Source organism: Lissotriton vulgaris, chromosome 5, assembly GCF_964263255.1.
Source record: "Lissotriton vulgaris chromosome 5, aLisVul1.2, whole genome shotgun sequence".
Classification (NCBI taxonomy): domain Eukaryota; kingdom Metazoa; phylum Chordata; class Amphibia; order Caudata; family Salamandridae; genus Lissotriton; species Lissotriton vulgaris.
Window position 1 is genome coordinate 2,017,747,997 of NC_141693.1, and position 144,179 is coordinate 2,017,892,175.

The following is a 144,179-nucleotide window of genomic DNA, read 5'->3' on the forward strand; positions in this document are numbered from 1 at the left end:
TGTGTTGGAGTGGCCCTTCTGGCAGGTTCACCCCTGAACTTTTTGCCTGGTATTATTAAATAATTATAGTGATTTCTGGTCTTCGCGCACTTTGACACTGTGGCGCAGTGTAAAGTGCGTGCGCTCCCTGAGTGCGTGTGTGAGATTGGCCTGCCCTCTCCTAGGAATGCATGGGGAATATGTGTGTCTCTGGTAGTTCTTGATGCGTGGGGTGTGCAGGCTCGAGTCTGGTATGAGCGTACTCGTGTGATCGAATGTTGCGCAATAGTGTGTGCAGCGTGTTTGTGTCTAATATGGAACAGCGGCTCCTCGTGGTGTCGGCTCCTCTCTGCTGGGCTTTTCCGGGTGGCGGTGGCGGGGCTCTCTCCTCGGGAGAGCCTCGCCGAAGGACTGCTCTTCCTTTCTCCCCGGCAGGAGCACGGGGTGACCTCCCGTCCGCTTCCTTGTTTCTTCACTTTTCCCCAGCCAATCGGAGCGCGGTGCTGGCGCTGGGTCCAATCCCAGCGCGGCGCGGCTCTTGACGCTGCGAGAAGGCTTCTCGGGGGCTGGGGAGACTCGAGCTTGCGGCGGTGATCTCGGGGACCACAACAAGGGGTAGGCTCCCTCTGCACTTTAAATATAAAGCGGGCTGGCAACCCGCTAGCTAAATTATGCCACAAGCGGCACAAATGCGAGGTGGGCACTTGCTTGGGGGCACAAAAGGGGATCCCTACGCCGGGGAATCCCTTGAGGACGGGATCACAGCGCCGGGCTGCAAATGAGACCAGCAGCGCTTTTGGGCAGGGAAATCCAGCGCTGCCCAGGCGCTTTAGGAACAAGGACCCCAGTCCGGGGCAAAGCACAGCAGAGATAAGTCCTCCAGGATATCCAGGGGCTGGGCAGGGCCCAGGGAGGCAAGCCTTCCCCTGGGCCCCAGCTGCAGCACACCCTTGTTAGATTCCAGTCAGAAACAAGAACATTTTGTAAGGAGACACAGCCCCTTTTTATACAGTTAATTCCTTTGTCTCAGGGTGCAGGGTAGGGGAAAAACCAGTTGCAGCTGGTTTTGGAGCACTGTGATGTGCTCAAATACCCTTTCCTTTCACTGGCCAGGCTAGGGACATTAGACGCACCACAGGGGGCGGAGCCAGCATTGTGTGGGGGAAAGCCTAGCCCTACCCTATTCAGGTCCCAGGTGCACTCCTCCCTCACATCACTCATGCTAATCTCAACACTCACCACCGGGGCAGACCCATCATGACTCATGGAGCCAGACTCACCGGCCAGCTCCAGTCAATCACATCTAGGGAATTGGGATTGAATAGGGACCTCTGGGACTGCAGCACAAATTGTGCCACCCTAGGGCCCCCTCGCCATGACCATGAAAACTGCCTTTGCAGGCTGTGTGTCTTGGTGCAGAGAAAACTGAAGAGTTGACATGGCATAGAGCTCTGTGTGCCATGCCCTCGTACACTGCATGAGATATAGGTAAGTGACCCCTACTGCAGGCCTAACTTCCATAAGGCAGGGTGCACTATACCACATGTGTGGTCATATCTGCTTGAGCAGATATAACCCTACAGTATCTAATTCAATTCTTGGATATTGTAAGTGAATAGGGAAACCATAGAACGTACATGGGCTGGATACCCGTCTTTATGAGTTCCCCAGCACCATAATGGCTCCCCTGTACCCAGGCATGTTTGGTACAAACATTGCATCTTAATAAATCCCCACTGATGCCAGGGTAGGATTTATTAATAAATGCACGCAGAGGGCACCTTAGATGTGCCCCCTGAAAACCTGTCAAACACTCGTGTGGTCTCTGTCTAGTCTTAGCCATCCTGCCACCACCAGACATGTTTCTGACATCATGAGGTGAACGCCTGTGCTCTCAGAGGCCAGTAACAAAGCCTGCCCTGGGCAGAGGTGTTTCACACCTCCTCTAGGCAGGAATGGCCTTCCAAAGCGGTGCCGCCTTTGAAATGCAACCCAGGAATACCCAGATAATGGAGGATGCCAACCCCCTGTTCACCTCCACATTTGATGGCAGGACAAACAGGAAAATTAGTTAGATTAAGAGGTGGGCCACACGGCTAATTCCCTCCCAGACAAGATGGAGGAAATTGAAAAGTGGTGTCTATATTCAGCCATCACCACCCCTAAGGTGGGGTAGGTGATGTGAGCCCCACTCCCCAAAGGAAGTGTTAACAGAGGATGTAGACACCCTAACGGTAGGTATCCAGTCCCAAGCCAGCACCCATTGTGTTTCTGGCTGGAGTAGGCCCTTTCACTTTGCTCCCACCAGGCGGGAGAACCATTTTTCTCTGCTCCCACCTGGATGGGAGCGAGGATGTGTGCCATGCCTGGGAGAATGCGACCAGGGAATGCATTTTCTATTTCCTGCTGTACTCTCCTGGGCATGGAGCACTAGTGTCTCTGCAGAGGGCTTCCCTGGGACACTACACCAGTATCAGGCCCCAGGGGATAGATAGAGGCCGGAGAGTGAGATCCAACACCCCCTTCCCAAAAAACCACACTGGCCCCGGAGGATGGGGTTCTCAGGGCTTCAAAGTGGCTATGAGGGGGAGGGGTGCATGTCGCCCTCCCATAAAAAAATAATCATCCCCAGGAGATGGGATTCCCTGGGCCTAAAAAGGCTAATAGAGGGGGGCAAACAACCCCCTCCCAATTTTATAAAATCGGTCCTTTGGAGTGGGGTCCCTGGGGTTTAAAAAGGCTCTGTTGTGAGGCCACATGCCCTTCCACCAATGTTATCAAAATCGGCCCGGGGTATGGGGTCCCCAGGCCTAAAAAGGCTCAGGGAGGGGAGATGCACATCACTTCCCAATATGATTAAAAGCATTCCAGAAGATGGGTTCTCCTTACCCTAAAGAAGGCTCTGTGAGGAGGTCACATGCCCCCTTTCAAAAAACATTAAAATCGGTACCCCCTCTTCCCCAGGTCAGCCCCCCAGGCCTATAAGGGCAGGGATTCCTAACCTGTCCCACATTCATTTTTGTAAAAACTTTTTTCATAGAACAGGGGATGGAGGGGCAAGATGTCGGCCGGCACTTGGGCCGAGTGAGCTGGTGTTGGCGTTCTCCTCTCCCCACCTAACCGCTGCCTGTTTCTATGCGGTATATACGAGGCTCTGACTAAGTCTTTTTTTCAGCCGGCTTACCGAGGATGCTCTGGTGGCTTAGCGTTCATCGTCTTGGCTTTCTGTGTGGAGTCCCGCCGTTGCGCTGCTACCCGGGTGTACGCTGCTTTGCATTTCACCACGTTCAGCGGGTACAGCCGGGTCGAATCACCCGATCGTTCACCACTGCTAAGATGCCTCCATTACTGCTACTCCTGAGGCGAAAAGCCGGGAGGTGTTGTAACGTTTTTAAAACCTGCTTTGTTGTATTGTATTGATTTTAATAATACTTGCCTGACTTGCACAATTCCTGACTCCCATTACAGCTGAATATTAGCTGCTGGGACTCAGAAGCCACTCGTTTCTTGGCGCCATTGACCGCCGAAGGGAGACGATAGCCACGCCCATCTCTTGTTGGCCACGCCCCCTCCTACGCTACCCGCCACCACTATAAACTATGTGTCAAAATCGGAAGCGCAGCGGACGAGCGCAGCGGGCACGCCGATTGCGCGCCGAAGGCGCGCTTAAGGCAAGCTCGTCTGCGCTCGTCCGCGACGAGAACGCGCTTAGCGCCATAAACCCAGTCCAGTACAGCCCATCATCCCCCGGCTACACTCGGGATGCATTGACTGATCTTCGAGGGTATGCGCATGAAGGTAAGCTCACCTTCGAAGAGACTGCCTCCCCACTAACTGACTTCACACACAAGGACCTAATTGTAGGAGGCCTCTTGAACGTCAGATCCTTACCAAAGCACGCCACTGAAATTAATCTTCTTATAGAGTCACACCATCTAGATGTACTTTTTCTAACCGAGACCTGGACACATGCAAACTGTGAGACCGACCTAGCAGCCGCTTGTCCGCTAAACTTCAATATTCTTCATCTCCCCAGACCCAAAGGCCGCGGTGGCGGAGTTGGCGTCATCTTCAAAGCCTCGTGGCAAACGAACACCTTAGACATAGATCCGACACCCGGAATCGAGCTCTTTGGTTTGTCTATAAACTGCCATCAAGGAGATACCTTTACGGTAATTATTTGCTACCGCCCACCTGGGGCCTTTTCTCTCTCACAACAGCAAGCACTCCTCACGACTATTACCAACATGGCAACCTCTCATAGCAAACTAGTACTTCTAGGAGACTTTAACCTTTGGCCAAACGGCAGCCTAGACACAGGTCTAGACAACCTTCGGCTGTCCTGTGATAGTGTGGGCCTTCACCAACTGATAAAGGACCCAACTCACTCCGCAGGCAACCGACTCGATTTTATCTTCTCGAGCCCGGGTCTAACCCAAGTAGGCGACATCCTGCCTATGAGCTGGACAGACCACTCGCTCATTAAACTCTACATCAATAATGCCACAACAAGCAAACCCAAATCTCACCTGCCCCCACAATTCTCTTACCGAAACTGGAAAGCGTCAGAAAAACTCAGCACCTCCACCAGAATCTTCGAGGTGGAGGATAGTTTCGCCATTACCAATTCGGTGGAAGATAACTACAGATCCCTTAGCTCGAGAATCACCTCCCTTGCGGACTCTGCTGCCCCTCTTAAACTCTGTAAACCGAAAGGTAGAGCTCCGGCTCCCTGGTACAACGACTCTTTGAAAACCCTCAAGTCAGCCTGCAAACAAGCTGAGAGAAAGTGGAGACACGGGTACTGCAACAACAATAAAACACTTTGGAAGAAGTCACTCCGTGACTACAAGTCCGCTATTGCAGAGAGTAAAGCGAACTACTACTGCTCCACTATTACCAATGCGGCCAACAGTCCAAAAAGTATATTTCAGATTCTGGACAATATCCTACACCCTGACTGCGTCAAAAACCCCATCCCCCCTTCTCAGTCCCTTTGTGATAGCCTTGCTCAGTTTTTTACTGACAAAATTGAGACTATCATCAATAATTTGGCAACGTCCCCGTCATCCACTCTTCCCACCCTCCCTGAAATCAACCCCACTAATCCTGACTCTCTGAGGTCAGCCTGTCCTCCCACGAATAAACTACTGGCTTTCCCTCTTATCTCTCAAACAGAATTTGAAATAGTCGCACAGGGCATCACTTCCGGATCCCCCCTTGATCCTCTGCCTCCGAAAATATGGAAAACTTGTGGGCACGAACTGTTTCACACTCTCCGGATGATTTGTAATCAATCCCTGAGCTGCGGCGTCGTTCCCCGCTTCTGGAAGCAAGCGCTTATAACCCCGCTGCTAAAGAAACCCACGCTAAACCCAGATTGTTTGTCCAATTTCCGCCCCATATCACTCCTGCCTTTCCCGGTGAAGGTGCTCGAACGCTGGGTCAGTAAATGCCTCTCAGCCCATCTCGAGCAGCACCACTTTCTGGACGAATTCCAATTTGGGTTTCGCCCAGCCCATGGCACTGAAACCGCGGTGCTCACGGCCATGGAGGAGCTTCGAATGCGCGCAGACAGGGGCCAAGCCGTGGCCCTGATTTTACTTGACCTGTCTGCCGCATTCGATACTGTCAATCATAGGATCCTGCTCGAGCGGTTGAGAGAGGCAGGGATCGACGGCACGGCCCTGATCTGGTTCCACTCTTACCTCAGTGACAGAAAACAGGCTGTATCCCTTCCCCCGTTCCAATCGGTCTTCTCCCCTGTCCCTCACGGTGTTCCCCAGGGTTCCTCTATCAGTCCGATTCTTTTTAATGTTTACTTAAAACCTCTGGTCACGTTAATCAAATCGCACACCATGACCACAGTAAACTATGCGGACGACACCCAGCTCCTTTTCTCTTGGGAAGGCGAAGACTCCATCCCCTTGCAAGCCTTCCATGACTGTCTAAGAGACACGGCAAGCTGGTTGCACCGGAACTCACTTCAGTTCAACTCCTCGAAAACCGAGGTGCTGTTCTGCAATGCGAGTCGCATACCCCGCACTCTGTCCGCTGAGTTCTGGCCCCCGGAAAACTCCAACAACCCGCCACCTGTCACCACTGTTCGCAACCTGGGCGTCATGTTAAACCATCAATTGAACATGGAAACGCAGGTCTCAAGAACAGTCGCTACTTGCTCTGGCCTTATGCGCTCACTGCGCAAAGTCTTGCCTCTACTTCCACCCTCCGCCAGAGCACTAGTAGTCAGGTGTACTATTCTTAGTCGCCTTGACTACTGCAACGCCCTGCTGCTTGAATCTCCTGCGACACTATTGGACAGACTCCAACGAGTCCAGTCGGCAGCAGCCAAACTGGCTCTTGGATGGACCAGGAGATCCTCGGCCACTGCCGCACTGGCCGAGCTGCATTGGCTGCCTTTGAGGCAACGCATTGCCTTCAAGGCCCTCTGCCTGGTCTTCAAGGCACTACATGGGGTAGGACCCAGACCTCTTCAACGTCTGTTCTCCTGGTATACCCCCACCAGAACACTCAGGTCCACAACTGCCTGCCTTGTGAGAGTGCCCAGATGTAAGAAGGCCAGGATGGGAGGAAGATCGTTCAGAGTAGCTGCAGCCAAGCTGTGGAACAGTCTGCCTGTCGATATCCGCCAAATGCCCCATCTCCTCCCCTTCAGGAAACGAATCAAAACATGGCTCTTTCCTCCACCCCTATAATAATCGGCCAGCCTCAGTTCACCCCCGTCAATAAACCACAGGAGTAGCTACAAGCGCCAGGATACCTGCCAGGTGACAGTCGCGCTTTATAAATATTTTAAATAAATAATAAATAATAAAATAAATAATAATAAATCAATTGAAGACTATGCCGCGAGCAGCGGCCAAAACCGGATCGGGTCTAGCGGCTGCTCCTGTCCCAGCGTTGGTAACAGCACGCTCTATGCCGCCACCAGCAGTATTACCGCTGAACGATATTTCGAAAAAGGCTGCCACTGCTAAATCGATGAAGCCTCTCACACCCCTGGTCCCAGCAATGTTCAAAACTCGGGCTGGCTCATCTGTTAAAGTCACCCAAAGCCCTGCTGCTTCCACTTTGGCTATCACGGAGTATGCTTCACTCAGCACAACATCAACAACAGCTACCGATACAGCCGGTAAGGCAATAACTCTTGCTAATTCCTCTTCTCCTATGGCTGGGGGCAAAAACATTGTGGTGGATAAACAACCAATTCGAACTATTCAAATTGAGCAACCACAGTCCTTAGACACACTCCCCAGGGCTGCTACAGGTATCTTTCCTATATTGAATTTGGCATTACATGCAAGCGGGATTCTGGGAGATGTAGTCCCCTCAATCCTCTGTTGTTAGCCCCTCACAGTGAGCCAGTACAGCTCCCAGTAGCTTCCGCTAGCTCTGAAGCGGATACGGCTGGTGACAATTTCTATTCAGTATCGGAGCACACGGGATCTTCAGTGGAAGACAACAGGCTAGACAAAGAATGGACTGATAATGAGGGCAGCGAGCTAGGTGATTGGCGCACTAATGAAGTACTGAATTCCATCGCTACTTCTAATGGCCTATCTACAATTCGGAAGGTACCCCATGATCCTGGGGCTAAGTTAGGTTCGCTAGCCTGGGACTACTCTTTTTCTGCTCAGCCCGCCTCTCAAGTGCTAGCACCATTTGTTTTGGAATGTAATCCAGGCTCACCCTCGGTGAAGCTATCAATCAAACATATTATCTATCAAACTATAATGGCTCATCGAGAGGAGACGCTGCAAGAAAGTGCTCGAGCTCAGGGGGGCTTGTCGCAGGGTTCAAAATTCCCTGCGCAGAGTTATCAAGACTTGCACAGATATTGCCACCAGGGTCACGGAGGCAGAGACTCGGATTCCTTCATTGGAAGATGATTTGGTGACTCAAAAATCTACGTTGGATGAAATTCAGTCACAAAGGGTAGACATTCAAGATAAGCTGGTTGATATTGAAAACCGGGCACGTTGTAACAGCTTAAGAATTTTGGGGGTCCCTGAGGGTTCAGAAGGGTCAGACACTCGCCAGTTTGTTGTGGACTTGTTTTCAGAAGCCTTTCCAGAGGTTAAGGAATGGGACTGGCGGGTAGAGATCCAACGTGCCCACCGTTTTCCCTTTAAACTAAAGCAGCGCTCAGGGCAGACTCATAATAGACCTCGTGCTATCTTAATTTGTTTACATAACTTCTTAGCCAGAGATAAAATTTATGATTTAGCCAGGCCCGATAGGCAAAGGTCTGGAAAAGGTTGTCAATTTTTTGTGAGGCCGGACTTTTGTCCAGCCACGGTAGAACATAGGTGGCAGCTCCGTCAATTGATTGCCCCCTTCCAATTGAAGGGAGCACTGGCTTTCCTGCTTTTTCCATCCAAACTCAAAATCATACATCAGGGCCAGACTACATTTTTTGAGTCGGAGATTCAAGCAAAATCATTTCTAGATTCACTGTGAAAACTTGTAATTGCTGTCAAATATGTCTTTGTGCTCTCAAACTTTCCTTTGCTTCCCTTTCAGCAATTATTTGATATCCCGCGCTGACATATCGCTTTCTCTGGCTTAGATTTTTGTTTATTTGGCAGCGTTTCTAGGGGGGAGGGGGCTTTATATTCCAGCCTCTCCATCACCGGAACTACGGTTCCAGCCTTGTGTGGGGGGTGGAAGCCTGGAGGGGGGTACTCAGGAGGGAGGTGAGGGCTGGGGGAGGGTGGGTTTGGAGTTGGGGTGCATTAAGAAATTAAGCTTGAGGAATTCTTTCTCATCTCAAGGCAATCATGGATTAAATCAGACATTATCTAAAATTGTGTTTTTATTTCTGTTAGTTGTCGATGGCATTGGTTAAATTATCCATATCCTCTTGGAATGTGTACGGGTTAAATAATGGAAAGAAGCGAGCGCTATTGGCACGGATCACACAGACTCTGCATTTGGAGGTACTATGCCTACAGGAAACTCATGTTCCTTGGAACAATAGGGAATGTCTAAAAATCCTGGGGTTTGAGTTGGTAGCCTGCTCACATCAGTCCTCTATGATTAGAGGTGTAGCTATACTTTTGAAGCGTGGTGTAGGCTCCTGTTTGAGAACCACTCAAGCCCCAGGGGGTAGGTGGGCTATTGCTGAGCTTCTGATTAACGGATCAGTTTTGGCGGTTTGTACCGTCTACAATTCAAATTTGGATGACCCTGCAGTCTAAGACTATTTAAATGTAGAACTGTCCCTTTGGCCCCAGCCTATTTGTCTTTGCGGCGACTTCAATATTAATCTACCAGCTAATTTTAATATTGTTGAAGGGCAGAGTTATGTGGGTTATAAACCCAGAGTTTATAGAGCTTTGCAAGCTCTGGTGCAAGAACATCTTATGAGCGACCTATGGTTTCACTACTGCAGTAATATAGATGGTTCCACGTATTTTTCAGCCCCTCATAGAAAGATGGTCCGGCTGGACTACTTTTTTGTTTCAGATCAAATGGTTGGCAGTGCATCAATTACTATGTCCCCTAGAATTATCTCAGATCACAACCCTTTGATTATTAACTGTATTTTGATGGGCGGTGCTAGACCACCTAGACTATGGACGTTTGAAAGAAAGCTACTGTCAGAACCAACCTATATAGGTCATATGAAACCCTGGTTGATAGAATTCTTGAACATTAATAGGGGCTCTGCTCCTACTAACAACGTTTGGGACTCACTTAAGATTGCAGTACGTGGCGAGACTAAAAGCTTTTCCTTTTTTCGCCAGAAGCAAATTCAAGATCAAATAAGGGGGCGGATGGAGGAATTGCGCTTCGCAGCGGTTCAGTTGACCAATATGATTAGAGAGGGTAGTGACATACTCCCTAGTCAGTCGCGTGTCGCCCGAATAAAGGCTTCGTTGCTGGAGTTCTTTGGCCAGGATCTTGCTTCCAAGTATCTGCAATATCGCTCAATGATGTTCGAGTACGGTGAAAGGTCGGACAGGGTCCTTGCCAGGAGCCTCCAGCAGCGTGGCCTTGCTAACCGTATCGGCAGCATTTAGGATTCTCAGGGGTCTGACCGGGATACTCCGGAAGAAGTGGTTTCAGTCTTTTCAGATTTTTATCAGTCTTTGTATACTGAGGAGGTTAGTGACCAAGTAGTTGACCTCAGGTTTAGTGCCTACATAAAGGGGCTTACTACTTCGAAAATTTCGGACTACGATAACAAGGCTCTCTCTGCGCCTATCACATGCGAAGAGCTAGATATAGCGCTAAACTCTTTGGCCAGCGGGAATGTAGAGGGTCCCGATTCTATTCCTTTAGAATTCTACACTACATTCCGGGCTGAGATTAAGCAGGACCTTTTATTAATTCTTAGAGAAGCCCAGCTTGGTAGGATCCCAGACTCCTGGCGTTTAACAACTATTGTCTTGTTCAAAAAAAGGGTAAGCCCGATCTTGATCCAGCTTCATTCCACCCGATTTAGTGAATTAATATCGATTCTAAAATATTTTCTAAAATTTTGGCTCAAAGTCAAAGCATCGGTAGTCTCCCCGTTGCTCTCTCGCCAACATGGGTTCATCCCTGGAAGGGACACTGCGGACCACGTTCGACGGGTCATAGCTCTCTTTGATTGGGCTCAAGTCACACGGTCCCCGCTTGGAGCAATCTTCTTAGACGCTGAAAAAGCATTTGACAGGGTTGCTTGGGCTTTCTTGTGGAAGGTTTTACATTGGAAGGGCTTCTCCCCAAATGTCATTCACGCTTTACAGTCATTGTATATCGCCCCCCAAGCAACCCTGTCAATCTCAGGGGCTGTCTCAAAAACTATTGACATTGGCAGGGGTACGAGGCAGGGGTGTCCCTGCTCACCCCTTCTATTTGCCTTATATATCGACCCCTTTATTAGTAAGATAGAGCTTTCCCGGAACATCGAGTTGGTTAAGAACAATGCGGTTGATTTCAAAGCGTTGGCATACGCTGACGATATTGTGGTTCTCACTAGTAATGTGTCACCCTCCTTTGTGGCAATTAAGACTCTGGCGGTAGCCTTTGGACCTCTCTCAGGCTATAAACTTATTGTCCAAAAAACCCTGGTTATTCAGTCATTGGCCATGGGAATATCTGATGCCCCAATTGTGCAAAGTGCTATGTATCTGAGTATTAAGGTCACTGCAGCAGTTGAACAACTACCGGAAATGAACATTTTGCCCATAATAGATACTGTGAATTCTACTCTGCAAAGGCTTGACAACCTTCATGTGTCCTTATTTGGCAGGAGGAATGTATTGAAGATGTTGGTCCTGCCAACATTTTTATATATATCCAGGACAATACCGCTGGAATTTGCCCAGGCTAGTCTTTCTAGTGCGCAAAGATGCTGTAATCGCTTCCTGTGGAGCTATCATTCTCCGAGCAGGGCTGTCAAATGGATGTGTCTTCCACTAGGCAGGGGTGGGTGGTCAGTCCTAATTTATTGTTTTATAATTAAGCCGCTCTCGTACAGCATTTGGCTGTCCCACTATTTGCCGCACAAGCGTCACTTCCACCTGCATGTACTCCTTCTATTTTTGAGATCGGTCTAGGGGCAGCTGCTAATGGGACTCTTCTTTCAGTTTTAGAGCCTAGTTACTATAAAAAAACAAAGTTTAAGGTTATTTTAACAATGTTTTCAGTTTGGAGGAAGGTTTGTCGCTATTGTTCTATCCCCAACATCAATTTTTACACACCCCTGACTGCTGCTAGGGTTTTGCCACCTATTTTTCAAGATTCTGTTACATTTAGGTGGAGCTCTCTGGGTATTAATGTACTGGGTGATGTAGCTCACGATGGTAATATAGCTCTGTTTTCATTTATAAAAGACAAGTATGGATTGGATGCTCATGAATTTTTCAAGTATCTTCAGGTACGCAGTTACCTAACTCAGCTTCTTCGTACTGTTCCAGCTGCGCTATCTAGAAGCTCACTGATGGACCTGATCTTATGGAGGGCTCGCATTGGTGATCTGTACCAAAATCTAATACCGGCCCTTCCAGACGACCTTGTATTACAGAACGCAAAATTAGAAGCTAAGTTAGGGAAGGGTGGTTTGGATGTTGTTTACGCATTCGAGCTCTGTAATTCTGTGTTAATTTCTGGGAGCTTACGCTCTCAAAGCTGTATGGCCCTATTTGATTTGTATTTTACTCCCGCTAAAATATCAAAAGGGGGAGGTATCAATGTCCATGGTTGTCCGCGATGTGGTCTTTTGTCAGCTAATAATACACATATGGTTTTTTCGTGTGCTAAACTAGATTCGTTCTTACAAAATGTTCAATCATTTATTAATATATCTTTTAAATTACCGGTGGTATTATCTGCAGAATTGGTTATCATGGGCTGTGAGTCAGATATGTCTGTGTCTAGGTCCTCCTATGAGGTAGCGCTTCTGTGTATTTTTATGTTGTTAATCTGACTATGCATAGCCTCGGAATGGTTTAACCCTGTCCCGCCTACTTTTCTAAATTGGAAGGCAAGGATATTAGCCCTTTCCAATTTAGAATCAGCAGTGTTTTTGAGAGGGGGTAAGAGGCGGCGCGAAAAAGGCTTGAAAATTTGGGGGCCATTAACTGTCTGTAGTCCCATTATTGTAATTCGGTTTCTGTTACCTGTATATACACCTTTGCTAGTTTAACGCACTCTTATTTTTAGGTCTCGCCTGTCGATGCGCATGCGCATCGAGCTTGCGAGACTATGGGGGCTTATCCACTCTTTATCCAACTTGCAAGGAATCGTGGCGATTCCTTGCAGTGCACGAGACATTTAAGCTCAATGCGCATGCGCAAACAGCTTCAAAGCGCGTGCACAAGCCCCCATCCGCCTGCATTGCCTTCTCTCTCTCTGACAGCCTCCCCCAGCTCCGCCTCCTCACTTTTTGATTGCACGGCTGTTAGGCCGTGCCTCCCCTACTCTACTCCCCCCTCCTTCTCCACTCCCCCTCACGACGCACCTCCGGATCCGCCCCCTCCCCATTTTGTCTACCACCGTGAAACTGTTTGGCACACGAAAGTCTTACCATTACCACGACCTATTTCCTTTCAGAAAACATTTTCCTCTTCAACTCTAACTTCGCCAAATTTATTTTACGGGACAATGAAACATACTTATTTGTTACCAAACATTTGTACAGCCTTCCACATGTCTTCCACAACCCACTAACGCCCGAACCACCCCCCTCTGTTCCCGTACACAGCCATGCTCGCATTTCAACTCCCCCTCTCCAGACGCCAGGACCTCCCCTCTGTGTTCCTGCACCCATCCAGGCTCTCCGAACACAAAAAGACTTTAAACTGAAATGGGCGACAAAAAGAAATCATGACAGACGCATTAAAAGCTACATCGTAGCATTGCACTTAAAAAAGTTAAGCTTACAACCCACAAACGCCCGAACCTCCCCCCTCTGTTCCCGTACACAGCCAGGCTCGCAAATCAACTCCCCCTCTCCAGACGCCAGGACCTCCCCTCTCTGTCCCTGCACCCATCCATGCTCTCCGAATACAAAAAGACTTTAAACTGAAATCGTCTACACCACGAAATAATGACATACGCATTAAAAGTGACATCGGCTTGTACATTCCCTAATCTGCAGGCCTACAACTGAAATCGTCTACACCACGAAATAGTGACATACGCATTAAAAGTTACATCGGCTTGTACATTCCCTAATCTGCAGGCCTACTATTCCTCTTCCTTCCCTCTAGAGCGTGCTACGTTAAAATTACCGATTGTATCTCTAGCATTGCACCTAAAAAAAACCATTCTTTAGTCCCATTTACATGAACACAAAGTCAGGCCACAGACTCCAAGGCTTTCGTCACGAAAACTACAGGATGCTAGACTACTTTAAGCGCCGTCGCCAAGATTGTAATCACTTGTGAAGTTCCTTTGGGGATGTGCTAATTTAGAACAGCAGGATGCGAGCCGGGTGTTAGCTCGATAACAACAACAAACGCCCCCCCCCCCCAAAAAAACCGACTGAAAGGAAATACTTACACTAGAAACGTGATACTTTTTTGCAAAACTTAAGCAATGTCACTGTACGCAAATATTAACACTAGAAACGTGTAGTTATTTTAACAATACTTATTTACTTTACATAACCATGATTATTATTTGACAACTTTCCTCTACAGCGTGGTATGTAAAATCGTCTTATTCTACGTGTACGCTTTTACAGACTAAAGATTTTCTATGTTGCCTCAGCGAAACATTTCCGATTTTGCCTTCTTTTGTATAATCACCATATTTCTTATACACACACAGTAAGGGAGCCATCCGCAGCAGCCTCACTCTCACTCACCCTCAACCTCTTTTTTTCTATTTAGTTAAGGGTAACTTGCAGCCAACCACTCTTGCTATTTTGTTAAGGGTCACTTGCAGCACACATTTCAAGACGAATTACAGTAAGGCAGAAAATGGCGTCTGGAAACGTTATGTTTTTTTACATCTAAACTCCTATACTTTAAATACAATCTACCACTGTATTTTAACATTTCGCCACACCTACTCACCATCAACCTCTCTTTCTATTTTCTTAAGGGTAACTTGCAGCCAACCTCTATTCCTAGTTTGTTGACTATGGCGCTTTTACAGACTAAAGATTTTCTATGTTGCCTCACTGAAACATTTCCGATTTTGCCTTCTTTTGGATAATCACCACTGTATTTTAACGTTCCCACACACACATTAATGTAGGCATGCTATAACAAAAAACAACACAACTTTGATGGCAAATACATCAGCTCAAAACATTTCGCCACACCTGTCTCTAGATTTATTTATTGCCATAAAAAATTATGTACCATCTTCTAAATCCCCCACTCTATTTTAACGTTCCCACACACACATCAACCACTCACCTTCACCCACTCACCCTCACCCACTCACCCTCACCCACTCACCCTCACCCACTCACCCTCAACAACTCACCCTCAACCACTCACCCTCAACGCCTCACCCTCAACCACTCACCCTCAACCACTCACCCTCAACCACTCACCCTCAACCACTCACCCTCAACCACTCACCCTCAACCACTCACCCTCAACCACTCACCCTCAACCACTCACCCTCAACCACTCACCCTCAACCACTCACCCAACACATCACTCTCACTCACCATCAACATCTCACTCTCAACATCTCACCCTCAACGCCTCACCCTCAACGCCTCACCCTCAACACTTCACCCTCAACACCTCACCCTCAACACCTCACTCTCAACACCTCACCCTCAACCACTCACCCTCAACCACTCACCCTCAACCACTCACCCTCAACCACTCACCCTCAACCACTCACCCTCAACCACTCACCCTCAACCACTCACCCTCAACCAATCACCCTCACCCTCAACCCTCACCTACCCTCACCCTCACCCTCAACACTCACCTACCCTCACCCACCCTCAACCCCTCACCCTCACTCAACACCTCAGCCTCGCCCTCACTCGCCCTCACCCTCAACCCCTCATGCTATTTTTAAGGGTAACTTGGCGCTGACAGTTCAAGTCGAATGACAGTAAGGTAGAAAAATTCTATAGTCACTCACCCTCAACGCCTCACCCAACATCTCACCTTCACTCACCATCAACATCTCACCCTCACTCACCCTCAAAACATCAGCCTCAATTCCTCACCTCAACCCCTCACCCTCAACCATTCACCCTCACTCACCCTCCCTCACCCTCAACCCCTCACCCACACCCTCAACACTTCACCCTACACACCTCACCCTCAGTAACTCTCAATCCCTCAATCACCCTTCCCCTCACTCACCCTCAATACCTCACCCTCACTAACACTCAACCCCTCACTCACCCTCACTCTTACTTTCACTTACACTCAAGACCTCAGCCTCACCCTCACTCATCCTCACCCTCAACCCCTCATGCCATTTTTAAGTGTAACTTTGAGTAGACAGTTCAAGTCGATTTACATTAAAGGAGAAAATGGTGTCTGGAAACGTTAACAAAACTCCTATAGTTTACATACCATGCCGTACACACACACCAACATAATTCCTAGCATTTAAAATTACCCACAGACACATTCAAGGGCCGCATCCTCAGCAATGCTCACGATTTTTATACTACAAATAACAACACAACTTTGATGGCAAATAAATCAGCTCAGAACATTTCGCCACACCTATCGCTACATTTATCTATTGGCAAACAAAATCATCGACCATCTTTCTCAGTCTCCCACTGTATTTCTATGGTGACACTCACACATTAATGGAGGCATCTGCAGCAATGTCCTGTCTTTTCATACTAAACATAAACGCCACAACTTTGAGCCTGTATATTACAAGACTTACATTAAGGGACGCACCCGCAGCGAAATTCTGTATTTACAACACGTACACACACAGCCAAAATTATCCTAGCATTTAAAAATACCCACAGACACATCTTTCTCATTCGCCCACTGGACGGCTCCACAGCAATGTTCAGTATTTGCATACTAAACATAAACGCCACAACTTCGGCACATCTTTCAGCCTGTATATTACAAGAGTTCTATGTTTAAAAATGAAACTTTGTATACTTTACAAGCTTTAGATATTCCATTTTTAAGGGTAACTTCGAGCAAACAGTTGAACTTCAATGACACTAACGTTAAATAAAACAAACCAAAAATAAAAAAAGTTTACTTTGTCAGTTCCGAGCTAACTCTTATGTGCGCTTAAGCGAGTTGGCCAGGGAAGTCTACTGGCGCGCCAATGTCGAAACTCCATTTGCATACACATTCAAACATTCACACTTCCAATTCGCGCACATCAGCTAGTGTGACTTTTCCTTGGGGCAAGGGAAGGACTGCGAGCCGGGTGTTAGCTCGAGAACAACAACAAACCCCCCCCCCCCCCAAAAAAAACAGTAGAAACGTGAAGTTTTTTCGCAAAACTTAAACAATCCCACTGAACGTAAATACGAACATTAGAAACGTTATTTGTTTTAACAAAACTTATTTAGTTTACATAACCAGGCCTAGTATTTCACAATTTTGTGGTACAACGTAGTATGTAACATCGGCCTATTCTACTTCGACGCTTGTACAGACTACAGATTTTCGATGTTGCCTTCAGTGAAAAATTTCCGATGTTGCCTTCTTTTGGATAACCACCATATTTCTTATACACACACACATAGGGACGCATCCGCAGCAGCCTCAACCTCACTCACCCTCACCCTCACTCACCCTCAACCCCTCATGCTATATTTAAGGGTAATTTGGTGCAGACAGTTCAAGACGAATTACAGTAAGGGAGAAAATGTCGTCTGGAAACGTTATGTTTTTAGAAGAAAACTCCTATACTTTACATAACATGCCGTACACACAACGACAACAATCCCAGCATTTAAAATTACCCACAGACACATTCAAGGTCCGCATCCTCAGCAATGCTCACGATTTTTATACTACAAATAACAACACAACTTTGATGGCAAATAAATCAGCTCCGAACATTTCGCCACACCTATCGCTACATTTATCTATTGGCAAACAAAATTATCTACCATCTTTCTAATTCCCCCAATGTATTTTAACGTTGCCACACACACATTAATGGATGCATGCTCACCCTCAATCACCCTCACCTTCAACCTCTCACCTACCCTCACCCTCAATCACCCTCAACCCCTCACCCTCACTAACTCTCAAACCCTCAATCACCCTTACCCTCAATCACCCTCAATACTTCACCTTCACTAACACTCAACCCCTCACTCACCCTCACTCTCACCCTCACTCACACTCAACACATCAGCCTCAGCCTCACCCTCACTCACCTTCAATTCCTCATGCCATTTTTAAGGGGAACTTGGAGCTGACAGTTCAAATCCAATTACAGTAATGGAGAAAATGGCGTCTGGAAACGTGATCTTTTTTTAACAAAAGTCCTATAGTCACTCACCCTCAACGCCTCACCAAACACCTCACCTTCACTCAACATCACGTCTCACCATCCCTCACCCTCAACACCTCACCCTGAACCCCTCACCCTCAACCACTCACCCTCAACCATTCACCCTCAACTACTCATCCTCACTCACCCTTCCTCACCCTCAACCCCTCACCCACACCCTCAACACTTCACCCTAAACATCTCACTCACCCTCAACCCCTCCCCCTCCCTCTCCCTCACCCTTACTTACCCTCAACACCTACCTCACTCACCCTCAACCCCTCACTCTCACTAACTCTCAAACCCTCAATCACCCTTACCCTCACTCACCCTTAATACTTCACCTTCACTAACACTCAACCCCTCACTCACCCTCACTCTCACTCTCACTCACACTCAACACATCAGCCTCAGCCTCACCCTCACTCACCTTCAATCCCTCATGCCATTTTTAAGGGTAACTTGGAGCTGACAGTTCAAGTACAATTACAGTAATGGAGAAAATGGCGTATGGAAACGTGATGGATTTTTAACAAAAGTTCTATAGTCACTCACCCTCAGCGCCTCACCCAACACCTCACCTTCAATCAACATCTACATCTCACCATCCCTCACCCTCAACACCTCACCCTCAACCGCTCACCCTCAACCACTCACCCTCAACTACTCATCCTCACTCACCCTCCCTCACCCTCAACCCCTCACCCACACCCTCAACACTTCACCCTAAACACCTCACTCACCCTCAACCCCTCCTTCTCCCCCTCACTCCCCCTCACCCTTACTCACCCTCAACACCCCACCATCACTAACCCTCAACCCCTCACCCTCACTAACTCTTAATCCCTCAATCACTCTTACCCTCACTCACCCTCAATATCTCACCCTCACTAACACTCAACCCCTCACTCACCCTCACTCTCACTCACACTCAACACATCAGCCTCACCCTCACCCTCACTCACCTTCAATCCCTCATGCCATTTTTAACGGTAAGTTGGAGCTGACAGTTCAAGTACAATTACAGTAATGGAGAAAATGGCGTATGGAAACGTGATGGACTTTTAACAAAAGTCCTATAGTCACTCACCCTCAACGCCTCACCCAACACCTCACCTTCAATCAACATCTACATCTCACCATCCCTCACCCTCAACACCTCACCCTCAACCCCTCACCCTTAACCACTCACCCTCAACCATTCACCCTCAACTACTCATCCTCACTCACCCTCCCTCACCCTCAACCCCTCACCCACACCCTCAACACTTCACCCTAAACACCTCACTCACCCTCAACCCCTCCTTCTCCCCCTCACTCCCCCTCACCCTTACTCACCCTCAACACCCCACCATCACTAACCCTCAACCCCTCACCCTCACTAACTCTTAATCCCTCAATCACTCTTACCCTCACTCACCCTCAATATCTCACCCTCACTAACACTGAACACCTCACTCACCCTCACTCTTACACTCACTCACACTCAACACCTCAGCCTCACTTTCACTCACCCTCACCCTCAACGCCTCATGCCATTTTTAAGGGTATCTTGGAGCAGACAGTTCGATTTTAATTACAGTAATGTCGAAAATGGCGTCTGTAAACTTTGTTTTTAAAAAAAAAATCCTATAGTCTACATACCATGCCGTACACAGACACCGACAACAATTCCACCATTTAAAATTAGCCACAGCCACATTCAAGGGCCGCATCCTGAGCAATGCTCATTATTTTTATAGTAAAAAATAATACAACTTTGATGTCAAAGACATCAGCTCATAACATTTCGCCACACCTGTCACTCACCCTCACTCTCACCCTCACTCACACTCAACACCTCAGCCTCACCCTTACCCTCACTCACCTTCAATCCCTCATGCCATTTTTAAGGGTAACTTGGAGCTGACAGTGCAAGTCGAATTACAGTACGGGAGAAAATGGCGTCTGGGCACGTGATGTTTTTTTAACAAAACTCCTATAGTCACTCACCCTCAACGCCTCACACAACACCTCACCTTCACTCACCATCAACATCTCACCCTCACTCACCCTCAACACCTCACCCTCAACCCCTCACCCCCAACCCTCACCCCCAACCCCTCACCTTCAACCCCTCACCCTCACTCACCCTCCATCACCCTCAACCCCTCACCTACATCGTCAACACTTCACCCTAAACACCTCACTCACCCTCAACCCCTCCCACTCACCCTCACTCACCCTCACCCTCACTCACCCTCAACACCTCACCATCACTAACACTCAACCCCTCACCCTCACTAACTCTCAATTACTCAATCACCCTTACCCTCACTCGCACTCAATATCTCACCCACACTAACACTGAACGCCTCACTCACCCTCACTTTTACCCTCACTCACACTCAACACTTCAACCTCACCCTCACTCACATTCACCCTCTCCCTCAACTCCTCATGCCATTTGTTAAGCGTAACTTGGATCAGACAGTTACAGTCAAATTACAGTAAGGTTGAAAATGGCGTCTGTAAACGTTATGGTTTTTTATCAAAACTCCTATAGTCTACATACCATGCCGTACACACACACCGACAACAATCCCACCATTTATAATTACACACAGCCACATTCAAGGGCGGCATCCTCACCAATGGTCACAATTTTTATAGTAAAAAAAAATACACAACTTCGATGGCAAATACATCAGCTCATAACATTTCTCCACACCTGTCTCAACATTTAGGTATTGCCAAACAAAATTATCTCACATCTTTCTAAATTGCCCACTCTATTTTAACGTTGCCACACACACATTAATGGAGTCATGCTCACCCTCAATCACCCTCACCCTCAACCCTCACCTACCCTCACCCACCCTCAACCCCTCACCCTCACTCAACACCTCATCCTCGCCCTCACTCGCCCTCACCCTTAACCCCTCATGCTATTTTTAAGGGTAACTTGGCGCTGTCAGTTCAATTCAAATTACAGTAAGGGAGAAAATGGCATCTGTAAACGTGATGTTTTTTTAACAAAAATCCTATAGTCAGTCACCCTCAACGCCTCACCCAACATCTCACCTTGACTCACCATCAACATCTCACCCTCACTCACCCTCAAAACATCAGCCTCAACCCCTCACCCTCAACCCCTCACCCTCAACCATTCACCCTCACTCACCCTCCCTCACCCTCAACTCCTCACCCACACCCTCAACATTTCACCCTAAACACCTCACTTATTCTCAACCCCTCCCCCTCCCCCTCACCCTCACTCACCCTCAACACCTCACCATCACTAACCCTCAACCCCTCACCCTCACTAACTCTCAATCCCTCAATCACCCTTCCCCTCACTCACCCTCAATACCTCACCCTCACTAACACTCAACCCCTCACTCACCCTCACTCTTACTTTCACTCACACTCAACACCTCAGCCTCACCCTCACTCATCCCACCCTCAACCACTCATGCCATTTTTAAGGGAAACTTTGAGTAGACAGTTCAAGTCGATTTACAGTAAAGCAGAAAATGGTGTCTGGAAACGTTATATTTTCTTAACAAAACTCCTATAGTTTACATACCATGCCGTACACACACACCAACATCATTCCTAGCATTTAAAATTAACCACAGACACATTCAAGGGCCGCATCCTCAGCAATGCTCACGATTTTCATATTAAAATTAACAACACAACTTTGATGGCAAATATTGTATCCAGCCTCTGACCCATTCAGCATCATACATCAGTTCATAACATTTCGCCACACCTGTCTCTACATTTATGTATTGACAAACAAAATCATCGACCATCTTTCTCAGTCTCCCACTGTATTTCTACGGTGACACTCACACATTAATGGAGGCATCTGCAGCAATGTTCTGTCTTTTCATATTAAACATAAACGCCACAACTTGGAGCCTGTATATTACAAGACTTACATTAAGGGATGCACCCGCAGCGAAATTCTGTATTTACAACACGTACACACACAGCTAAAATTATCCTAGCATTTAAAACTACACACAGACACATTTAAGGGCCACTTACGCAGCAATGTTCACTATTTTCATAATAAAACGAAGAACACAACTTTTATGGCAAATATTGCATCCGGCCTCTGACCCGTTCAGCACCACACCTGTCTTTACATTTCTTTTTTGCCAAACAAAATCATCGACCATCTTTCTCATTCACCCACTTTTTTTTCACGTTGCCACACACACATTAATGGACGCATCCGCAGCAATTTTCAGTATTTTCATACTAAACCTAAACGGCACAACTTTGAGCCAGTATATTACAAGAGTAGTATGTTTTAAAGTGAAACTTTGTATACTTTTGATGCTTTATATATGCCATTTTTAAGTGTAACTTCGAGCAGACAGTTGAAGTCCAATTACACTAACGTAAAAAAAAAAAGGCCCTTTGCTTTGTTAGTTCCGAGCAAAATCTTATATGGCCTTAAGGGAGTTGCCCAGTGAAGTCTACTGGCGCGCCTATGTCGAAACTCCATCTGCATACATATTCAAACATTCACACTTCCAAGTCGCGCACATCAGCTAGTGTGACTTTTCCTTGGGGCAAGGGAAGGACTAAAAGCTTTGATCCTTTCTTAAACCCCCAAAAAAAAAGATTCTTGCATCGTTACCCCCTATTTAAGCAGAGGGACGGGTCACTTTAAGTCATACTCTCTTTTTACCAGCGAGGACAGAACTTCGACTTACAGAACGGCGCTGTACTTGCTGCTATCGACCAACAGCCACTGAAAAATTACGGCATTCAATCTTAGAACGTAAGTGCATGCAAGTGTTATTTTTATATATCTAAGGGACAGTATTGATATATTTACTTGCGTTTATTAGAACTGTTACTATATCAACATTGCACCTGTGTTAAATTATTCTGCGACATGTGTGTTTGCAAATCTACATTTTCTATGGTAATACTTAGCAAAGGACTACGTAATTTCTTAAACAGGTCATACCTTGGTTTAAACCAACAGATACATATTGTTTTTTTTATCGTTATCTCTTGTAGGTTATTGGTACGCTTTCAACATTTCCTTGATAGGGGGAAAGAAACTGCGCACCAACATATATCATGTAAGTACAGCCAACTGTTCACTCTTCTACACAATTTTTACTTCCGTTCCTAACACTCCGACTCGCCACACAGAACATTCCTTCCAATAAATCAAGGCAGAACATAAGTTTGACACACACCCATTCATTCTTAGATTTAATGCAACACAGTAACTACTCCTAATTACAACATGACACACACACCTTCTTTTTACGTCTGTTACTATTACCTTTTCACGCACACACGGTTAAGAACACATACTATATAACACGCACGGCGAATTGAGTGCAACCACAACAGAACACTCCTTACGATTTTTGTCACAGCTTCACAGCAATACAGTAAACAGGATGATCGGACTGAACAGTGAACAGAGCTCCAGCTTACACTACTCACACACACCTTGTCAGATTATCTTTCAATATTACACGCATACCGCTTGCATTCTCAGATTCAATGTAACACAGTAACCAGTGCACGTTACAAGATGACACATACGCACCCTTTTTTTTACATCTATTAGTATTAACTTTTCACGCACACACTGTTAGGAACACATACTATATCACACGCACGCCTAAATGAGTGCGACCACATAAGTCATAAGTCATAAGTCATAAAATTTGTATAGCGCACTACATACCCAGAGGGTTTCAAGGCGCTTAGGAGGGGAGGGGGATTATTTGTCAAATATCCACGTTTTAAGCTGCTTTCTGAACGCTAGGTGATTCTGGGTGAGGCGAAGGTAGGCGGGGAGTGAGTTCCATGTTTTGGCAGCCAGGTATGAAAAGGATCTGCCTCCCATGGTGGTCTTGTTGATGCGAGGTACAGTGGCGAAGGCTTGACTGGAGGAGCGAAGTTGGCGGGAAGGGGTGTAGAAGGACAGTCGAGAGTTGAGGCAATCTGGTCCGATGTCGTAGAGTGATTTGTGTGCGTGGGTAAGCAGTCGGAAAGTGATCCTCTTATTGACGGGTAGCCAGTGGAGGTCTTTAAGGTGACTCGAAATGTGTTCGTTGCGTGGGATGTCCAGTATGAGCCTGGCTGAGGCGTTTTGGATTCGTTGTAGTTTCTTCTGGAGTTTAGCGGTGGTGCCTGCGTATAGGGTGTTTCCGTAGTCCAGTCGGCTCGTGACTAGAGCGTGTGTGACTGTTTTTCTAGTTTCAGAGGGGATCCAGCGAAATGTTTTTCTGAGCATGCGAAGAATGTTAAAGCAGGAGGAGGATACGGCGTTGACTTGTCTGTTCATGGAGAGTGAGGAGTCTAGGATGACGCCAAGGTTCCGTGCGTGGTCTGTCGGGATGGGTGCTTTTCCGAGGGCTTCCGGCCACCAGGAGTCGTCCCATGCAGAGGGGGATGTACCTAAGATGAGGACTTCTGTTTTGTCTGAATTTAGTTTCAGACGGCTTTGTTTCATCCATTCGGCGACTTCTTTCATTCCTTCGTGTAGGTTAGTTTTGGCGGTGCTGGGGTCATTGGTGAGAGAGAGGATCAGTTGAGTGTCGTCCGCGTAGGAGATGATGTTCAGGTTGTGTTGGCGGGCGATGGTCGCGAGGGGGCTCATGTATACGTTGAAGAGGGTGGGACTGAGTGAGGATCCTTGAGGTACGCCACAAATGATTTCAGAGGCCTCGGACTTGAATGGTGGGAGGCGGACTCTCTGGGTTCTTCCGGTGAGGAACGAGGTGATCCATTCCAGTGCTTTTCCTTGGATTCCGATGTTTCTGAGGCGTTGTAAAAGGGTGCTGTGGCAGACAGTGTCGAAGGCTGCAGAGAGGTCGAGGAGGATGAGGGCGACTGTGTCTCCATTGTCCAGTAGAGTTCGAATGTCGTCTGTTGCTGCGATGAGGGCGGTCTCAGTGCTGTGTTTGGCTCGGAAGCCGGACTGTGAGGGGTCGAGGGATTTGTTGGCTTCGAGGAAGGCGGCGAGCTGGTTGTTGACGGCTTTTTCGATGACTTTGGCCGGGAATGGAAGAAGCGAGATGGGGCGGTAGTTTTTGAGTTCGGTGGGGTCTGCTGTTGGTTTTTTCAGAAGGGCGGTGAGTTCAGCGTGTTTCCAGTCTTCTGGGAAGGTAGCGGAGTTGAAGGAGCAGTTGATGACGTCTCGGAGGTGCGGGGCTATGACGGAGTCTGCTTTGTTGAAGATGTGGTGAGGGCATGGGTCTGTGGGGGATCCGGAGTGGATGGAATTCATCAGGCGGATGGTGTCCTCAGTGGAGATTAGGTTCCAGGCGTTAAGGGTGTTTACGGGGGGAAGATGGTCAGCAGATGGTAGGGTGGGTTGGCTTCCGGGTTGGTTGTCAAAGCTGTTGTGGATGTCAGCAATCTTGTTGTGGAAAAAAGAGGCTAGGGAGTCGCAGAGGGTTTGAGATGGGGTGATGTCGTTGGAGTTGGCCGCGGGGTTGGAAAATTCCTTGACGATGTTGAATAGTTCCTTGCTGTTGTGGGCGTTGTTGTCAAGTCGATCCTTGAATGCTGTTTTCTTGGCTTTTCGGATCAGTTGGTGGTGAGTGCGGGTGGCGCTTTTGAAGGCGTCCTTGGTGCTGGTGGATGGGTCTTTTTTCCAGGCCTTTTCAAGGGAGCGGCACAGTTTCTTGGACTTCTTGAGATCATCGTTGAACCATGAGGCCTTCTTGTTGCCAAGTTTGTGTTGACGTTTTTTCAGTGGTGCTAAGGTGTCGGCGGTGTTGGATAGCCAAAGGGTGAGGTTGGAGGCGGCTTCGTTGGCGTTAGAAGAGAGGGCTGGGGAGGTTTGAAGGAGTGAAGTGGAGATCTGCTCTGTGGTGATTTTGTTCCAGTTTCTTTGTAGAGTTGGTTGGGGGTGGTTGATGGGTTTCGGCTTGTTATAGGTGAAGTGAACGCAGCTGTGGTCAGTCCAGAGGAGATCCGTAGTGTGGCTGAAGGAGACATGGTTGCTGGAGGTGAAGATGGGGTCGAGAGTGTGACCTGCGATGTGGGTGGGGGAAGTGACCAGTTGTTTAAGTCCGAGGTTGGTGAGGTTGTCCAAGAGGGTGGCGGTGTTGCGGTCGTTGATCTTTTCAAGGTGGAAGTTGAGGTCTCCCAGAAGGATGTAGTCTTTGGAGGGTAGCGCGTGTGGGGTGATGAAGTCCGTGATGTCTTCACTGAATTTTGCGCGGGGTCCTGGTGGTCTGTAGAGGAGGGTGCCTCTGAGTGTGGTCTTGGGGTCGATGTGGATCTGGAAGTGAAGGTGTTCGGAGTTGGCGAGGTTGGCATCAGAGCTGGTTGAGATGCGGATTGTTTTCTTATGGACGATAGCGATTCCACCTCCTGTATGGTCGGTGCGGTCCTTGCGTGTGATCTTATAGTCATCAGGGATAGCGATGGCGATGTCAGGGGCGGAGGAAGCGTTCATCCAAGTTTCCGTTAGGAAGGCGACGTCAGGAGAGATGGTGTCTAGTAGGTTCCAAAGGTCAATGGCGTGCCTGTGGACCGAGCGGGTGTTGAGAAGGATGCATTCTAGGTGGTTGGGGTCGGGAATCTGTGGTGTTGTCGTAGCGGAGATGTTGTCGGTGCCGCTGAACTTGCAGGAGAAGCAGGAGAACGGTCCATGGGTGCGTCCAGGAGCGGCTTGGACGCAGTTGGGGGCGCGACCGGGGTTGAGGGCTAGGAGAGTGGCGGCATCGTAGGTAATGCGGGGGGGCTGGGCAGCGCGAGGGGCAGGGGGTCTGGCACTGGGCGCGGTCCATTACGCTTTCATTGACAGCTTCATAGCGAGACAGTAAACTGGATGATCGGACTCAAGAGTGAACAGAGATGCATCTTACACTAATCACACACAGTCTGTCACATTAGGCAAAACACTGACTGCCACCCTTATACAGCACGTGCGACTCCAACGCAATCTAAGATCATAGCACTTCGCCACTACAGCACCAAACTTTCAGGCACAACTTCAAATTGCACATTTATTTGCACGCAAACAGGCTACACTTCACAACATTCACCCGCAGCTTTACTGGCACACAGTAAGTAATCCAAGTTACTAGCTGACACACGAAAACAGCCGCTCGTACAAGTACTAGTATTACCTTTCCACAAACACACATCCAATAACACATTAGCCAGGATTTGCGGCCTACAAAAATAAACACTTCACTTTACACTTACTACACTATTCCCAGTCACATTGTAACATTAGGGGAAATAGTACAGCCATAAACGGTTCCCAACACTTCGCCACACCACAACAAAATTTTCATACACACATTCCACGAACAAGGACACTTTCACACACACCCTCTATTACATGCCTACTCACAATCTTTCTCTCAGGGGCAAAATTTAATGTTTACTTAGTGTCCAAGGACCGCATCGGTGGGGGCAGGGTCAGTGGTTAAGGGTCGGGGCGACAGCAACAACATAAAACTGACCATGAGGTTATTCACAGTACCCTGCAGCCGAAGGCTTCGTGCACTGAGCCCTCCCGGCATACACATAATTTTCTCGCTCTCTTTCTCTCTTCGTCTCCCTCCCTCTCTATAGCACACTAATCACACACACCCTGTCACATTAGGCAAAACACTGCATCTTACACTAATCACACACAGCCTGTCACATTAGGCAAAACACTGACTGCCACCCTTATACAACACGTGCAACTCCTACGCAATGTAACATCATAGCACTTCGCCACTACAGCACCAAACTTTCAGTCAGAACTTCTAATTGCACATTAATTTGCACGTAAACAGGCAACACTTTACAACATTTACGCACAATGCATTCATTCGTAGCTTTACTTGCACAGTTAGTAATCCAAGTTACAAGCTGACACACAGAAACAGCCACTCGTACAACTACTAGTATTACATTTTCACAAGCACACATCCAATAACACATTAGCCAGGATTAGCTGCCTACCCAAAAAAAAAATGGACCTTACACTTACTACACTATTCACAGGCACATTGGAACATTAGGGGGAATAGTACAGTCATAATCCGTTCGCAACACTTCGCCACACCACAACAAACTTTTCATACACACAATCCACTATCAAGGGGACTTTCGCCCACACCCTCTATTACATGGCTACTCACAATCTTTCAAGCAGGTGAAAAATGTACTGTTTACTTTGTGTCCAAGGACCGCATCGGTGGGGGCAGGGTTAGTTGTTAAGGGTCGGGGCGACAGCAACAACATTAAACTGACCATGAGGTTAATCACAGGACCCTGCAGCCGAAGGCTTCGTGCACTGAGCCCTCCCGGCATACACATAATTTTCTCGCTCTCTTTCTCTTTCGGTCTCCCTACATCTCTATAGCTCTCTCTCCCTCTCTATAGCTCCCCCTCCCTCTCTCCTGTCTTCCTCTGTTTCACTCTAACTGTGTTCCTCCCTCTGTCTCACTCCCCCTCTTTTCTTCCTCCTCTCTCCCTCCCTCTCCGTCTCCCTCCCTATCACCCTGCATCTCACTCCCTTTCTCTTCCTCTCCCTCCATTTCCCTTCCTTTCCCTAACTTTCCCTTCCTCTCTGTCTTTGTACATAACTCTCCATTTGTCTCCCATTTACTCCCTCTCTATCTTTCTACATTACTTGCACACTAACTGGGTACACCAACACTTCGCCACACCACAACAAAATTTTCATACACACATTCCACGAACAAGGACACTTTCACACACACCCTCTATTACATGCCTACTCACAATCTTTCTCTCAGGGGCAAAATTTAATGTTTACTTAGTGTCCAAGGACCGCATCGGTGGGGGCAGGGTCAGTGGTTAAGGGTCGGGGCGACAGCAACAAGATAAAACTGACCATGAGGTTATTCACAGTACCCTGCAGCCGAAGGCTTCGTGCACTGAGCCCTCCCGGCATACACATAATTTTCTCGCTCTCTTTCTCTCTTCGTCTCCCTCCCTCTCTATAGCACACTAATCACACACACCCTGTCACATTAGGCAAAACACTGCATCTTACACTAATCACACACAGCCTGTCACATTAGGCAAAACACTGACTGCCACCCTTATACAACACGTGCAACTCCTACGCAATGTAACATCATAGCACTTCGCCACTACAGCACCAAACTTTCAGTCAGAACTTCTAATTGCACATTAATTTGCACGTAAACAGGCAACACTTTACAACATTTACGCACAATGCATTCATTCGTAGCTTTACTTGCACAGTTAGTAATCCAAGTTACAAGCTGACACACAGAAACAGCCACTCGTACAACTACTCGTATTACATTTTCACAAGCACACATCCAATAACACATTAGCCAGGATTAGCTGCCTACCCCAAAAAAAAATGGACCTTACACTTACTACACTATTCACAGGCACATTGGAACATTAGGGGGAATAGTACAGTCAGAATCCGTTCGCAACACTTCGCCACACCACAACAAACTTTTCATACACACAATCCACTATCAAGGGGACTTTCGCCCACACCCTCTATTACATGGCTACTCACAATCTTTCAAGCAGGTGAAAAATGTACTGTTTACTTTGTGTCCAAGGACCGCATCGGTGGGGGCAGGGTTAGTTGTTAAGGGTCGGGGCGACAGCAACAACATTAAACTGACCATGAGGTTAATCACAGGACCCTGCAGCCGAAGGCTTCGTGCACTCAGCCCTCCCGGCATACACATAATTTTCTCGCTCTCTTTCTCTTTCGGTCTCCCTACATCTCTATAGCTCTCTCTCCCTCTCTATAGCTCCCCCTCCCTCTCTCCTGTCTTCCTCTGTTTCACTCTAACTGTGTTCCTCCCTCTGTCTCACTCCCCCTCTTTTCTTCCTCCTCTCTCCCTCCCTCTCCGTCTCCCTCCCTATCACCCTGCATCTCACTCCCTTTCTCTTCCTCTCCCTCCATTTCCCTTCCTTTCCCTAACTTTCCCTTCCTCTCTGTCTTTGTACATAACTCTCCATTTGTCTCCCATTTACTCCCTCTCTATCTTTCTACATTACTTGCACACTAACTGGGTACACTTTCAATATTACACGCACACCGCATTCATTTTCATATTCAATGCAATATAGGAAGTAATCTAAGTTACACGATGACACACACACACATTTTTCGGTACGTCTCGCACTATTAACTCTTCACGCACACACTCACTCCCTCTCCATCCCCAACAACAATTCCAGCTTTTAAAACTAACAACAGACACATTCAAGTCCCACATCCTCAGCAATTCTAAACTATTTTCCGAATACAAATAACGACACTACTTTAAGGGTGTCTTTAGTTTTTGAAGCCTCACACACACACTCACCCTCACTTACCCGCAACGCCTCACCCTCACCCTCACTCACACTCACCACCTCACCCTCACTTACCCTCAACGCATCACCCTCAGTCACCTTTAACAGCTCACCCTCACTCACCCTCAACGCCTCTCCCTTTCTCACCCTCACCCTCACTCACCCTCAACGCCTCACCCTCACCCGCACTCACCCTCATTCTCACTCACCTTCACTCACCCTTAATACCTCACCAACACTCACCCTCAATGCCTCGCCCTCCCTCACCCTCCCTCACCCTCAGCCTCACTCACTCTTACTCACCCTCACCCACCATCAGGCTCATCCTCACTCACCCTCACTTACCCTCACTCACCCTCAGTCACCCTCAGTCACCCTCAGTCACCCTCACTCAACCCCTCACCCTCACTCACACTCACTCAACCTCTCACTCAACACCTCACTCTCACTCACCCTCAATTTCACTCACCCTCAATTTCACTCACCCTTAATTTCACTCACCCTCACTCATCCTCAACACTTCCCCCACCCTCACTAGCCCTCAACACCTCACACACACACCCTCAACACTTCTCCTTCAACTCCTCACTCACCCTCACTCTCACTCAACACTTCAACACCTCAGCCCCAGCCTCACCCTCACTCACCCTCAACACCTCACTCACCCACAACACCTCATTCTCACTCACCCACACTCACCCTCATCCTTACTCACCCTCAGCTTCTCACCCTCACTCACCCTCAATCTCTAAGCCTAACCTACCTTCACTCACCCTCAACCCCTCACCCTCACTCACACTCACTCACACTCACCCTCACTCACCCTCATTCTCAATCACCCTCATGCTCACTCACCCTCATGCTCACTCACCCTCATGCTCACTCACCCTCAACATGTCATCCTCACTCACCCTCACCATCACTCACCCTCAAACCGTCACCCTCACTCACCCTCACCCTCACCCTCACTCACCCTCAATACCACTCACCCTCACTCACCCTCATCCCCTCCCCCTCACTCACCCTCACCCTCACCACCTCACCTCACCAACACTCAACACCTCACCCTCACACTCACACCCTCAACATTTCATCCTCATTCACCCTCAACCCCTCACCCACACTCACCCTCTCTCTCCCTCTCTAGCTCCCCCTCCCTCTCTCTTGCCTTCCTCTTTCTCACTCTAACTTTGTTAATCCCTCTGTCTCCCTCTCCCTCTCTCTCCCTCCCTCCATCCCCGTCTCCCTTCCTATCACTCTCCCTCTCACTCCCTTTCCCTTCCTCACACCTCATCCATTCTCTGATTCAATGCAACACATTAAACAGTCCAAGTTACAACATAACACACACACACATTTTTTAACGTCTCTCAGTATTAACTTTTCACGCACTCACTCACTCTCTCTCTGTCCCCCTTTTCCTCCCACTCCCTCTCTCTCCCTCTATCATCTCACCCTGCCTGTGTGCCAGCCGTGGCACATACACTCACAGCAGCACTAGAGCTCTTAACAGGTCTTTAAAAGACTATTTACATGCTAATGTGGCCTTTATGGCAAAAATTCGGAAAAATATATTCTAAACAATATGTTTTTTTTCTCCTTTCAGATTATTAAAACAACAACAAAAGAAACAGAAGTTAAGGTAAATACTACTTTGCCACTTAGTTTAAAATTTGTTAAAAGTTCATACCTTACAGTCCCCTAAAATATTTGTTAGTTCACAAACCTTCTTAATTTACATTTGTTGATAACAACATTTCAGTATAACTTATAAGATGCAGAGATGCTTGAAAGCAAGTTACCATCAAGGGAATAGCAAATTTAATAGCAAATCACAAGGTAAGCAATGCTTACCAAATAGTGCTTTTGCTGTCTTGCACAATTTATGCAAGCCAGTAACTACTTGGAACTCTAATGATCTGCATTATATAATGGACCGTGGGGACGCTTTATATCTCCAAATGCATTCTATTAACAAAGAAACACTTATGCATCCAGATGACCTGCCAAGGTATATAGACCACAATCAAGAGATATATTCACTTTTGCTACGGAATGCTTACTACGGTGATGTCCTTAAACGTTTTGATAAAGCCTACCCAGATATTAGCACAGCATTAAATGTTACTATTAATAAGCACTGTGGTGTTCTACTTTGTATGAATGTTTATGTAATAGCTATTTTCAAACATATGCAATCATACTTTGTATTTGATTCACATAGTAGGGACCATGAAGGCATGCCTCATTCAAACGGAACATGTGTTACAATTGCATTTAATTCGTTTGAAGGGCTAATTCAATATGTTATGAAACTAGCATATAACTTTACACATCAGGCTGAGCAATGTGTCCAATTTGAATTAACACCAATAGATATAAAAGTCATTCAAAGGAAATCCTTTACAAAAGCACTTACTGTGCACAAAAAAAATAGTCACCTACCGCAAGAAAGAAAAATTTGGGTACATACTACTGAATGTACTCCTAATCAGACGATAACATCAACATCAATGTCTTCTGATCATTTACAGAATAAAAGTAAGGGAGGGAATAGCAATAGCAATCATTTAGCACAATTACCAGGTAATAGTAAAGCTATCCAGGGAACAAATAAACAGTCTCGGAAAAGAAAAAGGGATTCAAGTACATGTCCAACTACAGTTGTACAAAGAAAAAAAGTTAATACAGCTGAAGAAGACATTACCAACAGTCAACTAAGTGCTACTGATAATAACATACCCATCTTCACGCAGGGCCAAAGACAGAAACGAGGTAAACAAATCCATACAATCATTCGCAAATTCCACCGGGAAATATTGCATGGGCCAGAGTACATTTGTACTCTTTGCAATCAACTGTGGCATAAACAAACGTTGCAAAATATACGCAGTGTTAGCCAATCCGAAATTTTCAACAAGTGTAACATTAGTAACAAGAAAACAAATTTTATTTGTAAGACTTGCTATTATTACATTCGCAAAAACAAAATACCACCATGTTCAATTGTAAATGGCATGGGCTTCCCAAATGTACCAGTTGAATTAGAATTATATGATTTAGAAGAAAGATTAGTTTCACCTAGGATACCATTCTTACAAATTCGGAGTCTGCCACGCGGTTTTCAAAAATCATTATCAGGTGCAGTAGTTAATGTACCTGCAGATGTTATGACAACTGTTACCATTTTACCAAGGCAAATTAATGACGCCATGACAATCCCAGTGAAATTAAAAAGGAAATTAATCTATAAATCATATACACATTATGAGAATATTAGACCAAATACTGTAAAAAAGGCAGCTACATGGCTAGCTAAAAATAGTACAATGTTTAATGAATATGGTGTTACGATTAACCCTGACTGGGAGTATATACCTCCAGAAATAGAATCTCACAATGAGACTTCTGAGACAAACAATTCATCTGATAGTTCTGACAACATAGAAGCTGGGAATTTGGATACTATGTTAACAAATGAAACTATTACTAGTAATTCGCTGAATGTGTTAAGTTTCGCTCCAGCTGAACATAACACGCCAAGAGGTTTATATGAGGATAAAGATTCAGAGTTTTTGGCTTTCCCTACTATTTTTTGTGGTGAACGAAGGCCTAACAATAAGGAAAGACACATACCGGTACATTATAGTACTATATGCCAAGCAGAGTTAAGGAGTTATGATAGAAGAGTCGCTAAATCTATTACTAATGTCTTTTTTAAACTGAAGAAATTACATATTAAGCAGATCCATGGTAAAATCAACATTTCCATCAGAAAACATTTTACAGATGGGAATAAAATAACTGCTAAAGACATTAAATGTAATATTGCCAATGTTTTACAGTTTAATGAGGGGTACAAAGTATTAAAAACTATACGCAGTTCACCTCCATATTGGGAAGGTTGCAAAAAAGATATTTTTGCTATGATAAGGCAACTTGGCATTCCCACTTTCTTTTTGACATTATCTGCTGCTGAAACAAAATGGCACCATTTAATAAATATACTATTGATAGTTAGAAACTTAAAGGAATGTACAGAGGAAGAATTCTTAAACATGTCTTGGGAAACTAAAAGTAAATTAATACAAGAAGATCCAATAACATGTGCAAGACAGTTTGACTATCAAGTTAGGAAATTCTTTAATTGTGTTTTGCTGAATGGCACTAATCCAATTGGGGAAATAGTAGACTACTTTTACAGAGTCGAATTCCAACAAAGAGGTTCTCCACATATACATGCATTACTCTGGGTAAACAAAGCACCATTGTATGGTGTTTCACCAGTGGAAGAAGTCAATAGCTTTATTGACAAATATATCACTTGTCATAAGTCTGAGAACCCTGTTTTACAACCGTTAATAAATCTACAAAGGCATGGTCACACCAAAAATTGCAGACGTAAACAGCAACGGACATGCAAATATCAATATCCCAAATATCCAATGTCAAGAACGCTCATATTAGAGCCATTAACACTTGAGGAGACAAATAACCAATGGCAAGATAATATGAAAATAATACATGAAGCTATGAATAATACTACTTTTAATACACTTTCTTTTGAGGAATTTTTAGACTTCATTAAAATGGATGATAAAGAATATATTACTTCTATACAAACTAGCTTACAAAAAACAACTATTTTTTTAAAAAGAACACCAGGCAAATGCTTCATCAATAACTACAATAGTACTCTTTTAGAAGCTTGGCGAGCAAACATAGACTTGCAGTTTATACTAGACCCTTATGCTTGTGCAGTCTATATTATCTCATATATCAGTAAATCGCAAAGAGGAATTAGCAAACTTCTAGCGCAAGCTGCTAAAGAGGTAACAAGCAATAGTAATATCAAAGATCAACTTAAACACATAGGAAACAAATTCCTCAACTGCACAGAAATTAGTGCTCAAGAAGCAGCATATCTAATTCTTCAAATACCATTACGGAAAAGCTCACGATCATTTGTATTTATTAATACTAGCCGTCCAGAGAAAAGAACTTATTTAATGCGTGATATCGAAACTATTAATAACTTGCCCGAAAATTCAACTGACATTCAATGTGAAAATATTATTATTAAGTACTGCAAACGGCCACAATCATTAGAGATGTGCACGTTAGCAGACTATGCGGCTAATTTCAACTATGTGAAGAAAAAAACACATGGGAAAGAAATAAATGATTGCGAAGATTTACTTGCAGAACAAAACTTTTACAGCTCAGATGAGGAAGAATTAGAAATAGAATGTAGTGACGGAAATAAACAACAACAGAAACATAATTATGATTATGCTTTAAATAAGCGCAGACAAGGGAAAATAATACGCTTTTGCAGATTTAGCAAAAATAATGAACCAGAAGAGTATTATAGAGAAATATTAATGTTGCACTATCCATGGAGGGAAGAAGAAAAAATACTAATCAACAAGGAAACTTACTATGATAGGTATCTGGAAGTTAAAACTTTTGTTGACACACAACTAAAAATCTATAACAAACAGCATGGCGAACTTACAAACATTATTCATGAACAGTCTCATGAAAATGTAATTTCACCTCCTCTATCACCAACTGTTAATATACAGACAGAAGACCAAAATCCAGAACATAATAATAGATATGATTTGGCTCTAGATTTAGGAATTAGAACTACAACTGAAGAACAAAGCTCAACTAACGTTATTTTACCCAATGAAAAATACCAACAACTTATGCAAAACTTAACGGAAGAACAACTTAAATTTGTTTACCATCACTTGCATTGGTTTAAAACTACTAGCACTCCATGCTATACTTTTTGCACTGGAGGGGCTGGTGTTGGGAAAAGTTTTGTAATATCTGCACTATATCAAACTTTACTACGCTACTATAACACTAAGGCCGGTGAAAATCCTGATAATGTTTATATCTTACTTACTGCTCCAACAGGAAAGGCTGCCCATAATATTAATGGCAAAACACTGCATAGCACTTTCAAAATACCTGTGTCGCAAAGTTTGACTTATAAACAACTGAGTCATGAACATAGAACTGCTCTACAAATGGAAATGATGCATGTTAGAGTTGTTATTATTGATGAAATTTCAATGGTAGGACACAATATGTTGAATTTTATACATAACAGGCTTCAAGAAATTAAATCATCTAATGAACCATTTGGAGGAATTTCTATTTTAGCCATTGGTGACTTTTACCAATTAAAACCTGTATTTGACAGATACATTTTTCAGGATTCTACACAAATGTATGGTCCTTTAAGTGCTAACTTATGGAAAGAACATTTTAAAATTTTTGAATTAACAAAAATTATGCGCCAAAAAGAAGATCTACAATTTGCTGAATTACTAAACCGATTGAGAGAAGGCAAGCATACTGAAGAAGATATTTCACAAATTAAGCAAAGGGAAATACAACCTGATGAGACTTTATTAGAAACAATTCCATATATCATGTCAACTAATCTAGAAGTTAATGAAATTAACAAAAAGGTTTTAGAACAACATTGCAAAGATTATCCTGTCTACATAACAGTAGCAAGCGATACTGTTAGTTCTGATTTGTCTGAAAATGTGAAAAAAACGATTCTTAAGCAACTGCCCAAAGATCCACAGAAAACAATGGGCCTTTCACATACATTACACATTGCCTTACAACTTCGTTATGATTTAAGTTGCAATGTGGATGTCAATGATGGTTTAACAAATGGCGCAACTGGTGTTGTACAATTAGTTGAATTGATTAACAATACACCTATTATTGTTTGGTTGTTATTTGACAATCCCACTATAGGACAAACAACCAGACAACAATATAAACACTTATTTCATTCACAAATACAAAATAGATGGACACCAATACATGCTATAGCTAGACATTTCCAATACACTAAGAAATTTATTACCATTATACGGAAGCAATTTCCTTTACGCCAAGCATCAGCACGCACTATACATCGCACACAAGGTGCAACTCTCGAACCACTTTATATACACTTTAATAACAGCAAGATTCATCATTTGCATTATGTTGCTATTAGCAGGGCAAAATCAATACAAAATGTCTATGTACACAATTTTGATGAACGTAAAATTGTAGTACATCCACAAGTTAATGAGGAAATGCACAGATTAAGGACAGAAATGCCACTTGAAATACATATCCCACAGTTACATACATACAGTGCACATTTCAATATCATTGCACACAATATAAGATCACTACAGAAAAATTTTTCATCTATGGTAGCGGATAGGAATATATTACAAGCAGACATTATTTGCTTAACTGAGATCAACACTACAAGAAATGCTACAGCTAATGATTTCACGATAGAACAATATCATCACATTATATTTGATAAATTTCATACATACAACACAAACCATGGAATGATTATGTACTACAAAAAAGATTTATTTATATTGCCTATTTATGAGACACTTGAAGGGATAGACATTTTACATTTTACTCTACAGATTGATAACACAGATTACCTTATTATTATTTTATACAAACCACCCCTAAAAAGTATAACTTCTCTTTTTGATTTCATCACAAATATTACGGATTTTTACCCCACGCACAAATTGATTATTATAGGGGATTTCAATGTGGATGTATCTCAACCAAATGCAAACAGCAAGCAATTACTTGGATTCTTTGAAACAAAATTACAATGTCAACAACTCATTAACAGTTACACAACTAACTACCAATCCATTTTAGATCATATATATACAAATGACCAACTACACAACTATGGTACTTTAGAATGCTATTACAGTGATCATAAACCAATATGGGTTTGTATTTAACATGTTATATCACATTTTCTATTTCAGATGATGTCTATTGAAGAAATAATGAACATTAATACTGATGACAACAAACCATACCAGAAACCAATAAGAGTTAATGTCATCAGCTGCTCAGGGAAAACTACGTACAAAAATGCTAAACAAGAGCAGAAAATTTTATTCCATTTGGCTTTAGCAGATAAAACTGGAACAATAAAATGTACTTGTTACCAAGAAAATTTATATGAGCAAACGAAAATAAACTGTGGACTACTGATACGAAACTTTATTATCAAAAACAAAACAATTTTAATTACAAAGCAAACTAAAGTAACCAAATTTCCCGCAATGACAATCGAGGAGGGCCTAATCCAACAAGCAAACAACATTTTGCATCCGCCTGCACCATCGGCTTCTCCCATCAAGGAAATAAAACGGGCAAGTCTAAAAAGCCTGATGACCGTTTCAGGGTCAATAATTGCCGTAAGTATGAACACAAACATGTTATCATGTCAACTAAAAAAAACTATTGTCTCGCATTTGAAAAGTTTGACTTATTAGTATTGTAAATGACATATCTTATGTATTTTTGACTTTTAGAAATTGCAAGTCTAAATAGTCTGATGACTGTTTCAGGGACAATATGTGCCAGAAGTATGAACGCAAACATGTCATCATGTCTACTAAAAAAATGCATAGTTGGCTTACACACAAATTACACATTTAGGGGCCCGATGTAGGTAGCCCTTTACCGATCCCAATCGGCCAAAAATACCGATTTTGGGCCGTTTCCGATCGGTAAAGGGCTATTGAGATGTAGGGGCACATTTTAGGTAACTTTAGCAAATCTGTATCATTACCGAATCGGTACATTTACAGATTCAATAAAATTAACGAAAATGTAATGTAGGTAGGCAATGTACCTTCTGCACATGGCTTACAGAATCGGTATTTTACCATGGAATACAAATCCAGGGTAAAATACCGATTGCGGTGTGCATGCACATGTGTGCATGCACACCTATGGCATGTGACAGGCAGACCTGCCCTTAGGGCAGGTATGCTTGCCACATGGCACCTGTGCCTTTTTTGGGGGTGCCAGAGGGTGTCAAAGTGACACCCCCTGCACCCTTCATAATTCTTTAATTACCGATTCGGTAAATACCGAATCGGTAATGCCTAATCATTCCTATGGGCTTCAAAGCCCATAGGAATGAATGGGCATTACCTATTCGGTATTTACCGATTCGGTAATTAAAGAATTGTTAAGGATTCGGTAATGAATCCAGATGTTGGGACCTACATACAAAAATGCGATTTACCTACATCGGGCCCTTAGGAACTTCACTAACAACCTCAAAAAAGCTTGCATTAGACACTCTTTCACACTATGTAGAAAGTAAGAGTTTTGGGAAATATAATAGGCCAGTGCTTTGGAGTATAGTACAAATTCAAGTACTCTCCACAAAGCCAATTTTTACAAAAAAAAATGCACTATGGTAGAAAGTATGTTCATTTGGGTCGTGAAATATAATACATTATATTACCATTCATACAACGCACTAGTACTATGTGTTTTTACTGTCACTATTTTGTAGAATTGATCTTTTTGGGTTTACCAAAAGTACGCAAATACTGTCTTTACATCAATGCCTCACCCTCAGTCAACATCACTCACCCTCAACACCCAACCCTCACTCTCCCTCAACACCTCACCCTCAACAATTCACTCTTAATGCCTCACTCACCCTCAATCTCACTCACCCTCGATCACCCTCAACACCTCCTCCTCACTCACCCTCAATCACCCTCACTAGCCCTCAACACCTCCCACTCTAAAACTCTACCCTTCTCCCTCAAATACTCACTCACTCTCACTCAACACTTCAACACCTCAGCCTCACACTCAACATCAATCACTCACCCTCACTCAGCCTCATCCTTACTCACCCTCAACTTCTCACCCTCAATAACTCTCAACACCTCACCCTCACTCACCCTCAACACCTCACCCTCAACAATTCACCCTTAATGCCTCACTCAGCCTTAATCTCACTCACCCTCAACACCTCTCACTCAATCACCCTCACTCACCCTCACTAGCCCTCAACACCTCCCCCTCAAAAAGTCAACACTTCTCCCTCAACTCCTCAGTCACCCTCACTCTCACTCAACACCTCAACACCTCAGCCTCACCCTCAACACCTCACCCTCACTCAATCAATCACCCTCACTCACCCACACTCACACTCATCCTTACTCACCCTCAACTTCTCACACTCAATCTTTCACCCTCAACACTCCCTCACTCTCACTCACCCTCAACCCCTCACCCTAACTCTGCCTCACTCACACTCACCCTCACGTAACACCTCGTCCTCACTCACCCTCACTCACCCTCAACCCCACCCTCACTCACCCTAACCCTCACTCACCCTCAACACCTCACCCTCAATCACTCACCCTCACCCACACCCTCACTCATGTCATCAGGTCTACAAAAAAAATGCATACTTGCCTTACACACACAGTACACCTTTAGTAACTTCATTAACAATTAAACAAAAAACACGCGTTTTGAAAACTATAATATGGCAGCACTTTCCTGTATACTACAAATACAAGTACTCTCTACAAAGCCAGTTTTTTCAATAAATATTGCTATCATTTAGGAAGGATGTTCATTTGGGTCGCTAAATATAATACATTATATGGCCATTCATACAACGCAATAGTAAGATGTATTTTTACAGTAACTATTTTATACAATGCTTACTTTTTGTTTAGGAATAGAACGAAAACACTGTCTTTACCTCAATGCCTCACCCTTAGTCACCCTCACTCATTCTCAAAACGTCACCCTGACTCACCCTCAACACCTCACCCTCAACACTTCAGCCTCAACGCCTCACTCACCCTCAATCTCACTCACCCTCAATCACACTAAACTCCTCACCCTCACTCACCCTCACTAGCCATCAACACCTCCCCCTCAAAAACGTAACCCTTCTCCCTCAACTCCTCAGTCAACCTCACTCTCACTCAACACCTCAGCCTCACCCTCACCCTCACTCACCCTCAACACCTCACCCTCACCCAATAACTCACCCTTTCTCACCCACACTCACCCTCATCCTTACTCACCATCAACTTCTCAACATCAATCACCCTCAATCTCTCACCCTCAACACTCACTCACTCTCACACTCAACTCCTCACCCTAAATGACCCTCACTCAGCCTCACTCACACTCACGCTCATCGTTACTCACCCTCAACTTCTCACCCTCACTCACCTTCAATCTCTCACCCTCACCCTCTCACCCTCACTCACCCTCACCCTCACTCACCCTCACTTACATTCAACCTCACCCTCACGTAACACCTCATCCTCACTCACCCTCACTCCCCATCAACTCCTCACACTCAACACCTCACACTCAATAACTCACCATCACCCTCACTCATGTCATCATGTCTACTTAAAAAATGCATAGTTGACTTACACACACATTACACCTTTAGTAACTTCAATAACTAACTGAAAAAAATTAGAATTATACACTCTTCACACATAGTAGCAAGTACTAGTTTTGAAAAATATAAGATGGCAGTGCTTTGGTGTATACTACAAAGACAAGTACTATCTACAAGGCCATTTTTTGCAATAAACAATTCAATCTTTTAGAAAGGATGTTCATTTGGGTCGTTAAATATGATACATTATATAGCCTTTCATACAATGCACTAGTAATATCTGTTTTTACAATCACTATTTAATAGAATGCTTTCTTTTTGTGTAGGAAGAGGACGCAAAAACGGTGTTTATCAATGGGCAAGATACCCCACTCAAATCCATTACAATAAAAGATGCAACTGATGATATAAAAGTGACACTGTGGAGAGAAGCGTCACTATTTAAAATACATCTTGGCAAATATGTTACCCTGACTCACGTCACTGTACATGAATTCAATTGCCAAAAAATATTGAATACAACGCGCCATAGCAAAATGGAGGTAAGCACAACAAACAAAAGCTTTTGCAATTATCTCTTTTCAGCCACTCTTGGAATTTCACCCAGTCTTGCCCTTTCACCCACTCTGCCCCTTCCACCCACTCTGGACATTTTACCCACTCGGGACATTTCAGCCACTTGGGACCTTTCACCCACTCAGGAGCTTTCACCCACTCGGGACCTTTCACCCACTCGGGACCTTTCAACAACTCTGGACCTTTCACACACTCTAGGCCTATCACCCAATCTAGACTTATCACCCACTCTAGACTTATCACCCACTATAGACTTATCACCCACTCTAGACTTATCACCCACTCTCATCCTCACTCACCCTCAACAACTCACCATCAACACCTCACCCTCATACTCACTCACCCTCAACACCTCACCCTCATTCACCCTCACTCACCGTCAACACACTATCACACTACAACAACAAACAAATACTTACCACCACAGCAACACTTCACTCACCCTCAACACCTCACCCTTAACTCCTCACTCACCCTCAATCTCAATCATCATCAATCACCCTCAACATCTCACACTCAACACCACTCTCATACTCACTCACCCTCACTCACCCTCAAAACATCACCCTCATTCACCCTCACTTACCGTCAACACACTATCACACTACAACTACAAACAAACACTTACCACCACAGCAACACTTCACTCACCCTAAACACCTCACCCTTAACTCCTCACTCTCACTCATCCTCAATCACCCTCAACACCTCACCCTCACTCACCCTCAACGCCTCACCCACACTCACCCTCACACTCAGCTTCTCACCCTCAGCCTCAACACCTCACTCTCACTCACCCTCAACGCCTCACCCTCAGTCAATCTCAACACATCACTCACCCTCACTCTCACTCATCCTCAATCACACTCAACACCTCACCCTCAACACCTCACTCACCCTCAGCCCCTCACCCTCACTCACCCTCAACTCCTCACCCTCACTCATCCTCACTCACCCTCAACACCTCCCCCTCATTCTCACTCACTCTCACTCTCACTCACCCTCATACTCACTCACCCTCAACACACTATCACACTACAACCACACACAAAAACTTACCACCACAACACCACTTCAATCACGCTCAACACCTCCCCATCAGCCCCTTACTTACCCTCACTCTCACTCATCCTCAAACACTGACTCACCCTCAATCTCACTCACCCTCAACGCCTCACCCTCACTCACCCTCAACACCTCACCCTCACTCACCCTCAACACACTATCACACTACAACCACACAAAAAAACTATTACCACCACCTATCACCCACTCTCGAACTATCACCCACTCAAACCCTATCAACAACTGGGACCCTTTCACCTACTCAGTCCATTTCACCCAATGTGTCCCTTTCAACCACTCTGTCCCTTTCACCCACTATAGGCCTTACACAAAAAATAAAGTATACAAATTTAAAAAATAATTGTTGCTTTTGTTTTCTCTCAACAGGTAACAGCCCCACCAGAGGAAAAGATGGACATTCTAATTTATGGTGTTGAAAGCTCTACTGAGCAAACGAGTATTATCACAATAAAAGTGACAAACACAGACGAATATCAATCGATGCCCATCGAAAACGAGATCTTAATTAAATGGTTTATGTTAGATGAGGAAGTTGACAACATCGGAGATGCCCTTGTCCATTTTTTGCCACAAACTTTTGAAGTTGTCTTTTGTAATGGGCAAATCATAAAGATTCTGAAAGAAAAAGACGATGAAATATGTTCTGACTAAATTTTGCATGTTGCCAGGATATCTTTTTTTTGTACAAAGTTAAACAATAAATATTTGTGTTTTTTTTTTTAAAATAAAAAAGTGTGGAATACAAATTTTACAACTTCTATGGTAATTTTTTCTATACAAAAGGCAAATTATAACTAATACACTCAATTTATACAACATAGTCACACCCACATACAACATTCAGCCAATCCATTTGACATTACAAAAACATATACAAAATACACATACTTTGTAGCTTGCACGCACTACAGTATTATGTATGAATGAGACTGTTGAGCTAAATACGCCTGTGCTGGTGCTGAGTTATGCTGTGTTGTTGAGCAATGTTACTGTGGGGGGCCGAATGTTAAGGTGGTATTGCTGCGTGTTGCATTGGTGGACATCACAAATTAGGTTGTTGGGAGAAGTGCAACTGTTGTTGGGATGAGTTATGCTGTGGTGGTAATAGTTGAACACTAACACAGCACAACTCATCATCAACACATCACAACAACAGCATTAGGAAGCACCACACTAACAACACTCATCAACACACCAACATCACTCTACACCACCACAACAGCATCATTCTACAACAACAACATACAAAAACACAAACACACTTTACTTTAAAATAACGAGTCACACATGCAAAACACTCACATTTGCCAATCACACCCTCACTCACACTCACTCACCCTCAACTCATCACCCACCCTGAATTACACTCACTCACCCTCAACACCTCACCCTCACTCTCCCTCAACACCTCACCCTCACTCACCCTCAACACATCACCATCACCCTCACCCACCTTCACTCACCATCAACACCTCACCCTCACTCACCCTCAACACTGCACCCTCAAACACTCAATCACCCTCACTCTCAACACCTCTCCCTCAACGCCTCACCCTTAACCCCTCACTCACCCTCACGCTTAACCATCCTCAATCACCATCAACATATCACCCTCAACGCCTCACCAACACTCACCCTCAGCCCCTCACCCTCAGCTACAACACGTCACTCTCACTCACCCTCAACACCTCACCCTCAACAACTCATCATCAACACATCACTCACCCTCACTCTCACTCATCCTCAATACTCTCAACACCTCACCCTCAATACCTCACTCACCCTCAGTCCCTCACCCTCACTCACCCTCAACTCCTCACCCTCAACACCTCACCCACACTCATCCTCACTCACCCTCAACAACTCACCATCAACACCTCACCCTCATACTCACTCACCCTCAACACCTCACCCTCATTCACCCTCACTCACCGTCAACACACTATCACACTACAACAACAAACAAATACTTACCACCACAGCAACACTTCACTCACCCTCAACACCTCACCCTTAACTCCTCACTCACCCTCAATCTCAATCATCATCAATCACCCTCTACACCTCACACTCAACACCTCACTCTCATACTCACTCACCCTCACTCACCCTCACTCACCCTCAAAACATCACCCTCATTCACCCTCACTCATCGTCAACACACTATCACACTACAACTACAAACAAACACTTACCACCACAGCAACACTTCACTCACCCTAAACACCTCACCCTTAACTCCTCACTCACACTCACTCTCACTCATCCTCAATCACCCTCAACACCTCACCCTCACTCACCCTCAACGCCTCACCCACACTCACCCTCACCCTCAGCACCTCACTCTCTCTCATCCTCAATGCCTCACCCTCAACGCCTCACCCACACTCACCCTCAGCTCCTCACCCTCAGCCTCAACACCTCACCCTCACTCACCCTCAACGCCTCACCCTCAGTCAACCTCAACACATCACTCACCCTCACTATCACTCATCCTCAATCACACTCAACACCTCACCCTCAACACCTCACTCACCCTCAGCCTCTCACCCTCACTCACCCTCAACTCCTCACACTCACTCATCCTCACTCACCATCAACACCTCCCCCTCATTCTCACTCACTCTCACCCTTACTCACCCTCATACTCACTTACCCTCAACACACTATCACACTACAACCACACACAATGCCTCACCCTCAACGCCTCACCCACACTCACCCTCAGCTCCTCACCCTCAGCCTCAACACCTCACCCTCACTCACCCTCAACGCCTCACCCTCAGTCAACCTCAACACATCACTCACCCTCACTATCACTCATCCTCAATCACACTCAACACCTCACCCTCAACACCTCACTCACCCTCAGCCTCTCACCCTCACTCACCCTCAACTCCTCACCCTCACTCATCCTCACTCACCATCAACACCTCCCCCTCATTCTCACTCACTCTCACCCTCACTCACCCTCATACTCACTCACCCTCAACACACTATCACACTACAACCACACACAATGCCTCACCCTCAACGCCTCACCCACACTCACCCTCAGCTCCTCACCCTCAGCCTCAAAACCTCACCCTCACTCACCCTCAACGCCTCACCCTAAGTCAACCTCAACACATCACTCACCCTCACTATCACTCATCCTCAATCACACTCAACACCTCACCCTCAACACCTCACTCACCCTCAGCCTCTCACCCTCACTCACCCTCAACTCCTCACCCTCACTCATCCTCACTCACCATCAACACCTCCCCCTCATTCTCACTCACTCTCACCCTCACTCACCCTCATACTCACTCACCCTCAACACACTATCACACTACAACCACACACAAAGACTTACCACCACAACACCACTTCAATCACGCTCAACACCTCACCATCAACACCTTACTTGCCCTCACTCTCACTCATCCTCAATCACCCTCAACACCTCACCCTCACTCACCCTCAACGCCTCACTCACCCTCATAGCCTCACCCACCCTCAACACCTCACACTGACTCACCCTCAATCTCACTCACCCTCAACGCCTCACCCTCACTCACCCTCAACACCTCACCCTCACTCACCCTCAACACACTATCACACTACAACCACACAAAAAAACAATTACCACCACAACACCACTCATCACCACTGCAGCAAACAAAGGTCATACAATCAAAACATGTACCCTTTTAACAGTCACACACACAACAACAGCTATCAATGGCCACTTTCACCAGGCATACACACACAACAGTCATCAGTACTGCAGTACTATGTCTAAATGAGACTGTTGGTGTGCAAAATACGGATGTGGAAGTGCAGAGTAATGCAGTGTTGTTGCTCAATGGTACTGTGGGGCTGCAGAAAGATAAAGTGGTATTGCTGCATGTTGCATTCGTGGACATCAGTGATGCCATTGTTGGGAGAAGTGCAACTGTTGTGGTGCTAAGTTATGCTGTGGTGGTAATTATTAAACATCAACACAGCACCACTCATCACTAGCACAGAACAACACATCACAACTACAGCATTACTAAGCACCACACACTCACATGCCCACACGCTCACACACCCCCACCCTCACACACATCCACACTCACACACTCTCACACATCCTCGCACACCCACTCACATTCTCAATAAGCCTCATAGCCTCACGCTCGCCAACAATCACTCACCCTCACCCTCACACCGTCACCCTCACACCATCATCCTCTCACCCTCAACACCTCACCCTCACTCACCATCAACACACTATCACACTACAACTACACACAAACACTTACAACCACAGCACCACTCATTACCACTACAGCATTACTCAGCAGACAAACTACATACAATCCAAACAAGTGCGCTTTTAACAGGCACACACACTAATAGCTAGCAATGGACACTTTCACAAGCCGTACACACACAACAGTCATCAGTGCATCCTTTCACCATGCATACACCCACACAAACAGCCATCAAGCCACGCTTTCAACAGTCACACACACCAACAGGCCAAAGTGCACGCTTTAGAACAACTTTTTGTACGTTGCACACACAATCACAGCTATACAAGCATGCTTTGGTGCTGTACAGTACTGCAGTTCTATGTCTAAATGAGACTGGGGGAGTTCTAAATACAGCTCTACTGGCAAAGAGTGATGATCTCATGTTGCTCAATTGTAGTGTGGGGGTGCCGAATGTTAATAATGTGCTATTGCTGGCGAAATGGACATAAGGGAGGCCGTGCAAGAGGAAATTACTACACACAAGGCAAGTGCGACCGAAAAACACGTACGGCAAAACGAAACTCAATCCATGTCAAAGAATAAAACTAAATAGCAGCCATTGATAAAATACTAAACACACTCTAATGAGAGGAGCCAGACAGGAAATACGTGCTAGCAAAGCAAGACCGAAAACAATAATTACAGTAACATCAAGAAAAGGAAATGCATAAACAAATGTATAAGAACTCACAAAGGCACTCTTTCATAATAAGGAAAAAAAATTGTCATTACCTGTCGATCGTAGCAGCTCATTCCCTGAAATGAAGAAATTATAAAAGAAACACAGCAAAAAAGAAAACATACACAGTGCATACATAATACTTTTAACTACAACAAGCAACAAACAAAATAAATGAATAGCGGCGAAACAAGTCACATACGGGTACAAATGACACAAGAAAAAGCTAAGTCAGAGGAAAAATAAACATCACAGTGCCACCTCAGGCGAAACGAAACTCCGGAAAATACATGCCAGGAAGACACTAGCAAAGATTACTCAATGCATCCCGAACTATCAACTTAAACACGAGCCAACATTCGCATAAAGATCAAGAAAAATTCAAAACACAAGGAAAGTGAGCGCGAAATCACAACGGACGCAATGTCAAAGATATAACACATACAAAAATAAACATTGCTTTATGTAACATTTCGAAAAAAAAACATTTAACAAACATATATCTTTTAGAACAGTACTAAAGAATATTGTAACTCGAAAATCGATAATACACAAGGCGCAATACAAATAAAACACTCATACATCCTAATAAAACATTATGAATAATACGTATATACACACAAGTATTAATACATTCAAATTCATGTACTCAATGTTAATAAATGTACATCTTACCAGTCAAACGACGCAGCAACAACCACGGAGGAATAACACACCTTTACCGCACGAACATTCACACCAATGTAGAAAACGCCCCGTTAACGCACGTCAAATGCAACGCTACGTCACACAACGTAGAGCTGCGATTGGCTAAAAATTACGTAGCGCTCAACATTACATCACCATCAACTAAAAAATAGAACGCTAACATCCCTTACGTAACAAACGTAAAGGGAATACATTGCGTAATACCCTTTACTACAACAGAAATAAAACACATTTTAAGTACATACACTAAATACTTTTACAAACGTATACACATACGAAAATACACTTTTTTAACATTATAATCAACATTAACACATGGTCGAGACTCACATATGCCAATCACACCCTCAGTCACCCTCACTCCCATTCACTCAAGCTCACTCACCCTCAGCACCTCACCCTCACTCACCCTTAACAACTCACCCTCAGTCACCCTCAAAATACACCCTCACTCACCCTCAATACCTCACCCTCACTCACCCACAATACCTCACCCTCACTCACCCACACCAACTCACTCGCACTCAGCCCCTCTTCCTCAACACCTCATGCTCACTCACCCTCACCCTCACTCACCCTCAACAAACTCTCACTCACCCGCACTCACACTCACACTCAACACCTCACCCTCACCTTTACTCACCTTCACCCTCATTCACCCTCAACACCTCACCCTCAACACCGCAATCACTCACTCTCACTCATCCTCACTCACCCTCAAGACCTCACACTCACTGACCCTCAACACCTCACCCTCATTCACCCTCAGCCCCTCACCCTCAACACCTCACCCTTACTCACCCTCAACACCTCAAAACAATCACTATCCCTCACTCACACTCAGCCCCTCACCCTCAACAACTCAATCCTCACTCACCCTCACCCTCAAAACCTCAACACAATAACTATCCCTCACTCACACTCAGCCCCTCACCCTCAACAACTCACCCTCACTGACACAATCAACCTCACTCACAACACATCACCCTCACTCAACTTCAACACATCACCCTCAACAAGTCAATCACCCTCACTCACTAACGCTCAACAAGTCTCACCATCACTCAGCCTCAACACCTCACACTCACTGACCCTCTACACTTCACCCTCAATCAAACTCACGCACCCTCACCCACCCCCACCCTCACACACATTCACACCCTCAACATAACAAATCCTCACTCACCCTCACACACCCTCACTCAACATCATGACTTCAACAACACCCTCACATGCCCCCACCCTCACACACCCCCCACCCTTACACACACCCACACTCACACACTATCACACATCCTCAGACACCCACACACATTCGCAATAAGACTCACACCCTCACCTTCACCCACAATCACTCACCCTCACACCGTTACCCTCACACCATCATCCACTCACCCTCAACGTCATTCGCCATCACTCACCCGCACTCACCCACAAAACATCACCCTCAACTTCACTCACACTCACACTCATTCACCCTCAACACCTCACCCTCATTCACCTTCAGCCCCTCACCATCAACACCTCACCCTTACTCACCCGCAGCCTCAAAACCTCACCCACAACCAGCCTCCCTCACTCACCCTCAAGCCCTCACCCTCATCACCTCACCCTCACTCACCCTCACCCTCACTCAGCCTCAACTATTCACCCTGACTCACCCACAACACATCACCCTCACTCAACATCAACACCTAACCCTCATCAACTCAATCACCCTCACTCACTACAAATCCTCACTCACCCTCACACACCCTCACTCAACATCATGAATTCAACTACACCCTCACATGCCCCAACCTCACACACCCCCCACCCTTACACACACCCACACTCACACACTCTCACACATCCTCACACACCCACACACATTCTCAATAAGACTCACACCCTCACCCTAACACACAATCACTCACCCTCACCCTCACACCGTTACCCTCACACCATCATCCACTCACCCTCAATCACCCTCAACGTCATTCACCATCACTCACCCGCACTCACCCACAAAACATCACCCTCAACTTCACTCACCCTCACACTCATTCACCCTCAACACCTCACCCTCATTCACCCTCAGCCCCTCACCCTCAACACCTCACCCTTACTCACCCACAGCCTCAAAACGTCAACCACAATCAGCCTCCCTCACTCACCCTCAGGCCCTCACCCTCATCACCTCACCCTCACTCACCCTCACCCTCACTCACCCTCAACTACTCACCCTGACTCACCCACAACACATCACCCTCACTCAACATCAACACCTCACCCTCATCAACTCAATCACCCTCACTCACTAACACTCACCCACCCTCACCCTTACTGAGCCTCAACACCTCGCCCTCACTCACCCTCAACGCTTCACCCTCAATCACACTCAGGCACCCTCACCCACCCCCACCTTCACATCCTCAACATCACACATCCTCACTCACCCTCACACACTCACACACCCTCAATCAACTTCATAACCTCTACCACACACTCACATGCCCACATGCTCACACACCCCCACCCTCACACACATCCACACTCACACACTCACACAGTCTCACACATCCTCGCACACCCACTCACATTCTCAATAAGACTCAGAGCCTCACCCTCGCCAACAATCACTCACCCTCACCCTCACACCGTCACCCTCACACCATCATCCCCTCACCCTCAACACCTCACCCACACTCACCATCAACACACTATCACACTACAACCACACAAAAACTTACCACCACAGCACCACTCATCACCACCACAGCATGACTCAGCAGACAAAGGTCATACAATAAAAACTTGAACGCTTTTAACAGTCACACACAACAACAGCTATCAATGGGAACTTTCACCAGGCATACACACATAACAGTCATCAGTACTGCTGTAGTAGGTATAAATGAGACTGTTGTTGTGTGAAAGACGGATGTGGTAGTGCAGGGTGATGCTGAGTTGTTGCTCAATGGTACTGTGGGGGTGCAGAAAGATAAAGTGGTATTGCTGCGTGTTGCATTCGTGGACATCAGTGATGGCGTTGTTGGGAGAAGTGCAACTGTTGGGGTGATGAGTTATGCTGTACTGGTAATTATTAAACACCAACACAGCACCACTCATCACTAGCACAGAAAAACACATCACAACAACAGCATTACTAAGCACCACACTAACATCACTCAGCAACACACCAACATCACTCTGCCCCACCACAACAGCATCATTCAACAACAACACACTATCACACTACAACTACACACAAAAACACTTACCACAACAGCACCACTCATCACCACTACAGCATTACTCAGCAGAAAAACTTCATACAATACAAAAATGGATTCTTTTAAGAAGCACACACACACACACATCAATGGACTCTATCACCAGGCGTATATACACAAGTCATCAGTACTGCTGTAGTATGTATGAATGACACTGTTCGGGAGCTAAATGGGGCTGTGGTGGTGCAGAGTGATGCTGTATTGTTGCTCAATGGTACTGTGGGGGTGCAGAATGATAAAGTGGAATTGCTGCGTGTTGCATTCGTGGACATCAGTGATGCCATTGTTGGGAGAAGTGCAACTGTTGTGGTGCTGAGATATGCTGTGCTGGTAATTATTAAACACCAACACAGCACCACTCATCACTAGCACAGAACAACACATCACAACAACAGCATTACTAAGCACCACACTAACATCACTCAGCAACACACCAACATCACTCTAGACCAACAAAACAGTATCATTCAACAAAAACACACTATCACACTACAACAACACACAAACATTTAACACCAAAGCACCACTCATTACCACTACAGCATTACTCAGCAGGCAAATGTCATACAATAAAAACATGTGCTCTTTTAACAGGCACATACACCAATAGATAGCAATGGCCACTTTCACCAGGCGTACACACACATCAGTAAGCAGTGCATCCTTTCAACATGCATACACGCACACAAACAGGCATCAGTCCACGCTTTCAACAGTCACACACACCACCAGCCAGAAGTGCACGCTTTAGGACAACTTTTTTTACCTTCCACACACAATTACAGCAAAAGAAGCATGCTTTGCAGCTGTACAGTACTGCAGTACTATATCTAAATGACACTGGGGTGTACTAAATACGGCTCTAGTGGGCAAAAGTGATAATGTGATGTTGCTCAATGGTACTGTGGGGGTGCCGAATGTTAATAATGTGCGATTGCTGTGTGCGGCAGAAATGGACTTCAGGGATCCCTTGGACGAGAAAAATACTAAATACAAGCCAAGTGCGACCAAAAAACACGTACGGCAAAACGGAACTCAATCCATGGCAACAAATACACCGAAATAGCAGCCATTGAGAAAATGCACAAAAACACTCTAATGCAAGAAGCCAGTCAGAAAGTAAATGCGAGCACAAAGACCTAAAACTATAATTACATTAGCTTTACAATAAGCAAATGCATAAACACAAGTATCAAAGTCACAAAAACACTCTTTCATAATTTGAAAATTTAATTGTCATTACCTGTCGATCGTAGCAGCTCATTTCCTGAAATGAAGAAAATATAAAAAAGAAAACACACAAAGAGAACATAAACAGTGCATACATAAAAATTTTCACTACAACAAGACACACACACAAAAAAATGCATCACGGCGAAAAAAGTCACATACGGTTCAAAAAAACACAAAACTAAGCCAAGTCAGAGTAAAAAAAAACATCATAGTGCAAACTCACTACATCACCCTCACTCACCCTCAACACCTCACCCTCATTCACCCTCATACCCTCACCCTCAACACCTCACCCTCACTAACTTCACCCTCAACACCTCACCCACAATTCCACACCCTCACTCACCCTCACCATCACTCACCCTCACTCAACATCAAGCCCTCACCCTCAGTCACACACACTCACCCTCAACATCTTACCCGCAATCACGCTCAACTTCAATCAACCTCAACAACTCACCCTCACCCTCACACCGTCACCCTCACACCATCATCCCCTCACCCTCAACACCTCACCCACACTCACCATCAACACACTATCACACTACAACCACACAAACACTTACCACCACAGCACCACTTATCATCACCACAGCATGACTCAGCAGACAAAGGTCAAAGACTAAAAACTTGAACGCTTTTAACAGTCACACACAACAACAGCTATCAATGGGAACTTTCACCAGGCATACACACATAACAGTCATCAGTACTGCTGTAGTAGGTATAAATGAGACTGTTGTTGTGTGAAAGGCGGATGTGGTAGTGCAGGGTGATGCTGAGTTGTTGCTCAATGGTACTGTGGGGGTGCAGAAAGATAAAGTGGTATTGCTGCGTGTTGCATTCGTGGACATCAGTGATGGCGTTGTTGGGAGAAGTGCAACTGTAGGGGTGATGAGTTATGCTGTACTGGTAATTATTAAACACCAACACAGCATCACTCATCACTAGCACAGAAAAACACATCACAACAACAGCATTACTAAGCACCACACTAACATCACTCAGCAACACACCAACATCACTCTGCCCCACCACAACAGCATCATTCAACAACAACACACTATCACACTACAACTACACACAAAAACACTTACCACAACAGCACCACTCATCACCACTACAGCATTACTCAGCAGACAAACTTCATACAATAAAAAAATGGATTCTTTTAAGAAGCACACACACACATACATCAATGGACTCTATCACCAGGCGTATATACACAACAGTCATCAGTACTGCTGTAGTATGTATGAATGACACTGTTCGGGAGCTAAATGGGGCTGTGGTGGGGCAGAGTGATGCTGTATTGTTGCTCAATGGTACTGTGGGGGTGCAGAATGATAAAGTGGAATTGCTGCGTGTTGCATTCGTGGACATCAGTGATGCTATTGTTGGGAGAAGTGCAACTGTTGTGGTGCTGAGATATGCTGTGCTGGTAATTATTAAACACCAACACAGCACCACTCATCACTAGCACAGAACACCACATCACAACAACAGCATTACTAAGCACATCACTAACATCACTCAGCAACACACCAACATCACTCTAGACCAACAAAACAGTATCATTCAACAAAAACACACTATCACACTACAACCACACACAAACATTTAACACCAAAGCACCACTCATTACCACTACAGCATTACTCAGCAGGCAAATGTCATACAATAAAAACATGTGCTCTTTTAACAGGCACATACACCAATAGATAGCAATGGCCACTTTCACCAGGCGTACACACACATCAGTCAGCAGTGCATCCTTTCAACATGCATACACGCACACAAACAGGCATCAGTCCACGCTTTCAACAGTCACACACACCACCAGCCAGAAGTGCACGCTTTAGGACAATTTGTTTTACCTTCCACACACAATTACAGCAAAAGAAGCATGCTTTGCAGCTGTACAGTACTGCAGTACTATATCTAAATGACACTGGGGGTGTACTAAATACGGCTCTAGTGGACAAAAGTGATAATGTGATGTTGCTCAATGGTACTGTGGGGGTGCCGAATGTTAATAATGTGCGATTGCTGTGTGCTGCAGAAATGGACTTCAGGGATCCCTTGGACGAGAAAAATACTAAATACAAGCCAAGTGCGACCAAAAAACACGTACGGCAAAACAGAACTCAATCCATGGCAACAAATACACCGAAATAGCAGCCATTATGAAAATGCACAAAAACACTCTAATGCAAGAAGCCAGTCAGAAAGTAAATGCGAGCACAAAGACCTAAAACTATAATTACATTAGCTTTACAATAAGCAAATGCATAAACACAAGTATCAAAGTCACAAAGACACTCTTTCATAATTTGAAAATTTAATTGTCATTACCTGTCGATCGTAGAAGCTCATTCCCTGAAATGAAGAAAATATAAAAAAGAAAACACACAAAGAGAACATAAACTTTGCATACATAACAATTTTCACTACAACAAGACACACACACAAAAAAATGCATCACGGCGAAAAAAGTCACATACTGTTTAAAAAAACACAAAACTAAGCCAAGTCAGACGAAAAAAAAACATCATAGTGCAAACTCACTACATCACCCTCACTCACCCTCAACACCTCACCCTCATTCACCCTCATACCCTCACCCTCAACACCTCACCCTCACTAACTTCACCCTCAACACCTCACCCACAATTCCACAGCCTCACTCACCCTCACCATCACTCACCCTCACTCAACATCAAGCCCTCACCCTCAGTCACACACACTCACCCTCAACATCTCACCCGCAATCACGCTCAACTTCAATCAACCTCAACAACTCACCCTCAATAACCCTCAACACCTCACCCTCACTCACCCACAACACCTTACCCTCACCCTCACTCACCCTCAACACTTCACACTCATCTACACTCACTATCACCCTCAAATTCACTCACGCTCACTCACCCTCAACACCTCACCCTCTTTCACACTCACCCACACTCACCTTCATGACCACTAAAAAACACCTGCACATGCTCCAACACTCACACACCCCCACCCTCACACACACACGGCCTCACAAAGAATTACACTTCCGCACACACCCACACACATTCTCAAAAAGTCTCACAAACTCACACTCGCCCACCATCATTCACCCTCACCATCACACCATCATCCCGTAACACTAACTCACCCTCAACATCACTCACCATCAACACCTCATCCTCAACTACTCATTCAACCCTCATCCTCAATCACCCTCAACTCCTCACCCATCTGCATCATTCACCCACTCTGCAGCATTCACCCACTCTGCAGCATTCACCCACTCTGAAATTTTACGAATGTTAGCCCATTTTCTTACACATAAAGAAATTTCAGAACGGAAAACAAGGGGGTCGACCGAGTACTGCAGCAGATACGTTAGACACAAAAAAAACTTAACATAATTGACCTAAAAGGATGCAAGGATGTTAATGAGTCTTCGGGCCGAAAAGTAAATCTAATTCGTACGATATTACAACAATAATACACAAAGGAAACAATTATAAATATGTGTCAGTAAGCGAGGACGAGGATGTACAAAGACACCAGTGAAACAGGCAAGTTTTTCGCCGGACAATAAACAATCACTATTCATCCGGAGAATGGGACGGATTAAAGACAATAGTCAACAGTTACACAAAAAACCGGACGCATACAGCAATAGCACTTCTTCACACGGAATTCCATGTAATATAAATAAAATATGACGAAAAAAAACAAATTCGGAAACAGTCAAATTTTTTGGAGGGAAACAAACAAGAACGATTCATCCGGAAAATGGGACGCATTGAATACAATAGTCTACAGTTACACAAAAAGAGATACGCATAACACAATAGCATTTATCCTGACAGAATTTGTTCGAATAGAAAAAACATATTACGAACATAGAACTATTTAGTCACAAAAAGCAAACGAATAACACATTACTTCACTGTACATGTCGTTCATACATTGCTAAAAATATAACAGTCAGCAAATACAGAAACTTTCATTTCATACTTCAAGTACGTCAATAACAAATTATCCGACTACTTCAGCATCACATAAATAGATAATGCAAACACAACTTACATCAATATATTAAAACACATTTAGCACTTCGAAATTAAACAAACACCTTTTGTACGTCAAATTACCAAAAAAAGCAAAATAATACATTCCATTACAGTTTAAGAAAACATATCAAATAGATAATGCAAACACAACTTACATCAATATATTATAAAACACATTTAGCACGTGAAAATTAAACAAACACCTTTTGTACGTCGAATTACCACAAAAAACAAATTAATACTTTACATTACAGTTTAACAATACATATGCTTTACATATCGCCAATAAAAAACAAAACTTTACGTTACATTACAAACATTTTCAAATATTACGAGCTAAATAAATACATTTCGCAAGTAATTAACTTTAACATAGTATATATACTACAGTACATTACATTAAAAGAAACTTAGGATTACATTCTTACCTGTCAAACGACGCAGCAACACCACAGGAACAAGAACACGCCTTCCGCGCACCAACATTCTCGATCTATGGGGAATTCCACAGTTGACGTATGCAAATCGGAACGCTACGTCAAAAACGTCGCGCTCCGATTGGCTAAAAAAAAACGTAAACAAAAAACACACACAACTCAAAAAAAAACTAGACCGCTAAACATAGCATACGTCGACGTGACGCAATACGTCGGCCATTTTAACATAAAAATAAAAAAGGGACTCCACATACACGTTAACAAAAAATAACACACTTACTACAAAACATACACACGTACATTACATACTAATATACACATTAGACAGAAGTCATACAAAGGGGACATGTGACACCTTTTATTAAAAACAGCACATTACTTTTTTAATATTAACATAGACACACACTCATAACATCACCCTCACACAACAAAACCATCACACTCTTTCACACCCGCTCAATAACGCTAACACAACATCTCCCTCATACACCATCACACACCTTCAGCCTCACACACACTTACTCACCCTCACACTCACACACTCACACACTCACACCCCCTCACCCTCACACCCCATCACCCTCACACCCCCACTCACTCCCAATGACTCAAATTCACACTCACACAACCTCACCCTCACACACCGTCAAACACCTTCAGACACACTCTAAAAAACAACTCCTCACACACCCTCAATGACCCTCACACACACACACCCCCTCAGCCTCAAACAACGTACCCTCACACAAACACGCTCCCCTAAAAATCATCACAACACTCTCACACTCACAACACTTCACACACTCTCTAACGCAAACAACTTCACTCATCCTCACCCCCTCACACCCCCTAACACTCACCCCCTCACACTCATCCCCTCTACATCACCCCTCACACACTCACACTCACTCCCTCAACACCCCACCCTCACCCCCCTCACACCCCCTCATTCACCCTCATTCACCCTAACACACACTCACATTCTCACACACCCTCTCACACACCCCTCACACACCCCATCACTCACGCTCTCACACAACACCTCACACACTCCCTCACTCACACTCTCAAACACTCCCTCACTCACCCGCTCACACCCGCTCAGTCTCACCCTCACTCTCCCTTACACTCCCTTACCCCCTCAACATCACTCACTATGCCTACCCTCCCATCACACTCACCCTCACCCCCTCACCCTCAAATCCCTCATACTAACACCCCTCATACACAACACCCTTAACACTCACACCACTCACCCACACACTCTCACACACCCCCCTCACCCACCCTCAACATCTCACCCTCACTAAGACTCAAACACTCACCCTCACTCACCCTCACTCACCCTCAAACTCTCACCCTCACCCTCACTCATCCTCACACTTACTCACCATCACTCACCCTCACCCTCACTCACCCTCAACACATCACCCTCACTCACCCTCACCCTCACTCACCCTCAACGCCTCGCCCATAGCAGCCCACTGGCGTCTGATTGGTGAGACCCCCAAACCTAACAGGAACCCATCCGTCAATAAATCTAAATTCTTGTTTGGGCCACATAAAAGGGAGATATCACCTTGCCCCAAGACCAGGTCTCAAAGTTACAGCAGTGTCTAGTGTTTGGTTAGAAAGTTGAGGGTCTCCTGACTGATGAATGCTCTCAGGTACCTCCCTGAACGGCCCTGGGCAATGAGGTTTATTCTCTCAAAAGCCGTCCCTTCAGAATGAGACGTCTGATGGAGGCTGGAGAGGGAGGCTCAGGGGAGAAGAATGGAACAGAAACTGCCCATGGGGGAAAACTGGCATCTGAAAAAGGATTGGAAACCATGGCCTCCTGGACCACTCTGGTACAACAGAAGACTTTCTGCATGGTCCTTGCAGGTCTTCTTCACTACCCTGAAGTGAAGGGAGAGAAACAATACAGAAGGACCGGAGGCCAAGGAATCCGTAGGGCGTCTATCGCCCAAGCTCTGCGAGGTGGAAGCCAAAAAGAGGACTACCAAGGAACGCTCAGTATCGCTGCATTCTTTTGAAAAGGAATGGAACAGAGGCAAAGAGTCTCTGAATATGGAAATTTAAACCCAAATGGTGTGAAGGACCCTTCTCCTTCCCCGGAGCGATAGGAGATTCTTTTCCACCCAAAGACATGTCTTCCAGGGAAGTGGACTCAGAGAGGGGGACCCTCATAACCCTCCTGGCAGTTGATGTAAGATCTGACCGCCTAGTTTTCTGTCTGGTCACAAACTGACTGGTGTTAAATGAGCTCAGATAAGGGCAGAGCGCTCTCTGGGTAGCCCCCAGCACCTTCCAGTTGGAGGGTAGGATGCTTTCCTGAGCTCCTCATCTGAACTGAGCTTTGTAGTATCTGAAAACCACTCCCCACCCTTCTTTGCTGGCATCTGTTGTCATCACAACCAACAGAGGCAGGAAGCAGTGCTTAATTTGAGTCTGTGGTTTCTAGTGCTTGGCACCAGCACTTAGTTCTCAACACTGGTACTAATGACAGTCCACCACATGGTGGTGTTGTCTGTCAAATTTTATGAAGAGTCTAACAACTGTGTTTTATATTTGATAAAATAGTAAACATGAATAATATCTGGCACCCATGGCATTCTTATAGCTTTGGGTGGCCTTGAATAGTCTGAAATGTCACACATGTCGACAGCAATATTTACTTGTTGCGTTGGTATTGTAACTGGCAGCGCTGGCAGGAGCAATGAGTGGTGCGAGCTGCAGGGGCCTCCCGAGAAGTGTCCTAGCATTTACTTTTTTACAAATTAGGCACTGAGTGAATCCAAGAGAAACTCTTTGTCTTTTTTCCCTGTTGCCGGGACGTCTAAAGAAACAGTGGCAAGGGCGCTCATTCTTTCTCGCCTCGATTACGCGAACGCCCTGTTCTCTGGTATTCCTGCCTACCTTACCAACCGTCTTCAAATCATAACAAACGCGGCAGCCAGATTCCTCTTTAACATCTCATGGCAGTCTAGCGTCCGCCAACATCTGCGCAGCCTCCATTGGCTCCCTGCTGCACAAAGGGTCGTGTTTAAATCCCTTACTTTTGCACATAGAGCCATCCACTGTCTAGGGCCGGCGTACTTGAGGAAGCGCTTTGCCTGGTATTTACCTATCCGTCCACTACGGTCAACTTCCCAACATCTGCTGGTTGTTCCTTGCTTTAAATGAACCCGCCTTGGTGGTCAGTCTATCACCGTTAAGGCGGCCATTGCCTGGAACACCCTCCCCCCGTCGCTACGCGCTACTCAGGATTCAATCTTTTTTTAAAAACACTTAAAACCCACCTCTTTAGACTATCATTGTAATCATTCTAGTTCTCTCCTCCTATCTGCAGACTCCTGAGTAATTGAGCGCGCTACAAAACCACTAATAACATAACAATAACATAACATAAAGTAGGAGGGCCCGATTCACAGAACTAACTTGATTTTGTCTTAAGTTTGACTTAAGACAAACTTAAGAAAGACTTAAGACAGACTTAAGACAAACTTAAGACAAACCTAAAACAGACTTAAGACAGACTTAAGTTAGGATTTTGTCTTAAGTTTGTCTTAAGTTTGTCTTAAGTCTGTCTTAAGTTTGTCTTAAGTCTGTCTTAAGTTTCTCTTAAGTCTGTCTTAGGTCTGTCTTAAGTCTGTCTTAAGTTTGTCTTAAGTCAAACTTAAGACAAAATCCTAACTTTACTACTACTAAATGCCTTCTGTGAATACTAAAAGTAGTAAGTTTAGGATTTTGTATTAAGTTAGTTCTGTGTATCGGCCCCGAAAAATCCAACCATCATGGCAGACTGACTCAAATCTCTGCAGTCACTGGAATCAGAACTTCTACTGCCCTGACAACTGTTCCCAAAATTGGAGGTGAAGGTGGATTAGAGGGAAAAGGGGAAGTCAACATCAAGAGCCCCCTCGCCTTGACTTCCTAGCCATGTTCATGCTGTGGCTGGAGGCCTTGTTAGAAGACTGCTTAGCTGAGAGGGTGGCTTTTTCTTCATCTCCACTGTCAGAAACACCAGCTCCAGGTCTATTTGGAACCCCGGCCCGATGAACTGGAGGCATTGAGATGGGATGAGGTGTGACTTTGCGAGTTGAGAAGAAACCTGGGCCCCTGTAGCACGCTGCAGACCTTCTGGAGACCAATCTCTGCTTTTTAAAGAGAAGGATAAGCTATCAGCCAATCATCGAGCTATGGATACATGTATATACCTGACCGTGTATACATGATGAATTTATGATACCCACCGCAGGAACTAAGAGCTTCGTAAACCTCTGGGGGCTGAGGAGAGCCAGAAGGGCAACACTTGGAATGGAAGATGTACGGTGCCCGCTGCGAATCAAAGACATTTCAGAAAATTGACATGAATCAGCACATGCAGGTGCGCATCCAACAAGTCTATTAGCCCCTTCGCTGCTGGCAGGATTCCCCTGCTGTGCTGGGGGGCGGGGGCGCGCACAGCGCCCCGGTGCTCATGACCAGCTCAGCTCATCATGAGCCATGGCGCTCCGGTGCTCATGACGAGCTGAGCTGCATGGAGCCCCATAGGAATGAATGAGAATTACCGAATCGGTAAATACCGAATCGTACCGATTCGGTAATACTTACTGAATATTTACCTACATTGCATTTACCGATTCTATAATACCGAATCACTAAAATTCGGTATTTTAGAATTGGTAAATCAAGATTACCTACATCTGGCCCAAAGTCTTTGGACTGATCAATGGAAGAATGCTTTGAAGAGAAATCATTTTGAATGAGTGGTGGGGGGTGAAGTTGATAACTTCCTTTAAGTCTAAAACTGGACGAAACGCCCCTGATGGCTTCTGGACAAGAAAGAGGATTGAATAAAATCCTGGATGTTTTTCCACTGACAGGACTGGGATTGCCGCAGCCTTGTCTGAAAAAAGCGGAATCCCATCCAACAGAGCTTGACGTCTCATGGGACATGCGGGACAGGTCTTTGGCTAAAATGATGAGGAGTATGAGCCAAAAAAGGTATTTAGTAACCTCTGGCAACAACATCCAGAGCCCACGCATCTGTGGTTGACACCTGACAGGTTTTTTTGGATAGCAAGAAAAATGCCCCCCTTCCTGGAGCCGAGAAGCCACATAGTCAAGACTTTGGGGTAGGAGGAAGGGTTGTGGAGCAAGAAGGAGGCTGGAACAGGGATTTGTGTGCTAAAGGAGCCGCCAGCCATAGTCCCTGCCTCGAAAGGACTGGTACTTGGTCCGGAAGTCCCAGGACAGAAGGTTCCCTGGGCTCCATAGCCACCACCTCCGGAGGAAGATCGAATGGGCACTTCTAGACTTTTGTTCTCAACAGACTTTTTTTTACAACGTCCTCGAGTTGGTGACCAAACACCTTAGATCCTCCAAAACCTTCTGAGATGCATCACTTTCCAGGACCGCATCCATATATGTCTTCAGGTGACGATAGAAGCCCAAGAGGCATCAGCGGAGGCATAGAAATTATCCAAAGATAATGGCTGCTCCATCACTCAAAGCGTCAATAAATATTCAAAGCCCTCTTGCATCTGGTTTGCAAAGTCAGAACGTCCTTAAGAAGAGACTTACACTATACGTTGTGTAGGCGTTATCCCATAGGCAAGATTGGACGCAGCAGTGGAGTGGTGTGACTCACTGGTTAGAGGCGGCAGACCCGGAAGCAGAGAACGGCCCGGGACCAGGGTTCAATTCCCGACGCGGCAGGGTCGTGGACCAGGGTCAGCGGACTCGATAATTCTCGCCTCGGTGCCTACTCTAACCAGGGATCATACTCGGCAACTCTGGGCATTAGCTTGCCTCATCTCCACATCGGCCCCCCACATACGCCGGGGATGCCTGGTTTCACCTTGGAGATACCCAGTAGAGACCATCTCACAGGGATAGCCGTGACGGGTTCCCCAGCGATCTAAAGCGCCACAACGCCTCAGGGCAGCAGTGCGCTTTACAAGACACATACATTCACATTCATACGCTCTCTTGACTCCACCTTTAACATTCTGATACACAGGGAGAGAGGGTAGCACGTCCTCCGAGATCACTGTGCCCGGGAACAACAAACCAACCCATCAAATTGCCCTCCTTAACAATATAACCAACAGGAATGAGAGCGACAGAAGGGTACTCGGCCGTCTTCCCTGAACTTAATATAACCCGAACAGAATGAACGAGCTTGCTATCATAATAACCTGTGCTACTGCGGAGTCTTTTGCTCCAAAGGAGAGAGGGAAACCATAGGGTCTTGTAAAGAACCCTCACTCGCCAGCCTAGTTGGTGACGTGCTTCCTCATTGGGGTCCCACCCTTGGTGCCTGATGCCTTCAGAGCGTGTTTGCATGTCTGAGGGTTTAAAAAAAAATACTTTTCATTAGTTATTGAGGGTTCAAGCCATCCGGCATCAGGAAATCCAACATTACATAAGTTCGAGAAACAACCGAGCATCATGGTAGGACTTTTCCTGTAGTTAGTGAAAATTGTAGGAAAATAGAAATCACATATAAAATAAACGATACCGCCAGAGCTAGACAGAATATAGCAACAGGAGATATCTGCATCAAAACCTTGTATAATGTATTTAGCGGATGAAAGTCCCCACAAAGTAATCATTAAAACTTTAACTTAACAAACCAATCCCTCCTAGGTCACATATATAGAAATTCTTCGACTGTGCCGTGGCACGTCATCGGACTGCTTCTGATATCAGGGGGTTGGGGTATACCCCACAAAGGAGGGCCCGACTGTTGCACCACAACTGCAGCGTCATCTTGGTCTTGAACATCTGAGTTACAGCAGAACTGGGGGGCTTATTATCAAGAGTGACGTTAAAATGATCGCTGCTTTTATCGGCAGGAAACTGCCGCTAAAGTGGCAATAATGGGCTTGATAATATGCCCTTGTGAATTCCAATAGAAGACCAGGTTGACACCAGAACCTTGGCTTCAATGGGAATTCACAAGGGCATATTATCAAGCCCCTTATCGCCGCTTTAGCGGCAGCCGCTAAAGCAGCGATAATTTTAAAGCCATTCTTGATAATATGCCCCTGGGTTTTTTGTGAATTCCTTGACAAACTTTTCAAGAGGATAGCGCTTAGTAAGGAACCTTGGAAAGGACTGTTCATCTTGGTATCTCCTCTTGTGGGACAAAGCGCGCCGCGCAGTGCTGCGAAGAGGCAGTGACTCGAGTTCCAAACGTTGGTCCATAGAAAAGAAATCCTCATCCCGAGAATTTGCGAGGAGGGAAGAAACCTCCACATCGCCGTGTTGCGATAGTTCTGCAAGATCAGAGCCCTGCCCAAACCAGCCCCTGCCCCCTCCCCATCAGAGCCCGGGGGATCTCACCCGGCTCAGCCCAAGGCACCTGAGCTGGGGAGGAGCCTCTCTCCCCTTAGGGCTCCCTCTGATGCAGCCTTGGTCATATGTAGGGCTCACGGGTTTACAATATTTGTTGTTTTAACCTCTCCAGCTGTGTTTATTCATATTTCCTTTTGGGCCATTTTATTGGTATGTATCCATTTTTATTTTGTGTTTTGTGAATAAATTAAGTCATATTTCCACATTTATTTAACTGATAAATATGGACGCATGCTTTGAGGCTTGTGGATTTTAACACATTAACTAGCCAAATATAATTTAAAAAATCACCTATATAAAAACTGTAGCACTCTACAACAGATGTATGTTGAGATCCGGTTTGATTTAAGGAAATCTCACCTGGTTCTTTAAATGCCCACACCGTCAATCTTCTCAACTGTTCGCCTCGAATTTAGGAATGAAAGAATGGAGAGCCGCTCAAAACAAGCTCAATGTTTTCTTTTTCTGCTTTCAGAAATAACTACAGAAAGGTAACACATTGTTTCCTGCCTGAATGTATCTGTAAAAATCTGTAAAAACTGAAAACTGGGAGCCTGAATCATATGCTGCACGGAATCCACAGACCGAGCAGGGTTTGAGCGGCCGGCATCCTCCTGGGGCGGGATGCAGCTCCATGTTCGGCAACCAGCACAGACTTCCTGCTTGTTGCTGGTTGCCATGGCAATGAAATCTCGCGACTCATGAGATTACTGAGGAAAATAAATTAAAAAACATGACAGTGCACATTGAACACAGCAATGCTCGTGATGAGGAAGCATGAAGAATGAAAGGACTGTGCAGATGAATCCCGGCGCCCCCTCCTCAGGCCATGAGTGTGTGCCCCGTCACTTCCTCCGGGGTGGACCCTATAAGCTGCTTCTGCCCCGCACATTGCTTACCATATATCGCTTACCATACATCACTGTACAACGCGGAGCGATTGCATTTTGATTACTATTGTGTTTTGGGAAGTGGAAACTGTTTCTAATCGCATAAAGACTTGCTTAAAGTGTTTTGCTTTACTCAGGGCTTTAAGTGAGATGAAAAAACTGGGGGGGGGGGGTCTCTCAAAGAGGCGTGGCCAATGTAATTAAGGGCGTGGCTTAAAACACATAAGCTAAAAATCAGTGCTTAGCATAGTGTGCGCTGCTTGTACTTTGCTGTTTCTGCCACACATCCATTTATATGATACAACAACTAACATCATACCTACAACAAGGCAGGACTATTGGCTTTGTCAGTGGTTGTTATTTGCATAAGATAAATAAGCAGCAAGTATGGTTTGTTGTATATAATATTGAAAAAGCTTCCACTTAAAGCCCTGCTGACACCACGACAATGTTGCTGCTCCTGAGTTTCAAAAAGAGAAGGGAAATCCAGAGACAAAATGACTCTCTCTAAAGGATTCCCCTTCCCCTACATCGCTCACCTGGCATGAGGTCATGCCGTCACTTCTCCACGCGTCACTTCTCCACGCGTGAGAAGTGAGCAGTGTGGGCACAGGCGCGTGGATGTCTGGAAAATAATAGACCGCACAAAACAGAGCCTGCTAGAGACCCGTTTCGATGCCTCCTTAAAACAAGCATTTACAATGCAACGGTTTCGCCTTTGCAAAAGTTAGAGCTATTGGCATTGTAAATGACAACATTTTTATTTATGTGTTGATTTTGAAAACAGATAAATAAATGGCATTGTCATTTACAATGGCAATAGCTTAATCTCTCGCAAATGCCACCCACAAACACTCACAGAGAGCCCCCCCCCACACACACACAGAGCCCCCCCACACACACACCCACAGAGAGCCCCCCACACAGAGCCCCCCCACACACCCACCCACACAGAGCCCCCCCACACACACACACAGAGCCCCCAAACACCCACACAGAGCCCCCCCACACACACAAAGAGCCCCCCACACACACCCACACAGAGTCCCCCCACACACACACACAGAGCCCCCAAAACACCCACACAGAGCCCCCCCCCCACACACACACACAGAGCCTCCCACACACCCACACAGAGCCCCCCCCACACACACACAGAGCCCCCCAAACACCCACACAGAGCCCCTCCACACAGAGCTCCCACCCACAGACACAGGGCCCCCCCACACAGAGCCCCCCCACTGTTGGACAGGCCTCGTGGAAGGCCCACTCCCTCCCCGCATGATAAGGCCCGGACACCGGCTCTCCCTGTGTCCCCAGAAAGAACCATCCCGGCAACCCACCGAAGCAACCCGTAACCCATCCCCAACGGGACGCCTGCTCCCGAACACCCCAGCATCGGCTGACCCGGGCCCCCGTCAGCACCATTGCCCCGGTCCAGCCGCCATCTTGGACACTGCATCACGAGGCCGCGTGGCCTCGACGCGACCCCAACTCTGGGCCTGGCCAGGCCCCGACATCGAGGCACCACCATCCACCCAGGAGGTGAAGAGACCACTTGGCAGGTCAATGGGAGAAAGGAGTGTCGATGGCTCTCCCCCACCAGGTGCCGATCGTCCCCGGCCTCCCCGGGCGCTGGCTCCATCCCCCTGCTGGGTGTCTGGACTCCCTCATCCCGGACCTCCCGACCTCCAGGCGCGAGGGTCCGGACATCAAAGGAGACCAGACCTATAACTGGGGCAGCTCCAGAGCAGGAAGGCAGTTGTATCCTGGAGTCGAGAGACACCTTGAAGAACTCATCCCTGACGGACTGCTGGCGCTGCCGCAGCCTTGCCTTGTGAACCCATCTCCGAAGCCTGCTGGCGCTGCCGCGGCCCTCTGCAACATGCATCTTCGTCTGGACCTGCTGGCGCTGCCGCGGCCCATCCTTGTGAACTATCGCTCTTGCCTGCTGGCGCTGCCGCGGCCCCTCTGCAAAGAAATCACCATCGTAGCCTGCTGGTGCTGCCGCGGCCCTCCTTACCGAGAACCATCATCCTAGCCTGCTGGTGCTGCCGCGGCCCTCCTTGCCGATAACTTTCAACCTAGCCTGCTGGCGCTGCTGCGGCCCGACCTTCCAGATCCCTGAGCTCGAGGATTGTGAGCTCCTTTTGGCCGCCCTTGTACCGGACCGGTACTAAGACTGTCCCGCTACCCCTTACCCTACAGAGACTAGAATTGGGAGGATCCTCGTGTCCTGCCCCCACTGTATCGTTGATAACCTTGCCTCAAGAATCCTATATAAAGTGTGCAGATCGCATCCCTGTGTGGTGTCCATTTGTGGGGGGGAAGTTACTTGTCTGTACGATCGCTGGAGACGGTCCTCACCGGAGGCCTCTCCCCCCTGTACTCGGCCGACCCTCCGGGTCCCCGTCTAACATTGGTGGCCAGCGGCGCGATCCGAACCAACGCGTAATCGTACAGAGAGTAACTCACCCCACGACACAACCACAATGACAACAAAAGAAAGCGTAACCACAGAAAAATTCCAGATGGAGAAACTAGAAGAGTATAACCACAGAGAACTAAAGCAATTCTGCCTAGAACTAGGCATTGCTACCACAGGACTGAGCACGAAAGAAGACTTCAAAAAGGCCCTAGAATCTTGGGCAGAGACGGGTACGGCCGTACCCCAAACCCAAAGCCTCGAGGCACCGGAAACGAACACCACTCCGACGGAAGGAAGAAGATCGGGTCTCTCCCCAGAGGAGATCCGAGAACGGGAAAAAAGCAGGCTCCATGAATTGGAGCTGGCTCGACTTCGGTTGGATGGAGAACTGAAATTGGCGGAACAAAAAATAACATTGGAACACTTACGGCTCCGGGAGGCGCGGGAAGAGAAACAAAGACAGAGAGAGTTAGAAGAGAAAAAACTAGCCTACGAACATGAGCGCAACCTAAAAGAAATAGAGCTTCGGAAACAGAAGAAAGATCTCGGGGTTCCCGAGCGTCCGAACACTCCTGCCACTACGGACCCTAAAGTCCACATCCCCAAGGATGTCGTCAGGGAATATTACCGGAACGACGATATCCAGCAATGGTTCAAAGCCTATGAGGTAGCCATGACCTCCCACGGGATTCCCCGAAGCGACTGGGGAGCCGGGTTATGGGGGAGGTTCGTCAACGAAGGGCGAGACGCCCTGCTGCAACTCCCGGACCATCAGATGACCTCCTACGACCACATGAAAGCCGCCCTCCTCACTCGATACGGACTCACGCCCGAGATGTACCGCCAGCGGTTCCGCGACTGCAAACGGATCCCGGGTACAACTTGGGTGGAGTACGTGAACTTTTTCAGCAGAGCATTCGAGGGGTGGATCAAGGGCAGCAAGGTGACCACGTACGAGCAACTCTTTGACCTTATTGTGTGGGAACACCTCTCTAACAATTGCTTCGTCGAGCTCAGGCAGCACCTCCTCGACAGTAAACTGACTGAACCTCGGCAACTCGCCGCCGAAGCTGACCGATGGGAAAGCACCCGAGTTGCCCGCAACGGGCCCAGCGAACCGAACAGAACCAACCAAGGACCCCATCGCCCCCGAGGGGGAGGAGGAGGCCAGGGCCGGGGCAGAGATGCCGTCCCGTCGGCTCCCGCCAGCAACACCCCGCCCCCGGCCGGCAGGGGAAACCCCCCGATGCGTCCAGGGTTCCGAGCCAACGTTACTTGCCACCGATGCCAGCGACCCGGACACTACGCCAACGATCCTAATTGCCCGAAGAACCAGAACCTCATGCCCCGCCAGGTCGCTGCCGCCGCCCTGGGGGAAGAGCAAACCCCAGAAGATTCTGAAGAGTACGAGACCGACCAGCCCGAGTGGGAACCAGCCGCCATGTCTCTGGTCTGCCTAGGGGAAAGAGACATGATTCCGCGGGCCCCCCTACCTGCCAATACGCGGAAATACAGCCAGTGGGTCAACATTAATGGGCGCCAGGCTGAAGCCCTACGCGACACCGGGGCCAGTGTGACGGCAGTCCGCTGTCATCTGGTGACCCCGGATCAGATCTTGCCGAACGTCCTTTGCCCCGTCCGGTCAGCCGACAATTCAGAAAGCCTGTGTCGGATGGCCTGCGTCCCCTTCGAATGGGGAGGAGTGTCCGGAATGCTGAAGGTGACTGTCCGCGATGATGCACCCGTGGACTGCCTCCTGGGGAACGACCTCGAAAGTTCCCCCTGGGCAGCCGTCGAAAGAAGAGAACACCTGGGGATGTTGGGCCTCCCTGAATGGGCCTGCATAACGACCCGGTCCATGGCCGCCCGCGCCATCTCCACTCCCGAAGAACCCGAATGGCCAGAACCTCCTCCCCCGATCGTCCCGGAGGGAGCCGCCCTAAGCGCCAATCCCCCAGAGCAGAACGAAGAAAGGCCCGTTCAACTCCAGGACCTTCCCGAACTGGCCCAGTGGCGTCAAGAGGGTGGTCCCACCCAGGAACAATTCCGACAAGAGCAGAAGACCTGTCCCTCCCTCGAGGGACTCCGACAGCAAGCCCTCGCCCAAAGCGCAGGAGACACCTCAGGGGCCCACTGGATTTATTGGGACAATGACCTGCTCTACAGTGAGCAAAGAATTGCTGAGCTGGGGGCCAGTCGGGTGCTGGTGGTGCCCCTCCGCTTCAGAGATTTCCTTTTGAACGTGGCACACGATGTCCCCCTTGCTGGGCACCTGGGGCAAGACAAAACATACAACCGCCTGGTAACTCACTTCTACTGGCCCAAAATGCGAAATGATGTCTCCAACCACCTGCCAGGCCAGCGGGAAGAGCGGCCGAAAGATCAAAGCACCCTTACAACCCTTTCCCGTCGTCACCACCCCGTTCGAGCGGGTGGGAATAGACATTGTGGGGCCCCTAGACCCCCGAACGGCACAGGGGCACCGATTCATCCTAGTCCTGGTGGACCACGCCACCCGCTATCCCGAGGCCATTCTTCTTCGGACCGTGACAGCACCCGTGGTAGGCCGAGCCCTGATGGGGATCTTCTCTCGAGTGGGCTTCCCCCGGGAAGTCGTCAGCGACAGGGGCACGAACTTTATCTCGAAGTACATGAGGTCTCTCTGGCAACAGTGCGGGGTCACCTACCGGTTCACGACCCCTTATCACCCGCAAGGAAATGGACTGGTCGAGCGGTTTAAACGCACTCTCAAGGGAATGATCATGGGCCTAGAAGAACCCCTACGTCGCCAATGGGACGTGCTGCTCCCGTGCCTCCTCTTCGCCTATCGAGAAGTTCCCCAGAAATCCCTCAGCTTCAGTCCCTTTGAGCTCCTGTACGGACACCCCGTCCGGGGCCCCCTCAGCCTGGTCAAGGAAGGATGGGAGATGGCCCCCCAGAAGACTCCTCCAGATGTATATAAGTACCTCCTGACCCTCCGCAACCAGACCCGGCGATTCAGGGAACTCGCCAAAGCCAATCTTGAGGCCAGTCAGGAGGACATGAAGAAATGGTACGATCAGCATGCCTCCTCCATCGAGTTCGAACCAGGCCAACAAGTCTGGGTGATGTCTCCAGTTGAACCCTGTGCCCTACAGGACAAGTGGACAGGACCCTTCAAGGTGATAGAGCGCAAGGGCCCTGTCACCTACCTATTAGACATGGAGTCCTCCCGGAACCCCCTACGAGTCCTCCACGCCAACAGACTTAAACCCCACTTCGTACGCTCGGAGCTCAGCCTGCTGATGGCAACAGATAGCGGGACGGAAGAAGACTCCGAGCCCCTCCCTGACCTACTGAGGACCCGTGAAAAAGATGGCTCAGTAGAAGGGGTCAGACTCTCCGATGCCTTGTCCCCAGAGCAGCGCCAAGACTGTCGAGCTCTCCTGCTACAATTTGCAAACCTGTTTTCCCTCACCCCCGGGGTCCCCCCCCTGGTGCCTTCACGATGTGGACACTGGGGATAGTCCCCCCATTCGACACAGGGCCGGATCGGGTGCGCACCTGCATCCAGAACGAAGTCACCCACATGCTGGCTCTAGGAGTGATCGAGCCATCCGACAGCCCCTGGGCCAGCCCAGTCGTACTGGTCCCCAAGGCTGCCGCCCCGGGCGTTGCCCCCGAGCTCCGGTTCTGTGTAGACTATCGGGGTCTGAACGCTGTTACCAGAACCGACGCTCACCCCATCCCCCGGGCGGATGAGCTGGTTGACCGCATGGGGGCTGCCCGCTACCTGAGCATCTTCGATCTAACAGCGGGCTATTGGCAAATCGGCCTCACCCCCAGGGCCCAAGAACGATCCGCCTTCTCTACCCCGGATGGCCACTACCACTTCAAAGTGATGCCATTCGGCATGCAAAACGCTCCAGCTACCTTCCAACGGCTCGTGAACCAGGTACTGGCGGGCCTCGAAGAATTCAGCGCCGCCTACCTGGACGATATCGCTGTGTACAGTCGCCACTGGGCAGACCACCTTCACCACCTCCGAGAAGTCCTGCATGCCCTCCAGCAGGCCGGCCTCACCATCAAAGCCAGCAAATGCCAGATTGGCCAGGGGTCCGTGACCTACCTCGGACACCAAGTGGGGAGCGGTCTGGTGGCCCCCCTTCAGCTCAAGATCGCTGCCATCCAGTCCTGGCAACCACCTGTCACCCAAACCGAGGTCCGAGCCTTCCTGGGGCTCACCGGATACTACCGGCGGTTTGTAAAGGACTATGGCAGCATTGTGGGGCCCCTCACAGAACTCACATCCAAGAAAAACCCCAAAACAGTCAACTGGACTCCGGACTGTCAAGCGGTCTTCGAGAAGTTGAAGACCGCCATGTGCACCGCCCCCGTGCTTCAGGCCCCCGACTACAGCCGGGAATTCATAGTCCAGACGGATGCCTCGGATCATGGCGTTGGGGCAGTCCTCTCTCAACTCAACGCCGAGGGGGTCGATCAGCCAGTGGCCTTCATCAGCCGACGCCTGCTGGCTCGAGAACAGCGCTGGAGCACCATCGAGCGGGAGGCCTTCGCAGTGGTGTGGGCCCTCAAGAAACTCCGGCCCTACCTCTTCGGTACCCATTTCAGGGTACAGACAGACCACCGACCCCTGCAATGGCTGATGCAGATGCGGGGGGAGAACCCAAAACTGTTGCGATGGTCCATCTCCCTGCAGGGAATGGACTTCACGGTGGAGCATCATCCTGACCAGGACCACGCCAACGCGGACGGCCTGTCACGCTTTTTCCGCCTCGGCGAGGAGAGTACCCAAGAGGATGGGTGACTCTCCCTGCCTTCAGCTGGGGGGGACGCATGTTGGACAGGCCTCGTGGAAGGCCCGCTCCCTCCCCGCATGATGAGGCCCGGACACCGGCTCTCCCTGTGTCCCCAGAAAGAACAATCCCGGCAACCCACCGAAGCAACCCGTAACCCGTCCCCAACGGGACGCCTGCTCCCGAACACCCAAGCATCGGCTGACCCGGGCCCCCGTCAGCACCATTGCCCCGGTCCAGCCGCCATCTTGGACACTGCATCACGAGGCCGCGTGGCCTCGACGCGACCCCAACCCTGGGCCTGGCCAGGCCCTGACATCGAGGCACCACCATCCACCCAGGAGGTGAAGAGACCACTTGGCAGGTCAATGGGAGAAAGGAGTGTCGATGGCTCTCCCCCACCAGGTGCCGATCGTCCCCGGCCTTCCCGGGCGCTGGCTCCACCCCCCTGCTGGGTGTCTGGACTCCCTCATCCCGGACCTCCCGACCTCCAGGCGCGAGGGTCCGGACATCAAAGGAGACCAGACCTATAACTGGGGCAGCTCCAGAGCAGGAAGGCAGTTGTATCCTGGAGTCGAGAGACACCTTGAAGAACTCATCCCTGACGGACTGCTGGCGCTGCCGCAGCCTTGCCTTGTGAACCCATCTCCGAAGCCTGCTGGCGCTGCCGCGGCCCTCTGCAACGTGCATCTTCGTCCGGACCTGCTGGCGCTGCCGCGGCCCATCCTTGTGAACTATCGCTCTTGCCTGCTGGCGCTGCCGCGGCCCCTCTGCAAAGAAATCACCATCGTAGCCTGCTGGCGCTGCCACGGCCCTCCTTACCGAGAACCATCATCCTAGCCTGCTGGCGCTGCCGCGGCCCTCCTTGCCGAGAACTTTCAACCTAGCCTGCTGGCGCTGCCGTGGCCCGACCTTCCAGATCCCTGAGCTCGAGGATTGTGAGCTCCTTTTGGCCGCCCTTGTACCGGACCGGTACTAAGACTGTCCCGCTACCCCTTACCCTACAGTGACTAGAATTGGGAGGATCCTCGTGTCCTGCCCCCACTGTATCGTTGATAACCTTGCCTCAAGAATCCTATATAAAGTGTGCAGATCGCATCCCTGTGTGGTGTCCATTTGTGGGGGGGAAGTTACGTGTCTGTACGATCACTGGAGACGGTCCTCACCCGAGGCCTCTCCCCCCTGTACTCGGCCGACCCTCCGGGTCCCCGTCTAACACCCACACACAGCTCCCCACACACAGCCACACAGAGCCCCCTCACACACCCACACAGAGCCCCCACACACACCCACACAGAGCCCCCCCACACAGAGCCCCCACACACCCACACAGAGCCCCTCCACACAGAGCTCCCACCCACAGACACAGGGCCCCCCACACAGAGCCCCCCACACACAGCTCCCCACACACAGCCACACAGAGCCCCCCCACACACCCACACAGAGCCCCCACACACACTGCGAGCCCCCCCCACACAGAGCCCTCCACACACCCACACAGAGCCCCCACCACACAGAGCCCCCCCACACACACAGAGCCCCCCACACACACACCCACACAGAGCCCCCCCACACACCCACACAGAGGACCCCCACACACACCCACACAGAGCCCCCCACACACACCCACACAGAGCCCCCCACACACCCACACAGAGCCCCCCACACAGAGCCCCCCCAAACACCCACACAGGGCCCCCCAAACACCCACACAGGGCCCCCCACACACCCACACAGAGCCCCCCACACACCCACACAGAGCCCCCCACACAGAGCCCCCCAAACACCCACACAGGGCCCCCCAAACACCCACACAGGGCCCCCCACACACCCACACAGAGCCCCCCACACACCCACACAGAGCCCCCCACACACCCACACAGAGCCCCCCACACAGAGCCCCCCAAACACCCACACAGGTCCCCCCCAAACACCCACACAGGGCCCCCCCACACACCCACACAGAGCCCCCCACACAGAGCCCCCCAAACACCCACACAGGTCCCCCCCAAACACCCACACAGGTCCCCCCCAAACACCCACACAGGTCCCCCCCAAACACCCACACAGGGCCCCCCCACACACCCACCCAGAGGCCCCCCCACACACCCACACAGAGCCCCCCACACACTGTAAGCCCCCCTCACACACCCACACAGAGCCCCCACACACACTGCAAGCCCCCCCAAACACTGCGAGCCCCACAAAGCACATATTACTGTAACCATTTGAGGAGATAATAGGTGCAGTAACAGCAAATTTCACAGCGCCTTACGCTGGGGCAGAGCTAGCCCGTGAGGATGGCGATGATGCATGGTATACGTGTCACTGTAGAAAAGTTTTAAAGAGTGTGCCAAAACTCTTTCTCAAAGTCCGTAAGTGCATATGCTGATAACCAGGTGGTGCTCTACAATATAAGGCGCTGCTTAGGATGAAATAGGTTACACAGGAGTTTATAAATACTTTTTTTGCCTGACAACTTTACGCAAAGATGCTTCTGCAGCCCACTGAAAGCGCACGCTGGCTTTTGAAGGTCTGTGCAGACACAGACGCAATATTGACTGAAAGGCGAGAACGGGGGGGTGGGGAGGCATGTGTTCGTCCCTACGTACCCTGGAGTGGTGGAACGCGCAGCCAGCCTTATGACGACAGACCTGGTTCTGGGGTCCTGAAGAGCCCACACTGCCCGAACATTTCTGCTTCACCATCCAGTCTTCGATCCCCTTGCGAGCCAGGCAGGCATTCACTGCAAAACTGTCCCCTGCGAGGAAACAAAAAGACAGGCACTTCAGGGCTTCGATGAGCTAGACCATGGGAGCAGAAACACAGCAGCGCACCGTGGCCCCCCAGCTGCAGACCCCGCGGCTCTCAACGGACCTACACTCAACTCGCTAGTCACCATTCACTTTAAGAAATGCATATGGGTCCGCTACTGCTCAAAACTATTATGGACAAATGCATTCAGTGTAAAAGTTTTAAACAGTGGTTAAACTATACATTGTAAAAAAATACATTAAAAAAGATTGCCAGGATAATGCTAGTAATGTGGTCACACAAATTGGGTGCAAGTTCCCATGACCACGGGTTCCTTCCTCCTGAGAAAATGGTACAGCTTGGCCAGCGTTTTCATGTGAAATGACCCATGTTACAACTTTGACAATTGGGGAGCCAGCGTAGGAAATAGTGTCTTTAAAATGAGGACAGGGGTGGGGGTTTGAGGTTGACACGAAAAAAAAGAATTTCAAACTATCCGAAGCAAAAAGAAAAGTTTGCCGAGCAGAGGGAGCTATTGGGGGAATAATAAAGATGTCGTACCATCAGGACTTTCTCTGGGTTTGCACACAGCAGCTGCCCATCAGGTCCGTGGAAGAAGGGGGTAGTGGGTGAGATATGAAAAAAAAAGATAAGGGGTAAAGTTAAACTTGGTTTACTGCATGCATGACATGATGAAAGGCAAGGGAGAAGGCTGGTAAAACGAGAAAAAAACACTGACCATGCTTGGATTGAAGTTTCCCCATTTCTCTGCATTGGTTCGCAGTTGAGAATCATTGGACGCCTCTGCTGTGGGTGATGCAGTCGGGTATCCCTTCGCTTTCCTTTCCCTCAGAATTTTTTCAGTAATCCATTCGGGCTCCCTTCCTTCCGATTCCCCGTAAGCAAAAATACAAAATCATGCCCAAAAAAAGAACGCAAAAAATACAAAATCCGGGTCGAGTCCGCGGCACAGTCCCCACGCACACAGAGATGAAAGGAAACAAAACGCAGCCCACTCCTGCAAAAGGCAGGACGAAAATAACAAAAAACATGCCCTAAAAAAATATACCTCCCACCGCCGCTTGACGTTCTAAAAGAGGCGGGATGCGAAAAAATCTAGGGAACGCCCACGAATCTGCTCAGACAATTAAGGACAGGTCTCTCTTCCAATGGCTAGCCTCCATTTATGGAGCTAGCCAATGAAAGAGAGAGGCGGGAAAAAGCTCCGTACTGGTAAACATAAGGTTTCGCCTGCGCGGGCACTGCTGCGCAGTGCTACGCCAGGCGAAACCTAAAAACTGCTGGTGCTCAGACCCGGCGAGACCCGGCCCACTTAAAGACATAAAACAGTATATTTTTACAGACCTGGTGATGACCTCTGATCACGGAGATTTGCATATATTCTGGCTGTATTTTCAGTCTACGGAGAGGTCTGGTGGTGGATACTACCTTGGCATGTTTAAATAATTGTGTATTCTACTACTCACATATAAATGGCCTTATGCGCATAACCAGACCTCCCAATAAAAGATTCAAGGGCGTCTACCTCGCGCGAAATGACCGCTTCGCGAGCCGTTTGATCAACGGGTATCGGTCCAGTCAGCCCAACATGGCAGTGAGACCGAAACCTGCTGGAAAATGAGAACAGCATGGCAGACCTCAGTGAAAGGAAAAGGCATAGTTAAAACTCAAGAAGATCAGAGGGCATAGATATTATAAAATGGCCGAACCTTAGGTCATGGCTAGGGTGACCAGGCGTCGTAACATTAAAGTCCTTCTTCTATTTTTGTGAAATGTCCTGTTTTTTTGCTTTAAAAATTCTGGTCACCCTAGTCGTAGCAACCAAACAATTTGACTAGGACAGAAGAAAGAAACAGGAAGTGGTCTTCTGGGCTCCTAGGTGTACTGAGTTGGGCACTGGGAGTAGATTTTTGAGGTTGGATTAGGTAAGCAATGTCTGTGAGGGTGAAGGACAGCTCATCGCGTAGGGACTGTGGGCTCTGTTTAGGAGAAACTAAAGCAGTGCGGTGTCACAAGTCATTTTGCTGCACCGCACTGTGTTAGTTTAGAAGCACAGGAATGGGACATATTTACAACAACATGTTGCATCTCTGTGCTTTTCGCTGCGCTGGTGCACAAACTGCTGCTATGCACCGGCACAGACACCCTTGCACCATGGTAAAGAATGCCTGCCTTGTGGGGAGATTGTTTTTGTGCACCCTCCTGCACAAAAACAATAAATTGAGGTGATTTCCACTTCCGATGCATGCTGTAGAATGTGGCATGCATTAAAAGGGGAAAAAAACAAGGAGTAACGAAAACTTCTCGCCTTGTTGCGCCTTGCTATGCCACCCCTGGGGTGGCGTAGCATTCCGACGCATTTCCAGGTTTACGATTGCTCATAAATCTGGAAATGCATCAGTGAACATGAGCGTTGCCTGTGAGCACCAACAGTCACAAAACATGTCACACCCCTATCACGCAAAGTGTTGTGTGAAAAGGGATGATATTCACAAGAACACGTAAAGGCATGCAGGGTGGCTTTACGTGTGCTCTTAAATATTAGTCAGCAGCTTGCACCACCGGTATGTTATGCAACGTGACGCACCCGCTTGCGCAAGCCTCTTGTAAATAAGCCCCTGTGTGAGGCGGATGGGTGAGGGGGTAATGCAGGTTAGCACTACTCCTGCTTCCGGTGCTTGGCCTGTTTCATGAGGGAGACCTCTGCACCTGCTGCTCGTGCTTTCCATGGTTGCTGCTGCTGCCTGTGCACAGTACCTGCTGTGGGTGTGCGAGGGAAGCTCGCACCACTGCTGCCTGTGATCTCCTTGTGAGTGTGAGAAGCTTGCACCGCTGCTGCCTGTGATCTCCTTGTGAGTGTGAGAAGCTTGCACCGCTGCTGCCTGTGATCTCCTTGTGAGCACGAGAAGCTTGCACCGCTGCTGCCTCTGATCTCCTTGTGAGTGTGAGAAGCTTGCACCGCTGCTGCCTGTGATCTCCTTGTGAGCACGAGAAGCTTGCACCACTGCTGCCTGTGATCTCCTTGTGAGTGTGAGAAGCTCGCACCGCTGCTGCCTGTGATCTCCTTTTTGTGAGTATGAGAAGCTTGCACCACTGCTGCCTGTGATCTCCTTGTGAGTATGAGAAGCTTGCACCGCTGCTGCCTGTGATCTCCTTCTTGTGAGTGTGAGAAGCTCGCACCACTGCTGCCTGTGATCTCCTTGTGAGTATGAGAAGCTTGCACCACTGCTGCCTATGATCTCCTTGTGAGTGTGAGAAGCTTGCACCGCTGCTGCCTGTGATCTCCTTTTTGTGAGTATGAGAAGCTTGCACCACTGCTGCCTGTGATCTCCTTGTGAGTATGAGAAGCTTGCACCGCTGCTGCCTGTGATCTCCTTCTTGTGAGTGTGAGAAGCTCGCACCACTGCTGCCTGTGATCTCCTTGTGAGTATGAGAAGCTTGCACCACTGCTGCCTATGATCTCCTTGTGAGTGTGAGAAGCTTGCACCGCTGCTGCCTGTGATCTCCTTATTATGAGAGTGAGAAGCTTGCACCACTGCTGCCTGTGATCTCCTTGTGAGTATGAGAAGCTTGCACTGCTGCTGCCTATGATCTCCTTGTGAGTGTGAGAAGCTTGCACCGCTGATGCCTGTGATCTCCTTCCTGTGAGTATGTGAAGCTTGCACCACTGCTGCCTGTGATCTCCTTGTGAATATGAGAAGCTTGCACCGCTGATGCCTGTGATCTCCTTCCTGTGAGTATGTGAAGCTTGCACCACTGCTGCCTGTGATCTCCTTGTGAGTGTGAGAGGCTTGCACCGCTGCTGCCTGTGATCTAGTTCTTGTGAGTGTGAGAAGCTTGCACCGCTGCTGCCTGTGAGCTCCTTGTGAGTATGAGAAGCCTGCACCACTGCTGCCTGTGATCTCCTTGTGAGTATAGGAAGCTTGTACCGCTGCTGCCTGTGAGCTCCTTCTCGCGAGTATGAGAAGCTTGCACTGCTGCTGCCTGTGATCTCCTTCTTGTGAGTATGAGAAACTTGCACTGCTGCTGCTGTGATCTCCTTCTTGTGAGTTTCAGAAGCTTGCACCACTGCTGCCTGTGATCTCCTTGTGAGTATGAGAAGCTTGCACTGCTGCTGCCTATGATCTCCTTGTGAGTGTGAGAAGCTTGCACCGCTGCTGCCTGTGATCTAGTTCTTGTGAGTGTGAGAGGAGAAAAAAATCACCAAATTGAGAGAGAGCCCTACCTGACAGCGCGTGCAAGGAAACAGCGCACGGAGACCAGCCTAATCAGCAGACCACTCAAACAAGGAGACCGTAATCCCGCCACCAGTCGCGCCGCCGCCTCGGGACTGCAAATCCCGACAGGCACTGCGGCGGCGCGTTCCCCGACGCGCCTGAAGCGCCGGGAGGGGCCAATAAAAGCGAAAGCCCTCGGTGGAGCGGGGGGAGGAGAAAAAAATCACCAAATTGAGAGAGAGCCCTACCTGACAGCGCGTGCAAGGAAACAGCGCACGGAGACCAGCCTAATCAGCAGACCACTCAAACAAGGAGACCGTAATCCCGCCACCAGTCGCGCCGCCGCCTCGGGACTGCAAATCCCGACAGGCACTGCGGCGGCGCGTTCCCCGACGCGCCTGAAGCGCCGGGAGGGGCCAATAAAAGCGAAAGCCCTCGGTGGAGCGGGGGGAGGAGGAAAAAAAATCACCAAATTGAGAGAGAGCCCTACCTGACAGCGCGTGCAAGGAAACAGCGCACGGAGACCAGCCTAATCAGCAGACCACTCAAACAAGGAGACCGTAATCCCGCCACCAGTCGCGCCGCCGCCTCGGGACTGCAAATCCCGACAGGCACTGCGGCGGCGCGTTCCCCGACGCGCCTGAAGCGCCGGGAGGGGCCAATAAAAGCGAAAGCCCTCGGTGGAGCGGGGGGAGGAGAAAAAAATCACCAAATTGAGAGAGAGCCCTACCTGACAGCGCGTGCAAGGAAACAGCGCACGGAGACCAGCCTAATCAGCAGACCACTCAAACAAGGAGACCGTAATCCCGCCACCAGTCGCGCCGCCGCCTCGGGACTGCAAATCCCGACAGGCACTGCGGCGGCGCGTTCCCCGACGCGCCTGAAGCGCCGGGAGGGGCCAATAAAAGCGAAAGCCCTCGGTGGAGCGGGGGGAGGAGAAAAAAATCACCAAATTGAGAGAGAGCCCTACCTGACAGCGCGTGCAAGGAAACAGCGCACGGAGACCAGCCTAATCAGCAGACCACTCAAACAAGGAGACCGTAATCCCGCCACCAGTCGCGCCGCCGCCTCGGGACTGCAAATCCCGACAGGCACTGCGGCGGCGCGTTCCCCGACGCGCCTGAAGCGCCGGGAGGGGCCAATAAAAGCGAAAGCCCTCGGTGGAGCGGGGGGAGGAGAAAAAAATCACCAAATTGAGAGAGAGCCCTACCTGACAGCGCGTGCAAGGAAACAGCGCACGGAGACCAGCCTAATCAGCAGACCACTCAAACAAGGAGACCGTAATCCCGCCACCAGTCGCGCCGCCGCCTCGGGACTGCAAATCCCGACAGGCACTGCGGCGGTGCGTTCCCCGACGCGCCTGAAGCGCCGGGAGGGGCCAATAAAAGCGAAAGCCCTCAGCGTCGCGGGACGCGAGCGGGACGCCCGGGGCGAAGCCCGGGCAAAGGGCGGGCCCTCTGTGGCCCTCAGGGGCCTGAGGCGGCCGGGACGGGCTACCACTCCAAGTCTATTCCCAAACCAGTATCTTTGAAAAGCAAAGGGGCTGATACCACTGTTCGATGATGTCTAAAATAACTAAAACACCGATGGCGACAAGATCTACCAGCAGACTAAAAACAGTGAGTACACCATTGCCCACTATAACCGCCATAGATAAAATGCTCCAAAAAACCATCAATGTCGTGGCGGATGCTATTCAGGACACTGAGAGGAGACTCTCCTTGACACCTAACCTATGCTTTCCTGACCTGTCCTCTCATATTACCTATGACGATCAAAATATGGATGACACTATCTCATCCCAGGAGTCTCTACTCACACAATCCTTTTCGGAGTTACCTGGATCACATATTAAAGAAAAACCCTCTAACTCTTTTTCCTTGGAGTTACTAGCTAACAATCAGGATAACAGTATAATGGTCATATCTAACAGCGCAAAAAATGACCTGCAGTCAACCGATATCCCTTTGTTATCGGATGCTGGGACCGAGGAAAATGCCCTACCGGTCATTGTCTTAACAGAACCACAACCACCAACACTACATAAATCGCCAAAGATTAAACGGAAAAAGCCTAGAACCAAACTCCCTACGAGGAAAACCCACCTACCCTCTAGCAAACCCAAACGATCACTTAAAGATATGTGACAGAAGAAAGGCATAGTGGAACCCTCTGGACCAAAATACGGGGAAACCCTTCCAACTTCCCCAGATCTATACGTCTCAGACGGAAAAGCTAAGTCCAATTTGGGAAATCCTGTAGTTAATGAGGAAACAGGACATATTGATAAGAAGAGTACCTTGAGTTTCCCCTTTATGAGAGAAATTGAAACTCTAATTAAAACTCTTCTTCAACCTATTAGTCATCAAATTGGACCCAAAATGATATATCTTCCAGTATCCTTAGATTACTCAACTCAACTAACACGCCCTCTCTCTTTGTCCCTTCATCAACTACACTTAATGTAAAAAATTCCAAAAAAAATGGCAACGCAGTAAAGAACATAGAAAAACAACATAATCCACAACCAAAGTGCCTACCCACAACAGACCAAACAATAAAGTCTCAAACAGTCCCTAAACCCACCGTGAACATAACGACTCCTACAACCAATAAATCAAATAATCAAATAGATGAGGATGACGAGGCCAGTGAGTGGGCTACAGAAGGTCATTCACCTAATACAAACATAGGTGCATCGAAGAACAAGAATTGCACGGCGCCTCCTAAAATTAATACTCAAGAAATAGGAGCTCATCCTACCAAACCTACTACCACAAGTTCACTATTACATATCAACCTTCCTCCACAGGCCAACCCCTACACGATAGTCATGATTGGGGTGCCCAAAGTCGGTGATAACAGGGAGGAAACGCGGGAGGAACTGAGGAATAAAATCATGCAATGGCTTTCCATACATAGGCCCCTCCCTCAAAATATAATAGGAACTATACACCAAGTCAAAAGGGTAGAGTGGGTGGGCACTCGTTTCAAATCCACAGATGGCGACTGCATTGTGGTCACCTTTAAACATCTAGGACCGGCAAAATTCATCGCAGATTGGAGGAGTCTGGGGACAAGTAGCCTGATTAGGACCATGGGATTGAGCTACTTCTATCCAGCCCGCTCAGACTCACGTAGGAACAAAACCAAATATAACTACACTCAAGAAGGATGGCACAAAACACAGCCTAATCTCCAACCTTGGCTGGCCCCTGCTCTACCCAGACCTGATAGCCCAATGGGTTTAGATCTCCATCCATACACTCAACCACGGGGATTTAAAGTATACAACCAGCAACCATTTGAGACAGCTGTACGACAAAGGCACGGTCTTTACCGCGCCTATAACCCTGTTACTGTTCAATTCGAGGAATACGGGTTTCCTACTGCTAATAGATATGATGCTCTTTACAACTACGACCATTTGGACGAGGTTGACTGACTGTCATCTGATCCCTTCCCTGAAACTATTTCTGTTAAAGCAAGGAATCCCTCAGAAAATGATATTATTGCAGTGACAACAGCCACCTCCCATCTAGCCTGCCTAGTAACTTCCACCTCCACAACGAAATCGAGCTACACAGTCAGCCCTCGAGCACACCAAGCTCATGCTCTGTCAGTGACCGAAGTAGGTAGTCCATCTAAGACCATAGCTTTACAATCTAACTCATTACCTGAGAATCCAAGGTCTAAGTTGATGACAGGGACCACCTCAGAACCGCACTCCCTCTCCAACACAAATTCTGATCTCAAATCAGAGCAGATTATTTCAAACCCCATCAAAATTTTGTCTTGGAACATTGCTGGACTGGCCTCTAAAATCGATGATCCATCATGGGTGGCCTTTGTCAGGAAGTACACTATCTTGTGTTTCCAAGAAACCTGGTTGATAAATGGCAACACTTTCATTGAGGGATTCCAAAGTTTCTTTGTTCACGCATCCCCCTCACCTAGCGGCAGGGCAAAGGGGGGCCTGGCAATATTTATCAGTCTGTCCCTTAAAATGCTGATCAATCATGTGCAGTTGGATAGCAGGAGTATCCAGATCGTTACACTCAAAAGGGGGAAAAAAGTTATAACGCTGATTAACTTCTATAACTCTGTTGCAAACCCAAGTGATTGTAATATCGACAACCTTACAAACTGTCTAGCCGAAAATTGGACTAAATTATCACAGGACAAAATACTCCTTGGCGATTTCAATACGCACATTTGCGGTAACCCTCTTCTGACAACCTTGGGATCGTTGGGCTGTGATCTTAAAACAGGTCTTCATTTCACACACTGCCACCGTGGATCAAAATTAAACACCTTAATGGATTCCACGAATATGACTCTGGCACTATCTCTGAAAGAGGACTCTTTCATCTATGAAAATCCCTCCTATAAAGGATCTGAGTCAGGGTCCATCATAGACCATATCCTTCTTTCGGCAGAAGTGGCCCAACTGGTTCTTAAGTTTGATATCCTTATGAGCACTCACAGTGATCATAACCCCTTACATCTTGAGCTTCAATGTGATTCTTCCATACTCCGAAATAATATCAAGGATCCTGGGATACTTAAGCCAGTAAACAACAACCGTCGCTTGAAGTGGAACTTGGTAAATAGTGACAAGCTGTATGAGATAGTCACTAAAGACTGTGAACCTGAACTCAAGCTCTGTGCCACAGACTCTGCCTCACCCGAATGTGTTCTATCTGCCTTTGCAGTGGTGACCAGAAGGATAGAAAAATTTCTGACTGTAACTGCCAAGGGATCAACTGTTCACAACCCACGATGGTTTGATCATGCCTGTTCTTCTGCCAACCGCAAATTAAAGGCTGCTCTCAAAAGTAAACCAAGAAATCTAGCATTGGTGAAGGCCCTCCGAGCAGACTACAAAAATGCAATTGCCTCATGCAAAAAATCCATAAAAATTAAAACATGGGAATCTTTGCTCGACCCCTCTATTTTGGGCAATAGCTCAAAGTTCTGGAAAATAATTAATAAACCTCTTTTTGACGACCCGACCGCTGAGAGTCTCGGCACAGTCATACCAGAGAATGACTGGATCACCCATTTCGGATCTATCTTTAAGAGTGAAGCTCCACAGTCAAAAAAATTACCTCATCTCCCCGAAAGCAGCCCTCTACATTTCTCTATTAAAGAAACTGAATTAGGGATTCTTGGTCTTTCTAGCAACAAAGCACCGGGCCCTGACGGTCTTCCACCAGACCTATTCAAATCTAACATCGCCTTATGGGCTCCAATTCTTACGTCTGTCATTAACGCCGGGGTTGAAGTGGGAGCCCCTAAATCCTGGGGAGCATCCACTATCGTCCCGGTTTACAAAAAGGGCGACAGAACAAAAGCCGTCTGCTACAGACCAATTTCACTGATTAACTCAGTAGCGAAGGTAGTGGGAGGGGTTCTTTTAAATCGGCTGAATGCTTGGGCCAAACAAAATAATATAATGACCCCAGCGCAGTATGGATTCAGACCGGGACATGCAACAACTACACAATGTCTGAATCTATACCTGATAAGTGGTAAATACACCCAAGCCAGAGAGGGAACGTTGTATATGGCCTTTATGGACCTCTCCTCGGCCTTCGACTGCGTCGAGAGGAGCAAACTATGGGAAATCCTGCAAAACATGGGTGTGGAAAATAACCTAATCAATTTCCTGGCCGACCTACATAATGACACACGTGCCAATGTCCGGTACACAAAAGACCTGAAAGTTACGAGAGAGTTTAATATTAACCGAGGCGTCAGACAGGGCTGTATTCTAGCACCTTTTCTTTTTAACTTGTACATCAATGGACTTGAGGATCATTTGGTAAAAACTAACACAGATTACCCTCGTATTGGGAAAACAGGGGTGCCGGTCCTACTATATGCGGACGACGCTGTCTTGATATCCAGAACCGCTTTAGGTCTTCAAAAGTTGTTGAGTTCTTTCTTCCAATTCATGACCTCACGCGATCTGAATATTAATAACTCCAAATCTTTTATTATGACGGTCGGAAAAGCCCCCAAAAAACGATATCCCTTTTCAGTCAACGGAGAAAGCATACCGTTAACAAAAACATTTTCATATCTGGGAGTACTATTCGACCACAAACTTTCTTGGGGCCCCGCTATAAATAAAAAGAAAGGCGAGTTATTAAGAACCAACTTCGGGATATTAGACTTTGCACGCAAAATAGGTAACACCCCAGTGTCCGCTATAATGAAATTATATCAGGCTAAAAGTGTAGCGGTGGCATGTTACGGGAGTGAGCTGTGGGGTTTCGCATCAGTAGAAGCTCTGGTAACACTAGAAAATAACTTTTTAAAACAGGTTCTGAGCTTGCCCAAAAGCACCGCAAATTTCTCTGTACATGAGGAACTGGGCACTCCGTACCTAGGAGACAGAATTGCTGCAAACCCTTTACTCTGTTGGCTAAACTGTTGGCGCAATGCACTTATACCCTTGACGCACAGCATCCTCGCTGAAGCCCTCACCTGGGAAGGACATCTTAAAATACCCTGGATGAACTATATTAAAAAATGTTGCAAAGATCTGGGTAGATTGGACTTATATTTAACACCACAGCATGCTACAAAGAAGGATGTTGATTTTGTAAAAAACACTTTCATGTTAAAGCGACAACTTGCCAGGGAAGACACCGAGATGAAGAAGTCCAGTGTTAGGAATCATACACTAACAAAGACATGTGTGTTCTGTGAACCATACTTAACATGGAGCATTACCAGATACGAGCGCTTCCTGTTGAGCAGATTCCGATTTGGTCTCTACCACTTGATTTTAGCTGTGCCGAGTGGAGCACATAGAGGTCAAGTGTTGCCAGCTTGCGGCTGCGACAACATGTCTCCGCAAGACCTGGCTCACTTTTTATTTCTATGTCCTTATTATTCAAGTCCAAGACAAATGTTTTTAAAACCCTTGCTTAAAAAGCTGAACTTTGTACAGATTAAGCCTGCACTTTTATATCTTCAGATGCTGTCTGATGACAGTACCTTTTTTATCTGTAAGTTTTTAAAAACAGCCCGGAAGTTCAGATTAAGCATGGAAGGTTGATCCCCAGATGACTTGCACTAAACTTGAAATCATGTCTTAAACAGGCATTTTCATTTTTATTTCATTTTATATTGGCCTATTGCATTTTTAACTCTCTCGTGAACTGCCAACCCATATAAAATTATGTGTGTTTTTATAAATCTTGCATGAATTGTATAATAATGTATTTTTTGTGCTTTTATGACTGCTTCTCTGACAGTCGAATAAAGGATTTTGACTTGACTTGACTTGAGTGTGAGAAGCTTGCACCGCTGCTGCCTGTGATCTCCATGTGAGTGTGAGAAGCTTGCACCGCTGCTGCCTGTGATCTAGTTCTTGTGAGTGTGAGAAGCTTGCACCGCTGCTGCCTGTAATCTCCTTCTTGTGAGTAAGAGAAGCTTGCACTGCTGCTGCCTGTGATCTCCTTCCTGTGAGTATGTGAAGCTTGCACCACTGCTGCCTGTGATCTCCTTGTGAGTGTGAGAGGCTTGCACCACTGCTGCCTGTGATCTAGTTCTTGTGAGTGTGAGAAGCTTGCACCGCTGCTGCCTGTAATCTCCTTCTTGTGAGTAAGAGAAGCTTGCACTGCTGCTGCCTGTGATCTCCTTCCTGTGAGTATGTGAAGCTTGCACCACTGCTGCCTGTGATCTCCTTGTGAGTACGAGAAGCTTGCACCACTGCTGCCTGTGATCTCCTTGTGAGTATGAGAAGCTTGCACCACTGCTGCCTGTGATCTCCTTGTGAGTATGAGAAGCTTGCACTGCTGCTGCCTGTGATCTCCTTGTGAGTATGAGAAGCCTGCACCACTGCTGCCTGTGATCTCCTTGTGAGTGTGAGAGGCTTGCACCGCTGCTGCCTGTGAGCTCCTTGTGAGTATGAGAAGCCTGCACCACTGCTGCCTGTGATCTCCTTGTGAGTATAGGAAGCTTGTACCGCTGCTGCCTGTGAGCTCCTTCTCGCAAGTATGAGAAGCTTGCACTGCTGCTGCCTGTGATCTCCTTCTTGTGAGTATGAGAAACTTGCACCACTGCTGCCTGTGATCTCCTTCTTGTGAGTTTCAGAAGCTTGCACCGCTGCTGCCTGTGATCTCCTTGTGAGCACGAGAAGCTTGCACTGCTGCTGCCTATGATCTCCTTGTGAGTGTGAGAAGCTTGCACCACTGCTGCCTGTGATCTCTTTCTCATGAGTGGGGGGAGCTTGCACCGCTGATGCCTGTGATCTCCTTCCTGTGAGTATGTGAAGCTTGCACCTCTGCTGCCTGTGATCTAGTTCTTGTGAGTGTGAGAGGCTTGCACCGCTGCTGCCTGTGATCTAGTTCTTGTGAGTGTGAGAAGCTTGCACCGCTGCTGCCTGTGAGCTCCTTGTGAGTATGAGAAGCCTGCACCACTGCTGCCTGTGATCTCCTTGTGAGTATAGGAAGCTTGTACCGCTGCTGCCTGTGAGCTCCTTCTCGCGAGTATGAGAAGCTTGCACTGCTGCTGCCTGTGATCTCCTTCTTGTGAGTATGAGAAACTTGCACTGCTGCTGCTGTGATCTCCTTCTTGTGAGTTTCAGAAGCTTGCACCTCTGCTGCCTGTCGTCTCCTTGTGAGTGTGAGAAGCTTGCACCGCTGCTGCCTGTGATCTAGTTCTTGTGAGTGTGAGAAGCTTGCACCGCTGCTGCCTGTAATCTCCTTCTTGTGAGTAAGAGAAGCTTGCACTGCTGCTGCCTGTGATCTCCTTCCTGTGAGTATGTGAAGCTTGCACCACTGCTGCCTGTGATCTCCTTGTGAGTGTGAGAGGCTTGCACCACTGCTGCCTGTGATCTAGTTCTTGTGAGTGTGAGAAGCTTGCACCGCTGCTGCCTGTGAGCTCCTTGTGAGTATGAGAAGCTTGCACCGCTACTGCCTGTGATCTCCTTGTGAGTGTGAGAGGCTTGCACCGCTGCTGCCTGTGATCTAGTTCTTGTGAGTGTGAGAAGCTTGCACCGCTGCTGCCTGTGAGCTCCTTGTGAGTATGAGAGGCTTGCACTGCTGCTGCCTGTGATCTCCTTGTGAGTATGAGAAGCCTGCACCACTGCTGCCTGTGAGCTCCTTGTGAGTATGAGAGGCTTGCACTGCTGCTGCCTGTGATCTCCTTGTGAGTATGAGAAGCCTGCACCACTGCTGCCTGTGATCTCCTTGTGAGTATAGGAAGCTTGTACCGCTGCTGCCTGTGAGCTCCTTCTCGCGAGTATGAGAAGCTTGCACTGCTGCTGCCTGTGATCTCCTTCTTGTGAGTATGAGAAACTTGCACTGCTGCTGCCTGTGATCTCCTGATGGTGAGTATGTGAAGCTTGCACCACTGCTGCCTGTGATCTCCTTGTGAGTGTGAGAGGCTTGCACCGCTGCTGCCTGTGATCTCTTGTGAGTATGAGAAGCTTGCACCGCTGCTGCCTGTGATCTCCTTCTTCTGAGTACGAGAAGCTTGCACCACTGCTGCCTGTGATCTCCTTGTGAGTATGAGAAGCTTGCACCACTGCTGCCTGTGATCTCCTTGTGAGTATGAGAAGCTTGCACTGCTGCTGCCTGTGATCTCCTTGTGAGTATGAGAAGCCTGCACCACTGCTGCCTGTGATCTCCTTGTGAGTGTGAGAGGCTTGCACCGCTGCTGCCTGTGAGCTCCTTGTGAGTATGAGAAGCCTGCACCACTGCTGCCTGTGATCTCCTTGTGAGTATAGGAAGCTTGTACCGCTGCTGCCTGTGAGCTCCTTCTCGCAAGTATGAGAAGCTTGCACTGCTGCTGCCTGTGATCTCCTTCTTGTGAGTATGAGAAACTTTCACCACTGCTGCCTGTGATCTCCTTCTTGTGAGTTTCAGAAGCTTGCACCGCTGCTGCCTGTGATCTCCTTGTGAGCACGAGAAGCTTGCACTGCTGCTGCCTATGATCTCCTTGTGAGTGTGAGAAGCTTGCACCACTGCTGCCTGTGATCTCTTTCTCATGAGTGGGGGGAGCTTGCACCGCTGATGCCTGTGATCTCCTTCCTGTGAGTATGTGAAGCTTGCACCTCTGCTGCCTGTGATCTAGTTCTTGTGAGTGTGAGAGGCTTGCACCGCTGCTGCCTGTGATCTAGTTCTTGTGAGTGTGAGAAGCTTGCACCGCTGCTGCCTGTGAGCTCCTTGTGAGTATGAGAAGCCTGCACCACTGCTGCCTGTGATCTCCTTGTGAGTATAGGAAGCTTGTACCGCTGCTGCCTGTGAGCTCCTTCTCGCGAGTATGAGAAGCTTGCACTGCTGCTGCCTGTGATCTCCTTCTTGTGAGTATGAGAAACTTGCACTGCTGCTGCTGTGATCTCCTTCTTGTGAGTTTCAGAAGCTTGCACCTCTGCTGCCTGTCGTCTCCTTGTGAGTGTGAGAAGCTTGCACCGCTGCTGCCTGTGATCTAGTTCTTGTGAGTGTGAGAAGCTTGCACCGCTGCTGCCTGTGATCTCCTTGTGAGTATGAGAAGCTTGCACCACTGCTGCCTGTGATCTCCTTGTGAGTATGAGAAGCCTGCACCGCTGCTGCCTGTGATCTCCTTGTGAGTATGAGAAGCTTGTACCGCTGCTGCCTGTGAGCTCCTTCTCCCGAGTATGAGAAGCTTGCACTGCTGCTGCCTGTGATCTCCTTCTTGTGAGTATGAGAAGCTTGCACCGCTGCTGCCTGTAATCTCCTTCTTGTGAGTAAGAGAAGCTTGCACCGCTGCTGCCTGTAGTCTCCTTCTTCTGAGTACGAGAAGCTTGCACTGCTGCTGCCTGTGGTCTCCTTCTTGTGAGTACGAGAAGGTTGCACTGCTGCTGCTGTGATCTCCTTCTTGTGAGTTTCAGAAGCTTGCACCGCTGCTGACTGTGATCTTCTTCTCATGAGTGTGAGAAGCTTGCACCGCTGCTGCCTGTGATCTCCTTCTTGTGAGTATGAGAAGCTTGCACCACTGTTGCCTGTGATCTCCTTCTTGTGAGTATGAGAAGCTTGCACCACTGTTGCCTGTGATCTCCTTCTTGTGAGTATGAGAAGCTTGCACCACTGCTGCCTGTGATCTTATTCTTGTGAGTATGAGAAGCTTGCACCGCTGCTGCCTGTGATCTCCTTGTGAGTGTGAGAAGCTTGCACCGCTGCTGCCTGTGAGCTCCTTCTTGTGTGCATTAGACACTTGCACTGCTGCCTGTGATCTCCTTCTTGTGAGTATGAGAAGCTTGCTCCGCTACTGCCTGTGATCTTCTTCTTGTGAGTGTGAGAAGCTTGTACCGCTGCTGCCTGTGATCTCCTTCCTGTGAGTATGTGAAGCTTGCACCACAGCTGCCTGTGATCTCCTTGTGAGTATGAGAAGCTTGCACTGCTGCTGCCTGTGATCTCCTTCTTGTGAGTATGAGAAGCTTGCACCGCTGCTGCCTGTAATCTCCTTCTTGTGAGTAAGAGAAGCTTGCACCGCTGCTGCCTGTAGTCTCCTTCTTCTGAGTACGAGAAGCTTGCACTGCTGCTGCCTGTGGTCTCCTTCTTGTGAGTACGAGAAGCTTGCACTGCTGCTGCTGTGATCTCCTTCTTGTGAGTTTCAGAAGCTTGCACCGCTGCTGACTGTGACCTTCTTCTCATGAGTGTGAGAAGCTTGCACCGCTGCTGCCTGTGATCTCCTTGTGAGTATGAGAAGCTTGCACCACTGTTGCCTGTGATCTCCTTCTTGTGAGTATGAGAAGCTTGCACCACTGTTTCCTGTGATCTCCTTCTTGTGAGTATGAGAAGCTTGCACCACTGCTGCCTGTGATCTTATTCTTGTGAGTATGAGAAGCTTGCACCGCTGCTGACTGTGATCTCCATGTGAGTGTGAGAAGCTTGCACTGCTGCTGCCTGTGAGCTCCTTCTTGTGTGTATTAGACACTTGCACTGCTGCCTGTGATCTCCTTCTTGTGAGTATGAGAAGCTTGCACCGCTGCTGCCTGTGATCTTTTTCTTGTGAGTATGAGAAGCTTGCACCGCTGCTGCCTGTGATCTCCTTGTGAGTGTGAGAAGCTTGTACCGCTGCTGACTGTGATCTCCTTGTGAGTGTGAGAAGCTTGCACCGCTGCTGCCTGTGAGCTCCTTCTTGTGTGTTTTAGACACTTGCACTGCTGCCTGTGATCTCCTTCTTGTGAGTGTGAGAAGCTTGCACCGCTGCTGCCTGTACTCTACTCCTTGTGAGTGTGAGAAGCTTGTACCGCTGCTGCCTGTGATCTCCTTCTTGTGAGTATAAGAAGCTTGCACCGCTGCTACCTGTGATGTCCTTCTTGTGAATATGAGAAGCTTGCACTGCTGCTGCCTGTGATCTCCTTCTTGTGAGTATGAGAAGCTTTAATCGCTGCTGCCTGTGATCTCCTGCTTGGGAGTATGAGAAGCTTGCACCGCTGCTGCCTGTGATCTCCTCCTTATGAGTATGAGAAGCTTGCACCGCTGCTGCCTGTGATCTAGTTCTTGTGAGTGTGAGAAGCTTGCACTGCTGCTGCCTGTGATCTCCTTGTGAATATGAGAAGCTTGCACCGCTGATGCCTGTGATCTCCTTCCTGTGAGTATGTGAAGCTTGCACCACTGCTGCCTGTGATCTCCTTGTGAGTGTGAGAGGCTTGCACCACTGCTGCCTGTGATCCCCTTGTGAGTATGAGAAGCTTGCACTGCTGCTGTCTGTGATCTCCTTGTGAGTGTGAGAAGCTTGCACTACTGCTGCCTGTGATCTCCTTGTGAGTATGAGAAGCTTGCACCGCTGCTGCCAATGATCTCCTTGTGAGTACGAGAAGCTTGCACCGCTGCTGCCTGTGATCTCTTGTGAGTATGAGTAGCTTGTACCGCTGCTGCCTGTGAGCTCCTTCTTGTGAGTATGAGAAGCTTGCACCACTGCTGCTGTGATCTCCTTGCTGTGAGTATGAGAAGCCTGCACCGCTTCTGCCTGTGATCTCCTTTTCGTGAGTGTGAGAAGCTCGCACCACTGCTGCCTGTGATCTCCTTGTGAGTATGAGAAGCTTGCACCGCTGCTGCCTGTGATCTCCTTGTGAGTGTGAGAAGCTTGCACTACTGCTGCCTGTGATCTCCTTGTGAGTATGAGAAGCTTGCACCGCTGCTGCCTATGATCTCCTTGTGAGTATGAGAAGCTTGCACCGCTGCTGCCTATGATCTCCTTGTGAGTATGAGAAGCTTGCACCGCTGCTGCCTGTGAGCTCCTTTTTGTGAGTATGAGAAGCTGACACCGCTGCTGCCTGTGATCTCCTTCTTGTGAGTTTCAGAAGCTTGAACTGCTGCTGCCTGTGATCTCCTTCTTGTGAGTATGAGAAGCTTGCACTGCTGCTGCCTGTGATCTCCTTCTTGTGAGTATGAGAAGCTTGCACCCCTGCTGCCTGTGATCTCCTTCTTGTGAGTTTCAGAAGCTTGCACCGCTGCTGCCTGTGATCTCCTTGTGAGCACGAGAAGCTTGCACTGCTGCTGTCCGTGATCTCCTTCTTGTGAGTATGAGAAGCTTGCACCACTGCTGCCTGTTATCTCCTTCTTGTGAGTTTCAGAAGCTTGCCCCGCTGCTGCCTGTTATCTTTTCCTCATGAGTGTGAGAAGCTTGCACCGCTGCTGCCTGTGATCTCCTTGTGAGCACGAGAAGCTTGCACTGCTGCTGCCTGTGAACTCCTTTTTGTGAGTATGAGAAGCTGACACTGCTGCTGCCTGTGATCTTCTTCTTGTGAGTATGAGAAGCTTGCACCGCTGCTGCCTGCGGTCTCCTTCTTGTGAGTATGAGAAGTTTAAACCGCTGCTGCCTGTGATCTCCTTCTTGTGAGTTTCAGAAGCTTGACCCGCTGCTGCCTGTTATCTTTTCCTCATGAGTGTGAGAAGCTTGCACCGCTGCTGCCTGTGATCTCCTTGTGAGTACGAGAAGCTTGCACCACTGCTGCCTGTGATCGCCTCCTCATGAGTGTGAGAATCTTGCACCGCTGCTGCCTGTGATCTCATTCTCGTGAGCGTGAGAAGCTTACACAACTGCTGCCAGTGATCTCCTTGTGAGTATGAGAAGCTTGCACCGCTGCTGCCTGTGGTCTACTTCTTGTGAGTACGAGAAGCTTGCACTGCTGCTGCCTGTGGTCTCCTTCTTGTGAGTACGAGAAGCTTGCACTGCTGCTGCTGTGATCTCTGTGGGAAGTTGGCCTGATATGCAGTGCTCACTATTCTAGTGATCACTATGTATCATTCCAAACGACCCTTATTGATGATTGGTTGTAAGTCAACCTTATAGACCAGCTATCCTCGTAGCATGGACAAGAGCAGTCTTTAGGCTAAACTCTAGAGGGCGTGTTAAGCCAGCTGTTATACCATCACATATACCCCTTGAACACCAAGTGAAAGGACACCACACAAGTTGTTATGAAAATAAACGGATATTTATTTATAACAAACAGCCCTGGACTCTTTATGAGGACAGGGCGCTAAGCACAATACAAAACTCTTAAAGAAATACTGAAAGTCGCACAATTTACACAAATGCCCGAGGGGCACGAAAAACCATATACTATGGAAGTGGAATGCGAATTGCTAGCAGGTAAGTAACTACTCTCAGAGACTTTAGAATCGCTAGGCCTACAATACTGAACCCTTAGATTAGAAGCAGGAGGCCCAGGAGCGCCGTGTGCAGAGTGGAAACTCTCCCGCGTAATGCGGGACAAAGTCTATGGATACTAGTAAATGCAAAGTTATTGTTCTCGGGCGAACCCGACTAGGTAGGTCAAAAACGAAAGTGGATCTAGACACTTAGAGAGTGGATCTACGCTGGAGCACATGGTACTCGGTTTACCTAGCCCAGGGGCTGCGGTTGCATAGGGTTCAAGTGTCGTCGGGAATCCTCTATGACGAACCAGGAGCCTGAAGTGGAAGTTGCTGGCAGGCGACCAGTGAAGATGTTCCGGGCTGATCCGAGGCTGGATCAGTGAAGAAGGGTACCTGTAAGCAGAGGGGACCGAGTTCTGAACCACTAGCCAGTGGTTAGGTGGGTACCAGGATGGCACCGGACCAGGTCACTTCAGCCAGGCGAAGAGGTGACACTGGATTCTGCTGCTGCACGGACCAGGGCGCTGATGTCGACCAGGCTGGAGGCCTGCGAGCTGTCCCACGTCGGATGTCTGCTGCTGGCGATGCTGGATCCGGTGAAGGAGGCAACAAGCCTTGGCTAAGGCAAGCCCACGTGGCGACACAAAATGGCGTCTGGAGTGGACCAGGAGGGTCCGAGGAAGATCCCCTTCAAGAGGAGACAAGGGCTAGTCTAGAGGAGCTAGACCAGTGGTGAAACAAACGTAGGACGTCGTCTGGAGGGTCACTAGCCAACGGGTAAGTGACCGGACAACGTGGCAAGCGACACAGAAGCAAAAGGGCCCCACGCAGATCTGGTGGATGCTGGGGGGCTGGTCTTCCGTGCTCGTGCTTCTTGGGGTTGGGGCTTCTCTTACCCCAGTGCACCCACTCGAGGGTCCCTCGGCGGTCGTGCTGGGTCAGTGTCGTGCTGGTTCTGTTGATAGCCGGGTCCTCTGGTCTCGTCGCACCTACGGTTCTCAGCTGTGCTGTAGAGGCAGGTTGAGGTCAGAGAGGGCAGGGAGTCCAGGTCTCGTCGTGCTGGTCAGTCGGTTTCCGTAGGAAGGACGTTTCAGCAAACCGCAAGATACTTAGTTGGTGCCTGCTGCTGCAGGGTGACTACTCCTTAGTCACAAGGGAGAAATCTTGAGAAGAAGTCTTGAGTTCCTTTCGTAGAAAGTAGTTTCAGGATTCAAAGATGATCTAATTTGGAAGGGTCCCGCTCCTACCTTTATTCTAAAGAAAGGGGCTGGTACGCGACTAGGTCCTGCCCATGGGTGGGACCAGGAAGGGGGGTGTGTGGAAAATAGAAAAATTGATGTACATAAGCAGCGTTCATTTGCCCTCTCCCGTCCCCCTCCCTGTAGGCACCACGTATACCCTGAAATATTGACCGTATCACTCCGCCAGTAAAAGCCCGTGCCCATATGTACATGACAGCCATTTTAGGCACCTTGGCCTCTTGCCCACTCATTAGAATCACTGGCTTCCCTCCTGCGCGCATTTGAGCACCCCCCTCCCACTCTCACATGCATAGACCATGAAACCCAGCACTCTGCGCGACCCTGCTATGAAAGGCAACCCTCCTGCTTGGCCCAGGCACCCCCCCCCCCCCATTTCCCTCTTGAAGAAGCATCCTTCGCCTCAGCTGACATAGCCCCCCAGCTGTATCTGACTGCCCCTGTTCTCTCATGTACGGGTCATAAGACCTCTCTCTCTCTGTGCGACTCTGACCCTGCGCGCACCCTGACCCCCTCCTTCTCCCTCACATGGACAAGTCATAAACCTTCCTCCTCTGCAAGACCCTGTCCTTGGGAGTCACGGCCGCGCCTGACCAACACCTCCTTTCCTTCCATGAATGCCCCTCTGTTGACAAGCCTTCCCTCCGCGCTCGATTGTCCACGCGGCATGAATACCACTCCTTTGATGACCTCTTCCCCCGAGTCCGGCTGACCACACATGTCCGAGGCCATCGCCTGAGCCAGGAGATACCATTTACTGCCCTTATTGTATGAAGTCACTCCTCTTCAAAGGACCCACTATTGATCCTGGCCACCCCACCCCCTGGGCTATGATCAGGCGCACACATCCTAAACTGTTGACGGAACACTCAGCTGCGTGATTGCCCTCCCCTCTTATCAGCAGGTCAAGGGTCCCTATTGTGAACACATGTGGGGTAGGATTGACACAAGGATCATGGGGTTGTATTTTCCTTGTTACACAATATCATGATTGTAATGCCAAGTGTTTTGTAAAGTATAAAAGACGGAGCCTCAGCTCACTTGTTAGAGCACCTCCCGATGGCACCTTGTTTCGTGTCTGACATGACAGGCTCTCCTCATGAGAATTAAACTCTGTTCTTGATTCCTGCTCCCAGCGCCCGTCTCTTTATTTTGGTAATTATTCAGAATGGGAACTAAGAGGCGTCTTGCGCCAGCAGCCTGGGCATCGATGGTAATATGGGCTCCTGTTCCACAATTGGCGCCCAACGTGGGGCCCATCAGTGACATAAGGTCCAGTAAGAGAGATCCAGACGATGAGGTGAACATCTAAATGATCGGAGTATACCTGCCTTGAGAGGGCCCTCGCCCGGCTGCCGATTGAATGAACTTCACCGATTCTGAACGGACCTCTCTTGAGTGACCTACTGTCCTGACTGGAATCCCACAGGACTGCTGCGGTAAAATCATGGAGTAAGAGAACGATCGGGCGCTGGAAGGAGGAAGGCGAAGAACTGCCCACACGGTCCGATCCGGGTAAGGTCGCGTAAATGCGACAAATTGTGAAATGATTGTTTGTTGGATAATACTAGTATTACGCTTTATTGAAACCTCTGGAGATTCACCGTCTGCAAACGGAGAAAACAACAGGCTCTCCCTTTGCAAGCAGTGAAGGATAGGTAACGCAGACTTTTGTCCCCGTTGTAATCCGTCGTGCCTATCTTCCTCCCCCACTGTTTCCCGAACTGTCGTTCGTGGATTATTGTCTGGAGATTCTTTGTCTGCAAACAGGGAAGAACAAGGTCTCTCTTTGCAGGTAGAGAAAGAGTAGGTAACGATAACTTTTCGTGCCCACTTATTCTCCCCACTGATTGTTTGATTGACCGAACATTGATTGTTCGATATTGGTTCTTTTGAGGTATTCACCGCCGCCAAACAACGGAGAATAGAAATATTCTGCCTAGTCTTTGCCCGCTGTGATAAGATAGGTAATGCAGACCTTTGTCCCCGTTGTAATCCGTCATGCCTATCTTCTCCCCACTGGTTGGTAGCCTGTTTAGCCCGGACCGCTTATTAGAGATGAACCACCCAGCTCCACTGGAGGGTACACCTAATAAGGACATGTTCATTAAGTGTGGACTAGTCGCTATAGCTTATAGTAGGTTATGGCATAAAAATACAAGAAAAAGATTTGAGCGAAATCAGTAGGCCACTGATGAGTTATCAACTTCGCTAAAAATAAAATAATAAGAAACGTTAGAAATAACCCGCAATAAGAAACATAAAAATGGCGAAGGAAGACAAGCTTGACACCAAGGCAGCCACGAGGTAGCTAGGTTCCGTTGCCTATTCCTGCCCTAAACATGTCTGCCTCATTGCCCACCACGCCCAAATAACGGTCACATGAAATAGATACAAAATCAATAGGCACCTACCCCCATTCCGGAAGCTCCCGAAGTGCAACAGGTCCGCGGTTACGCCCATCCGGAAGGCGAGGCCTCGATGCGTGCAGGGCTCGCCTGGCCGGAGTTGGAAGGGGAGGCTGTTGGGCGGACGGCCCAAAGAATCGTAATGACCTCTCCTTCTCCCCTCTTCTGCTGCCCTGCAGGCCACGGGGGGGGGGCTGTCTTGCCTCAGCCACCGACCACCCCCCACCCTCTCTCTTGCCTGATCTGGCCATCGACGAGGACCGGAGCCAAGACAAGGTCGGACAACCCTGAGAGTTGCAGGTGGTCCCGCCACATGACCACGCCTGAAAATTACAGGTAGTCCCGCCACATGTCAGCGCCTGAGAGTGACAGGTAGTCCAGCCACACGGCAACACCTGGACAGTTGCAGGTAGTCCCGCCACATGTCAAGGGGGGGATGTCTTGCCTCAGCCACCGACCCCCCCCCCATCTTCAATAGCCGGCACGGCCAATACCGAAGCGGTGGAGCCGAGGAACGGCGCGGGGTCGCTGGAAGGGGGAGGCGGCGCAAACGAGCCTCCCCCACCTCCCTCCAGGTGGAGGCTTCCAGCGACACCCCAACGCTCTTGCTTAAAGAGGGTCCACATCGAAAAGCGGTCTTTTGCCCGGGACGGGCACACGCCCCATGCCTTCTCTCCTCAACTTTGAAGATTCTATGAGAGCCGGGGGGGCACCCCGATCCCTCCGCATGGGCGCCCCCATCCCCCTCACTGGGAACCGCGGCATCGGCGCACTCCTGCCAGCGCCAGCCTCAGTTTGGAAATGGCTAAAACACAGCCAAGGTACAGACTTGTTCAGTTCCGGTGGAACACCAGAGTGACCCGGTAGGAAAATTGTTGCTGCCCTCCCCACTCTTTGACTGATGTTAGACTGTTCAAAACTTTCAAACTCCCTGTTCACCCGGATTGCTCGAATCTTGATGCCCTGAGATACGTGTGCATTTTTGGACAATGAAAGTCGATAAGATGGATAGTGATTATGTGCTTAGAGAAGAAAGCAATGTAAGACAGATATTGATCATGTGTTTGGACAATGAACTGATTTAGGCTGGGTACCGATTATGATTTGGAAAATGAATTGGTGTAATTTAGATAATGGATGAGCATTGGATAATGAATTTATGAATTAATTAAAACTGAATTACTGACATGCATCATGCTTGCTCTGTAGGGAAGTTTGATACGATTTTATTGCACTGCTGCACTTTATGCAATGAACTGCCACCAACTTTGTTCTTCCTATGTACAGTTCCAATCTGCTCCGTGGCCGGTTCACTGGGTTGTAGGCCTGTATTTATACACCAGCACTTTTTATTAAAAGTATTTTGAAAAGGAACGCATAGTTGTAGCGGTTGCATTAATGATTTTTGAATGTATTCCTACTGTGAGCAACGAGAAAGTATGATGAAGGCTGAAGGTTAAAAAGGACCCGATATTTAGCAGCTACATTATGTGTCACAGGCAGCCGGAAAAGGGTTTTAGACGCTTTAAAACGACACCACAGAAATGCCACCTGACCGCCACGCTCGCACACAACCAAAAGGGGTCGCGACCAAGTAACTCATGTAGATACGCAGATCGTCAATGATTATCTATCTGACATACTGGTCCCTCTGGGCGTATACGCCGAGATGGTAAAGAAATACAGTGCGTGGAGATAGGTCGAGTATGTGGTAGGTAAAAACATTTTCGGACTACTGCATGCTGATGTGCTTTGAATGCTGCGCCCCACCCCTTCTTTCTCCTCCCTTCTGCAGGTCACGTCAGAACGTCGGCTGAAGTATGGGAGAGCGATGATCGAACGACCGACGAAAAAGGAAGGAAGGAATATGCGCATAGTCCTTAAGACGATAAGTTTTTCTAGAGACATAGACGTAAACATGACTGTTCCTCCTTAGAACATAGAGACTGGGAGGATGGACTGACATAGAAATTTGATGGGTACTGTGTGACGAAAATTGACTCGAAATGACACGTTAGATAATGTAACTAGACGTTTGACTAGGTAGGGAAAGGACAGAGGAAAGTGTGTAGGTAAGGGTTACCACGGCACCACCCGTCTGGGAAGATAGAAATGTTGCTGATGTTCAAAATGCACTGCCTCCTTTCTCACACTCTTATAGATATAGCCAAGCTGTCCGACCGTTCTCCCGATCAATACTTGCCGTTGCCTCAGCCTGGAGAACTTCCCACCAAAGGAAGAAACTGAAAAATGGTTTAAGATCCAACCATGGGTAAATAGCGCGACCAGGTTAATTTCAGATCGACTGACCGAGGTGTAAGTATTGGCAATTGAGAACGCTTGCAGAAATAACAAGCGAGAGGGAAAAGGAGGGAAAGGTAAAAAGAACTAAGCACGAAGATAAATAGGATAGTAAAGACATGAAGGATATAAAAAAAAAAAAAAAAAGAGAAAAAATAGATTTTGTTGGCCAACTGTTGTTTTGTGTTTTGTCGTGAATGTCTTATATATATGTAATACATGTACTGTCTTCCTCTGTCTGAGTTCGTGTGTATGTGCTGTAGGGGTTTATGTTCTCCCTTTGTTTGTGTCTCTCCGTTACCTGACCCCCTGCTGTTCTGTGTTGTGAACGCACTAAATGACCTATTTTTGTACACATCTCTCTGTCTTTCTCTATCTCTATCCCACCTTTTTCCTCTCTATATCTCTCTCCCTTTCTCTCTCTCTCTCTCTCTCTCTCTCTCTCTCTCTCTCTCTCTCTACATGTCATACGTGTACCAAATGGCTCGTTTAGATTGCGGACGACTCTCACTCTCTGAGAGTCTCCCTATTTCCTCTTCCTTTTTATGGTAAAACCGTGCCTCGCTGGCACCAGTCTGATTGGATACTTATTGAACGCGAAGGTGTTCAGCGAAATTGACCGAAACTAAAATGATTGTATCTCGCCATATTACTACCTCTCCTTTCTGCAAAATGAATGAACTCGAATTGGCTGAGAAGGAAAGGACAGGTAAGACGACTAAGGTCCCCCAATCTGGCCATTTATAGGGGAACTGTATGTCAAATGGCACTTTATTATTCTGTTCATCAGAGACGAACACCAACGTCTAGATTGACCCCCAATGCCCAGATTGCCCCACCCCCTTTTGCACCCAAGCGCGAGCGCCCGAAGCATCCCCGCCCCATTTGATCGACCCCAGCTGCTGTCCCGGATATAAACATGGTGACCATGAGTAACTGTCGTCCCTCGAGAAACCCCTGTTTTACCTGACTCTCGATGATAGCGCCCCCGCCCTGTTTGAAAAGGTTAAGCCAGCCTTGAAGGGAAATGTTCCGAAATGTTGAATATGATGAAATGCACAGTTGATGGGAATCTTGTTTGTCCTCACTTGAGTTATAAATAGGACGATGAGTAAACTTGGCATGAACTCAGTAGGAATGCCGACGTATGCACTGCTTGGTAATAGACCTCTGACTGTGACCGATGAGCGTATCTCCCAAATGCGTAGGATTAAGGGAGGAACTCACATGCATAAATGTCTTCGTCTACCAGTTCTCTAAAAGCTTGTTTTGTACCTATTCAAAGATTCACGACCACCGAAGGAGAAGGGTCGGATGTGACGTACAGCCTGGCTGCAGATCTTGAGACACGTGTGACCTCGACCAAAGGTGGAGCTGCAGAGCAACAAGATGCGGGACGAGACAGCAATTTCAAACGTGGAAAATGAAACTTGACGGGCTGCCCTGAAGCCCTCCGTCTGCTAACCCACGTGTGCCTGGAGTCTCCGTCCCCCTTCTTTGGGCCCGATTGATGGGCCTGCCTGCTTGTTATCCTTTGCTCCCTTGGTCTCTTTTGTGTGTCCCAGGAACTCTGACCCAACTCCTCCTCTCTCCTATCGACTGTTTGAACAACACACACCCTCTTTTCCATGTGACTTCACGCCAAAAGGAAGAACGGCATTCAGGTGGGAATAGGGTGTTGCCACGGAAATATAGGTGCCGAGCATAAGGCGCCGCTAAACGGATTGTTTAGGGAACAGGACTGTGGTCTAACAGCAGAGGACTGACCGCACCCTGCAACGCGTAAGGATAGAACCGAGCTGGACCTATAGCTCCACCGCCGGTGCTCAACAGCGCCAACGAAAGGACACGGACTAGAGCCTACCAGTGATGGCTCACTGCTAAAAGACACTGTGACGAAGAGACTTTGTATATTGAACTGATTCCGCCCTCAACTGCTTGGTCAAAATGTTCATTGGTCACATTTTTAAGTCAGAAACATTCATGCTATGTAGTGCTTTTGAAATGATAGGAACTCGACAAATGCAATTTCCTATGTGCTGCATTCTGCCCATCACATCAACTGTTCATGATTTTTGTGCAAATATGTTAGTATTGACAAATGCTATTTCATCAACCACATGTTTATATGTACGCCCCTTAACTAGGAGGGATAGGAAAATGAACTTTGTTGTTTATATATACCCCCATCAATTAGAAAAATGAACTCTGTTATGTAAAAAGGGGCGACTGTGGAAAATAGAAAAATTGATGTACATAAGCAGCGTTCATTTGCCCTCTCCCGTCCCCCTCCCTGTAGGCACCACGTATACCCTGAAATATTGACCGTATCACTCCGCCAGTAAAAGCCCGTGCCCATATGTACATGACAGCCATTTTAGGCACCTTGGCCTCTTGCCCACTCATTAGAATCACTGGCTTCCCTCCTGCGCGCATTTGAGCACCCCCCTCCCACTCTCACATGCATAGACCATGAAACCCAGCACTCTGCGCGACCCTGCTATAAAAGGCAACCCTCCTGCTTGGCCCAGGCACCCCCCCCCCCCATTTCCCTCTTGAAGAAGCATCCTTCGCCTCAGCTGACATAGCCCCCCAGCTGTATCTGACTGCCCCTGTTCTCTCATGTACGGGTCATAAGACCTCTCTCTCTCTGTGCGACTCTGACCCTGCGCGCACCCTGACCCCCTCCTTCTCCCTCACATGGACAAGTCATAAACCTTCCTCCTCTGCAAGACCCTGTCCTTGGGAGTCACGGCCGCGCCTGACCAACACCTCCTTTCCTTCCATGAATGCCCCTCTGTTGACAAGCCTTCCCTCCGCGCTCGATTGTCCACGCGGCATGAATACCACTCCTTTGATGACCTCTTCCCCCGAGTCCGGCTGACCACACATGTCCGAGGCCATCGCCTGAGCCAGGAGATACCATTTACTGCCCTTATTGTATGAAGTCACTCCTCTTCAAAGGACCCACTATTGATCCTGGCCACCCCACCCCCTGGGCTATGATCAGGCGCACACATCCTAAACTGTTGACGGAACACTCAGCTGCGTGATTGCCCTCCCCTCTTATCAGCAGGTCAAGGGTCCCTATTGTGAACACATGTGGGGTAGGATTGACACAAGGATCATGGGGTTGTATTTTCCTTGTTACACAATATCATGATTGTAATGCCAAGTGTTTTGTAAAGTATAAAAGACGGAGCCTCAGCTCACTTGTTAGAGCACCTCCCGATGGCACCTTGTTTCGTGTCTGACATGACAGGCTCTCCTCATGAGAATTAAACTCTGTTCTTGATTCCTGCTCCCAGCGCCCGTCTCTTTATTTTGGTAATTATTCAGAATGGGAACTAAGAGGCGTCTTGCGCCAGCAGCCTGGGCATCGATGGTAATATGGGCTCCTGTTCCACAGGTGGTTACACCCCTCTCCCCTGTCCGGATTTTCCCCAGCTCAGGGGCTGGTGTGCCCCTGGAACTGGTTCAAGCCGGCCTATGCATAGTGAGCACCGGGGTGCCACTTGCAGTCACCTTCCTATTCAGCCCTGCCTACCCAGGATACACAAAACCCTGTCTGGGATGGTGCTAGCACTGCCCCTGACAGGAAACCCTTTGTCCAAGCTCTCCTCGCTGGAAGGACTCCCAGCAGCAGGAGGTCAGACTTGTGTCTGTGGTGGCAGCATCCATTTTATGATGCTGAGGCTCGAGTTAACTCTAACCGGGGTTCACAGTTACATACATGTCGTGTCCCTCTAGAAGGGTGGAATGCTAACCCCGTCACCAGAATTGGCGAGGAGTTAGTATTCCAATTCGTATGACACCTTACCCGACATGTTTTGATAAAGCGATACCAGAGTTGGCAAATAACCGCTAGGATTATAATGCACTTAAGAGTATATGGTATGCGTTATCATGGAACAGCTATTAGGACTTGGTTCCGCAAGCTGCAAACGGGCTCAGCTCATGCCAGAGCACCATCTCACTTGATTCCAAGCACTCTGCCTTCAGGATTGTTAAGGCCTGCCATAGGAGTGACTGATAGGAATACATGTGTCCATTTTAGGGTTAGATATAGGTATACTATATCTAAAGCAAAGGGTGATTACACCACCTTGCCCCAGCTGTCGTGCAGCCAGTTGTGTCAGATTTAGATGGCCAGCCAGGGGTGGCATAATACATGCTGCAGCCCCTGGTAGGCCCTGGGTACACCTATGCCCTGGATACAGAGTCTGATAAGGTGGCCCAGTACCAATTGGTAAATGCACCTAAGGTACACGTGTCAATTTAGTGAGAGAACAGCTAGGCTGTGGGTCTGATTAGCAGGCCCACAGCCAGGGAAGTCGTAAACCAGTGAAGCAAAAAGCAAAAATCTGGGGTGATCATAGGATTGCAGACTGTTGCAAATAAAGTTCTTGAATCCAGTAAGTAAATATAGGTTTGATTTATTGTAGATAAATCCAAGTTAAGTAACAATAAAATTATCTTAAGATGTAATAATAAAAACCCGGGGAAAATCTATGCAAGGGAAATGCAAGAAATAAGCAAGATGTAACACAGACCTTACTCTCCTATATGACCCCCCCCAAACTTTGGGACAATAAACTAACCTTGACCAGGTGAGTCTTCTTGCTCTAAGTGGAAATACCTGGAGAGCCCATCTGCATTTCCATGATCAGTGCCAGGTCTATGCTCCACTGTAAAATCCATCCCCTGTAGGGAAATGGACCACCTAAGTAGTTTGGGGTTTTCACCCTTCATCTGATTTAGCCACAAGAGGGGCTTATGGTCGGTCTGAATCTTGAAATGAGTGCCAAACAAGTATGGCCTCAGTTTCTTCAGGGCCCAAACCACAGCAAAGGCCTCCCTCTCAATAGCTGACCAATTTTTCTCTCTGGGGGTCAGCCTTCTGCTAATAAAAGCAACGGGCTGGTCATGACCATCAAAATTCAGCTGAGATAGAACAGCTCCCACACTCAACTCAGAAGCATCTGTTTGGACAATGAATGGTTTGGAGTAGTCTGGACTCTTGAGGATAGGTGCTGTGCACATGGCCTGCTTTAGGTCATCGAATGCTTTTTGACAGCCTGCTGTCCACTGAACTTTCTTTGGCATATTTTTACTTGTCAGGTCATTAAGTGGAGTCACAATTGATCCATAATTTCTGACGAATTTCCTGTAATAACCAGTCAGGCCCAAGAAAGCTCGAACCTGAGTCTGGGTGTTTGGAGGAGCCCAATCCTTGATGGATTGTATCTTGCTCTCCAGTGGCTGATCCTGGCCTCCACCTACAAGGTGGCCCCCCAGGTATACAACCTGTGTCTGCCCTATCTGGCACTTTGTGGCCTTGATAGTGAGACCTGCTGCTTGCAGTGCCTCTAACACTTTCCTCAGGTGGACCAGGTGATCCTCCCAGGTGGAACTAAAGACAGCAATATCGTCAAGATACGCCGCACAGAAGTCGTCCAGCCCAGTGAGAACGTGATTCACCAGCCTTTGGAAGGTGGCAGGTGCATTTTTCAAACCAAAGGGCATTACCACAAACTGATAATGCCCACCAGGGGTAGAAAATGCTGTCTTGGGCTTGGCATCCTCATCTAACCTGATTTGCCAATACCCAGCTGTCAGGTCATATGTGCTTAAGTAGTTGGCAGAAGCCAATCTATCTATAAGTTCATCTGCCCTTGGTATTGGGTGGGCATCAGTCTTAGTGACTGCATTGAGGCCTCTGTAGTCTACGCAAAACCTCATCTCTTTCTTACCACCCTGGGTGTGAGGCTTTGGCACTAGAACTACTGGACTAGCCCAAGGGCTATCTGAGGGCTCAATGACTCCCAGCTCCAACATTTTCTGCACCTCTGTCTTGATGCAGTCTCTGACATGATCAGGCTGTCTGTAGGTTTTACTCTTAACTGGCAGACTGTCACCAGTGTCAACCTCATGGGTACACCAATTGGTTTGACTGTGTGTCAGAGAGAACATATGTCTAAAGGATTGAAGAACTTGTTTGCAATCCTTTTGCTGATGCTCAGAGAGGCTGTCACAAAAGACAACACCATCTACTGACCCATCATCAGGGTTCTGAGTGAGCAGGTCTGGGAGAGGGTCACTCTCCTCCTCCTGTCCCTCATCTGTGGCCATGAGCAAGCTCATGTCCTTCCTGTCGACATATACCTTGAGCCTATTCACATGGAGCACCCTGAGGGGGCTCCTGGGAGTTCCAAGGTCCACCAGGTAGGTGACCTCTCCCTTTTGCTCAAGGATTGTGTGGGGCCCAGACCATTTGTCTTTGAGTGCTGCTGGGGCCACTGGCTCCAACACCCACACCTTCTGTCCAGGCTTGTACACAGTCAGGACAGCCTTTTGGTCATGCCAAGCTTTTTGGAGTTCTTGGCTTGCCTCAAGGTTTTTAGAAGCCTTTTCCGTATACTCAGCCATCCTGGAGCGGAGACTAAGTACATAGTCCACTATGTTGGTTGCAGGCTTTTTGAGAGGTCTCTCCCATCCTTCCTTCACCAAACACAGGGGTCCTCTTACAGGATGTCCATACAAAAGTTCAAAAGGGCTGTAGCCAACCCCCTTCTGTGGGACTTCTCTATAAGCAAACAAAAGGCAGGGTATCAGGGCATCCCATCTACGCCTGAGCTTTTCAGGTAGTCCATGAATCATCCCTTTTAGGGTCCTGTTGAACCTTTCAACAAGCCCATTGCACTGTGGATGATAGGGTGTGGTGAACTTGTAGTTGACACCACATTCCTTCCACATAGCAGTCAGATATCCTGACATGAAGTTTGCACCTCTGTCAGAGACAACCTCCTTAGGGAAGCCCACTCTAGAGAACACTCCAACTAGGGCTCTTGCCACAACATGTGCTGTAGTGGTCCTAAGGGGAATAGCTTCAGGATACCTGGTGGCATGGTCCACCACCACCAGTATAAACTTGTGCCCTGATGCTGTCTGGGGTTCCATTGGACCAACAATGTCAATCCCCACTCTTTCAAAGGGTACCCCTACCACAGGTAGTGGTATAAGGGGGGCCGTTGTTGTGCCACCTGACTTACCACTGGCTTGGCAAGTGACACAGGAGCGACAAAACTCCTTGGTATCTTCATTCATGTGAGGCCAGTGAAAGTGTGAGACAAGTCTGTCCCAAGTCTTATTCTGGCCTAAGTGTCCTGAAAGGGGAATCTCATGGGCCAAGGTAAGAAGGAAACCTCTCTGAGACAAGGGGATAACCAGCCTCCTGGTTGCACCAGGCTTGGGGTCTCTTGCCTCTGAGTACAGGAGTCCATCATCCCAGTATACCCTGTGGGCACCTGTGGCGTTCCCTGCAGCCTCAGCAGCAGCCTGCTGTCTGAGGGGTTCAAGAGCAGGGCAGTCTAACTGTGCCTTCCCCAGGTCTTCTCTGGAGGGTCCCCCTGAACCCAGAAACTCAACCTGATCAGGTTCAAGTTCTTTAGGCTCAGTTTCCCTCAGCTCTTTGAGGTCAGCCTCCTCTGAGACTTGATCCACAACCTGGGGCAAGGGGGAAGGCAATGCCTTAACCCTACTGCTCTTCTTCTTGGAAGGTGTCTGGTCCATTGTTCCAGGATCCAGCACCTGTTCAGTGGGGCATCTTCTGGCCTGTGACCTAGTCACAGCAAGCACATGTGCTGGCAAGCCTAACATTTCCATGTGAGTCCTCTGCTCCACTTCTGACCATAGTGATGTTTCCAAATCATTGCCCAACAAGCATTCAACTGGGAGGTCTGAACTAACTACAAGCTTCTTTTGGCCACTTACCCCTCCCCAGGAGAAATCAACAATTGCCATACTATGGTGGGTAGTGACATTGCTGGCATTGGTCACCAGGAAATCTGTACATAGCATGATCTGGCCAGGGTCCACAAAGTTAGGTGTCACCATTGTGACACTGGCACAAGTGTCCCTGTAGGCCTGAGCCATTTTTCCATTTATAAAAGGTGTCTGCCTGTATTTGCCCAAAGTATTGGGACTTGCATCAGGGATATATCCACATCCCCTGTACAGACAAGGACAGCCTGAGTGAGTGTGCCAACTAAGTTGTCATACCCCTCAGATCCCAAGGTTAACCCAACTAATCCCTTGGGAGGTGCACTACCACTACTGGCTGTACTAGGGGGTGCAGTTGCCTTAGGGGCTGTAGTGGTAGGAGTTTGCCCTCCTTTCTTGGTGCACTCACTAAGCCAGTGAGTTTTACTTTTACAGTATTGGCACCACCTTTTTGACTGGCCTTCTGGAGTCTTCTTTTACTGCTGTGAAGCCTGACCCCCACCCTCTTTGGTTTGTTGGGGGCCTGTCAAAGACTTCTGGTCATTTTGCTCATTCTTGTTACTACCCTTTTGGTCTGCTTTCTTCTGACCACCCTGGTTCTGGCCCTGGTTCTGCTTGACCCTTGTTCTGACCCATCTGTCTGCCTTCTTTCCCAATTCTTGGGGAGAGGTCAGATCTGAGTCAACAAGGTGCTGATGCAACAACTGGTTCTGACAATTATTTAAAATCTGTTCTCTCATGATCAGATTGTACAACCCTGTATAATCAGTAACCTTACTGCCCAGCAACCAGCCTTCCAAAGCCTTAGTGGCACAATCCACAAAGTCAGACCAATCCTGAGACTGAATTTTCTGGGTATCCCTGAACAGCAACCTGTACTGCTCAGTGGTTAAGCCAAACCCATCAATGAGTGTATTTTTCAGGACTTGGTAATTGTTAGCATCCTCAGCTCTAGTAGTGAGGAGCTTATCTCTACCTTTACCTTCAAAGGAGAGCCACAATATAGCTGCCCACTGACTCTGGGGGATGCACTGGACAGTGCAGGCCCTCTCCAAAGCAGTCATCCATTTGTGGATCTCATCCCCTTGTTTAAAGGGGGGCACTATCTTACTCAGGTGTCTAGTGCCTAAACTCCTGTCCTTCTCTCGAGGTAAAATGCTGCCACCAGTGGGGTCTACCCCACTCAATTTCTGCTCTCTAGCAAAGGCAAGTCTCTCTTTGGCCAGGGCAAGTTCTTCCCTTTCAATCCTCAGATTGACTTCCCTCATCTTGGCCTCATGCTCTCTCCTCTGAGGGGATGTCATCCCTCTGTGAGAAGAGGTCTGAGAGCCATTGGTTCGAATGGATCTGTTAGAGCCTCTGGAAAGAGACCTAACTCGTCCATTACCAATGTTAAGCCTGCCCTAGAGTGGGCCTGGGGGTCCCCCAAGTCCATTCTCATGCCTACTTAAGTTGGTCCTGGTGAGTCTACTGACTTCTACCTGGCCTTTGTCTGCCTCATCCCCTGACAACTCCTGATCCTCTTCCTCTCCTTCACTTCCTGTTCCTTTGAGGTTCAGGTCAGGGTCCCCAAGGGTTCCCTCTAAGGGGGGCATGCTCCCATCTGGATTAGAAGGGCCTGTGTTAGAAGCCCTCCTTGCATCATAAGTCTCTAAGAGACCAATCAGGAATGGGATGGTAGGGTTAGAACCCTGTTTTAGCTTCCTGGAGGTACACACTTGTCTCATCTCCTGGAAGCTAAGAGCTGCATATCTTGATATGACCTGTGGAGGGTCAACTGACACAAGGGGGGCCTCTGAGTTCCCTCCTTTGTCTGACATGCTTTCTAGTGAGGTGTAAGTGGTGCACTTACCTACACTATTTGTTTGCCTACTGATCCCTTGCTAAGAGTTGTAGTCAGGTTGTGCTAAGCCCTGTTAAACTACAACAGCTGGTTCAGTAGAACTCAGAGTATTCTAAGCTAAGTTATATGTACCTTGGTTCTTATGTGATCTTTCAAATGATATTCTTAGGATACGTGTGGTAAAACAACAGCAAGCTCAAATCCCAACCGCTGCCACCAATGTGAGAAGTTGGCCTGATATGCAGTGCTCACTATTCTAGTGATCACTATGTATCATTCCAAACGACCCTTATTGATGATTGGTTGTAAGTCAACCTGATAGACCAGCTATCCTAGTAGCGTGGACAAGAGCAGTCTTTAGGCTAAACGCTAGAGGGCGTGTTAAGCCAGCTGTTATACCATCACATATACCCCTTGAACACCAAGTGAAAGGACACCACACAAGTTGTTATGAAAATAAAAGGATATTTATTTATAACACAACAACCCTGGACTCTTTATGAGGACAGGGCGCTAAGCACAATACAAAGCTCTTGAAGAAATACTGAAAGTCGCACAATTTACACAAATGCCCGAGGGGCACGAAAAACCATATACTATGGAAGTGGAATGCGAATTGCTAGCAGGTAAGTAACTACTCTCAGAGACTTTAGAATCTCTAGGCCTACAATGCTGAACCCTTAGATTAGAAGCAGGAGGCCCAGGAGCGCCGTGTGCAGAGTGGAAACTCTCACGCGTAATGCGGGACAAAGTCTATGGATACTAGCAAATGCAAAGTTAGTGTTCTCGGGCGAACCCGACTAGGTAGGTCAAAAACAAAAGTGGATCTAGACACTTAGAGAGTTGGTCTTCGCTGGAGCACCGTGGTGCTCGGTTTACCTAGCCCAGGGGCTGCGGCTGCATAGGGTTCAAGTGTCGTCGGGAATCCTCGTTGATGAACCAGGAGCCTGAAGTGGAAGTTGCTGGCAGGCGACCAGTGAAGATGTTCCGGGCTGATCCGAGGCTGGATCAGTGAAGAAGGGTACCTGTAAGCAGAGGGGACCAAGTTCTGAGCCACTAGCCGGTGGTTAGGTGGGTACCAGGATGGCACCGGACCAGGTCACTTCAGCCAGGCGAAGAGGTGACACTGGATTCTGCTGCTGCACGGACCAGGGCGCTGATGTCGACCAGGCTGGAGGTCTGCGAGCTGTCCCACGTCGGATGTCTGCTGCTGGCGATGCTGGATCCGGTGAAGGAGGCAACAAGCCTTGGCTAAGGCAAGCCCACGTGGCCACACAAAATGGTGTCTGGAGTGGGCCAGGAGGGTCCGAGGAAGATCCCCTTCAAGAGGAGACAAGGGCTAGTCTAGAGGAGCTAGACCAGCAGTGAAACAAACGTAGGACGTCGTCTGGAGGGTCACTAGCCAACGGGCAAGTGACCGGACAATGTGGCAAGCGACACAGAAGCAAAAGGGCCCCACGCAGATCTGGTGGATGCTGGGGGGCTGGTCTTCGGTGCTCGTGCTGCTTGGGGTTGGGGCTTCTCTTACCCCAATGCACCCACTCGAAGGTCCCTTGGTGGTCGTGCTGGGTCAGTGTCGTGCTGGTTCCGTTGATAGCCGGGTCCTCTGGTCTCGTCGTACCTACGGTTCTCAGCTGTGCTGTAGAGGCAGGTTGAGGTCAGAGAGGGCAGGGAGTCCGGGTCTCGTCGTGCTGGTCAGTCTGGTTCCGGAGGAAGGACGTTTCAGCAAACCGCAAGATACTTAGTTGGTGCCTGCTGCTGCAGGGTGACTACTCCTTAGTCACAAGGGAGAAATCTTAAGAAGAAGTCTTGAGTTCCTTTCGTAGAAAGTAGTTTCAGGATTCAAAGATGATCTAATTTGGAAGGGTCCCCGCTCCTACCTTTATTCTAAAGAAAGGGGCTGGTACGCGACTAGGTCCTGCCCATGGGTGGGACCAGGAAGGGGGGTGGTTACACCCCTCTCCCCTGTCCGGATTTTCCCCAGCTCAGGGGCTGGTGTGCCCCTGGAACTGGTTCAAGCCGGCCTATGCACAGTGAGCACCGGGGTGCCACTTGCAGTCACCTTCCTATTCAGCCCTGCCTACCCAGGATACACAAAACCCTGTCTGGGATGGTGCTAGCACTGCCCCTGACAGGAAACCCTTTGTCCAAGCTCTCCTCGCTGGAAGGACTCCCAGCAGCAGGAGGTCAGACTTGTGTCTGTGGTGGCAGCATACATTTTGTGATGCTGAGGCTCGAGTTAACTTTACCCGGGGTTCACAGTTACATACATGTCGTGTCCCTCTAGAAGGGTGGAATGCTAACCCCGTCACCAGAATTGGCGAGGGGTTAGTATTCCAATTCATATGACACCTTACTCGACATGTTTTGATAAAGCGATACCAGAGTTGGCAAATAACCGCGAGGATTATAATGCACTTAAGAGTATATGGTATGCGTTATCATGGAACAGCTATTAGGACTTGGTTCCGCAAGCTGCAAACGGGCTCAGCTCATGCCAGAGCACCATCTCACATGATTCCAAGCCCTCTGCCTTCAGGATTGTTAAGGCCTGCCATAGGAGTGACTGATAGGAATACATGTGTCCATTTTAGGGTTAGATATAGGTATACTATATCTAAAGCAAAGGGTGATTACACCACCTTGCCCCAGCTGTCGTGCAGCCAGTTGTGTCAGATTTAGATGGCCAGCCAGGGGTGGCACAATACATGCTGCAGCCCTTGGTAGGCCCTGGGTACACCTATGCCCTGAGTTACAGGGTCTGATAAGGTGGCCCAGTACCAATTGGTAAATGCACCTAAGGTACACGTGTCAATTTAGTGAGAGAACAGCTAGGCTGTGGGTCTGATTAGCAGGCCCACTGCCAGGGAAGTCGTAAACCAGTGAAGCAAAAAGCAAAAATCTGGGGTGATCATAGGATTGCAGACCCTACTCTCCTACAATCTCCTTCTTGTGAGTTTCAGAAGCTTGAACCGCTGCTGCCTGTGATCTCCTTGTGAGTGTGAGAAGCTTGCACCGCTGCTGCCTGTGGTCTATTTCTTGTGAGTACGAGAAGCTTGCACTGCTGCTGCCTGTGATCTCCTTCTTGTGAGTATGAGAAGCTTGCACTGCTGCTGCTGTGATCTCCTTCTTGTAAGTTTCAGAAGCTTGCACCGCTGCTGCCTGTGATCTTCTTCTCATGAGTGTGAGAAGCTTGCACCACTGCTGCCTGTGATCTCCTTGTGAGTATGAGAAGATTGCACCACTGTTGCCCGTGATCTCCTTCTTGTGAGAATGAGAAGCTTGCACCACTGTTGCCTGTGATCTCCTTCTTGTGAGTATGAGAAGCTTTCACCACTGTTGCCTGTGATCACCTTCTTGTGAGTATGAGAAGCTTGCACCGCTGCTGCCTGTGATCTCCTTCTTGTGAGTATGAGAAGCTTGCCCCGCTGCTGCCTGTGATCTCCTTCTTGTGAGTATGAGAAGCTTGCACCGCTGCTGCCTGTGATCTCCTTCTTGTGAGTATGAGAAGCTTGCACAGCTGCTGCCTGTGATCTCCTTCTCGCGAGTATGAGAAGCTTGCACCGCTGCTGCCTGTGATCTCCTTCTTGTGAGTATGAGAAACTTGCACCACTGCTGCCTGTGATCTCCTTCTTGTGAGTGTGAGAAGCTTGCACCACTGCTTCTTGTGATCTCTTGTGAGTATGAGAAGCTTGCACCGCTGCTGCCTATGATCTCCTTGTGAGTAAGAGAAGCTGACACGCTGCTGCCTGTGATCTCCTACTTGTGAGTTTCAGAAGCTTGCCCCGCTGCTGCCTGTTATCTTTTCCTCATGAGCGTGAGAAGTTTGCACCTTTGCTGCCTGTGAGCTCCTTCTTGTGAGTATGAGAAGCTTGCACAACTGCTGCCTGTGATCTCCTTGTGAGCATGAGAGGCTTCCACCGCTGCTGCTGTGATCTCATTGTTGTGAGTATGAGAAGCCTGCACCGCTGCTGCCTGTGATCTCCTTGTGAGTAAGAGAAGCTGACACCGCTGCTGCCTGTGATCTCATTTTCGTGAGTGTGAGAAGCTCACACCACTGCTGCCTGTGATCTCCTTGTGAGTATGAGAAGCTTGAACCGCTGCTGCCTATGATCTCCTTGTGAGTAAGAGAAGCTTGTCCCGCTGCTGCCTGTGATCTCCTTCTTGTGAGTTTCAGAAGCTTGCCCCGCTGCTGCCTGTTATCTTTTCCTCATGAGTGTGAGAAGCTTGCACTGCTGCTACCTGTGATCTTCTTGTGAGCACGAGAAGCTTGCACCGCTGCTGCCTGTGATCTCCTTCTTGTGAGTATGAGAAGCTTGCACCGCTGCTGCCTGTGATCTCCTTCTTGTGAGTATGAGAAGCTTGCACCGCTGCTGCCTGTGATCTCCTTCTTGTGAGTATGAGAAGCTTGCACCTCTGCTGCCTGTGATCGCCTTCTTGTGAGTTTCAGAAGCTTGCCCCGCTGCTGCCTGTTATCTTTTCCTCATGAGTGTGAGAAGCTTGCACTGCTGCTGCCTGTGATCTCCTTGTGAGCACGAGAAGCTTGCACCGCTGCTGCCTGTGATCTCCTTTTTGTGAGTGTGAGAAGCTCGCACCACTGCTGCCTGTGATCTCCTTGTGAGTATGAGAAGCTTGCACCGCTGCTGCCTATGATCTCCTTGTGAGTAAGAGAAGCTGACACCCCTGCTGCCTGTGATCTCCTTCTTGTGAGTTTCAGAAGCTTGCCCCACTGCTGCCTGTTATCTTTTCCTCATGAGTGTGAGAAGCTTGCACCGCTGCTGCCTGTGATCTCCTTGTGAGCACGAGAAGCTTGCACTGCTGCTGCCTGTGATGTCCTTGTGAGTACGAGAAGCTTGCACTGCTGCTGCCTGTGATCTCTTGTGAGTGTGAGAAGTTTGCACCGCTGCTGCCTATGATCTCCTTGTGAGTATGAGAAGCTTGCACCGCTGCTGCCTGTGATCTCTTGTGAGTATGAGAAGCTTACACCGCTGCTGCCTGTGTTCTCTTTCTTGTGAGTACGAGAAGCTTGCACCGCTGCTGCCTGTGATCTCCTTGTGAGTACGAGAAGCTTGCACCGCTGCTGCCTGTGATCTTCTTCTTATGTGTATGAGAAGCTTGCACCGCTACTGCCTGTGATCTCCTTCTCATGTGTATGATAAGCTTGCGCCGCTGCTGCCTGTGATCTCCTTGTGAGCACGAGAAGCTTGCACCACTGCTGCCTGTAATCTCCTTCTTGTGAGTATGAGAAGCTTTAACCGCTGCTGCCTGTGATCTCCTGCTTGTGAGTATGAGTAGCTTGCTCCGCTGCTGCCTGTGATCTCCTTCTTGTGAGTATGAGAAGCTTGCACTGCTGCTGCCTGTGATCTCCTTTTTGTGAGTATGAGAAGCGTGCACCGCTGCTGCCTGTGATCTCCTTCTTGTAAGTGTGAGAAGCTTGCAATGCTGCTGCCTGTGATCTCCTCATGAGTGTGAGAAGCTTGCACCACTTCTGCCTGTGATCTCCTTTTCGTGAGTGTGAGAAGCTAGCACATCTGCTGCCTGTGATCTCCCTGTGAGTATGAGTAGCTTGCACTGCTGCTTCCTGTGATCTCCTTCTTGTGAGTATGAGAGACGTTCACTGCTGCTGCCTGTGATCTCCTTGTGAGTATGAGAAGCTTGCACCACTTCTGCCTGTGATCTCCTTGTGAGTGTGAGAAGCTTGCACCGCTGCTTCCTGTGATCGCCTTCTTGTGAGTATGAGAGACGTTCACTGCTGCTGCCTGTGATCTCCTTGTGAGTATGAGAAGCTTGCACCACTTCTGCCTGTGATCTCCTTGTGAGTATGAGAAGCTGGCACCGCTGCTGCATGAGATCTCCTTGTCAGTATGAGAAGCTTGCACCACTTCTGCCTGTGATCTCCTTGTGAGTGTGAGAAGCTTGCACCACTGCTGCCTGTGATCTCTTTCTCATGAGTGGGGGGAGCTTGCACCGCTGCTGCTGTGATCTCCTTGTTGTGAGTATGAGAAGCTTGCACCACTGCTGCCTGTGATCTCCTTGTGAGTGTAAGAAGCTTGCACTGCTGCTTCCTGTGATCTCCTTCTTGTGAGTATGAGAAGCTTTCACCACTGTTGCCTGTGATCACCTTCTTGTGAGTATGAGAAGCTTGCACCGCTGCTGCCTGTGATCTTATTCTTGTGAGTATGAGAAGCTTGCCCCGCTGCTGCCTGTGATCTCCTTCTTGTGAGTATGAGAAGCTTGCACCGCTGCTGCCTGTGATCTCCTTCTCGCGAGTATGAGAAGCTTGCACCGCTGTTGCCTGTGATATCCTTCTTGTGATTATGAGAAACTTGTACCACTGATGCCTGTGATCTCCTTCTCGCGAGTATGAGAAGCTTGCACAACTGCTGACTGTGATCTCCTTCTTGTGAGTATGAGAAACTTGCACCACTGCTGCCTGTGATCTCCTTCTTGTGAGTGTGAGAAGCTTGCACCACTGCTTCTTGTGATCTCTTGTGAGTATGAGAAGCTTGCACCGCTGCTGCCTATGATCTCCTTGTGAGTAAGAGAAGCTGACACGCTGCTGCCTGTGATCTCCTACTTGTGAGTTTCAGAAGCTTGCCCCGCTGCTGCCTGTTATCTTTTCCTCATGAGCGTGAGAAGTTTGCACCTTTGCTGCCTGTGAGCTCCTTCTTGTGAGTATGAGAAGCTTGCACAACTGCTGCCTGTGATCTCCTTGTGAGCATGAGAGGCTTCCACCGCTGCTGCTGTGATCTCATTGTTGTGAGTATGAGAAGCCTGCACCGCTGCTGCCTGTGATCTCCTTGTGAGTAAGAGAAGCTGACACCGCTGCTGCCTGTGATCTCCTTTTCGTGAGTGTGAGAAGCTCACACCACTGCTGCCTGTGATCTCCTTGTGAGTATGAGAAGCTTGCACCGCTGCTGCCTATGATCTCCTTGTGAGTAAGAGAAGCTTGTCCCGATGCTGCCTGTGATCTCCTTCTTGTGAGTTTCAGAAGCTTGCCCCGCTGCTGCCTGTTATCTTTTCCTCATGAGTGTGAGAAGCTTGCACTGCTGCTACCTGTGATCTTCTTGTGAGCACGAGAAGCTTGCACCGCTGCTGCCTGTGATCTCCTTCTTTTGAGTATGAGAAGCTTGCACCGCTGCTGCCTGTGATCTCCTTCTTGTGAGTATGAGAAGCTTGCACCTCTGCTGCCTGTGATCGCCTTCTTGTGAGTTTCAGAAGCTTGACCCGCTACTGCCTGTTATCTTTTCCTCATGAGTGTGAGAAGCTTGCACTGCTGCTGCCTGTGATCTCCTTGTGAGCACGAGAAGCTTGCACCGCTGCTGCCTGTGATCTCCTTTTCGTGAGTGTGAGAAGCTCGCACCACTGCTGCCTGTGATCTCCTTGTGAGTATGAGAAGCTTGGACCGCTGCTGCCTATGATCTCCTTGTGAGTAAGAGAAGCTGACACCCCTGCTGCCTGTGATCTCCTTCTTGTGAGTTTCAGAAGCTTGCCCCACTGCTGCCTGTTATCTTTTCCTCATGAGTGTGAGAAGCTTGCACCGCTGCTGCCTGTGATCTCCTTGTGAGCACGAGAAGCTTGCACTGCTGCTGCCTGTGATGTCCTTGTGAGTACGAGAAGTTTGCACCGCTGCTGCCTATGATCTCCTTGTGAGTATGAGAAGCTTGCACCGCTGCTGCCTGTGATCTCTTGTGAGTATGAGAAGCTTACACCGCTGCTGCCTGTGTTCTCTTTCTTGTGAGTACGAGAAGCTTGCACCGCTGCTGCCTGTGATCTCCTTGTGAGTACGAGAAGCTTGCACCGCTGCTGCCTGTGATCTTCTTCTTATGTGTATGAGAAGCTTGCACCGCTACTGCCTGTGATCTCCTTCTCATGTGTATGATAAGCTTGCGCCGCTGCTGCCTGTGATCTCCTTGTGAGCACGAGAAGCTTGCACCACTGCTGCCTGTAATCTCCTTCTTGTGAGTATGAGAAGCTTTAACCGCTGCTGCCTGTGATCTCCTGCTTGCGAGTATGAGTAGCTTGCTCCGCTGCTGCCTGTGATCTCCTTCTTGTGAGTATGAGAAGCTTGCACTGCTGCTGCCTGTGATCTCCTTTTTGTGAGTATGAGAAGCGTGCACCGCTGCTGCCTGTGATCTCCTTCTTGTAAGTGTGAGAAGCTTGCAATGCTGCTGCCTGTGATCTCCTCATGAGTGTGAGAAGCTTGCACCACTTCTGCCTGTGATCTCCTTTTCGTGAGTGTGAGAAGCTAGCACATCTGCTGCCTGTGATCTCCTTGTGAGTATGAGAAGCTTGCACTGCTGCTTCCTGTGATCTCCTTCTTGTGAGTATGAGAGACGTTCACTGCTGCTGCCTGTGATCTCCTTGTGAGTATGAGAAGCTTGCACCACTTCTGCCTGTGATCTCCTTGTGAGTGTGAGAAGCTTGCACCGCTGCTTCCTGTGATCGCCTTCTTGTGAGTATGAGAGACGTTCACTGCTGCTGCCTGTGATCTCCTTGTGAGTATGAGAAGCTTGCACCACTTCTGCCTGTGATCTGCTTGTGAGTATGAGAAGCTTGCACTGCTGCTGCCTGTGATCTCCTTGTGAGTGTGAGAAGCTTGCACCACTGCTGCCTGTGATCTCCTTTTAGTGAGTATGAGAAGCTGGCACCGCTGCTGCATGAGATCTCCTTGTCAGTATGAGAAGCTTGCACTGCTGCTGCCTGTGATCTCCTTGTGAGTGTGAGAAGCTTGCACCACTGCTGCCTGTGATCTCTTTCTCATGAGTGGGGGGAGCTTGCACCGCTGCTGCTGTGATCTCCTTGTTGTGAGTATGAGAAGCTTGCACCACTGCTGCCTGTGATCTCCTTGTGAGTATGAGAAGCTTGCACTGCTGCTTCCTGTGATCTCCTTCTTGTGAGTATGAGAGACGTTCACTGCTGCTGCCTGTGATCTCCTTGTGAGTATGAGAAGCTTGCACCACTTCTGCCTGTGATCTCCTTGTGAGTGTGAGAAGCTTGCACCGCTGCTTCCTGTGATTGCCTTCTCGTGAGTGTGAGAAGCGTGCACCGCTGCTGCCTGTGATCTCCTTGTGAGTATGAGAAGCCTGCACCGCTGCTGCCTGTGATCTCCTTCCTGTTAGTATGAGAAGCTTGCCCTGCTGCTACCTGTGATTTCCTTGTGAGTATGAGAAGCTTGAACCGCTGCTGCCTATGATCTCCTTGTGAGTAAGAGAAGCTTGTCCCGCTGCTGCCTGTGATCTCCTTCTTGTGAGTTTCAGAAGCTTGCACCGCTGCTGCCTGTGATCTCCTTCTTGTGAGTATGAGAAGCTTGCACCTCTGCTGCCTGTGATCTCCTTCTTGTGAGTTTCAGAAGCTTGCCCCGCTGCTGCCTGTTATCTTTTCCTCATGAGTGTGAGAAGCTTGCACTGCTGCTACCTGTGATCTTCTTGTGAGCACGAGAAGCTTGCACCGCTGCTGCCTGTGATCTCCTGCTTGTGAGTATGAGTAGCGTGGACCGCTGCTGCCTATGATCTCCTTCTTGTGAGTATGAGAGTCTTCCACTGCTGCCAGTGATCTCCTTGTGAGTACGAGAAGCTTGCACCGCTGCTGCCTGTGATCTCCTTCTTGTAAGTATGAGAGACGTTCACTGCTGCTGCCTGTGATCTCCTTGTGAGTATGAGAAGTTTGCACCGCTGCTGCCTGCGATCTCCTTCTTGTGAGTATGAGAATCTTGCACCGCTGCTGCTTGCGATCTCCTTCTTGTGAGTATGAGAATCTTGCACCGCTGCTGCCTGTGATCTCCTGCTAGTGAGTATGAGAAGCTTGCACCGCTGCTGCCTGTGATCTCCTTGTGAGTGTGAGAAGCTTGCACCGCTGCTGCCTGCGATCTCCATCTTGTTAGTATGAGAAACTTGCACCACTGCTGCCTGTCATCTCCTTGTGAGTGTGAGAAGCTTGCACCACTGCTGCCTGTGATCGCCTTCTCGTGAGTGTGAGAAGCGTGCACCGCTGCTGCCTGTGATCTCCTTGTGAGTATGAGAAGCTTGCACCGCTGCTGCCTGTGATCTCCTTCTTGTGAGTATGAGAGACGTTCACTGCTGCTGCCTGTGATCTCCTTGTGAGTATGAGAACCTTGAACCACTGCTGCCTGTGATCTCCTTGTGAGTATGAGAAACTTGCACCACTGCTGCCTGTGATCTCCTTGTGAGTGTGAGAAGCTTGCACCGCTGCTGCCTGTGATCGCCTTCTCGTGAGTGTGAGAAGCGTGCACCGCTGCTGCCTGTGATCTCCTTGTGAGTATGAGAAGCTTGCACCGCTGCTGCCTGTGATCTCCTTCTTGTGAGTATGAGAGATGTTCACTGCTGCTGCCTGTGATCTCCTTGTGAGTATGAGAAGCTTGCACCACTTCTGCCTGTGATCTCCTTGTGAGTGTGAGAAGCTTGCACCGCTGCTGCCTGTGATCGCCTTCTCGTGAGTGTGAGAAGCGTGCACCACTGCTGCCTGTGATCTCCTCCTTGTGAGTATGAGAAGCCTGCACCGCTGCTGCCTGTGATCTCCTCCTTGTGAGTATGAGAAGCCTGCACCGCTGCTGCCTGTGATCTCCTGCTTGTGAGTTTGAGAAGCTTGCACCGCTGCTGCCTGTGATCTCCTGCTTGTGAGTATGAGTAGCGTGGACCGCTGCTGCCTGTGAACTCCTTTTTGTGAGTATGAGTAGCTTGCACCGCTGCTGCCTATAATCTCCTACTCTTGAGAGTGAGAAGCTTGCACTGCTGCTGCCTGTGATCTCCGTGTGAGTATGAGAAGTTTGCACTGCTGCTGCCTGCGATCTCCTTCTTGTGAGTATGAGAATCTTGCACTGTTGCTGCCTGTGATCTCCTGATGGTGAGTATGAGAAGCTTGCACCGCTGCTGCCTGTGATCTCCTTGTGAGTGTGACAAGCTTGCACCGCTGATGCCTGTGATCTCCCTGTCGTGAGTGTGAGAAGCTTGTCCCGCTGCTGTCTGTGATCTCCTTCTTGTGAGTATGAGAAACTTGCACCACTGCTGCCTGTGATCTCCTTGTGAGTGTGAGAAGCTTGCACCACTGCTCCCTGTGATGTCCTTCTTGTGAGTGATGTCCTTCTTGTGAGTATGAGAAGCTTGCACCGCTGCTGCCTGTGATGTCCTTCTTGCGAGTGTGAGAAACTTGCACCACTGCTGCCTGTGATGTCCTACTTGTGAGTGTGAGAAGCTTGCACCGCTGCTCCCTGTGATGTCCTTCTTGTGAGTGATGTCGTTCTTGTGAATGTGAGAAGCTTGCACCGCTGCTGCCTGTGATGTCCTTCTTGTGAGTGATGTCGTTCTTGTGAATGTGAGAAGCTTGCACCGCTGCTGCCTGTGATGTCCTTCTTGTGAGTGTGATAACCTTGCACCGCTGCTGCCAGTGATCTCCTTCTTGTGAGTGTGAGAAGCTTGCACCGCTGCTGCCTGTGATGTCCTTCGCGTGAGTGTGAGAAGCTTGCACCGCTGCTGCCTGTGAGTATGAGAAGATTGCATTGCGCATCTCTGTGCTGTGCCTGTTCTTTGTAAGGGACTCTTGTTCTGTTGCTGCTGCTGCCTTGGCACAGTACCTGCTGTGTGTGTTTAAGGGAAGCTTGCACCACTGCTGCTTGTGATCTCCTTCTTGTAATTGTGATAAGCTTGCACTGCTGCTGCCAGTGATCTCCTTCTTGTGAGTGTGAGAAACTTGCACCGCTGCTGCCTGTGATCTCCTTCTTGTGAGTGTGAGAAGCTTGCACCGCTGCTGCCTGTGATCTCCTTGTGAGTGTGAGTAGCTTGCACCACTGTTGCCTGTGATCTCCTTGTGAGTATGAGAAGCTTGCACCACTGCTGCCTGTGATCTCCTTGTGAGTGTGAGAAGCTTGCACCGCTGCTGCCTGTGATCTCCATCTTGTGAGTATGAGAGACGTTCACTGCTGCTGCCTGTGACCTCCTTCTCGTAAGTGTGAGAAGCTTGCACCGCTGCTGCCTGTGATCTGCTTGTGAATATGAGAAACTTGCACAGCTGCTGCTTGTGATCTCCTTGTGAGTATGAGAAGCTTGCACTGCTGCTGCCTGTGACCTCCTTCTCGTAAGTGTGAGAAGCTTGCACCACTGCTGCCTGTGATCTGCTTGTGAATATGAGAAACTTGCACAGCTGCTGCTTGTGATCTCCTTGTGAGTATGAGAAGCTTGTACCGCTGCTCCCTGTGATCTCTGGTGAGTATGAGAAGCTTGCACCGCTGCTGCCTGTGATCTCCTCCTTGTGAGTATGAGAAGCTTGCACCGCTGCTGCCTGTGATCTCCTTCTTGTGAGTATGAGAAGCTTGCACCGCTGCCTGTGATCTCCTTCTTGTGAGTGTGAGAAGCTTGCACCGCTGCTGCCTGTGATCTCCTCCTTGTGAGTATGAGAAGCTTGCACTGCTGCTACCTGTGATCTCTAGTGAGTATGAGAAGCTGACACCGCTGCTGCCTGTGATCTCCTCCTTGTGAGTATGAGAAGCTGACACCGCTGCTGCCTGTGATCTCCTCCTTGTGAGTATGAGAAGCTGACACCGCTGCTGCCTGTGATCTCCTCCTTGTGAGTATGAGAAGCTGACACCGCTGCTGCCTGTGATCTCCTCCTTGTGAGTATGAGAAGCTGACACCGCTGCTGCCTGTGATCTCCTCCTTGTGAGTATGAGAAGCTGACACCGCTGCTGCCTGTGATCTCCTCCTTGTGAGTATGAGAAGCTGACACCGCTGCTGCCTGTGATCTCCTCCTTGTGAGTATGAGAAGCTTGCACTGCGCATGTCTGTGCTGTACCTCTTCTTTGAGAGGGGTGTCTTGCTCTGTTGCTGCTGTGTCTGTTGCCTCTGTTGCAAGTGTTGAAAGAATTGTGTGCGCTCAGGGAGGGAGCCATGAATAATCCATTGAGGAGACAGATCTGACAGAACTGTAAATGTCGGGGGATTGGTGAATTGGCACGGGGACAGAGAAAGACAAGAAAAAAGGAGTAATAAAGAATGGCAGGAGAAGCAAACTAACAAGAAAAGAGAAGAGACAATGAAGCAGAGGCAAAGGCAAAGGGAGAGAATGCGAAAGGGGAAAGAAAACGTGAGCACTAGAGAAAAGCAAAAGGGACCAGGAAATGCAAGATGAGGAAGAAAGGGACAGAAATGTACACATATAAAAAGGAACTGAGAGGTAAAATTAGGAAGGGCCCGATTCACAGAACTAATCTGAGACAAAATCCAAAACTTACTACTTTTCGTATTCAGAGAAGGCACTTACTACTTTTGGTTAAACTTATTACTTTTGGTTAAACTTACTACTTTTGGTTAAACTTATTACTTTTGGTATTCACAGGGTAACTAGACACAATATCAAAAAAAATATATAGAATGAACAGAATATCGAATTTAAAATATAGAATGGACAGAATATCGAATGGACATAATATAGTGGTTAATAATATTGATATGAAGGTAAGTAATATCGACTGCCAAAATATCGAAATACCTAATATAGGTATTAAAATATATCAAATTTTTTATAATATTGATTTTTTTACAGTGTTTTGTATGTTAGTATATGTGTTAAAAGTGTATTTTATTTTTGTAATGTATCTTTACTTTTTTTAAAGTAATGAATTTTATGTTATTTAATTTTTGAGTAATTTAATTCCGTATCGGGTTGTGGTTTTATAGGGGAATAGGGTGGGAAGTAATTTAATTATAGTAAATGAAATATTAATCTTTAGGAATTATTAATTGTATTTAATTTATTTTTGCCTTTTAGTTCTGTAGCGGATTGTGGGTTTATAGGGATATAGGGTGGAAAGTAATTTAATCGTAATTAAGAAAATATTTACTTTTATTTATTGGTATTGATAATTAATTAATTGTTAATTATTTATTAATTAGTAATACATTTTTATGAATTGGTAATTAATTTGTATTCATTTATTAATTGATCATTATGTTAATTGTATTAATTTATTATTCAGAGCGGGTTGTGGGTTTATAGGGGAATAGGGTGGGAAGTAATTTAATTGTAATTAAGTAAATATTGAAATTATTTTTGTGCATTGATAATTGATTTCGTGTTAATTAGTAATTAATTGGTATTTTTTTTATTACTTATTACATTGTTTATATTGAAAATTAATTGGTTGTTAATTAATTATTAATAGGTAATTATTTTTTGTACATCATTTTTATTGGTTTTTATAATTAATTAATTATTACATATTTTGTAATGGGAAATTAATTGTAATGATTTTTTTATTGGTATTGATAATTATTTATTCTTATTTAAATAATAAATCATTACTTTCCGTACTGTTGCACTCACTGGAGTGGGAATAGTAATTTTTACCCCTACGCTATCCAACGCTTTCCCTACTGTTGCACTATCTGGAGTGGGAATAGTAATTTTTACCCCTACGCTATCCAACGCTTTCCCTACTGTTGCATTCACTGGAGTGGGAATAGTAGTTTTTACCCTCCCGCTATCCAAAGTTTTCCCTACTGTTCCACTCGCTGGAGTGGGAATAGTAAATTTTACCCTCCCGCTGTCCAACGCTTTCCCTACTGTTCCACTCGCTGAAGTGGGAAAAAAATGTTTTACCCTCCCGCTACCCAACGCTTTCCCTACTGTTCCACTCGCTGGAGTGGGAATAGTAAATTTTACCCGCCCACTATCCAACATTTTCCCTACTGTTCCACTTGCTGGAGTGGGAATAGTAAATTTTACCCTCCCGCTATCCAACGCTTTCTCTACTGTTCCACTCGCTGGAGTGGGAATAGTAAATTTTACCCCTACTCTATCCAACGCTTTTTCTACTGTTGCACTCTCTGGAATGGGAATAGTAATTTTTAACCCTACACTATCCAATGCTTTCCCTACTGTTGCACTCTCTGGAATGGGAATAGGAATTTTTACCCCTACGCTATCCAACGCTTTCCCTACCGTTGCACTCCCTGGAGTGGGAATAGTAATTTTTACCCCTACGCTATCCAACGCTTTTTCTACTGTTCCACTCGCTGGAGTGGGAATAGTGCATTTTACCCTCCCGCTGTCCAACAGTGATGTAAAACATTTTTAAGAGATTACATATATTACTTATTCATTTTAACATTTTAAAAATAATTTAAGTATGTTTTACTTAATTATATTGATTATTTATTTAAGTTAATGTTACTTTTAACATATTTCACAAATTCGATAATTTTACAAACTATGGGGCCCATTAGGATGACGGGCGGACTTTGCCCGCCCGTCATCCCATCGTAAATCGGGACCGCCCGCCATAAGGGCGGGGGTCCCGGGGGTGCCATTAGGATGTGCCCGCCACAGTGTCGGGCACATCCTGTATTTTCAGCATTGTGGCGGGCGGTGCTCTCTGCACCGCCCGCCACAATGCTGAAAATTGAATTGTACATTGTCATTTGCAAAGCGGCAGGCACCGCGCGATGCCTGCCGCTTTGCAAATGACAATGAAGGGGGGTACCACAGGTACCCCCCACGTGCACCCCCCACCTGTACTTCACTCTGGGGGCCCACAGGGGGCCCCCAGAGGGAAGACCGCATGCCTTTCCGTGGCGGCATCGCCGCCGCGGAAAGGCACTGAACACCACGCATCATAATATGTCTGGCGGTGTCTATTAGACACCGCCAGCATATTATTCCTTTTCCGCCCCGGCCGCAAGGCGACCGGGGCGGAAAAGTGGCGGGCGGTGTTTCCCTCCGTAGCGGTCCCCCCCGCCATTGTAATGTGGCGGGGGGGAAAAGGGTGGCGGGCGGGCATTTCTGTCGGGCGGATCGCCACCGCCACCATGGCGGTGGCGATCCGCCCGACATCCTAATGGGGCCCTATATTTTAACCAACGATATTTTGTATTCGATATTTTTGTACTTACTTGTTTGTAGATAGAAAGACGATATTTTGTACATCGATATGTTGCCGTCGATATTATGTCCATTCTATATTTTGGTTGTCGATATTATGTCAGTAATCCGAATACCAACAGTAGTAAGTGCCTTCTGTGAATACCAAAAGCAGTAAGTGCCTTCTGTGAATACCAAAAGCAGTAAGTGCCTTCTGTGAATACCAAAAGCAGTAAGTGCCTTCTGTGAATACCAAAAGCAGTATGTTTAGGATTTTGTCTCAGATTAGTTCTGTGGATCGGGCCCGAAGAGAGGGGCAGAAAGAAGTAAGAGCGGAGGCTGGAAGAGCAGGAGGCCCTAACTGGGAGACCGTGCAGGAGAGGATGCAAACACAAAAAGGAGATGGAGAGCTGGGGTGTGGGACCCGCGGATGGCCGCCAGCAAACAATAACAAGACCACCAGGGTGCCAACAACTTCTGCCCATCAAAGAAGACCCCACTGCAGCCCATGGGCTACTTGAACCTACCTCAGAGGACAGCGCCCTTTACTGGGGCTAGTGCCTGTCAGAGAGACCAGGAAGTGCAGAGCTGGGTCTTGGGGCCCCTGGGATGGCCCCCAGACAATATTAACAAGACCACCAGGGGCCCAACACATTCTGCTGTAAAATCATTCTTATTCTGTTAAACTCCATCAAGAGCCAGTAAATCAATATACTCACATACAACGAGCGCCGGGATACCCCGTTGGGGTAGCCGTGCGCTATACAAGATACACTAAATAAAAATAAAAACATTCTGCCCATCTAAGAAGACCCCCTGTAGTACCATGGGCTACTTCAACCTACCTCAAAGGACAGCGGCGGCCTCTCCTGGGGCTAGTGCCTGTCAGAGAGATTAGAAGTGGAGAGCTGGGGCTTAGGGCCCCATGGATGCACCCCAGCAAACATTAACAAGACCACCAGGGGCCCAACACATTTTGCCCATCAGAGAAGACACCCCACTGCAGCCCATGGGATACTCGAACCTACCTCAAAGGACAGCGCCCTCTCCTGGGGCCATTGTCTGCCAGGGAGACTAGAAGTGGAGAGCTGGGCGGGGCCACAGATAGCTGTAGAACCCTACCCCACAGGACTGAAATGCCAATACCTTCTGCGGGGACAAGGAATGTACACTGTAAAGTGACTAAGGAGTTCAGATGGGGCAGGCATGGACGCGACAGGATGAGTGAAGTTATGGAACGGGAAAGAGATGAGAGAAGTGTAAAATATGGAATTAACCGTACTGTATTAGAAAATCTTCTAAATAAAAACTTTTTGAAATAAAAAAAAAAGGGGGAAACAAGAATAATAATATGCATGGGAATGAGACAGGCGGCAGTGAAGGAAACCAGTGCGACAGGAGCTTGAAAATGAGAGAGGCGGCCAGTGCTTAATTTGAGTCTGAGGTTTCTGGTGCTCGGCACCCGTACTTAAATGTCAACACCGGCGCTTGTGACAGTCTGCCACATGGTGGCGCTGAATCTCTAGTTTAACGACAAGCAAAACAACAGCTGTTACTTACTGCAGTATACTTCAAAAATGACTAATACCTGCAGCCAAAGCCATTCTTCTATCAGTGGGGCATGAAATAGGCTGAATTGTCAATGGCAGCACCGGCAGCCCTGGCAGAAATGGCAGCACTGGCAGGACTGGCAGCACAGGCAGCACCAGCAGGACTGGAAGCACCGGCAGCACTGTCAGAACTGGCAGCACCAACAGCATTGGCAGGACTGGTACCACCGGCAGCACTGGCAGGACCAGCAGCACTGGCAGAACTGGCAGCACTGGCAGGACTGGCAGCACTGGCATCACTGGCAGGACTGGCAGCACCGGTAGCACAGGCAGCACTGGCAGGACCAGCAGCACTGGCAGAACTGGCAGCACTGGCAGCACTGGCAGAACTGGCAGCACTCACAGCACTGGCAGGACTGGCAGCACCGGCAGCACTGGCAGGACTGGCAATACCAGCAGCACTGGCAGGACTGGCAGCACTGGTAACACTGGCAGGACTGGCAGCACTGGCAGCACTGGCAGGACTGGCAGCATTGGCAGCACTGGCAGGACTGGCAGCACTGGCAGGACTGGTAGCACCGGCAGCACTGGCAGGACTGGCAGCACTGGCAGGGGCAATGGGTGGTACAAGCTGCCAAGCTGCAGCAACCTCCTGACGAGGGCCCCGGTACTTATGCGTTTACAAATTAAGCACTGGAGGCGGCAACGGTGGAGGTAGGAGGGACATTGGGGATGCAGAGGCGAGAAGATTACAGAGGCAGAGATAGTGGTGAGAGATTACAGCGGTAGAGAAGGAGGTAGAGATGGTGGTGAGAGATTACAGAGATGGTGGTGAGAGATTATGGAGATGGCGGTGAGAGATTACGGAGGCAGAGATGGTGTTGAGAGATTACAGCGGTAGAGAAGGAGGTAGAGATAGTGGTGAGAGATTACAGCGGTAGAGAAGGAGGTAGAGATGGTGGTGAGAGATTACAGAGATGGTGGTGAGAGATTACAGAGACGGTGGTTAGAGATTACGGAGGCAGAGATGGTGGTGAGAGATTACAGGGGTTGAGAAGGAGGTAGAGATGGTAGTGAGAGATTACAGAGGCAGAGATGGTGGTGAGAGATTACAGAAGTAGAGAAGGAGGCAGAGATGGTGGTGAGAGATTACAGAGGCAGCGATGGTGGTGAAAGATTACAGAGGTAGAGAAGGTGTCAGAGATGGTGGTGAGAGATTACAGTGGTAGAGAAGGAGGTAGAGATGGTGGTGAGAGATTACAGAGAAGGTGGTGAGAGATTACGGAGATGGTGGTGAGAGATTAGGGAGGCAGAGATGGTGGTGAGAGATTACAGCGGTAGAGAAGAAGGTAGAGATAGTGGTGAGAGATTACAGCGGTAGAGAAGGAGGTAGAGATGGTGGTGAGAGATTACAGAGATGGTGGTGAGAGATTACGGAGGCAGAGATGGTGGTGAGAGATTACAGGGGTAGAGAAGGAGGTAGAGATGGCAGTGAGAGATTACAGAGGCAGAGATGGTGGTGAGAGATTACAGCGGTAGAGAAGGAGGTAGAGATGGTGGTGAGAAATTACAGCAGTAGAGAAGGAGGTAGAGATGGTGATGAGAGATTACAGAGATGGTGGTGAGATATTACAGGGGTAGAGAAGGAGGCAGAGATGGTGGTGAAAGATTAGAGCGGTAGAGAAGGTGTCAGAGATGGTGGTGAGAGATTACAGCGGTAGTGAAGGAGGTAGAGATGGTGGTGAGAGATTACAGCGGTAGAGAAGGAGGTAGAGATGGTGGTGAGAGATTACAGAGGTAGAGATGGTGGTGAGAGATTACAGAGGTAGAGATGGAGGTAGAGGAGGTGGTGAGAGATTACAGAGTTAGAAATGGAGGTAGAGATGGTTGTGAGAGATGACAGAGGTAGAGATGGAGGTAGAGATGGTGGTGAAAGATTACAGAAGTTGAGAGGAAACTCAAAGAAATGTATGAAACCAGAGAACAGAAGTGGAGTTAAACTGAGAACTGGGAGAGAATGGAGAGCAGCATGGAGGAGTGAGGAAAACTGTGAGAGAAAGGAGAACAGGGTAGGGAGTGAGGAACACTGTGAGAGAGGGGAGAAAATGGTTTAGGAGTGAGAAAAACTGGGAGAGAGAGTAGAACAGGGTGGGGGACTGAGGAAAACTGGGAGAGAGAGGGCAACAGCATGGGGGAGAGAGGAGATCAGGGTGGGGAGTGAGGAAAATTGGGAGAGAGAGGAGAAATGGGTGGAGGAGCGAGGAAAACTTTGAGAGAGTGTAGAACAGGGTGGGGGAGTAAGGAAAACTGAGAGATAGAGGAGAGCAGCTTGGGGGAGCGAGGAAAACTGTGAGAGAAGGGAGAAAAGGGTATTGGAGCACGGAAAACTGGGAGAGAGAGTAGAACGGGGTGGGAGACTGAGCAACACTGGGAAAGAGAGGGGAACAGCATGGGGGAGTGAGGAAAACTGGGAGGGAGAGAACAGGGTGGGGGAGCAAGGAAAACTGAGAGAGAGGAGATCAGGATGGGGAGCGAGGAAAACAGTGAAAGAGAGGAGAAACGAGTGAGGGAGTGAAGAAAACTGGGAGAGAGAGTAGAACAGGGTGGGGGACTGAGGAAAACTGGGAAAGAGAGTAGAACAGGGTGGGGGACTGAGGGAAACTGGGAAAGAGAGTAGAACAGGGTGGGGGACTGAGGGAAACTGTGAGAGAGGGGAGAAAATGGTATTGGAGCAAGGAAAACTGGCAGAGAGAGTAGAACAGGGTGGGGGAACTGAGGAAACCTGGGAGAGTAGAACAGGGTGGGGGCGAGCAAAACTGGGAGAGAGAGTAGAACAGGGTGGGGGAGTGAGGAAAACTGGGAAAGAGAGGAGAGCAGCTTAGGGGAGCAAGTAAAACTGGTAGAGAGATTAGAACAGGGTGGGGAACTGAGGAAAACTTGGAGAGATAGTAGAACAGAGTGGGGGAGAGAGGAAAACTGGGGGAGAGAGTAGAACAGGGTGGGGGAGCAAGGAAAACTGGGAGAGAGAGTAGAACAGGGTTGGGAAAACTGGGAAAGAGAGGAGACCAGGGTGGGAGAGTGAGGAAAACTGGGAGAGAGAGAATAGGGTGGGGGAGCGAGGGAAACTAGGAGAGAGAGGAGATCAGGGTCGGGTGAGGAAAACTGTGAGCGAGGGGAGACAAGGGTGTAGGAGCAAGGAAAACTGGGAGAGAGAGTAGAACAGGGTGGGGGAGTGAGGAAAACTGGGAGAGAGAGGAGAGAAGCTTGGTGGGGCGAGGAAAACTGGGAGAGAGAGAACAGGGTGGGGAAGCAAGGAAAACTGGGAGAGAGAGAACAGGGTGGGGAAGCAAGGGAAACTGTGAGAGATAGGAGAACAGGGTGGATGAGCGAGGAAAACTGGGAGAGAGAGGAGAGCAGCTTGGGAGAGCGAGGAAAACTGGGAGAGTGAGAGAACAGGGTGGGGGAGCAAGGAAAACTGGGAGAGAAAGAAGAGGTTGGGGGAGCAAGGAAAACTGGGAGGGAGAGAACAGGTTGGGGAGCAAGGAAAACTGGGAGAGAGAGAAGAGGGTGGGGGAGCAAGGAAAACTGTGAAAGAGAGGAGAAAAGGGTGAGGGACTGAGGAAAACTGGGAAAAAGAGGAGGCCCGGATGGGGGAGTGAGGGAAACTGGGAGAGAGAGGAGAGCAGGGTGGGGGAGCGAGGAAAACTGGGAGAGAGAGGAGAAAAGGGTGAGGGACTTGTGATGTGATGGTGTCCCCGAGTGATGTGGTTATGTTCCTGAGTGATGTGGTGGTGTACCCGAGTGATGTGGTGGTGTCCCAGAGTGATGTGGTGGTGTCCCCGAGTGATGTGGTGATGTTGCTGAGTGATGTGGTGATGTCCTAGAGTGATGTGGTGGTGTCCCTGAGTGATGTGGTGATGTTCCTGAGTGATGTGGTGGTGTCCCTGAGTGATGTGGTGGTGCCCCTGAGTGGTGTGGTGGTGCCCCTGAGTGATGTGGTGGTGTCTTCGAGTGATGTGGTGGTGTCCCTGAGTGATGTGGTGGTGTCCCTGAGTGATGTGGCGGTGTTCCTGAGTGACGTAGTGGTGTCCCTGAGTGGTGCCCCTGAGTGATGTGGTGATGTCCTAGAGTGATGTGGTGGTGTCCCTGAATGATGTGGTGGTGTCCCTGAGTGATGTGGTGGTGCCCCTGATTGATGTGGTGGTGCCGCTGAGTGATGTGGTGGTGCCCCTGAGTGATGTGGGGGTGCCCCTGAGTGATGTGGTGGTGTCCCCGAGTGATGTGGTGGTGCCCCTGAGTGTTGTGGTGGTGTCTCTGAGTAATGTGGTGGTGCCTCTGAGGTATGTGGTGGTGTCCCCGAGTGATGTGGTGGTGTCCCTGAGTGATGTGGTGGTGCCCCCGAGTGATGTGGTGGTGTCCCCGAGTGATGTGATGGTGTCCCCGAGTGATGTGGTGGTGCCCCTGAGTGATGTGGTGATGTCCCCGAGTGATGTGGTTATGTTCCTGAGTGATGTGGTGGTGCCCATGAGTGATGTGGTGGTGTCCCGAGTGATGTGGTGGTGTCCCTGAGTGATGTGGTGGTGTCCCCGAGTGATGTGGTGGTGTCCCCGAGTGATGTGGTTGTGTCCCCGAGTGATGTGGTTATGTCCCTGAGTGATGTGGTGGTGCCCCTGAGTGATGTGGTGGTGTCCCCGAGTTATGTGGTGGTGTTCCTGAGTGATGTGGTGGTGTCCCCGAGTGATGTGGTGGTGTCCCTGAGTGATGTGGAGGTGTCCCTGAGTGATGTGGTGATGTCCTAGAGTGATGTGGTGGTGTCCCCGAGTAATGTGGTGATGTTCCTGAGGGATGTGGTGGTGTCCCTGAGTGATGTGGTGGTGCCCCTGAGTGGTGTGGTGGTGCCCCTGAGTGATGTGGTGGTGTCTTCGAGTGATGTGGTGGTGTCCCTGAGTGATGTGGTGGTGTTCCTGAGTGACGTAGTGGTGTCCCTGAGTGGTGCCCCTGAGTGATGTGGTGATGTCCTAGAGTGATGTGGTGGTGTCCCTGAGTGATGTGGTGGTGTCCCTGATTGATGTGGTGGTGCCCCTGAGTGATGTGGTGGTGCCCCTGAGTGATGTGGGGGTGCCCCTGAGTGATGTGGTGGTGTCCCCGAGTGATGTGGTGGTGGCCCTGAGTGTTGTGGTGGTGTCTCTGAGTAATGTGGTGGTGCCCCTGAGTGATGTGGTGGTGTCCCCGAGTGATGTGGTGGTGTCCCTGAGTGATGTGGTGGTGCCCCCGAGTGATGTGGTGGTGTCCCCGAGTGATGTGATGGTGTCCCCGAGTGATGTGGTGGTGCCCCTGAGTGATGTGGTGATGTCCCCGAGTGATGTGGTTATGTTCCTGAGTGATGTGGTGGTGTCCCCGAGTGATGTGGTGGTGTCCCTGAGTGATGTGGTGGTGTCCCCGAGTGATGTGGTTGTGTCCCCGAGTGATGTGGTTATGTCAATGAGTGATGTGGTGGTGCCCCTGAGTGATGTAGTGGTGTCCCCGAGTTATGTGGTGGTGTTCCTGAGTGATGTGGTGGTGTCCCCGAGTGATGTGGTGGTGTCCCTGAGTGATGTGGTGGTGTCCCTGAGTGATGTGGTGATGTCCTAGAGTGATGTGGTGGTGTCCCTGAGTGATGTGGTGGTGCCCCTGAGTGATGTGGTGGTGCCCCTGAGTGATGTGGGGGTGTTCCTGGGTGATGTGGTGGTGCCCCTGAGTGATGTCGTGGTGCCCCTGAGTGATGTGGGGGTGTCCCTGAGTGATGTGGTGGTGTTCCCGAGTGATGTGGTGGTGTCACCGAGTGATGTGGTTGTGTCCCCGAGTGATGTGGTGGTGCCCCTGAGTGATGTGGTGGTGCCCCTGAGTGATGTGGGGGTGTCCCTGAGTGATGTGGTGGTGTTCCTGAGTGATGTGGTGGTGTCCCCGAGTGATGTGGTGGTGCCCCTGAGTGATGTGGTGGTGTCCCTGAGTGATGTGGTGGTGTCCCTGAGTGATGTAGTGGTGTCCCCGAGTGATGTGGTTGTGTCCCCGAGTGATGTGGTGGTGCCCCTGAGTGATGTGGTGGTGCCCCTGAGTGATGTGGTGGTGTCCCTGAGTGATGTGGTGGTGTCCCCGAGTGATGTGGTGGTGTCCCCGAGTGGTGTCGTTGTGTCCCCGAGTGATGTGGAGGTGTCCCTGAGTGATGTGGCGGTGTCCCTGAGTGATGTGGCGGTGTTCCTGAGTGATGTGGTTGTGTCCCCGAGTGATGTGGTTATGTCCCTGAGTGATGTGGAGGTGTCCCCGAGTGATGTGGTGGTGTCCCCGAATGATGTGGTGGTGCCCCCGAGTGATGTGGTGATGTCCCCGAGTGATGTGATGGTGTCCCCGAGTGATGTGGTGGTGCCCCTGAGTGATGTGGTGATGTCCCCGAGTGATGTGGTGGTGTCCCCGAGTGATGTGGTTGTGTCCCCGAGTGATGTGGTTATGTCCGTGAGTGATGTGGTGGTGCCCCTGAGTGATGTGGTAGTGTCCCCGAGTGATGTGGTGGTGTCCCTGAGTTATGTGGTGGTGTCCCCGAGTGATGTGGTGGTGTCCCCGAGTGATGTGGTTGTGTCCCCGAGTGATGTGGTTATGTCCCTGAGTGATGTGGTGGTGCCCCTGAGTGATGTGGTGGTGTCCCCGAGTTATGTGGTGGTGTTCCTGAGTGATGTGGTGGTGTCCCCGAGTGATGTGGTGGTGTCCCTGAGTGATGTGGTGATGTTCCTGAGTGATGTGGTGGTGTCCCTGAGTGATGTGGTGGTGTCCCTGAGTGATCTGGTGGTGTCCCTGAGTGATGTGGTGGTGTTCCTGAGTGACGTAGTGGTGTCCCTGAGTGGTGCCCCTGAGTGACGTGGTGATGTCCTAGAGTGATGTCGTGGTGTCCCTGAGTGATGTGGTGGTGTCCCTGATTGATGTGGTGGTGCCCCTGAGTGATGTGGTGGTGCCCCTGAGTGATGTGGGGGTGCCCCTGAGTGATGTGGTGGTGTCCCCTAGTGATGTGGTGGTGCCCCTGAGTGTTGTGGTGGTGTCTCTGAGTAATGTGGTGGTGCCCCTGAGTGATGTGGTGGTGTCCCTGAGTGATGTGGTGGTGTCCCTGAGTGATGTGGTGGTGCCCCCGAGTGATGTGGTGGTGTCCCCGAGTGATGTGGTGGTGCCCCTGAGTGATGTGGTGATGTCCCAGAGTGATGTGGTTATGTTCCTGAGTGATGTGGTGGTGCCCGTGAGTGATGTGGTGGTGTCCCCGAGTGATGTGGTGGTGTCCCCGAGTGATGTGGTGGTGTCCCCGAGTGATGTGGTGGTGTCCCCGAGTGATGTGGTTGTGTCCTCGAGTGATGTGGTGGTGCCCCTGAGTGATGTTGTGGTGTCCCCGAGTTATGTGGTGGTGTTCCTGAGTGATGTGGTGGTGTCCCCGAGTGATGTGGTGGTGTCCCTGAGTGATTTGGTGGTGTCCCTGAGTGTTGTGGAGGTGTCCCAGAGTGATGTGGTGGTGTCCCCGAGTGATGTGGTGGTATCCCTGAGTGATGTGGTGGTGTCCCTGAGTGATGTGGAGGTGTCCCAGAGTGATGTGGTGATGTCCTAGAGTGATGTGGTGGTGTCCCTGGGTGATGTGATGGTGTCCCCGAGTGATGTAGTGATGTTCCTGAGTGATGTGGTGGTGTTCCTGAGTGATGTGGTGGTGTCCCTGAGTGATGTGGAGGTGTCCCTGAGTGATGTGGTGGTGTCCCTGAGTGATGTGGTGGTGCCCCTGAGTAATGTGGGGGTGTTCCTGGGTGATGTGGTGGTGCCCCTGAGTGATGTGGTGGTGCCCCTGAGTGATGTGGGGGTGTCCCTGAGTGATGTGGTGGTGTTCCTGAGTGATGTGGTGGTGTCCCCGAGTGATGTGGTGGTGTCCCCGAGTGGGGGTGTTCCTGGGTGATGTGGTGGTGCCCCTGAGTGATGTGGTGGTGCCCCTGAGTGATGTGGGGGTGTCCCTGAGTGATGTGGTGGTGTTCCTGAGTGATGTGGTGGTGTCCCCGAGTGATGTGGTGGTGTCCCAGAGTGATGTGGTGGTGCCCCTGAGTGATGTGGTGGTGCCCCTGAGTGATGTGGAGGTGTCCCTGAGTGATGTGGTGGTGTTCCTGAGTGATGTGGTGGTGTCCCCGAGTGATGTGGTGGTGCCCCTGAGTGATGTGGTGGTGTCCCTGAGTGATGTGGTGGTGTCCCTGAGTGATGTGGTGGTGTCCCCGAGTGATGTGGTTGTGTCCCCAAGTGATGTGGTGGTGCCCCTGAGTGATGTGGTGGTGCCCCTGAGTGATGTGGGGGTGCCCCTGAGTGATTTGGTGGTGTCCCCGAGTGATGTGGTGGTGTCCCCGAGTGATGTGGTTGTGTCCCCGAGTGATGTGGTGGTGTCCCCGAGTGATATGGTAGTGTCCCCGATTGATGTTGTTGTGTCCCCGAGTGATGTGGAGGTGTCCCTGAGTGATGTGGAGGTGTCCCTGAGTGATGTGGTGGTGTTCCTGAGTGATGTGGTTGTGTTCCCGAGTGATGTGATTATGTCCCTGAGTGATGTGGAGGTGTCCCCGAGTGATGTGGAGGTGTCCCTGAGTGATGTGGTGGTGTTCCTGAGTGATGTGGTTGTGTCCCCTAGTGATGTGGTTATGTCCCTGAGTGATATGGAGGTGTCCCCGAGTGATGTGGTTATGTTCCTGAGTGATGTGGTGGTGCCCCTGAGTGATGTGGTGGTGTCCCCCAGTGATGTGGTGGTGTCCCTGAGTGATGTGGTGGTGTCCCCGAGTGATGTGGTGGTGTCCCCGAGTGATGTGGGTATGTCCCTGAGTGATGTGGTGGTGCCCCTGAGTGATGTGGTGGTGTCCCCGAGTTATGTGGTGGTGTTCCTGAGTGATGTGGTGGTGTCCCCGAGTGAGGTGGTGGTGTCCCTGAGTGATGTGGAGGTGTCCCTGAGTGATGTGGTGATGTCCTAGAGTGATGTGGTGGTGTCCCTGAGTGATGTGGTGATGTTCCTGAGTGATGTGGTGGTGTCCCTGAGTGCTGTGGTGGTGCCCCTGAGTGGTGTGGTGGTGCCCCTGAGTGATGTGGTGGTGTCTTCGAGTGATGTGGTGGTGTCCCTGAGTGATCTGGTGGTGTCCCTGAGTGATGTGGTGGTGTTCCTGAGTGACGTAGTGGTGTCCCTGAGTGGTGCCCCTGAGTGACGTGGTGATGTCCTAGAGTGATGTGGTGGTGTCCCTGAGAGATGTGGTGGTGTCCCTGATTGATGTGGTGGTGCCCCTGAGTGATGTGGTGGTGCCCCTGAGTGATGTGGGGGTGCCCCTGAGTGATGTGGTGGTGTCCCCGAGTGATGTGGTGGTGCCCCTGAGTGTTGTGGTGGTGTCTCTGAGTAATGTGGTGGTGCCCCTGAGTGATGTGGTGGTGTCCCCGAGTGATGTGGTGGTGTCCCTGAGTGATGTGGTGGTGCCCCCGAGTGATGTGGTGGTGTCCCCGAGTGATGTGGTGGTGCCCCTGAGTGATGTGGTGATGTCCCCGAGTGATGTGGTTATGTTCCTGAGTGATGTGGTGGTGCCCATGAGTGATGTGGTGGTGTCCCCGAGTGATGTGGTTGTGTCCTCGAGTGATGTGGTGGTGCCCCTGAGTGATGTGGTGGTGTCCCCGAGTTATGTGGTGGTGTTCCTGAGTGATGTGGTGGTGTCCCCGAGTGATGTGGTGGTGTCCCTGGGTGATTTGGTGGTGTCCCTGAGTGTTGTGGAGGTGTCCCAGAGTGATGTGGTGGTGTCCCCGAGTGATGTGGTGGTGTCCCTGAGTGATGTGGTGGTGTCCCTGAGTGATGTGGAGGTGTCCCAGAGTGATTTGGTGATGTCCTAGAGTGATGTGGTGGTGTCCCTGGGTGATGTGATGGTGTCCCCGAGTGATGTAGTGATGTTCCTGAGTGATGTGGTGGTGTTCCTGAGTGATGTGGTGGTGTTCCTGAGTGATGTGGTGGTGTCCCTGAGTGATGTGGAGGTGTCCCTGAGTGATGTGGTGGTGTCCCTGAGTGATGTGGTGGTGCCCCTGAGTGATGTGGGGGTGTTCCTGGGTGATGTGGTGGTGCCCCTGAGTGATGTGGTGGTGCCCCTGAGTGATGTGGGGGGTGTCCCTGAGTGATGTGGTGGTGTTCCTGAGTGATGTGGTGGTGTCCCCGAGTGATGTGGTGGTGTCCCCGAGTGATGTGGTGGTGCCCCTGAGTGATGTGGTGGTGCCCCTGTGTGATGTGGAGGTGTCCCTGAGTGATGTGGTGGTGTTCCTGAGTGATGTGGTGGTGTCCCCGAGTGATGTGGTGGTGCCCCTGAGTGATGTGGTGGTGTCCCTGAGTGATGTGGTGGTGTCCCTGAGTGATGTGGTGGTGTCCCCGAGTGATGTGGTTGTGTCCCCGAGTGATGTGGTGGTGCCCCTGAGTGATGTGGTGGTGCCCCTGAGTGATGTGGGGGTGCCCCTGAGTGATTTCGTGGTGTCCCTGAGTGATGTGGTGGTGTCCCCGAGTGATGTGGTTGTGTCCCCGAGTGATGTGGTGGTGTCCCCGATTGATGTCGTTGTGTCCCCGAGTGATGTGGAGGTGTCCCTGAGTGATGTGGAGGTGTCCCTGAGTGATGTGGTGGTGTTCCTGAGTGATGTGGTTGTGTTCCCGAGTGATGTGATTATGTCCCTGAGTGATGTGAAGGTGTCCCCGAGTGATGTGGAGGTGTCCCTGAGTGATGTGGTGGTGTTCCTGAGTGATGTGGTTGTGTACCCTAGTGATGTGGTGGTGCCCCTGAGTGATGTGGTGGTGTCCCTGAGTGATGTGGTGGTGCCCCTGAGTGATGTGGTGGTGTCCCTGAGTGATGTGGTGGTGTCCCTGAGTGATGTGGTGGTGTCCCCGAGTGATGTGGTTGTGTCCCCGAGTGATGTGGTGGTGCCCCTGAGTGATGTGGTGGTGCCCCTGAGTGATGTGGGGGTGCCCTTGAGTGATTTGGTGGTGTCCCCGAGTGATGTGGTGGTGTCCCCGAGTGATGTGGTTGTGTCCCCGAGTGATGTGGTGGTGTCCCCGAGTGATGTGGTGGTGTCCCCGATTGATGTCGTTGTGTCCCCGAGTGATGTGGAGGTGTCCCTGAGTGATGTGGAGGTGTCCCTGAGTGATGTGGTTGTGTTCCTGAGTGATGTGGTGATGTTCCTGAGTGATGTGGTGGTGTCCCTGAGTGATGTGGTTATGTCCCTGAGTGATATGGAGGTGTCCCCGAGTGATGTGGTTGTGTCCCCGAGTGATGTGTTATGTCCCCGAGTTATGTGGTGGTGTTCCTGAGTGATGTGGTGGTGTCCCCGAGTGATGTGGTGGTGTCCCTGAGTGATGTGGAGGTGTCCCTGAGTGATGTGGTGATGTCCTAGAGTGATGTGGAGGTGTCCCTGAGTGATGTGGTGATGTTCCTGAGTGATGTGGTGGTGTCCCTGAGTGATGTGGTGGTGCCCCTGAGTGGTGTGGTGGTGCCCCTGAGTGATGTGGTGGTGTCTTCGAGTGATGTGGTGGTGTCCCTGAGTGATCTGGTGGTGTCCCTGAGTGATGTGGTGGTGTTCCTGAGTGACGTAGTGGTGTCCCTGAGTGGTGCCCCTGAGTGACGTGGTGATGTCCTAGAGTGATGTGGTGGTGTCCCTGAGTGATGTGGTGGTGTCCCTGATTGATGTGGTGGTGCCCCTGAGTGATGTGGTGGTGCCCCTGAGTGATGTGGGGTTGCCCCTGAGTGATGTGGTGGTGTCCCCGAGTGATGTGGTGGTGCCCCTGAGTGTTGTGGTGCTGTCTCTGAGTAATGTGGTGGTGCCCCTGAGTGATGTGGTGGTGTCCCCGAGTGATGTGGTGGTGTCCCTGAGTGATGTGGTGGTGCCCCCGAGTGATGTGGTGGTGTCCCCGAGTGATGTGGTGGTGCCCCTGAGTGATGTGGTGATGTCCCCGAGTGATGTGGTTATGTTCCTGAGTGATGTGGTGGTGCCCATGAGTGATGTGGTGGTGTCCGCGAGTGATGTGGTGGTGTCCCCGAGTGATGTGGTGGTGTCCCCGAGTGATGTGGTTGTGCCCTCGAGTGATGTGGTGGTGCCCCTGAGTGATGTGGTGGTGTCCCCGAGTTATGTGGTGGTGTTCCTGAGTGATGTGGTGGTGTCCCTGGGTGATGTGGTGGTGTCCCTGAGTGATTTGGTGGCGTCCCTGAGTGTTGTGGAGGTGTCCCAGAGTGATGTGGTGGTGTCCCGAGTGATGTGGTGGTGTCCCTGAGTGATGTGGTGGTGTCCCTGAGTGATGTGGAGGTGTCCCAGAGTGATGTGGTGATGTCCTAGAGTGATGTGGTGGTGTCCCTGGGTGATGTGATGGTGTCCCCGAGTGATGTAGTGATGTTCCTGAGTGATGTGGTGGTGTTCCTGAGTGATGTGGCGGTGTTCCTGAGTGATGTGGTGGTGTCCCTGAGTGATGTGGAGGTGTCCCTGAGTGATGTGGTGGTGTCCCTGAGTGATGTGGTGGTGCCCCTGAGTGATGTGGGGGTGTTCCTGGGTGATGTGGTGGTGCCCCTGAGTGATGTGGTGGTGCCCCTGAGTGATGTGGGGTGTCCCTGAGTGATGTGGTGGTGTTCCTGAGTGATGTGGTGGTGTCCCCGAGTGTTGTGGTGGTGTCCCCGAGTGATGTGGTGGTGCCCCTGAGTGATGTGGTGGTGCCCCTGAGTGATGTGGAGGTGTCCCTGAGTGATGTGGTGGTGTTCCTAAGTGATGTGGTGGTGTCCCCGAGTGATGTGGTGGTGCCCCTGAGTGATGTGGTGGTGTCCCTGAGTGATGTGGTGGTGTCCCTGAGTGATGTGGTGGTGTCCCCGAGTGATGTGGTTGTGTCCCCGAGTGATGTGGTGGTGCCCCTGAGTGATGTGGTGGTGCCCCTGAGTGATGTGGGGGTGCCCCTGAGTGATTTGGTGGTGTCCCCGAGTGATGTGGTGGTGTCCCCGAGTGATGTGGTTGTGTCCCCGAGTGATGTGGTGGTGTTCCTGAGTGATGTGGTTGTGTTCCCGAGTGATGTGATTATGTCCCTGAGTGATGTGGAGGTGTCCCCGAGTGATGTGGAGGTGTCCCTGAGTGATGTGGTGGTGTTCCTGAGTGATGTGGTTGTGTCCCCTAGTGATGTGGTTATGTCCCTGAGTGATATGGAGGTGTCCCCGAGTGATGTGGTGGTGTCCCCGAATGATGTGGTGGTGCCCCCGAGTGATGTGGTGGTGTCCCCGAGTGATGTGAAGGTGTCCCCGAGTGATGTGGTGGTGCCCCTGAGTGATGTGGTGATGTCCCCGAGTGATGTGGTTATGTTCCTGAGTGATGTGGTGGTGCCCCTGAGTGATGTGGTGGTGTCCCCGAGTGATGTGGTGGTGTCCCTGAGTGATGTGGTGGTGTCCCCGAGTGATGTGGTGGTGTCCCTGAGTGATGTGGTTGTGTCCCCGAGTGATGTGGGTATGTCCCTGAGTGATGTGGTGGTGCCCCTGAGTGATGTGGTGGTGTCCCCGAGTTATGTGGTGGTGTTCCTCAGTGATGTGGAGGTGTCCCTGAGTGATGTGGTGATGTTCCTGAGTGATGTGGTGGTGTCCCTGAGTGATGTGGTGATGTTCCTGAGTGATGTGGTGGTGTCCCTGAGTGCTGTGGTGGTGCCCCTGAGTGGTGTGGTGGTGCCCCTGAGTGATGTGGTGGTGTCTTCGAGTGATGTGGTGGTGTCCCTGAGTGATCTGGTGGTGTCCCTGAGTGATGTGGTGGTGTTCCTGAGTGACGTAGTGGTGTCCCCGAGTGGTGCCCCTGAGTGACGTGGTGATGTCCTAGAGTGATGTGGTGGTGTCCCTGAGTGATGTGGTGGTGTCCCTGATTGATGTGGTGGTGCCCCTGAGTGATGTGGTGGTGCCCCTGAGTGATGTGGGGGTGCCTCTGAGTGATGTGGTGGTGTCCCCGAGTGATGTGGTGGTGCCCCTGAGTGTTGTGGTGGTGCCCCTGAGTGATGTGGTGGTGCCCCTGAGTGATGTGGTGGTGTCCCCGAGTGATGTGGTGGTGTCCCTGAGTGATGTGGTGGTGCCCCCGAGTGATGTGGTGGTGTCCCCGAGTGATGTGGTGGTGCCCCTGAGTGATGTGGTGATGTCCCCGAGTGATGTGGTTACGTTCCTGAGTGATGTGGTGGTGTCCCCGAGTGATGTCGTGGTGTCCCCGAGTGATGTGGTGGTGTCCCCGAGTTATGTGGTGGTGTCCCCGAGTGATGTGGTTGTGCCCCTGAGTTATGTGGTGGTGTCCCCGAGTTATGTGGTGGTGTTCCTGAGTGATGTGGTGGTGTCCCCGAGTGATGTGGTGGTGCCCCTGAGTGATTTGGTGGTGTCCCTGAGTGTTGTGGAGGTGTCCCAGAGTGATGTGGTGGTGTACCCGAGTGATGTGGTGGTGTCCCTGAGTGATGTGGTGGTGTCCCTGAGTGATGTGGAGGTGTCCCAGAGTGATGTGGTGATGTCCTAGAGTGATGTGGTGGTGTCCCTGGGTGATGTGATGGTGTCCCCGAGTGATGTAGTGATGTTCCTGAGTGATGTGGTGGTGTTCGTGAGTGATGTGGTGGTGTTCCTGAGTGATGTGGTGGTGTCCCTGAGTGATGTGGAGGTGTCCCTGAGTGCTGTGGTGGTGTCCCTGAGTGATGTGGTGGTGCCCCTGAGTGATGTGGGGGTGTTCCTGGGTGATGTGGTGGTGCCCCTGAGTGATGTGGTGGTGCCCCTGAGTGATGTAGGGGTGTCCCTGAGTGATGTGGTGGTGTCCCTGAGTGATGTGGTGGTGTCCCCGAGTGATGTGGTGGTGCCCCTGAGTGATGTGGTGGTGCCCCTGAGTGATGTGGAGGTGTCCCTGAGTGATGTGGTGGTTTTCCTGAGTGATGTGGTGGTGTCCCCGAGTGATGTGGTGGTGCCCCTGAGTGATGTGGTGGTGTCCCTGAGTGATGTGGTGGTGTCCCTGAGTCATGTGGTGGTGTCCCCGAGTGAAGTGGTGGTGTCCCCGAGTGATGTGGTGGTGCCCCTTAGTGATGTGGTGGTGCCCCTGAGTGATGTGGGGGTGCCCCTGAGTGATTTGGTGGTGTCCCCGAGTGATGTGGTGGTGTCCCCGAGTGATGTGGTTGTGTCCCCGAGTGATGTGGTGGTGTCCCCGAGTGATGTGGTGGTGTCCCCGATTGATGTCGTTGTGTCCCCGAGTGATGTGGAGGTGTCCCTGAGTGATGTGGAGGTGTCCCTGAGTGATGTGGTGGTGTTCCTGAGTTATGTGGTTGTGTTCCCGAGTGATGTGATTATGTCCCTGAGTGATGTGGAGGTGTCCCCGAGTGTTGTGGAGGTGTCCCTGAGTGATGTGGTGGTGTTCCTGAGTGATGTGGTTGTGTCCCCTAGTGATGTGGTTATGTCCCTGAGTGATATGGAGGTGTCCCCGAGTGATGTGGTTGTGTCCCCGAGTGATGTGGTTATGTCCCCGAGTGATGTGGAGGTGTCCCCGAGTGATGTGGTGGTGTCCCCGAGTGATGTGGTGGTGTCCCCGAGTGATGTGGAGGTGTCCCTGAGTGATGTGGTGATGTCCTAGAGTGATGTGGTGGTATCCCTGAGGCATGTGGTGATGTCCTAGAGTGATGTGGAGGTGTCCCCGAGTGATGTGGTGGTGTCCCCGAGTGATGTGGTGGTGTCCCCGAGTGATGTGGTGGTGTCCCTGAGTGATGTGGTAATGTCCTAGAGTGATGTGGTGGTGTCCCTGAGTGATGTGGTGATGTCCTAGAGTGATGTGGTGGTGTCCCTGAGTGATGTGGTGGTGTCCCTGAGTGATGTGGTGATGTCCTAGAGTGATGTGGAGGTGTCCCCGAGTGATGTGGTGGTGTCCCCGAGTGATGTGGTGATGTCCTAGAGTGATGTGGTGATGTCCCTGAGTGATGTGGTGGTGTCCCCGAGTGATGTGGAGATGTCCCCGAGTGATGTGGAGGTGTCCCCGAGTGATGTGGTGGTGTCCCCGAGTGATGTGGTGGTGTCCCCGAGTGATGTGGTGGTGTCCCTGAGTGATGTGGTGATGTCCTAGAGTGATGTGGTGGTGTCCCTGAGTGATGTGGTGATGTCCTAGAGTGATGTGGTGGTGTCCCCGAGTGATGTGGTGGTGTCCCAGAGTGATGTGGTGGTGTCCCTGAGTGATGTGGTGATGTCCTAGAGTGATGTG